The following is a 144,179-nucleotide window of genomic DNA, read 5'->3' on the forward strand; positions in this document are numbered from 1 at the left end:
TCAAAACAATTTTTTTTACAGGCTAAAGTAGGTTTCACGATTTAATGATAGTTTTGTTTTACGTTTATTTGCATATGAAATCAAATCATTCAAATGTACCTTGACTGTGCCTCTTGCGTCCAGGTAAATCCTTAATTTAGTGTCAGTTAATGACTGATGCTCTCTGCATGTTTTGTTCCTGTGTTCTGCCGTATTTGTTTGTACAGCTGAACAGAAAAAGGCCGTTTCGATACCTTTCTGATCCACAACTCAAACATCTGGTAACATCCGCACCATGCGTCCGTCATTTCAAATAATAAATTATATATATAGAATCTTTTCTAGAATAAATATGACGTACTGATCATGTCCTTAAGTGCTGACTGTCAGAACAACAGTTCGTTCGGGGAAAACCCCACTGCTCTCCAGTTTTGGTCCCAAAAATATTGCAATATGGCAACTACATACACTGTAATAATTTAGTAAAAATGATAAAATATTATTTTTTATAGTAATGAAAAATATAACTAACTGAACATGGACTGCACCAGCAAGGATTAGGACATGTTTTTTGAGATTACCTTGCACCGTTTTGATTTAAAATCACACAGTATTTAAAAGTATTTATGTCGTACTTTGACATTTTGAGAACACTTATTTGCTTTCTTGAGTCTGATCAAAACCACTCTGTCTGTCTGATTAGCTTAGCTTTGCATAAAATCCTCCTACCAGCACCTTTAAAGCTCACTGATTAACATGTTACTTTTTTTTATTTGTACAAAATGTGTATAAATGACAATTTTGGGATGACAAATTTGGAAATGGGGTGGACAGCCTTTTTTTGGGTGAGGGGTGGTACAGTGACTTCCTTGAGTGAATCAGGGATCTTTAGGGGTGCTAATGGGCACGTTTTGTTACCTTTGGACAGAGCCAGGCTAGTTTGTTTTTCAGTCTTTATGCTTAGCTACCCTAACCAGCTGCTAACTGTAGCATAATTTTACTGCACAGACGTGAGTCTAATCTATACGTCTAACTCTCCGTAAGTAAATTCATTTAATTCTGTGAGAACATATTTCTCAGAATGTCAAACTGTTGCTATGAATGGGACTGCCATTATAAACCTGTTTAGCTACACTATGCAATGAAATCCAGTTTTAAACTAAATTTGATCTTTTTTTTACGTAACTGTAACACTGTGTTAAGAGCGGATGCTGAGCTGTCATTGTAAATCAACACCATTCATAATGTACATTGTTTCTCAATATAACTCACTGTGAACATGTTAAATCAACGTTCTACCTCCATTAAAAAAACATTAGCAAAATAAATCTGTTTTCCACTGGTCCTTAAAACCACACAGTGTAACCTTTATCCTTACTGGTGCAGCACAGACTTGGTATGAATATTTTATGTCTTGGCACAAAGTCAATCACTGAGCAGCATGGAAATCTGAAGGTGCATCTGATTGCTTGGGTGGCCTCCGCCTCCTCACCTGCTTCATCCAAACTCAACTCAAAGGAAACACACATTAAATACTTAATGCATGTATATGTAATTTCTAATATGGATGGATCAGAGTTATTATATTTAAATGTACAAAATAAGTTGTTTTGTTTTTACCCACCATCAACTTGTTCTGGTTATTCCTATCTGACATTGATGAAGAAATATTGAATCTCTGTTGCAGCGATGTCTAAAGTTTGACATTTTGAACATTTTGAATAGTCTAGCCCTGAAATAACTATTGCAGTAGTAATAGTATTGCAGTTAATTTTAGTAATAATCAAATAATTCCCTGTTTAAATCTCATTAAAATTAGGACTTGTTGTTTTTATTTAGTTCTGTAGTATAAATTATATATCTAAGGATGTCAGTGCTGAGACATATACAGCACAGTTTACATCACTAAGGCTTCACTTGTGCTCTGCTAACTGCTGATGGGCATTTGCTGATTCATTCAGATTAAAAAATCAGTTTAAAAGCATTAATGGACCTGTTAATATAAAATATTGTAACTGCTAATAAAAATGTGCTATGAGAACATCTGTCTTAGTTTCAGATATGTAGCTGCACTACGTAGCACTGTGTTTGTAATAAACTCGTCGCTGTGAAGCAGTTTGAAATGAGAGCAGATGAGTCAAAGGGCAGTGAGGACGCCAGATCACCCAAAACTGACCGACAAACTTTTACCATCAGTCCCGGCAAACACTCAAAGGCCTTTAGAAACAAAGGCGGACGTTTTTGTCCAAAAAACAAATCTCACTCGCTGCAAATATCAGCATATCAAATATTAGTCACTGACTAAAAAAAAAAAATGTTTTATATAAACTTCAGAATAAATTACTCACGTAGCAGTTGCACGCTTTGACACAGTCACATCAGTTTGTACAGCAAAGAGCAGATTTAAAAATGTGTGTACATTGAAATAAAAGAGGAGGTGAAGCTCTTCTGAGTTCCAGCATAGCGGACGTCTCACACTAAGTCTGAAGGATTCAGACATGGCACAGAAAGAAACAACTCTGAATACAGAGCCGCACGGCATCAGGGGAGAAAAGTGTTCTTAACAGGTGGTTTAAAAATGGTGGACAGTAACTCAGTGCCTTTACTGAAGTATAAATTTAAAATATCTTGACCACAAATATTGGACTTTTTACTTCACGACATCTACTGGACAGCTATAGTTACTGGTTACCTGCAAATATATATTTTACATAAATATACAGCAGCAATTTATGAAATGACTCACTTTTCATAGATAAAAAATTCTTCTACAGTGTGTAAAGCAGTAAAATTAGATCCACCTTGACCAACTACAAATTAACAAGCTGTATCCTCCAACAAAAAGCCCAATTTCCTTTGACACCTCTTTCAATTCAGACATTTTTGGGGGTCCATGAATGCAGCGCAAAGTGGTTTATTGATTTGTCAATGCAGTCGAAGCTGATCTGATCAGATCAGATTAGATCGATGGATGAGAGGAGCAGCTCCGAGATTGTGGTGCAATCAATAACTGAATGAATGGTATGTGTGTGTGTGTGTGTGTGTAATATATATATATATATATATATATATATATATATATATATATATATATATATATATATATATATATATATATATATATATATATATTATCCAATAGTGCTCCTAATAATCAGTCCAAAAATACAAAATCAATTGCTGACAGCAGATGCTTTGATTGCTTTGATGCCGCCACAAATAAATAAATGTGTGGGAAACCCTGCGTATAATTAAGAATACTTGGAATTTTTTTTTTAAATTTTCATGGTATTAATACATGTACTTAAGTAAAAAATCTGAGTACTTATTCCACCACTGGGTGTTTAACTGTCTTCCAAAAGACACATTCATAGTACATGGCTAAAATAACATGGCTAAATCTTTTTTTTTTTTTTTTTTTTTAAAGGTATACAAATGAGTTGAATGATCAGAATTCCCCCCTGATACCTACCTGGCTCTGTATCTATAGTTGCTAATATTTGTTTTAGGCTTATTATCTCTGCAATCTTATTATCTCTAGAATGTTGTTATCTAAAGAAAATAAATAATGTTCCTATTTTGTGTCTCAGGCCTGTTATCCCAAGATTTAAGTGCACCATTATCTCAAGAACTCAAACATTATATTGTGGTGATGAAGACGTAATTAATTCGAATTTTGAAGTGAATGAAGTCATGTCACCTGTTCTCACCAAGTGCCCGTGCAGCATCCACCAATCTGATTTTAGCCAGAAAAAAACAAAAGCTCATATGTTAACTTTTTTCTTTTATCAGTGCTCATTTTCCTTAAATCACTTGAGAGTTAAATTCAAAGAATTTAGCCTTTTGAATTACATCTAAACTTTGGATGAAAGTCTGAAATGTAATAAATATGACTACTGTAAAAACCTATATGCCAGGAAATTGAGCCCAAATTAAGCTGTGATCAATATTTTTTGCAATAAAAGGCCTAAGAATGAGCAACCAGGTCCATTTTCAGCAACTGAACATGTAAAACACACATCCTTAACCCAGGAGAACAGTCACAAGAGGTAAAGAGTTCTTCTGACGCACGTGCTTCAATGCACACTTATTCTCACACACACACACACACACACACACACACACACACACACACACACACACACACACAGTCACACATAGCTTTGAACAGCAGACTAAATGAGGACTGAAGGAGAAGACTTGTCCTCAGAGTTTGAGTTTGTTTCTCTTCTCATCGCTGCCACTCAAGTTTGAGTCATCCGTTTTCTTTCGCTTTGACGTTGCACAAACTTTAAATAAATAAATATCAGACACAAACAGGACATCAGCCCCGTGCCTTCCTTCATTTGTTCCTCTTGTCCTCCCTCAGTCTGTCCATCTGCTACCTGATGCGTCCATCCTCTCTGGGCGGTATCAATTCTGACTTGGTGTCGGGGCTGGCGGAGCTCCAGGCGGTGAGACGACAGCGCTGCATGACGGGACAGACGCTGGGTCCCATCGAGCAGACGTCCGCGGCCGACCAGTGGCCCTCCAGAAGACGGTCCAGCCAGCGACGCAGCGGTGCCCCTGTGAGTCCGGCGTTGGCCTCGGCTTCCTCCACGGCGCCCAGGCTCACCGGCAGCCTCAGCACCGGGTTCAGGCCGTGGAAACTCTGCTCCATGTAGGAGTTTCTGGCTGGTCCCCCATGCAACCGCAGCGCATCCTCTGGATTCCAGGACCACGGGTTAGGAGAGGGGAGGAGAGAGGAGAAGATGGGGTAGGGGAGAGGGAGTAAGATTAGTGGAAAATTGAATTTGGTAAATAATTTCCCGCTTCCACACTTCATTTTTTAGCCACCACTAAAAAACTACTTTGGATAACCATTAATTTAAGCTACAGTTGGTAAGTGTTATGAAAATAACTTTTTTCATATTTGCAGAAACTGTCACCATATTCTAGGACAAGTATATGCAGTACAAGAGACAGACAGTCTGTGAAAAAAGTCATGTCCCTCCTCCTCGTCCTTCTGCAGACTCCAGCGCACCGAGAACAACCAGTCAAAGTTGAGGAGTCTCTCACGCAACCGCCAACCGTGTCAATCACTGCTCGTGAACCGCAGTCTAAGTAGGCAGCGATGACCAAATATGCATCAAGAAAATCATGCAGAACCTACCAGTTAGAGCAACTTTCTAATTTTGCATTTAAACAGTACACTAAAATGTTTCCGAGAACATTTGAGGTGAGAATTAGGCAAATGTGCAGTAACAGAATCTCGATTCACATTTGTTCAGTGCTGCTGAGTTTGACATTTTGGTAGTTTGTTCACGGGCAGTGATTGACATGATTGACAGCTGTGTTAGAGACTTCTCGGCTCTGATTGTTTTTTCATTAACGTGGTAATGCCATTAGAATCATTTTTTGTTTCACAGATCATCAGTGTCATGTACGTCAATGTGAATATAAAGACAGTTTCAGCAAATAAGTTATTATAAAAGTTACAAAAAGTCCAATTTCATGTTAAGCATCCAATTTTCTAGCCCCATTTGTGAACTTGAAACCCTACGAGTTATTATGCCACTCAGTCACATAGACATCTAGGGCAAAAAGCCAAAAAGTCATCTTAAAAATAACTCCCTCAAGCTTTGCACTGAGACGTCTGGGTGCTTGCGTGCTGGAGTATTACAGAGTGCTGAGGTCGCCTGCAATCTTTGAAAAACTAAACAAAACAAACAAGCAACAACAGAAAAACAACAACCTGTAATTTCTCAAAAATTGCTGCTCGTCGATGTTTTCAAAATCCTGATATACTCCTTAGTCTACCTGGATAAAGATATTTTCTATCTGCTGCTAAAAAGGAGATTTTTGTTACCCTTTTTTGCAAGTCAAAAATTGTAGCTGGGTTGCTCAGTTTTATAGGTATTTTATTAGACACATTTTTGTATTAAACATCAATATTTTGATTATTGATATGATGCTTCTTTCTACACAATGAGTTTGGAAACATGGCATTTCTGTTTAACTTACTTAAAAAAACAGTTATTTCAGAAACGAGTAAAATATCTTTTTTGTGTTTTTCATCCATATGGTTTGAAGCGTCTTTAATGGTTCTGGAAACACGAATGGTGAGTTATTTATTTATCTATTTATTTTAAAGATCAGATTTACTGTGGGTGATTTTAGAGGACAAATATGTTGCAGTTTAACATACAGGCCCATGTTACAGAGGCACCGATACTCGTGCGTGCAAAAACACAATGTCACACACACTCTGATCAGATCACGTCACATGCCACCTTCACTTTATAACACCAGCCAATAAAACCTCTCACTGTCTATTCATATACCAGGCTTTACTTAGAGTTATGCAGTTATCCCCTGCACACACACACACACACACACACACACACACACACACAGAGGCCTGAGGAGGTCAAACAAATCAAACGGGGGAGGCTAATTCGAATAGAGGTGACCCTGTGGTGAGTGAGTGAGTGACTGGATACTGACACTATAAATATAAGTATGCATGGTGTTGACAACTGTGACAGGAGGGCCTCTGCTGTGTGTGTGTGTGTGTAATATAAGTTTTTGCTATTGAAGTACAAACCACAGTGACCCCTCTCAAGCTTTTAAATATCATTTAAACAAGTGTTTCCATTAAAGTTTCTTCAGGTTGATGCTCACAGTTTGTGCCAAATTCATAAAAATGTCAAAATATACTATGCCGTTCAAAAAAAAAAGAAGTCATTGTTCAAAAAAATAATTAAAATGTCATAGTATAGCATGGCACTCAAAAAAAACCTTAAAAAATTCATAGTGCAGTATGTTGATCATAAAGTCATAAATACATACAATTATAGTGTCATTAAAAAAAATCATAAAAATGTCATAGTGTAGTATTTCAAGAAAAAAAAAGAAGAACATCATTATTGTTTTGCTGACAACTTTTGCTGACATGAAAATGTCATAATATACTGTGTCTATCAAAAGTCATAAAAATGTTATAGCATAGTATGTTGTTCAAAAAACTGTGACAGTATGTTGTTTAAAAAGCCCTTAAAAACATCATAGTATAGCATGATGTTTTTTTTTTTCAAATCATGAAAAATATAATGTATGTTGTTCTAAGAAATGGGAACACTGTAGCATATCATTCTAAATAAATTCATTAAAACGTCATTATAGTATGTCATGAAAAACAAATAATAAACTGTTCAAAATTCATAAAAATCTGATACTACATTATATCCAGAAAAAATCATAAAATTTTATTGAAAAAACTGCTTTTAAAAAACAAATCAAAATGTGATGTACAGTATGTCAAGAAAAAATCATAAAAACCTCATTAGCATTTAGTTGAAAACATCATAGTACTGTATGTCAAGCATAAATAGGTTATGTTATAGTATGTTAATAAAAATGATATTGTATTGTATGCTGTTCAAAACACGATAAAGAAATCGTAGTGTAGTATGTCAAAACATTGCAGTATTATAAGTAGCATAAAATATAATATAAAAAGTTATATATAAATTTAAAACGTCATATGGCATTCAAATAGATCTTAGAAATGTCATGTATTGTAGGTCGTCCAAAAACTGATTAAATTGTCATAACATAGTATGTCCTTCAAAACATCACAAAATGTCATTTTGTTTGAAAAATTATGTGTTAAAAAAAATAATCCAAAGGTCATGAAATAAAATGTTGTTAAAACAAAACATGACAAGGTCATAGTATAGCACTTTTTTTAATTTTGAAAACACAATAGTAAAAAACATAAAAAGATTGAATGTCATTTTGAAGACCATAAAAACATCATGGTATATTAATGTTCTAGTATGTTGCTCAAAACATCTTAAAAAGGTAATAGCGTAGTTTGTCAAGTGAAAAATTATAAGAACGTGACGGTATAGTATTTCTTTCAAAACATGCTAAAAACGTCTGAGTGTTACTCAAAAAGTGCAGCTCAAAAAGTAATAAAAACAACATAGAATAATGTTGTCCAAAATTGAATAAAACGTCATACTGTCATTCAAAAAATGAAAAAAAAGTCATATATCATGATGATCAATCAGTGAAGAATGTCCATAAAGTCATAACACAAAAGATCAAAAACTGATCATCACTGTGTTATTTATAGAGTCAAAAAGGATATGGTACAGTATGTTGTTGAAATAAAAAACAGAAAAACTTCATAGAATAGTATGTCGGCCAAAAATTGCTAAACACTAATAAGTAAAGTGTTGTTGTTGTTGTCAAAAAAGTAAAAAAATGTCATAGTATGCCATTCAAAAAATGGTAAAAGCATTATCATATAATATATCGTCAAGAAATTGTTTAAAAACTGATGGTATACTATGTCATCATTTTTTGAACAACATAGTACATTATGAAGTTTCTATTATTTTTTGGTCGACATACTGTACTATGACATTTTTTTTGTTGTATTTTTGGTAGATAAACTATACTATGACCAATTTAGAAACTTCTGAATGACATACTACACTATGGCATCTTCCAAATTTTTTGGATGACATCCTAAACCATTTCGTTCTTATTATTTGAATGAAATACTATAAGATGATGATGACGGAGGGTTTTTTGAATGATATGCTTTGTGACACCTTAATCAAAAACTAGTTTTTGGACGACATTGTATACTATGATGTTTTTATCACTTTTTGATCGACATACTTTACTGTGACGTGTTCATGATTTTTTGAACGACATACATACTACTATGACATTTTTCCTATATTCTGATCAACCCACTATACTATGACATTTTCATCACTTTTTGAACAACATACAATACTATGAAGTTTTTATCATTTTTTTAAACAATAAACCATACTAGGATTTTGAACGGCATATTATACTGTTGTGATGCCCCTGGAACACTCATCAGTTCTGATTTGTCCTCTTGTCTTTCTTTCAGGATCTCCCTCCCTGCTCGGCTCCTACCACCTCGTCGTTGGGTTTCACCTCATCGGACACAAGTCTGTTTAAGCCTGGTCATTTCCAACATGGCTCTCTCCCTCCTGGAAGGCTGGTGGCTCTCAGGCGTCCGCCATGGTTTTGTTTGCTTTTTGTTTCCTTATGGTTTAAGTTAGCACCCAGACCTCACCACTGACTACTGAACTACATCTTATTTTGCATTTTGTTGTGTTATCTTTAATAAATTCATTAATTTAAATGGTTACTGTGTGGGCCTCTCTTTTTTGTTATGCTCTTGAACAAGCTTGGCATAACACTGACATTTCAATCACTATTAGAACCACGTGTAACACTATGACGTTTTTTTTAAATCATTTATTTGAACAACATACTATTCTATAATTTTTTTAAAAAGTTTTTGAACAACATACTGTACTCTGATGCTTATGTGGTTTTCACCTGATTTTTGGACATGTCATAGTTTGACATTTTTCGCCATATCGAGTTTTTTTTTAACATGCTATTTTATGGTGTTTTTGGCCATTTTGAAACCTCATATGCTGTGGTGTCTCTCTGCATGCTATTTTATGAGGTTTTATGTGGTTTTCAGATGTTTTTGGGAGGTCATATTTTGATATTTTAGCCATACTATAGCCTTGCCCTCACAGTTATATTTCAATATGCTATATTACGGTGTTTTGGGCCATTTTGAAACATTATATGCCAGTGCATGTGTAGGCACGCTATTATATGCTGTTTTGAGAAGTTTTCAGCTGTTTTTGGGACAGGTCATATTTTGACATTTTTTGCCATACTATAGCCTTACCTTTTCGCTCATTTTTTCATGCATTTTTTCATGCATTATTATGGTGTTTTTTGACTTTTTAGCAAAATTCTTTGCTATGGAGTGTCTTGGCATGCTACTTTATGCTGTTTTAAAGTGTTTTCAGCTGTTTTTGGGACATTATATTTTGGCATTTTTAGCCATACTATAGCCTTGCCTTTTCAGTCATTTTTTCAACATGCATTATTATGGTATTTTTGGCTGTTTTTGCAACATTCTTTGCTATAGCGTGTCTCTGCATGCTATTTTAAGCTGTTTTAAAAAAATTTCTGCTGTTTTTGGGACATGTCATATTTTGAAATTTTTGTCCATACTATAGCAATGCTTTTTCAATCATTTTTTCATCATGCATTATTATGGTGTTTTGGACATTTTTGCAACATTCTTTGCTATGGCGTGTCTCTGCATGCTATTTCAAGCTGTTTTTAAGTTTTTTCAGCTGTTTTTGGGACATGTCATTTTTTGAAATTTTTAGCCATACTATAGCCTTGCCTTTTCGCTCATTTTTTCAGCATGCATTATTATGGTGTTTTTGGACTTTTTGCAAAATTCTTTGCTATGGCGTGTCTTGGCATGCTATTTTATGCTGTTTTGAGGTGTTTTCAGCCATATTTTGACATTTTTAGCCATACTATAGCCTTGCCTTCTCGATTATTTTTTCAGCATGCATTATTATGGTGCTGAAGGCCATTTTTGCAACATTCTTTGCTATGGGGTGTCTTGGCATGCGATTTTATGCTGTTTTCAGGTGTTTTCAGCTGTTTTTTGGACATGTCACATTTTGGCATTTTTGCCTTCTTGGTCATTTTTTCAGCATGCATTATTATGGTGTTTTTGGACTATTTAGCAACATTCTTTGCTATGACGTGTCTTGGCATGCTATTTTAAGCTGCTTTAAAGTTTTTTCTGCTGTTGTTGGGACATGTCATATTTTGAAATTTTTGTCCATACTATAGCCTTGCCTTCTCTGTCATTTTTTCAACATGCATTATTTTGGTGTTTTTGGTCATTTTTGCAACATTCTGTGCTATGGTGTGTTTCTGCAAGATATTTCATGCTGTTTTGAGGTGTTTTCAGCTGTTTTTGGGACATGTAATATTTTGACAATTTTAACCACCAGGAGTGGAGCCTGCGGCTTAATTTGACTCAACACGGGAAACCTCACCCGGCCCGGACACGGAAAGGATTGACAGATTGATAGCTCTTTCTCGATTGCTTGCCTTGCTTTTTTGGTCAGATTTTTGACATGCTAGATTTTGTTGTTTTTGGCCATAATTGCACGTTTTATTGCTATGGCGTGTCTAAGCATGCTATTTTATGCTGTTTTGAGGTGTTTTCAACTGTTTTTGGGACGGGTCACATTTTGACATTTTTGCCATACTATAGCCTTGCTTTTTTGGTCAGATTTTTGACATGCTAGATTTTGGTGTTTGGTGGCATAATTGCACGTTTTATTGTAATGGTGTGCCTAAGCACGCTATTTTATGCTGTTTCGAGGTGTTTTCAACTGTTTTTGGGACGGGTCACATTTTGACATTTTTGCCATACTATAGCCTTGCTTTTTTGGTCAGATTTTTGACATGCTAGATTTTGTTGTTTTTGGCCATAATTGCACGTTTTATTGCTATGGCGTGTCTAAGCATGCTATTTTATGCTGTTTTGAGGTGTTTTCAACTGTTTTTGGGACGGGTCAAATTTTGACATTTTTGCCATACTATAGCCTTGCTTTTTTGGTCAGATTTTTGACATGCTAGATTTAGTTTTTTTTGGCCATAACTGCACATTTTATTGCTATGGCATGTGTAAGCACGCTATTTTATGCTGTTTGCAGGTGTTTTCAACTGTTTTTGGGACGGGTCAAATTTTGACATTTTTGCCATACTATAGCCTTGGTTTTTTGGTCAGATTTTTGACATCCTAGATTTTGCTTTTTTTGGTCATAATTGCACATTTTATTGCTATGGCGTGTCTATGCACACTATTTTATGCTGTTTCGAGGTGTTTTCAACTGTTTTTGGGATGGGTCACATTTTGACATTTTTGCCATACTATAGCCTTGCTTTTTTGGTCAGATTTTTGACATGCTAGATTTTGTTGTTTTTGGCCATAATTGCACGTTTTATTGCTATGGCGTGTCTAAGCATGCTATTTTATGCTGTTTTGAGGTATTTTCAACTGTTTTTGGGACGGGTCACATTTTGACATTTTTGCCATACTATAGCCTTACTTTTTTGGTCAGATTTTTGACATGCTAGATTTTGTTGTTTTTGACCATAACTGCACATTTTATTGCTATGGCGTGTGTAAGCACGCTATTTTATGCTGTTTTGAGGTGTTTTCAACTGTTTTTGGGACGGGTCACATTTTGACATTTTTGCCATACTATAGCCTTGCTTTTTTGGTCAGATTTTTGACATGCTAGATTTTGGTGTTTGGTGGCATAATTGCACGTTTTATTGTAATGGTGTGCCTAAGCACGCTATTTTATGCTGTTTCGAGGTGTTTTCAACTGTTTTTGGGACGGGTCACATTTTGACATTTTTGCCATACTATAGCCTTGCTTTTTTGGTCAGATTTTTGACATGCTAGATTTTGTTTTTTTTGGCCATTATTGCACATTTTATTGCTATGGCGTGTCTAAGCATGCTATTTTATGCTGTTTTGAGGTGTTTTCAACTGTTTTTGGGACGGGTCACATTTTGACATTTTTGCCATACTATAGCCTTACTTTTTTGGTCAGATTTTTGACATGCTAGATTTTGTTTTTTTTGGCCATAACTGTACATTTTATTGCTATGGCATGTGTAAGCACGCTATTTTATGCTGTTTTGAGGTGTTTTCAACTGTTTTTGGGACGGGTCAAATTTTGACATTTTTGCCATACTATAGCCTTGCTTTTTTGGTCAGATTTTTGACATGCTAGATTTTGTTTTTTTTGGTCATAATTGCACATTTTATTGCTATGGCGTGTCTATGCACACTATTTTATGCTGTTTCGAGGTGTTTTCAACTGTTTTTGGGATGGGTCACATTTTGACATTTTTGCCATACTATAGCCTTGCTTTTTTGGTCAGATTTTTGACATGCTAGATTTTGTTTTTTTTGGCCATAATTGCACGTATCATTGCTATGGCATGCCTAAGCATGCTATTTTATGCTGTTTTGAGGTGTTTTCAACTGTTTTTGGGACGGGTCACATTTTGACATTTTTGCCATACTATAGCCTTGCTTTTTTGGTCAGATTTTTGACATGCTAGATTTTGTTGTTTTTGGCCATAATTGCACGTTTTATTGCTATGGCGTGTCTAAGCATGCTATTTTATGCTGTTTTGAGGTGTTTTCAACTGTTTTTGGGACGGGTCACATTTTGACATTTTTGCCATACTATAGCCTTACTTTTTTGGTCAGATTTTTGACATGCTAGATTTTGTTTTTTTTGGCCATAACTGCACATTTTATTGCTATGGCATGTGTAAGCACGCTATTTTATGCTGTTTCGAGGTGTTTTCAACTGTTTTTGGGACGGGTCAAATTTTGACATTTTTGCCATACTATAGCCTTGCTTTTTTGGTCAGATTTTTGACATGCTAGATTTTGGTTTTTTTGGTCATAATTGCACATTTTATTGCTATGGCGTGTCTATGCACACTATTTTATGCTGTTTCGAGGTGTTTTCAACTGTTTTTGGGACGGGTCACATTTTGACATTTTTGCCATACTATAGCCTTGGTTTTTTGGTCAGATTTTTGACATCCTAGATTTTGTTTTTTTTGGTCATAATTGCACATTGTATTGCTATGGCATGTCTATTCACACTATTTTATGCTGTTTTGAGGTCTTTTCAACTGTTTTTGGGACGGGTCAAATTTTGACATTTTTGCCATACTATAGCCTTGCTATTTTTTTCAAATTTTTGACATCCTAGATTTTGGTGTTTGGTGGCATAATTGCACGTTTTATTGTAATGGTGTGCCTAAGCACGCTATTTTATGCTGTTTCGAGGTGTTTTCAACTGTTTTTGGGACGGGTCACATTTTGACATTTTTGCCATACTATAGCCTTACTTTTTTGGTCAGATTTTTGACATGCTAGATTTTGTTTTTTTTGGCCATAATTGCACGTATCATTGCTATGGCATGCCTAAGCATGCTATTTTATGCTGTTTTGAGGTGTTTTCAACTGTTTTTGGGACGGGTCACATTTTGACATTTTTGCCATACTATAGCCTTACTTTTTTGGTCAGATTTTTGACATGCTAGATTTTGTTTTTTTTGGCCATAACTGCACGTTTTAATGCTATGGCGTGCCTGAGCATGCTATTTTATGCTGTTTTGAGGTGTTTTCAACTGTTTTTGGGACGGGTCAAATTTTGACATTTTTGCCATACTTTTGCCTTGCTTTTTTGGACAGATTTTTGACATGCTAGATTTTGGTGTTTGGTGGCATAATTGCACGTTTTATTGCTATGGCGTGTCTAAGCATGCTATTTTATGTGCTTTTGAGGTGTTTTCAACTGTTTTTGGGATGGGTCACATTTTGACATTTTTGCCATACTATAGCCTTGCTATTTTTTTCAAATTTTTGACATGCTAGATTTTGTTGTTTTTGGCCATAATTGCACGTTTTAATGCTATGGCGTGCCTGAGCATGCTATTTTATGTGCTTTTGAGGTGTTTTCAACTGTTTTTGGGATGGGTCAATTTTGACATTTTTGCCATACTATAGCCTTGCTTTTTTGGTCAGATTTTTGACATGCTAGATTTTGGTGTTTTTGGCCATAATTGCACGTTTTATTGCTATGGCGTGCCTGAGCATGCTATTTTATGCTGTTTTGAGGTGTTTTCAACTGTTTTTGGGACGGGTCAAATTTTGACATTTTTGCCATACTATAGCCTTGCTTTTTGGTCAGATTTTTGACATGCTAGATTTTGTTTTTTTTGGCCATAATTGCACATTTTATTGCTATGGTGTGTCTAAGCACGGTATTTTATGCTGTTTTGAGGTATTTTCAACTGTTTTTGGGACGGGTCAAATTTTGACATTTTTGCCATACTATAGCCTTGCTTTTTTGGACAGATTTTTGACATGCTAGATTTTGGTGTTTGGTGGCATAATTGCACGTTTTATTGCTATGGCGTGTCTAAGCATGCTATTTTATGTGCTTTTGAGGTGTTTTCAACTGTTTTTGGGATGGGTCACATTTTGACATTTTTGCCATACTATAGCCTTGCTATTTTTTTCAAATTTTTGACATGCTAGATTTTGTTGTTTTTGGCCATAATTGCACGTTTTAATGCTATGGCGTGCCTGAGCATGCTATTTTATGCTGTTTTGAGGTGTTTTCAACTGTTTTTGGGACGGGTCAAATTTTGACATTTTTGCCATACTATAGCCTTACTTTTTTGGTCAGATTTTTGACATGCTAGATTTTGTTTTTTTTGGCCATAATTGCACGTTTTAATGCTATGGCGTGCCTGAGCATGCTATTTTATGTGCTTTTGAGGTGTTTTCAACTGTTTTTGGGATGGGTCAATTTTGACATTTTTGCCATACTATAGCCTTGCTTTTTTGGTCAGATTTTTGACATGCTAGATTTTGGTGTTTTTGGCCATAATTGCACGTTTTATTGCTATGGCGTGCCTGAGCATGCTATTTTATGCTGTTTTGAGGTGTTTTCAACTGTTTTTGGGATGGGTCAAATTTTGACATTTTTGCCATACTATAGCCTTGCTTTTTTGGTCAGATTTTTGACATGCTAGATTTTGTTTTTTTTGGCCATAATTGCACATTTTATTGCTATGGTGTGTGTAAGCACGGTATTTTATGCTGTTTTGAGGTATTTTCAACTGTTTTTGGGACGGGTCAAATTTTGACATTTTTGCCATACTATAGCCTTGCTATTTTTTTCAAATTTTTGACATGCTAGATTTTGTTGTTTTTGGCCATAATTGCACGTTTTAATGCTATGGCGTGCCTGAGCATGCTATTTTATGCTGTTTTGAGGTATTTTCAACTGTTTTTGGGACGGGTCAAATTTTGACATTTTTGCCATACTATAGCCTTGCTTTTTTGGTCAGATTTTTGACATGCTAGATTTTGTTGTTTTTGGCCATAATGGCACGTTTTATTGCTATGGCGTGCCTGAGCATGCTAGTTTATGCTGTTTTGAGGTGTTTTCAAACGTTTTTGGGACGGGTCAAATTTTGACACATTTGCCATACTATAGCCTTGCTTTTTTGGTCAGATTTTTGACATGCAAGATTATGTTTTTTTTGGCCATAATTGCACGTTTCATTGCTTTGGCGTGCCGAAGCACGCTATTTTATGCTGTTTTGAGGTGTTTTCAACTGTTTTTGGGACGGGTCACATTTTGACATTTTTGCCATACTATAGCCTTGCTTTTTTGGTCAGATTTTTGACATGCTAGATTTTGTTTTTTTTGGTCATAATTACACGTTTTATTGCTATGGCGTGTCTAAGCACACTATTCTATGTGCTTTTGAGGTGTTTTCAACTGTTTTTGGGACGGTTCAAATTTTGACATTTTTGCCATACTATAGCCTTGCTATTTTTTTCAAATTTTTGACATGCTAGATTTTGTTGTTTTTGGCCATAATTGCACGTTTTAATGCTATGGCGTGCCTGAGCATGCTATTTTATGCTGTTTTGAGGTGTTTTCAAGTGTTTTTGGGACGGGTCAAATTTTGACATTTTTGCCATACTATAGCCTTACTTTTTTGGTCAGATTTTTGACATGCTAGATTTTGGTGTTTGGTGGCATAATTGCACGTTTCATTGCTATGGCGTGCCTAAGCACGCTATTTTATGCTGTTTCGAGGTGTTTTCAACTGTTTTTGGGACGGGTCAAATTTTGACATTTTTGCCATACTATAGCCTTGCTATTTTATTCAAATTTTTGACATCCTAGATTTTGTTGTTTTTGGCCATAATTGCACGTTTTAATGCTATGGCGTGCCTGAGCATGCTATTTTATGTGCTTTTGAGGTGTTTTCAACTGTTTTTGGGATGGGTCAATTTTGACATTTTTGCCATACTATAGCCTTGCTTTTTTGGTCAGATTTTTGACATGCTAGATTTTGTTGTTTTTGGCCATAATTGCACGTTTTATTGCTATGGCGTGCCTGAGCATGCTATTTTATGCTGTTTTGAGGTGTTTTCAACTGTTTTTGGGACGGGTCACATTTTGACATTTTTGCCATACTATAGCCTTGCTTTTTTGGTCAGATTTTTGACATGCTAGATTTTGTTTTTTTTGGTCATAATTGCACATTTTATTGCTATGGCATGTCTATGCACACTATTTTATGCTGTTTTGAGGTCTTTTCAACTGTTTTTGGGACGGGTCAAATTTTGACATTTTTGCCATACTATAGCCTTGCTATTTTTTTCAAATTTTTGACATGCTAGATTTTGTTGTTTTTGGCCATAATTGCACGTTTTAATGCTATGGCGTGCCTGAGCATGCTATTTTATGCTGTTTTGAGGTATTTTCAACTGTTTTTGGGACGGGTCAAATTTTGACATTTTTGCCATACTATAGCCTTACTTTTTTGGACAGATTTTTGACATGCTAGATTTTGGTGTTTGGTGGCATAATTGCACGTTTTATTGCTATGGCGTGTCTAAGCATGCTATTTTATGTGCTTTTGAGGTGTTTTCAACTGTTTTTGGAATGGGTCACATTTTGACATTTTTGCCATACTATAGCCTTGCTTTTTTGGTCAGATTTTTGACATGCTAGATTTTGGTGTTTGGTGGCATAATTGCACGTTTTATTGCTATGGCGTGCCTAAGCACGCTATTTTATGCTGTTTCGAGGTGTTTTCAACTGTTTTTGGGACGGGTCACATTTTGACATTTTTGCCATACTATAGCCTTGCTTTTTTGGTCAGATTTTTGACATGCTAGATTTTGTTTTTTTTGGTCATAATTGCACATTTTATTGCTATGGCGTGTCTAAGCACACTATTTTATGCTGTTTCGAGGTGTTTTCAACTGTTTTTGGGACGGGTCAATTTTGACATTTTTGCCATACTATAGCCTTGCTTTTTTGGTCAGATTTTTGACATGCTAGATTTTGTTGTTTTTGGCCATAATTGCACGTTTTATTGCTATGGCGTGCCTGAGCATGCTATTTTATGCTGTTTTGAGGTGTTTTCAACTGTTTTTGGGATGGGTCAAATTTTGACATTTTTGCCATACTATAGCCTTGCTGTTTTCTTCAAATTTTTGACAGCCTAGATTTAGCTGTTTTTGGCCATAATTGCACGTTTTAATGTTATGGTGTGCTTGAGCACGCTAGTTTATGCTGTTTTGAGGTGTTTTCAAACGTTTTTGGGACGGGTCAAATTTTGACACATTTGCCATACTATAGCCTTACTTTTTTGGTCAGATTTTTGACATGCAAGATTATGGTTTTTTTGGCCATAATTGCACGTTTCATTGCTTTGGCGTGCCGAAGCACGCTATTTTATGCTGTTTTGAGGTGTTTTCAACTGTTTTTGGGACGGGTCACATTTTGACATTTTTGCCATACTATAGCCTTGCTTTTTTGGTCAGATTTTTGACATGCTAGATTTTGTTTTTTTTGGTCATAATTACACGTTTTATTGCTATGGCGTGTCTAAGCACACTATTCTATGTGCTTTTGAGGTGTTTTCAACTGTTTTTGGGACGGTTCAAATTTTGACATTTTTGCCATACTATAGCCTTACTTTTTTGGTCAGATTTTTGACATGCTAGATTTTGTTTTTTTTGGCCATTATTGCACATTTTATTGCTATGGCGTGTCTAAGCACGCTATTTTATGCTGTTTCGAGGTGTTTTCAACTGTTTTTGGGATGGGTCAATTTTGACATTTTTGCCATACTATAGCCTTACTTTTTTGGTCAGATTTTTGACATGCTAGATTTTGGTGTTTGGTGGCATAATTGCACGTTTTATTGCTATGGCGTGTCTAAGCACGCTATTTCATGCTGTTTTGAGGTGTTTTCAACTGTTTTGGGACGGGTCAAATTTTGACATTTTCGCCATACTATAGCCTTGCTTTTTTGGTCAGATTTTTGACATGCTAGATTTTGTTGTTTTTGGCCATAATTGCACGTTTTAATATTATGGCGTGCCTGAGCATGCTATTTTATGCTGTTTTGAGGTGTTTTCAACTGATTTTGGGAAGGGTCAAATTTTGACATTTTCGCCATACTATAGCCTTGCTTTTTTGGTCAGATTTTTGACATGCTAGATTTTGTTGTTTTTGGCCATAATGGCACGTTTTATTGCTATGGCGTGCCTGAGCATGCTATTTTATGCTGTTTTGAGGTGTTTTCAACTGTTTTTGGGATGGGTCAAATTTTGACATTTTTGCCATACTTTCGCCTTGCTGTTTTCTTCAAATTTTTGACAGCCTAGATTTAGCTGTTTTTGGCCATAATTGCACGTTTTAATGTTATGGTGTGCTTGAGCACGCTAGTTTATGCTGTTTTGAGGTGTTTTCAAACGTTTTTGGGACGGGTCAAATTTTGACACATTTGCCATACTATAGCCTTGCTTTTTTGGTCAGATTTTTGACATGCAAGATTATGTTTTTTTTGGCCATAATTGCACGTTTCATTGCTTTGGCGTGCCGAACCACGCTATTTTATGCTGTTTTGAGGTGTTTTCAACTGTTTTTGGGACGGGTCACATTTTGACATTTTTGCCATACTATAGCCTTGCTTTTTTGGTCAGATTTTTGACATGCTAGATTTTGGTGTTTGGTGGCATAATTGCACGTTTTATTGCTATGGCGTGTCTAAGCATGCTATTTTATGCTGTTTTGAGGTGTTTTCAACTGTTTTTGGGACGGGTCAAATTTTGACATTTTTGCCATACTATAGCCTTGCTCTTTGGTCAGATTTTTGACATCCTAGATTTTGGTGTTTGGTGGCATAATTGCACGTTTTATTGCTATGGCGTGTCTAAGCATGCTATTTTATGTGCTTTTGAGGTGTTTTCAACTGTTTTTGGGACGGGTCAATTTTGACATTTTTGCCATACTATAGCCTTGCTTTTTTGGTCAGATTTTTGACATGCTAGATTTTGTTGTTTTTGGCCATAATTGCACGTTTTATTGCTATGGCGTGCCTGAGCATGCTATTTTATGCTGTTTTGAGGTGTTTTCAACTGTTTTTGGGATGGGTCAAATTTTGACATTTTTGCCATACTATAGCCTTGCTGTTTTCTTCAAATTTTTGACAGCCTAGATTTAGCTGCTTTTGGCCATAATTGCACGTTTTAATGTTATGGTGTGCTTGAGCACGCTAGTTTATGCTGTTTTGAGGTGTTTTCAAACGTTTTTTGGGATCGGTCAAATTTTGACACATTTGCCATACTATAGCCTTACTTTTTTGGTCTGATTTTTGACATGCAAGATTATGGTTTTTTTGGCCATAATTGCACGTTTCATTGCTTTGGCGTGCCGAAGCACGCTATTTTATGCTGTTTTGAGGTGTTTTCAACTGTTTTTGGGACGGGTCACATTTTGACATTTTTGCCATACTATAGCCTTGCTTTTTTGGTCAGATTTTTGACATGCTAGATTTTGTTTTTTTTGGTCATAATTACACGTTTTATTGCTATGGCGTGTCTAAGCACACTATTCTATGTGCTTTTGAGGTGTTTTCAACTGTTTTTGGGACGGTTCAAATTTTGACATTTTTGCCATACTATAGCCTTACTTTTTTGGTCAGATTTTTGACATGCTAGATTTTGTTTTTTTTGGCCATAATTGCACGTTTTATTGCTATGGCGTGCCTGAGCATGCTATTTTATGCTGTTTTGAGGTGTTTTCAACTGTTTTTGGGATGGGTCAAATTTTGACATTTTTGCCATACTATAGCCTTGCTGTTTTCTTCAAATTTTTGACAGCCTAGATTTAGCTGTTTTTGGCCATAATTGCACGTTTTAATGTTATGGTGTGCTTGAGCACGCTAGTTTATGCTGTTTTGAGGTGTTTTCAAACGTTTTTGGGACGGGTCAAATTTTGACACATTTGCCATACTATAGCCTTACTTTTTTGGTCAGATTTTTGACATGCTAGATTATGGTTTTTTTGGCCATAATTGCACGTTTATTGCTTTACGTGCTAGCACGCTATTTTATGCTGTTTTGAGGTGTTTTCAACTGTTTTTGGGACGGGTCACATTTTGACATTTTTGCCATACTATAGCCTTGCTTTTTTGGTCAGATTTTTGACATGCTAGATTTTGTTTTTTTGGTCATAATTACACGTTTTATTGCTATGGCGTGTCTAAGCACACTATTCTATGTGCTTTTGAGGTGTTTTCAACTGTTTTTGGGACGGTTCAAATTTTGACATTTTTGCCATACTATAGCCTTACTTTTTTGGTCAGATTTTTGACATGCTAGATTTTGGTTTTTTTGGCCATTATTGCACGTTTTAATGTTATGGTGTGCTTGAGCACGCTAGTTTATGCTGTTTTGAGGTGTTTTCAAACGTTTTTGGGACGGGTCAAATTTTGACACATTTGCCATACTATAGCCTTGCTTTTTTGGTCAGATTTTTGACATGCAAGATTATGGTTTTTTTGGCCATAATTGCACGTTTCATTGCTTTGGCGTGCCGAAGCACGCTATTTTATGCTGTTTTGAGGTGTTTTCAACTGTTTTTGGGACGGGTCACATTTTGACATTTTGCCATACTATAGCCTTGCTTTTTTGGTCAGATTTTTGACATGCTAGATTTTGTTTTTTTTGGTCATAATTACACGTTTTATTGCTATGGCGTGTCTAAGCACGCTATTCTATGTGCTTTTGAGGTGTTTTCAACTGTTTTTGGGACGGTTCAAATTTTGACATTTTTGCCATACTATAGCCTTACTTTTTTGGTCAGATTTTTGACATGCTAGATTTTGGTTTTTTTGGCCATTATTGCACATTTTATTGCTATGGCGTGTCTAAGCACGCTATTTTATGCTGTTTCGAGGTGTTTTCAACTGTTTTTGGGATGGGTCAATTTTGACATTTTTGCCATACTATAGCCTTGCTTTTTTGGACAGATTTTTGACATGCTAGATTTTGGTGTTTGGTGGCATAATTGCACGTTTTATTGCTATGGCGTGTCTAAGCATGCTATTTTATGCTGTTTTGAGGTGTTTTCAACTGTTTTTGGGACGGGTCAAATTTTGACATTTTTGCCATACTATAGCCTTGCTCTTTGGTCAGATTTTTGACATCCTAGATTTTGGTGTTTGGTGGCATAATTGCACGTTTTATTGCTATGGCGTGTCTAAGCATGCTATTTTATGTGCTTTTGAGGTGTTTTCAACTGTTTTTGGGACGGGTCAATTTTGACATTTTTGCCATACTATAGCCTTGCTTTTTTGGTCAGATTTTTGACATGCTAGATTTTGTTGTTTTTGGCCATAATTGCACGTTTTATTGCTATGGCGTGCCTGAGCATGCTATTTTATGCTGTTTTGAGGTGTTTTCAACTGTTTTTGGGATGGGTCAAATTTTGACATTTTTGCCATACTATAGCCTTGCTGTTTTCTTCAAATTTTTGACAGCCTAGATTTAGCTGCTTTTGGCCATAATTGCACGTTTTAATGTTATGGTGTGCTTGAGCACGCTAGTTTATGCTGTTTTGAGGTGTTTTCAAACGTTTTTGGGACGGGTCAAATTTTGACACATTTGCCATACTATAGCCTTACTTTTTTGGTCTGATTTTTGACATGCAAGATTATGGTTTTTTTGGCCATAATTGCACGTTTCATTGCTTTGGCGTGCCGAAGCACGCTATTTTATGCTGTTTTGAGGTGTTTTCAACTGTTTTTGGGACGGGTCACATTTTGACATTTTTGCCATACTATAGCCTTGCTTTTTTGGTCAGATTTTTGACATGCTAGATTTTGTTTTTTTTGGTCATAATTACACGTTTTATTGCTATGGCGTGTCTAAGCACACTATTCTATGTGCTTTTGAGGTGTTTTCAACTGTTTTTGGGACGGTTCAAATTTTGACATTTTTGCCATACTATAGCCTTACTTTTTTGGTCAGATTTTTGACATGCTAGATTTTGTTTTTTTTGGCCATAATTGCACGTTTTATTGCTATGGCGTGCCTGAGCATGCTATTTTATGCTGTTTTGAGGTGTTTTCAACTGTTTTTGGGATGGGTCAAATTTTGACATTTTTGCCATACTATAGCCTTGCTGTTTTCTTCAAATTTTTGACAGCCTAGATTTAGCTGTTTTTGGCCATAATTGCACGTTTTAATGTTATGGTGTGCTTGAGCACGCTAGTTTATGCTGTTTTGAGGTGTTTTCAAACGTTTTTGGGACGGGTCAAATTTTGACACATTTGCCATACTATAGCCTTACTTTTTTGGTCAGATTTTTGACATGCAAGATTATGGTTTTTTTGGCCATAATTGCACGTTTCATTGCTTTGGCGTGCCGAAGCACGCTATTTTATGCTGTTTTGAGGTGTTTTCAACTGTTTTTGGGACGGGTCACATTTTGACATTTTTGCCATACTATAGCCTTGCTTTTTTGGTCAGATTTTTGACATGCTAGATTTTGTTTTTTTTGGTCATAATTACACGTTTTATTGCTATGGCGTGTCTAAGCACACTATTCTATGTGCTTTTGAGATGTTTTCAACTGTTTTTGGGACGGTTCAAATTTTGACATTTTTGCCATACTATAGCCTTACTTTTTTGGTCAGATTTTTGACATGCTAGATTTTGTTTTTTTTTGGCCATTATTGCACGGTTTAATGTTATGGTGTGCTTGAGCACGCTAGTTTATGCTGTTTTGAGGTGTTTTCAAACGTTTTTGGGACGGGTCAAATTTTGACACATTTGCCATACTATAGCCTTGCTTTTTGGTCAGATTTTGACATGCAAGATTATGTTTTTTTTGGCCATAATTGCACGTTTCATTGCTTTGGCGTGCCGAACCACGCTATTTTATGCTGTTTTGAGGTGTTTTCAACTGTTTTTGGGACGGGTCACATTTTGACATTTTTGCCATACTATAGCCTTGCTTTTTTGGTCAGATTTTTGACATGCTAGATTTTGTTTTTTTTGGTCATAATTACATGTTTTATTGCTATGGCGTGTCTAAGCACGCTATTCTATGTGCTTTTGAGGTGTTTTCAACTGTTTTTGGGACGGTTCAAATTTTGACATTTTCGCCATACTATAGCCTTGCTTTTATGGTCAGATTTTTGACATGCTAGATTTTGTTTTTTTCTGGCCATAATTGCACATTTTATTGCTATGGCGTGTCTAAGCAGGCTATTTTATGCTGTTTCGAGGTGTTTTCAACTGTTTTTGGGATGGGTCAATTTTGACATTTTTGCCATACTATAGCCTTGCTTTTTTGGACAGATTTTTGACATGCTAGATTTTGGTGTTTGGTGGCATAATTGCATGTTTTATTGCTATGGCGTGTCTAAGCATGCTATTTTATGCTGTTTTGAGGTGTTTTCAACTGTTTTTGGGACGGGTCAAATTTTGACATTTTTGCCATACTATAGCCTTGCTCTTTGGTCAGATTTTTGACATCCTAGATTTTGGTGTTTGGTGGCATAATTGCACGTTTTATTGCTATGGCGTGTCTAAGCATGCTATTTTATGTGCTTTTGAGGTGTTTTCAACTGTTTTTGGGACGGGTCAATTTTGACATTTTTGCCATACTATAGCCTTGCTTTTTTGGTCAGATTTTTGACATGCTAGATTTTGTTGTTTTTGGCCATAATTGCACGTTTTATTGCTATGGCGTGCCTGAGCATGCTATTTTATGCTGTTTTGAGGTGTTTTCAACTGTTTTTGGGATGGGTCAAATTTTGACATTTTTGCCATACTATAGCCTTGCTGTTTTCTTCAAATTTTTGACAGCCTAGATTTAGCTGCTTTTGGCCATAATTGCACGTTTTAATGTTATGGTGTGCTTGAGCACGCTAGTTTATGCTGTTTTGAGGTGTTTTCAAACGTTTTTGGGACGGGTCAAATTTTGACACATTTGCCATACTATAGCCTTACTTTTTTGGTCTGATTTTTGACATGCAAGATTATGGTTTTTTTGGCCATAATTGCACGTTTCATTGCTTTGGCGTGCCGAAGCACGCTATTTTATGCTGTTTTGAGGTGTTTTCAACTGTTTTTGGGACGGGTCACATTTTGACATTTTTGCCATACTATAGCCTTGCTTTTTTGGTCAGATTTTTGACATGCTAGATTTTGTTTTTTTTGGTCATAATTACACGTTTTATTGCTATGGCGTGTCTAAGCACACTATTCTATGTGCTTTTGAGGTGTTTTCAACTGTTTTTGGGACGGTTCAAATTTTGACATTTTTGCCATACTATAGCCTTACTTTTTTGGTCAGATTTTTGACATGCTAGATTTTGGTTTTTTTGGCCATTATTGCACATTTTATTGCTATGGCGTGTCTAAGCACGCTATTTTATGCTGTTTCGAGGTGTTTTCAACTGTTTTTGGGACGGGTCAAATTTTGACATTTTTGCCATACTATAGCCTTGCTCTTTGGTCAGATTTTTGACATCCTAGATTTTGGTGTTTGGTGGCATAATTGCACGTTTTATTGCTATGGCGTGTCTAAGCATGCTATTTTATGTGCTTTTGAGGTGTTTTCAACTGTTTTTGGGACGGGTCAATTTTGACATTTTTGCCATACTATAGCCTTGCTTTTTTGGTCAGATTTTTGACATGCTAGATTTTGTTGTTTTTGGCCATAATTGCACGTTTTATTGCTATGGCGTGCCTGAGCATGCTATTTTATGCTGTTTTGAGGTGTTTTCAACTGTTTTTGGGATGGGTCAAATTTTGACATTTTTGCCATACTATAGCCTTACTTTTTTGGTCAGATTTTTGACATGCTAGATTTTGGTTTTTTTGGCCATTATTGCACATTTTATTGCTATGGCGTGTCTAAGCACGCTATTTTATGCTGTTTCGAGGTGTTTTCAACTGTTTTTGGGATGGGTCAATTTTGACATTTTTGCCATACTATAGCCTTGCTTTTTTGGTCAGATTTTTGACATGCTAGATTTTGTTTTTTTTGGCCATAATTGCACGTTTTATTGCTATGGCGTGTCTAAGTACGCTATTTTATGCTGTTTTGAGGTGTTTTCAACTGTTTTTGGGACGGGTCAAATTTTGACATTTTTGCCATACTATAGCCTTGCTGTTTTTTTCAAATTTTTGACATGCTAGAGTTTGGTGTTTGGTGGCATAATTGCACGTTTTAATGCTATGGGGTGCCTGAGCATGCTATTTTATGCTGTTTTGAGGTGTTTTCAACTGTTTTTGGGACGGGTCACATTTTGACATTTTTGCCATACTGTAGCCTTGCTTTTTTGGTCAGATTTTTGACATGCTAGATTTTGGTGTTTTTGGCCATAACTGCATGTTTTATTGCTATGGCATGTCTATGCACACTATTTTATGCTGTTTCGAGGTGTTTTCAACTGTTTTTGGGACGAGTCAAATTTTGACATTTTTGCCATACTATAGCCTTGCTTTTTTGGTCAGATTTTTGACATGCTAGATTTTGTTGTTTTTGGCCATAATTGCACATTTTATTGCTATGGCGTGTCTAAGCACGCTATTTTATGCTGTTTTGAGGTGTTTTCAACTGTTTTTGGGACGGGTCAAATTTTGACATTTTTGCCATACTATAGCCTTGCTGTTTTTTTCAAATTTTTGACATCCTAGATTTTGTTGTTTTTGGCCATAATTGCACGTTTTAATGCTATGGGGTGCCTGAGCATGCTATTTTATGCTGTTTTGAGGTGTTTTGAACTGATTTTGGGACGGGTCAATTTTGACATTTTTGCCATACTACAGCCTTGCTTTTTTGGTCAGATTTTTGACATGCTAGAGTTTGGTGTTTGGTGGCATAATTGCACGTTTTATTGCTATGGCGTGTCTAAGCACGCTATTTCATGCTGTTTTGAGGTGTTTTCAAGTGTTTTTGGGACGGGTCAAATTTTGACATTTTTGCCATACTATAGCCTTGCTTTTTTGGTCAGATCTTTGACATGCTAGATTTAGTTTTTTTTTGGCCATAATTGCACATTTTATTGCTATGGCGTGTCTAAGCACACTATTTTATGCTGTTTTGAGGTATTTTCAACTGTTTTTGGGATGGGTCAAATTTTGACATTTTTGCCATACTATAGCCTTGCTATTTTCTTGAAATTTTTGACATGCTAGATTTTGTTGTTTTTGGCCATAATTGCACGTTTTATTGCTATGGCGTGCTTGAGCATGCTATTTTATGCTGTTTTGAGGTGTTTTCAACTGTTTTTGGGACGGGTCACATTTTGACATTTTTGCCATACTATAGCCTTGCTTTTTTGGTCAGATTTTTGACATGCTAGATTTTGTTCTTTTTGGCCATAATTGCACGTTTTAATGCTATGGCGTGTCTAAGCACGCTATTTCATGCTGTTTTGAGGTGTTTTCAGCTGTTTTTTGGACATGTCACATTTTGGCATTTTTAGCCATACTATAGCCTTGCCTTCTCGATTATTTTATCAACACGCAAAAATATGGTGTTTTTGGACTTTTTAACGACATTCTTTGCTATGGTGTGTCTTGGCATGCTATTTAATGCTGTTTTAAAGTGTTTTAAAGTGTTTTTGGGACATGTCATTTTTTTAAATTTTTGCCCACACTACAGCCTTGCCTTCTCGGTTATTTTTTCAACATGCAAAACTATGATATTTTTGGACTTTCTTTGCAAAATTCTTTGCTATGGCATGTCTTGGCGTGCTATTTTATGGTATTTTAAAGGGTTTTCAGCTGGTTTTGGGACATGTTATATTTCGACATTTTTAGCCATACTATAACCTCGCCTTTTTGATCATTTTTTCAACATGCAATATTGAAAAAATACACCAATATTTTGGTGTTTTTGGCTGTTTTTGCATATTTCTATGTTATGGCATTTATCTGCATGCTATTTTATGATGTTTGAAAGTGTTTTCAGCTGTTTTTGGGAAACGTCACATTTTGAAATTTTTGTCCATACTATAGCCTTGCCTTCTTGGTCATATTTTCAACATGCATTATTATGGTGTTTTTGGCCATTTTTGTAACATTCCATGCTATGGTGTGTTTCTCCAAGCTATTTTAGCTGTTTCGAGGTGTTTTCAGCTGTTATTGAGACAAGTCATATTTTGAAATTGTTAGTCATACTATAGCCTTGCCTTGCTGTCATTTTTCAACCTGCATTATTATGTTTTTTTCTGTTTTATCAAAATTCTATGGCTTGGCGTGACTTGGCATGCTATTTTATGCTGTTTTAAAGTGTTTTCAGCTGTTTTTGAGACATGCCATATCTTGAAATGTTTAGACATTCTACAGCCTTGCCTTCTCGGTTATTTTTTCAACAGGCATTATTATGGTGTTTTATCAGTTTTTAGCAATATATATATAATATATTAATAATATATTCTATATCATGGCGTGGAGTTTTTCCCAACATGTTATTTTATGGTGCTTTTGGCCATTTTTGAAGCGTGTTATGGTATAGCCTCTCTCAGCATGCTATTTTATGAGGTTTAGTTTTTTGGACATGTCATGTTTTGACATTTTTCGCCATTCTATAGTATGGCATCTTGAGGCATTTTTTTGACATGCTATTTTATGGAGTTTGAGGCAATTTTTGCAACATTTTATGCTGTAGTGTCTCTTGGCATGCTATTTCATATGGTATTATGTGGTTTTCAGCTGTTTTTTGGACATATCATATTTCAACATTTTTAGCCATACTATAGTATGGTATTCTGGGTTGTTTTTTGACATGCTTTATTATGGTGTTTTTGGCCGTTTTTGCAACATCCGATGCTGTGGTGTGTCTTGGCATGCTTTGTTATGTGGTTTTATTTGGTTTTTAGCTGTCTTTTAGCTGGACATGTCGTAGAAATTTTTCGACATGCAAAAGTGTGGCATTTTCTGTAGATTTTTTGACATGTCATTCTATGGTGTTTTTGGCCATATTTGCAACATCCTATACTATGGCGTGTCTCGGCATGCTTTTTTATGTGCTTAAATGTGTTTTTCAGGTGTTTTTTGGACATATTTTGACATTTTTCGCCATCCTATGATATGGTATTTTCGGTCGTTTTTTTGACATGCTTTATTATGGTGTTTTTGGACATTTTTGCAATGTCTTATGCTATGTGTGTCTCAGCATACTATTTTATGGGGTTTTCTTTGATTGTTAGCTTTGCCATACAATTGTATGGCATTTTCGTCATCAGCAGATTTCATATTTTGGACAACATACTATAGTATGACTTTTTAGTTATATTTAAGAAGCCATAGCCAATCGTATGTCTGTTTTCATATTTTTGATGTCATGTTATAGTATAATTTTTTTTTGTCATAATTTGTATGTCATACTATACTATGGCTTTTTTTTCATATTTTAGACGACGTACAATAGTATGTCATTCTTTTATATTTTGAATGACATACTATACTATGACTTTTTTTTGTCATATTTTAGACAACATACTATAGTATGACTTTTTTGTCATATTTATACTATATTTATGTTTTTTATAATTTTTTCAACAACAAACTTTATTGTGATATTCTTTATAACTTTCTTTAACAACATTCTATACTCTCATGTTTTATCACTTTTTGGCTGACAAAGTATGCTATGATGATTTTTTTCATACATATACATAATATAATCTAGTGTCTTTCATGATTCTTTAAACGAAAAACTAGAATTACGTTTTTAATATTTTTTTGAATGATAGAACTATGTATGATGTTTTTATCAGTTTTTTCAAGGCATAGTATAGTACACCATGCTATGACAATTTTAGCATCTTTTGAATGACATAATATACTATGACTTTTTTTTCTTCTTCATTTTTTTGAACATCATAGTATAAACTATGACATTTATTTCATTTTTTTCAAGAACATACTATACTATGACGTTTTTATCCCTTTTTGGACATACTATACTATGACCATTTTTGCATTTTTTCATCAACCTACTATATTATGACAGTTTTTGGATCATTTGAATGACATAGCAGACTTTCTCGTTTTTACCATATTTTGGATGACATACTTTACTATGACTTTTTTATCATTTTTTGAACGACACATGTGACATGACATGTTCAACTCCAGCTGAGTGTGTTTTTTAATTGAGTAATGTGTTTTCTCAGGGACAGTGTTCTGATCACTCACCTTGTTGTAGGGGCTGCTGGCGGTGGAACTCGAGCGGAGCCACAATGAAGCTGGTCTGGCCCAGCGGGTTCCAGTGGTGCAACACCCTCAGTGTCCACACGCCAGGTCTCAGTGGTGAGGTCAGTGGGGGCCGGTAGTGAGTAACTTCAGCAGAGGCATCCACAAGGATGTCGTACGTGGCAGCGATGACATTGGTGGGGTCGATCCACACCACAGTGGCTGTCAGGTTGCTTTGGCTTCGGCTCCAGCGCTGCACAGCCACTGGCTCGTCCTTGGGCCCCAGCAGACCCCCCCAGTTCCGGAAGAGACGCTCTTTAGGATCCCAGTCCGCCCCAACCTGAAAAACAGGGATAGTGTCATGATTACTTGATTCGCAGGTTTTTTCTTAAGGGCAGGGATCTATTGTTTATGAATGGGTTAAATATGTATCATATATGTATGTAGTGTCTTACTGTTTTCAATTCTGAAAAAAATAAATAAGAAAAAAATGTATTTTCATGAATATATTAGTGTGTGCCTGACCTGGACATGCTGGAGTCTGTTGCTGGTGTGTGGGGGGCTGGCCAGGGTGAAGTGGTCTTTGGGTGTCACCCAGGTCTCCAGGCTCTCCAGCTGGGCGGAGGCTTGGTTAGTGGCCACATGACGCACCAAGTAGCCCTGGAGCTGGTCTGACAGGAAGTAGAGGTGGACCGACACTGGGTGGCTCATGGCCACATACCTGAGAGAGACACAGACTGTTCTTCAGAATCAATATATTCACCAAATGTAAAACAATATATATTAATAAGAGCTACAAAGTAGATAGAGCATGTCTGGGATAAAACAGGTACTTTGAAAATGCCCTTTCCATCCACACGATGTTAAAGCTCAAGCATTTTACATATAGAAAAAAACTGTCAAGCCCTTGCCAAATGAGATCAATAAATGCTGACTAAACCTATTGCTGTTAGGGAGGATTCTCTTATTTTGAAATATAATAGAGTTGTCTGTGGTGCACTGAAAAAATGCATTACCGCATACTAGGTAGAACAAATACGAACAGAAAGAGGAAGGAGAAACTGGTAAAACAGCAGCAGCGAGGAGAATGGTGTAAGATACAGCGGAAAAATACTGAGACGTATCCAAAAGAAGGCTCTGGAGTGAAAATATAGTATGTCATCAAAAAAAAGATAAAATTGTCATATTATAGTTTGTTGTTCATAAAGTGATAAAATCAGTGTAGTATAGTATGTCTATGTAAATAATTAAAGCGCCAAAATATCGTATGATCGTATGATGAAAAAAGATGAAAATGTCATAGTATAGTATGTCCAAAATATGATGAAAGCATCATAGTAAAGTATATCGTTAAAAAAAATTATGTAAACATCATAGTATAGTATGTCGTTCAAAAAGTTTTAAAAAAGTCATAATATAGTATGTTGTTCAAGAAATGATAAAAACATCAGAGTATAGTATGACATGCAAAAACTGAAAAATACATCATAATATAATATTTCATCCAAAAAGTGATGAAAATGGCATAGTATACCATGCTGTTCACAAAATGATAAAAATGTCAAAGTATATTGTGTCGTTCCCAAAATTATAAGTATGTTATATAGTATGTTGTTGAAAAAATGTTAAAAACGTCATTATATAGTATGTCATCCAAAAACTTAAACAAAGGTCATAGTATAGTATGGCGTTAAAAAAAAAAAAACACCATAGTATAATACATCATGCAAAAACTGATAAATACATCTTAGTATGGTATTTCATCCAAAAAGTGATGAAAATGTCATAGAATTTCATTGAAAAAAACATCAGTACAGTACACTATCTCTTTAGAAAAATGATAAAAAGACTATAGTATAGTATGTCATTTAAAAAAAATGAAAAAAATATAATAGTATAGTTTATCATCCAAAAAACTATAAAAGCATCATAGTATAGTTTGTCGTTCAAAAAATGATAACATTATTAACGTTATAGTATGACGTCCAAAAAAAAAATCACGACAAATGTCATAGTATGTCATTTAAAAAATGATAAAAACGTTTTAGTATAGTAAGTTGTACAAAATATTTAAAAAAAACGTATTATAGTATGTCGTTCAAAAAATGACAAAAAAGGTCATACCATTGTTTGTCGCTAAAAAAGTAATAATATAGTGTATTGTTCAAAAATGATGAAAATGTTATAGTATAGTATCTCGTCCAAAATATGGTTAAAACGTCTTAGTACAGTATGTTGTTGAAAAAGTGATAAAAACATTGTAGTATAGTATGTCTACGTAAATAATTAAAGCGCCATAATATAGTACGTTAAAAAAAAGATGAAAATGTCATAACATAGTATGTTGTTCAAAATATGATGAAAGCGTCATAGTATAGCTTGTTGTCCAACACTGACAAAATTGTCACAGTGGAAAAAAGGATAAAGTCAAAGTATAGTATGTTGTGGAAAAAATGATAAAAATATTTGTGTAGTTTGTCATTAAAAATATAATGAAAATATCATAGTATAGTATGTCATCCAAAAAACTACAAAAAAACAAAAAATGATAAAAATGTCATAGAATTGTATGTCGTCTAAAAAAAATCATAAAAGCAACATAGTATAGTATGTGATTTAAAAATTTATATAAACGTCATAGTATAGTATGTCTTTCAAAAATGATTAAAACATCATATTGTGGTACCTCATACAAAAACTGATAAATATGTCATGGTATTGTATGTCATCCAAAAAGTGTTGAAAATGTCATAGCATAGCATGTTGTCCAAAAAATTATAAAAACATCATAGCATAGTATGTCCTTCAAAGATTTTTAAAAACAAAAAAATGATAAAAACGTCATAGGATTGTATGTCTTTGAAAAAGTGAAAAAAGCTTATAGTATACTTTGTTGTCCAAAGATAGATAATAATGTCATAGTATAGTATGTTCAAAGTTGTTCATGAATGAAAAAAATCTTGAAAATGCAAAATAAAATGGTATAGTACACAATGTCTAGTCTAATGTATAGTACATGTGTCTAAAGAAAAAAAAATACCATGTATCTCATAAAGTTGATAAAAATCATACAAATCAGAAAAAGTGATAGGACAGTCTGTCTTAAAAATGGAAAAAGGCAAAAAAAAAAGTTTTAGTACAGTATGTCAGAAAAGTTTTGGTGTGTGAAGTCACAACACATAAAAAGTCTAGTGTGTCATATGTCATAGTATGTCATAACATCATAGTTTAGTATTTTTTTAAGTCAAAATGTGTCATAAAAATGGAAATGAAAGTCATCATATAGTATTTCCTAAAAATCAGAAAACAAACATTGTATAGTATGTCATTAAAAAAAAAAAGAAAAATCAGTCACAATGCCTCCAATCACAGCTATCACAGCGTAGAGCCATTTAAACGTCATAAAATTACACATACAACCCCTCTAGACAAATACACATATTAAAAACAAGCTACAAAATGCAATACCTGATCAGCTGCACTGCAACATCAAATAAATGATCACAGAGAATCACAAGTCTGACTTGAGGAAATGCAGTAACAGACCCTTTTTGTTAAAGTTCTGACTTTGCACAAACACACTGCTTCCAAACTGGTTGCCGTGATGCGGGGCACAAGTTTCCAAAGCAAAAGATGAAGAAGAGATTTCACTGTTTTCACTGTGTACTAATGTGACTTGAACCATGTTTCAAAAACACGAGTGTGTATGTGGTCTGAGATGTAGCCTGACTGAAATCACAGGTTGAAGGGAACAGACTAGTCCTGTTTTAACTTCCCCCCTCATCTCCCCCTTCACACACACTTCCCATAATGCTGCCCCCACCCATTCTAGCCACCAATCCCCACCCGAACTCCAACAAGCACCTCCTTGTACCTACTGTGGGTCTCCATCCCCCACAAACACACACAGAAATACACACTGCTGGAAAAATCCAGTCTGCGCAGACACTGTAGGCTGATTGTACCCCAGGACAAGCTGGCGTTATCTTTATATTTAATTTGGACTCACAAACACCAGTGGTGGTGAGTTTAGTGGAAAGACACATTTCATCGTCCTTGCTCCCCTCAGACACTGATTGTGCAGTTTCTCTGTAAGCCAAAATTTACTGATCCAACCACAAGATATAGAGATACAGAGCACCCTCACTACGCTCATGACGGATGAGGACTCTACATGGCTTTTAACAGAAACAGTTTCAGCGCAGACTTTTGTTCTCACAACTGAAGTTCGCCTTATTTGGGCCAAACTTGTTCACACTTACAGAAAAACCAAGAGCTTTAAACATGAAGTCACAAGGACACAGGTAACTGTTCATTCATCTTCGCTGAGTTTGGAGTATAGCAGTTAATAATCAAGATAGCAAGCGGACCCTAATAATAGTGTCAGTCGGAGAAAAAAATAAAAGGAGATGTCTTGTATCATAGATCATTCAAAACAAGCCTGTTTGGAAAGGGCCGATTGCTTGGCCTGTGGTTTTCTCAAGAACCAAATATATACAATACTATGGCTTTTTCCTTTGCAATTTAAGTTTGTGACATGCAACACTATTATGTTCTTTTTGTATTTTTATAACATACTATACTATGACTTTTTTTCATTTTTATAACATAACACACTAAAGCATTTGTTTTACACACTATACTATGATGGTTTTTTTTTTACAGATACACTATGACTTTCTCTCTGATTTTTATGGCATACTTTAGGATGATTCTCTTTTTTGCATTTTTAAGACATAATATACTTTTTTTTCATATTATTATGGCAAACTATAGTATGACTTTTTTCTTTATTTTTATGACACTATAGTATGACGTTCTGGCATTCTGATGATATACTATACTGTGATGTTTTTTTATTTTTGCATTTTTAAGACAGTATGGGATGTTTATTGTTGCATTTTTATGACATGCTATACAATTTGTTGCTTTTTGATGACACAATGTTTTTTTTAAAGACATATAATAATTTTACACCTATCGTTAATGTAATATAACATGCATCTGTTTCCACTTTTGCTTTGCATCTCTCCCCGTCTCCCCCTCTCTCTTTCACTTTTTGTATTTCAACCGTTAATTACATCTATTGCTCGTCTTACCGTCCTGGATGAGGGATCCCTCATCATCCTCTGCCGCTCTTCCTGAGGCCCCCCCCTTTCTTCCACAAAACACAACCAGAGAAGGGCTGAGCACCAGCCAAGACAACTCTTCATAACAGAGGGTACTGCATCCACATCTATTCAGAGTGCTGATGGAACCAAGGTGAGTAAGTTTAAAAATGCATGCAAATATGCAAATGAAAACAGGATTTTTCTTTTTGCCCTGACAATCCCAAAAAAGCAAGCGAAAAATCTTGATTAAAAACTCCCTGAATTCTTTCAATAACACAAGAACCACATAGCCGTAGTGTAAACGCTAATGCATCCTGATGCACCCAGACAAGGACCACACCATCAATGTGGAATTTGGTGGTTGTTTTGGTGACGACTAAGTGTTGCATAACTGTCTAATAGATTTAAAAACATTTAACAACACCAGCTCCCTGAGTTTCAAGTCATTCTGCAACAAATTCCAGGCTAAGGTTGAAGAATACCCCAAAAGCCCTTTACCTAATTTCTGTCCTAGTGTTTGAGACAGAGAGCATAAAGAGAACGCAGTGAATACTATCCAGTACTTTTCTACGTGATGAAATCACAGAGGTAGTGTGGGACCAGGCCAAGAATTTTCTTATATAAAGGTGAACCAATATAAGAGCCTACAGATTGCCAGAATAGACCATCCTACCCAAAAGTACAACTCAGTGGTGAGCCAGAGCTTTACAATTTGTAATAAAGCTCAAGGAGGCCTGGTAAGCTGCATCATCCATATGGAGACACTGAGCGGAGGCAGGCATTTACAAAAGACCACTATAGTCCAACACAGGTAAAAAAGTTGCAGCAACAAGATGTTTTTTTACACTGAAAGAAAAACACAAAAACATGAACATAAAAACACAGTTTTAGCCTCAGCTTTTTTACAAGGTGCAACACGTGGTTTAAAATTCAGGGAGTCATCAATCAAAATACCCAGGTATTTGTAAAAGTTGACAGCCTCTATCTCTTTCCCATACACAGCGACCACCACAGGTACATTCTGTGACCAAGTCTTTTAGTTGCTAAACAACATGAGCTTAGTCTAATGTGCATTTAGAACAAGTTTCAGTGTATGCAGTGCAAATATTCAACGGCGCGCAAAAGAATTGCTGTGCAGCAATAAACAACAGTGTCATCAGCACAAAAATGGAAGCTAGCATTGGAAATATTTTGACCTAGACAATTCACAGAAACAGTAAATAAAAGTGAACCTAATACAGAGCCCTGTGGCACACCCTTGTGGACAGATATAATATCAAAGCATAGACCATTATACCTCATACACTGAGACTGATTACTAAGATAATTATCAAACCAAGCAACTGTTTCTTCTGAAAGCCCTGAGCTCAGAGGTCTAAGCTTTAAAACATCATGGTTGACTGTGTTGAAAGCTTTGGACAAATCAATAAGTGCTACGCAATGTTGCTTTTTATCAAGTGCTACAGAAATGTAATTTACCACCTTCAGTGCAGCTGTGATAGTGCCATGACATAATAACTTTGCACAAAGCCCCTTGACCTTCTCACATAAGTGATAAAGGCAATAACAAAATCCCTGAACACAAGTGGTCAGCTGGAGACACATGATGGACAGCGGTGTAAATGGTGAAGTGTGCTGGCTGTTCACTTGGGTTTAGATTACTGTAAAGCATGTTAGTATCAGGTGTAAACAGGATACTAGACTCCTTTAAGACTTTTTAAATTCTCCCCAACAACCAAGTGGTACCTTGGACCAGTTGGTCATAGAATAGCAATTACTCCAACATAAACACAAAACATGTTTGTTTTTCTGGTTGACTTCCTCGTACTGACTGCAAGGCTCACTCCGTCACATCGTATTCAACTTTCAATAAATCCACATCTGGATATTTATACCTGCAGCTGTTGTCATTGGGGTGTCCTTGCAGCGAGCTGGCAGCGCGAGACAATCCCATACGAGAGAAAGCGTGGTAGTGGCTGAGCATGGAGTCTGATAGGCTGGCAAGGCCATCCGTCTCCTGCTCATAGATGTTTTCCCAGTAGGCCTGGAGGCCCGGTGTGCCTGAAGGGTATGATCCGAACAGGTATGAGTCCAGCTGGTTGATGATCTCCTGACTGACGCTGGCCTCGAACTTCCTGGCAAAGAACGTGGGTCTGGACGCTTGCTGTAGTCAGAAAAGTAAAACAAATTTTAACCTTCAATAAAAAATAATTAACACAGAAAAGAAAGTGTATAACCAACAAACAATAAGTTATACATACAAGAAAAAGAATAACATTAAATTAAATGACAGTTAAAATCACTCCATTTGTTGAAATGAGATGCTTCCTCAGAGTGAGAAACAAAATGTGTAACACATTAACATGGGTGGCAACACTGGCAGCACTGATAGACACTGTAGTGGCACTTGTTTCTGTTTTTCCAGCTGTGGAATCACTGAGTAACAGTTTATGCAAAGCAAAGAGTAGAAATACAAAATAAATATCCACATCCATATCAGCCAATTTAAAAGCTATATATTTGCAGCTGTTTAGTTCTGACTGAGGCTTATGACCATCATATAATAAATAAAAGAAAAAGAGCATCCTAATAGGAGGACATGTATTATTGCAACACATAAATAACTATATATATATATATATATATATATATATATATATATATATATATATATATATATATATATATATATATATATATATATACATCTCTGTGAAAACATGGATGCTTCACATATATCTTCACCCGGCAGATGGGCACCATCGATTAGAATCACCAATTCAGTATATGATTTAATGTCTGTCTGTCTGTTTCTGAGATATGACGTTGAGAAATCGCCAGAAAAAGCAGTCTTGCATTATTATGAAGTCACAGTAAAGTTGACCTTTGACAGTTTGGATGTAAATGTCATTATGTCTTCATTATATCCTAGCAGACATTTTTGTGAAGTTTTGTAATAATTTGTCTTTTTGACCTTCGACCAGTAAATTCTAATCATTTCATTTTTTGGTCCAAGTGGGCATTTATGCTAAATTTGAAGAAACTCCTCTCCAGGAGTCCCTGAGATATACCGCTCACGAGAACGGGTCAGATGCAAGGTGACGGTGACCTTGACCTTTGACCAACAAAATTAGTTTATTGCTGAGTATAAGTGAATGTTTGGGCAAAATTTAAAAAATTCTGAGATATCGCATTCACAAGAAGACACATAATCCAAAAAGACATAATACCTCCTGCCAGAGCAGAGGCATAAAAAGCGAAGAAAAACAAGATCAATCAGACTATTCTCATTTATAATGGAGAATTATGATTTTAACTTAAGAGAGGAAAACACACCCAATAAATATGGTTCACGTTTAGAGGCCAACAGCCAAAGGAGTTTATGAAACCTGCTTTTCACTATCCTGTGTTTACAACCAACATACCTGCATGACCACTTGTGTTCACCAAAGAAAACATTAAATAAAGCAGCCTCAGAGCCTGATGTGTCAGTGGACATTCAAGCAGAAGAACGCTGCTGTAAAACTACACCTTAATGATGCTCATTTACACAGATTACAGGCTGATCCAGAGCCAGTCTGCTTAGCCTTTCCACTGCTGCAATTGGGGGTTAAATGCTCCTCCGCACCTATTCGTTTACTGTTGTAGTGGGAGGAAACACTAAGAAAAAATGAAGGCCAGTTCAGTTCTCTACACGTTCAATACCACCTGTGGTCACTGTTAGAGCCAAAAACAACTTTGTATGAAGGCTAACATGTGCATTAACAGTCGCTGCAGCGAGTGACCTTCTCAGATGTTCATTAAGCACAAACTATTTATACAAAGAAAAAATACAATTTGAATTTTTATCTCAAACCTTATTATATTAGGGTAACCATAGCAGTCAAACCACTACTCCCTGAAAACAGTCACACGCACGCACGCACGCACACACGCGCGCACACACACACAGAGACACACACACAGAGTTGAGGCTATGGCTAACACAGTTTGACATCATGCCAGAAAACTGAAGTAGAAGTGAAGGGCTCTCCTTAAATCCCTAGTAACACACATCCAGTATTCTGCAGAAGCAGTGGACAAGAAGACCATCTCACTAAGTGTTAGAAACTGTAATGTTTACAGTTTCTGAATGTTTACCATGGACTGTAATGTTTCTTAGAGAGCACTGTACGATGGCCCTGGGACCTAAACACACACTAAGAAAACATAAATAAACAACAAAAGCGATTTTTTTCAATATAAAAAAAGACGGCGACGCTCTGATAATGTATTTATGATCAAAACTGTCTCTTATATCTCTCTATATCTACATTAAGAACTCAAAGACACTTTACTCATAGAAATAGACAAAATATATCTGAGAACCCACAATGAAAAACCAAGGTAAGGACATGTGAAATCATAGACACACTTTGTGTCAGTCTAAAGGAAGGAAGGGCGGGGTTTATGATGTCATGAAGAGGGTGTGAGCTCACCAAAGCGGCCCTGGCAGCACCAGCCAGCCAGGAAACCCCAACATAATGAGAGCCATGCAGACTGCCCAGGCTGCAGCGAAGCTCTTTATTCTGCAGCACAGTTTTATCTGTGCGGTTATTCTAGGGGTTGTTACCAAACGATCTGCGTCCTTACACAGCTAAAGACAACAGTGGCAACCACTAGTTACAGGGTCAGGAGGGATTTTTGTTTCCTTCATAAGAAGATCACAGGGAAATTATATAAAAGTGCCTTTAGTGTATATTCTCTGCTCTCCCTAAAGGAGGTCAGCCAAATATGATTCAAGCAGCTGCTCTCTTGTTGGAGCTGTTTTAGCTTTATTAAGTCAAGACTGAACAGGTTTTAACCCTGTAAACATGCTGCTGTGGATTTTACTCTCTCCCTTTTTGGATGTTTTAGTTTATTACAATTTACATTACAGCCATAGCTGTTAACTATTTTCATTATCGATTAATCTTTCACTGATTGCAGTTAACACATTTAACTTGTTGTGCCTGGTCAGCTGTTCCATAACCAATTTTCACAAAAATATGAGACAGAGAAGAGCAGGAAAATGTTTGTAAAAAGAGACTGATAGATTGACTTTTAAAGGGTTGTAATGCTCATACAGCATGTTATACAGGAAAATAGTGACAAAAAATGCTTAACAAAAGTTCTTGAAGCCCCAATTAGACCTATTCAAACAGCTTTTTTTGGACAACAAACATTCCAGAGAGACATTTTACTGTACAGTTATGTAAGACCAGTAAACATTAACATTTGAAAAGCTGGAACCAGTTTTTTGGGGGGCATTTTTGATTTAAAAAAAAAAACAACCTTAAATTAATTCACCAATATCAAGGTTGTTGTTCATGCTTTTTCAGGAATGTGTTTTTGTACCCGACTGAGAAAAATCACACTTATTATGGATCCTACAGCTTGCTGTGATTGTGTTGTACTCTTCACACTGACGCACTGAGGCTGGAAGTGGCAAGGATAAGGGCAAGGAGGCCAGTACTACTTAAAGTGGTAAATAAAAAAACTGACAAATGTTTTGCCAGGAAGTCAGATGAAATGGTACTAAGAGCGACACAGTTCAGGGAAAGAGTTGCAAAACTGTTGCTGAGGTAAGAAAGAACTCATAGAGAGCTTCGCCTGCGCTGTGTTCACAGATCAGCAAAAACCTACGAATTTATAAAGGTGACACAGAATGATAGAAATGAACATACACGAAATTTCCAATCCAATTTTCTCACATTAACGAAGGTGGAACTGGGAAATTTGCTTGTTAAATTACAATCAATTGAGTATCAGAATTATTGCAGATAATTTTCTCTCAACTGACCCGTACACATCTATTCCACTCACTCTTTGGTCAATGTGATTTAACTAGATCCTGATCCTGTGCAGTGCTGATCTTTTTTCTCATGAACGAATGAAAAATCTTTTTAAAAATCACATCTCCAGTTTATAAGAGATTTCTAACCTAAAAGAGTCACAACCAGTTAAATAATGGAGTTGTGTGTGTAGTACAGTACACACTGTACAGTATGCTCCTGACCCTTCCATTCAGGACTCCAACTGTCTTTCTAGCTGGCGAACCCCAACATTATAATAATGACAACCTTAGAAACCTCAGCGGCAGCTTGCTACAAAGCTCTCAAAATACCATCTGCCTCAAGTGTACAGCTGTTTCCAGGATCAGCTCTTCATATAGAAACCATCAGTAGCTCAACCACAAATGCTGTCTTCAGGTCTGTTGTTACAGGGAGCCAAGGACCGCCCGTTGTAAGTAAAAGCAGCACTGCTAATTTGTGAATACGAAAGCTATTCTGGTCTCCGGACACCGAGGCCCTGAGAAGGAAGGGTGGACGGAGCAGAGAGTTTGAACATGATGACTATCATCTCTGTAGCTGTTCTCTACCACTCATTACAGGGCTGCAATATGAACACGTTTGATACAAAAAATCCCGAAAATGTTCAACCATGGAAAGCTTTATGATTACTGACAAGTTAAACCGCATCTGTCATGTATAGGGCCCGATTTAAACTATCTGTATCGCATGGTAAAGTACGTGGCACAAGGGCACAATCTGGGTGCAAAGAAAGGACAATACAAAGGGACTGTATTAAGTCCCTTCATCATAGGTGTATTTTAGGCGTAACACGAATTCAACCAATCTCTGTCATCCCCCATTCCCTTTAAAAGCCAGGTTGCTTGCACCTGGTGCACTTCTATTTCCAAGGCAGATTGGAGAAGCAATTAGTTCCTGCTGAAAGTCATGCAGGAGGAGGAGAAATGTCACTGCAGCAAATGTCGTGGGACATTTAAGCATCAAATCTTATAAGTGTGGTTATAAACTCAACACGGTAAACACAACTTAACTTTTAGCTCTGGAAATAATCAATGAAGTTGCGCTGCTCTTTGTGCATAAATGCACACAGTGTCTCTCTTAATGGAGTCAGACAGCATCTCTGCTCTGCTCTCTGCTATGTGTGTATGTTTTTGAGACACAATGGAGGCCAAAATGTGTCTTGCAACAGACTGAAAGGATTGTTGTTTATTATCAGAAAACTGGCAGCCCTTATGGCCTGTTACCAGTGAGGAGTCAGCAGTCAATGATTGCATAAAGTAGGGGTCGACCAACATTAGTTTTTCAGGACTTATAATGATTATTAGTAGTTAATGAGGCCGATAATCGATATTTGGAACCAATAAGCATTTCATTAAAAATGAAAAATATTTCTGTCAATATGTAGAATTTGGAATGTAACAGACTTCAAAATCAACAAAATATTTCTTTAAATGCCTTTAGCAAATGTTTCATCCAAACTGACATTCAACATCATATACAGCAAGATCCCAGCAACTTTATTTCCTTTTTTTATTAAGTCAAGTGAAAATTTTAATTAAAAAAAAAGAATAAAAAAAAATTGCTCCCTGAGGTTTTACAAAGTAAAAGTTCCTCCCATGCTGGCACTTTCTTTGCACTTTTTAACTAATTCATTTTATTGGCAATAATTATAATAAAACTCTGATACAGATAATCAGCAAAATGCCAAATATTGGTCCCAATAATCATCCAGGCTGATAATCTGTCGACCCCTAGTATAAAGCAGTCAATTTAACAGGTTTCTCAACAATTATGAATCACCACAACCACAAGAGTGGCGTACAGTCATAATGTGCACACAAAATATTAGGCAGATTGGACCAGTCATTTGCGAGATTAGCCGCAGGCAGACACAAACACACACTCTCACAGAGTTAAGTACATTTGCTGCTCACTTCACAAGTCACAAAGTCAGTGCATCTCAGACAAATGCCACCATCCTATTGGTGCAAAGATGCATGAAAAAACACAGCCCTTAATTTGGGTTTAGAGCCTGGCAGCAGAATTTCACACAACCTGAAGCATCTGCTTAAGTTTTTAAGCAGGCAAACACATGTCTGATTCATTCTGTGCATCCTCAGCAATGTTGCTCAGATTTTTGAACTATTCAAAAGTCTCTAAAAACTTGGCCAAGTGGCCCAGAAAATGTTTCCAAGTCTCACCTGGAAGCGTGGCAGATCCGAGGGCTTGAAGTCGTTGGGTGAGCAGCCACACCAGTCCACAATGTGCTTGTACTGGCATTTGCATCCCAGTTTGCGGTTCCAGTTGGTGAGTCTCAAGTTGTTGTCCACCATGGTCTCACAATGGGCGCTGTTCTCAAGCACGGTGTGGAAAAATGACTGGAGGTGGAGGCAAATACAGAGACAGACAAGTTTATTCACATTTGATTTTTAATCTCAATAAATATCAGCTCTACAGAGAGAATCAGACATCATCAAAATGTAATTATTTACTTTCCACCACTGCTAGAGACATAACTAATCCACTACAAAGTGGATTATATGCTGGTGATGCCTTCCTCTAGGGGACACAAGCACACACATCCTCTGTAACTGTTTCTTGTGTGTTAAGGGTTACTTGAGTGCATGTGTGTGTGTGTGTGTGTGTGTGTGTGTGTGTGTGTGTGTGTGTGTGTGTGTGTTACCTCAGCTGGCAGCAGTGTGTAGGCGTAGAAGCGCTTCATGCTGCTGACCAGCTTGTCCTGGGAGTTGACCACATAGTCCACAAAGGGCCGGTTGAGAAGGAACCAATCGGAGCCTCCGTCCACCGCGATGCCCTCTGGGATCTTGCGGTCCCCGAGACGCCACATGTGGGTGTCACATTCGTAGAAGAGACGGTCCAGACCCTGTTTACGGATGAAACTGAGAGGACACGCAAACATCCGGTGTTTAGCCGTTTACTCATACTGACATGCTGTTTAAGTGCTTCCACCTGAGACAGATTTACTCAAATACTGTAGAAAAGGCCTATGTTCTATTTCTCGATAAGTTAATTAGTGAAAACAAGCTCACTATTCAGCCACTGATCAGTGACTGAACCCTAAAATGCCTTTGAAAATATAAATAATGGAGTTTGAGCTGAAAAACAGACTGAAGTTTCAACACTTCCATAAAACAAAATTATAAAAATATTGTTTAAACGCCAAGTCAGATGTAGAAAAGATCAGATATCTTAACAGTGTCTTTTAAGGGTCCAGAGTTTAAGATTTAGGGGGATTTTACAGCATTAAATGGTAAGGACTGAAGACTGCACCAGCTGAAACTTCTCCCAGTTAGAATTCCCTCAGTGTTGGTTGTTCAGGAGGTTTTTACCAGGAGCCACATTATCTGCAGAGGTCTCCCCTCTCCAAACGAATGGTCCAGGTCAATAAATGCAGTAAAAACGCGATATAAAGCCATTTCATGTTACAAATCTCCGACGCTGTTTGTCCTGTCAGAGACAGGCCGCAAGCTGAACACCAGCCAATGTGTGCTCACCTTTTTATCAAATAAGTTAAGATCTAGACTTGCAGGGAGTTCAATTAGGTTTTTGACTTATTTTAAGATCCACTTAACGGCAAAAACTGCAAATTACTTCTAAGATCGACATCAAACTACCACTGCTCTTATTAAACTACTTCCTCATAAGAACAGTAATACTATCTTTACACTTTGTTTTTAAAATCTGCATTTAAGTCAAGACAACTTATTAAAAAAAAAAATAACATCAGGGAAAAAGAAAACCAGAAACCGAAACCGCCATGACGAGATCCTCTCTTACCGTGCGTTGTCTCTGCCATGAGATTTGATGAAGTTCATGTTGCGGTACTTGGAGAGGAAAGCCACCAGCTGGTCATTGGTCCTGTAGGGAGACAACAGCTGTCAATCATCAGCTCAAGACAATCAGCTGCAGATCCGACATCACACTGTGAACTCTGGTTACAGTCAGATGTCACTTTGTTGATTCACAGGGCAGAGATTAAGTGTTTTTAGTGAGTCTAGCTAAGTGGCTGTCTGTGGTGACGTTCATGTCGGTCGATCGCTCCACCACTTTAATCCTGACTGAAATATCTCAGCAACTATTGAGTGGATTGCCATTAAACTTGGTGCAGGCATTTATGTTTGGTAATGCTTTGTATTTTCCATCTGGCACCATCATCAGGTCAAAATTCAAAGTTTGTTGAATAGGTTTGTTACCAAATTCCAGAGGTGGAGGAAGCATTTACTTTATGTACTTAGCAGTACTAATACTGCACTGTAAAAATACTGTTAGAAGTAAAAGTCCCGGATGAAAAATATAACTTCAGTAAAAGTCAGAGTAAATTTTATCAGGAAAATGTACTTAAGGAATTTAAAGAAGAAAATGTCCCCTGTAAGTGTACCATTATACATCATATCATTAGATTCTCATTACTCATGCATGTATGGAAAAGCAGGATCTTACTCTTCTTGTTGGCTGAGAAGAGCTGATTTTGTACCATTTTCTACTTTTAATTTTTATGGAATCTGGAACCATAGACTGTTTTTGCATGAAAAAAGTACTTTGATTAGCAAAATAATGCCAATTAATTTTCTGTAATTCAATTAATTCACTAATCATTTCAGCTGCTGCACTTGTACATTTTCATGTTTTGTTAATTTATTTTGTTAAGTAAATAAAGTTGTCAGATTAATGTAGTGAAGTAAAAAAAGTAAAACATTTCTCTATGTTGTGCAGCAGAAGTACAGTGCTTGAGGAAACATATTCAGTTAACACTGCACAACTGCCACATACAAATATGAATGGTAATATCTAGGGTCGCAACTAATGATTATTTTTAATTTTCAATTAATGTGTTGATTTTTTTCTCAACTAACTGATAAGGTGCTTTTTATCAAATGTCAGAAAATGGCAAATGTTTAGTGTTTTCCATAGCCCAAGATGACATCCTTAAATGTCTTTTTTTGTCCACACCCCAAAGATATTCAGTTTACTGTCATAGTAAGACAAAAATTTCGACTTCCATCACTAAAATGCTGACAATTATTCAATTAATTGTGCAGCTCTATTTCTCAGCAGCCCAACCTCATATTTTGTCAACCTTTACCTCTCAGAATTGAAATAGCTTGAACATTTTGTGCTTTTAAACTCCTCTTTGGAGGACAAAAAACACCAACAGACCAAAAAATCCGTGCGCAATTGACATTCCCAATAGCTGTTTTTTAAACAGTGTTGCAGGAGTGATTTTCCCTTTAATGGATACGTGTTTTAGCAGGATCTGATTAAATATTTGAGAGATACATCACTTTCCTTTAAACAATGCAAAACAGTCTTCCATTTAGGGGAATTAGACTGACTCCACGTGACCCTGTTTGGGACAGCTCGACCAGTTTATTTAGCTTCCTCCTCCGGCTGAAAGCGAACAGTTAAGCTGCAGTGTGTGGCCTGAAGCGGAGGCAACACATTCACACAGCCACTCCCTGCACGTAGTGTGAGCTGCAGGCACACAGCTCGAGCCTGCTGCTGTCCCCATGAGAAGACAGGATAGCAGACAGACAGATCGCCTTGATTACATTTGATTACAGTCGTTAAGACGGACCGCAGGCATGCATGTGTGTGTTTGTGGGCATGTTTGTGTTCATCAGCTCCTCACACACATTTAAATCTAACTGAGGCTGCTAGAACATATAGTCGTATATCGTGAGAGATACTTCTTATTTTGTTTTATTTTCTCCAAATTATGTTCCTTGAAATTGTCATAAAGGAATAATACTCCTATTTTCTTTCTTGCTGAAAGTTTTTTGCCAAATTTGCCAAATTTGAAAAAATTCCTTCAAGGCGCTCTTGAGATACTGCATTCACAAGAATGGAATTTATGTATGGACAGACATATGTACATATGGACAGAGAACCTAAAAATATAATCTCTCTATAATCTACCTTTCACTTAAGAATAAATTGAAAAGGACACAAACGGTTTAATTTCTGTCGAGCAGCTCTATCAAAAGTGTCAAGTGCCCGATCATAAATCAGGCCAAACTCTAAATGTTGGGATTTTTCCTGATATTCCCTCTCTTTATCTCTGTTTAGGCTCACGCACATGTGTGGAGAAACCCATACCTATACATATGATATCACAGCAGGAATTTGCCTTTAGGCACATGTATGAATTATGTCGATCTTATATCTAATCAATAAAGCACAAAAGCCAATACTTTTCCCACTGCTAAAATCAATCTGATTGGTTGTTTGTGTTTCTGTCAGATGGTTGATCCTCTGGAGCGGGCTGCTTTGCTGTTTGACATTTAAAACGTTTGTGTGACCTTCTCTTGACACAGAAATATACAGTGCCTACGAAGACGCACATACACGCGCGCACACACACACGTGCGCACACACACACACACACACAAACACACACACACACACAAAGCCCCATTGACTCACTCTGTGTGTGTCTCAGTGACGTCACAGTATTGATGCTGATTTGCGAATGCTGTGGATGTGCTATGGATTTTAGCTGGAAGGGTGTTCAAACAGTCACTTTGATGGGAGGACAATGAATGGATTAGTGTGTGAGTGTGTGTGTGTGTGTGTGTGTGTGTGTGTGTGTGTGTGTGTGTGTGTGTGTGTGTGTGTGCGCGCGCGCACGCACGCGCCTATGTGTGTTTGTGTGCATGTGTGTTCCTGCATTTCTATCCTTATGAGGAGCCTTCACACAAATTAAAACATAGAGAACTTAAAATTAGGGATATTCTTTCCATCTTTAAGGAAAGTTTAAAACATTAGTGTTTGGATTTGGTGAACTTAGGGGGAAGAGGCCAGTCTAGAAACACGACTTGAGTTTGAGGTCAAGAATACCACATTCATTTATTTGCAGCCCGCCATGATTAAAATATGTATAATAATATGTCTATATTTTTGGAGCTGGACCGCCATTAGGAGCTCTGTTGCAAGATATATATACACATATACATATACATATACACACACATATATATATATATATATATATATATACATACATACATTCACTACCTGTTCATTTCACAACATTCTCGGAGCGCAGTGCATACTCTGGGTGCAAACTTAGCGCAGTAAAAGTGAAACTTAACCGTTCATTGCACTGAGTCTAAAAGTTTACGTTCACTCGCCCCTGCAACAGCTGCTCCTCTCATCCATTTTTCTGATATCTGATCAGCTCTGTTAGGATTGACAGATCAATTATCCACCATGTGTCTCAAACTTCTCAAACTGCTGCAGAGGAAAGAAAGAACTCATAACTAGTTCCGCCTGTGCTGTGTTCACAGACCCGCAAAACATCCACATTTAGAGAGGGGACACAGAATTGGAAAAAAGGGACACACACACACACAAGGAAAAAATATGGAACGTTTGTTGGGGTTTAGCTTATTAGGGAAGTTTGCTTTGGTTTCGATAATACAATTAAACTGCAGATTTGTTTAAATCCTGTGTTCAGCTTCAAAGCTGTCCAACAATGTAACCAAATTCCTGGAGTTTAAATGATAAGTCAATAAACCATTTGACAGAAAATTAATTGGTTTGAAACTGACATGTTTTAGGTTCTTTACTGTGAGTATTTTTCTCTTTACCACTGTAAAATCAATATTTGAGACATTTGAATATGTCAACTTACATTTTGTTGAATTGAGAAAATAATCTGCAGATTAAATTAAATATTATCTGTCTTTGGTGGCAGAATTTTTATGTACTAATGATTGTAATAAAAATAAATAAATACATGTATTATTTGTTTTTTAACTGAATCCAGTAAAACTGGCTGCACATTAGTCAATAATGGTGCACCACAGTGGGTAATAAATGGGCCAATGGAAGTGTATTGATTTCATTCATTTGTAACTTAATCCAAGTGCTGCTGACAAGAGCTGATTCTTTGCACAAACAATGCATATATAACCGCTTAAATCTAGGAGCTCCGTAGAGGTCAAAGCAAGTTCACACACAGTCATACATTTCCAGAACACCAACAATAAGCTGCAATAGCCTGACTCTTCAGGCTTTCAGGTAAAGACACAACCACCCAGACCTCATCCTGCTGCAAAAATCACATCTCTGACACCGATGAGCCAAACACAACAATGACCTCCACAAACCTCTTTACGTTACCTCTTTTCGTCACTGCTGAAGCTACAGCGAGCGAATCGCCGGTCAATACCTCCACTGATCATAGCCAAGCTCTTTCTTCAAGAGTACAGATCCTCTCAAATCCCCGAGCAGCAAGACAGCCATTAAAAGGGCTCCGCTTCAAAGCTATAGACTGCCAATCCATTCAGAGTCAATGCACTTGAGGTCTATTGGCCACGTAACCTGATCCATAAGACCTTAAACAAACCAAACAAGGCTTTAACGAATCAATGTGCTGTGTGTTTGGATGGAACTTGACGTGATCGATAAATCTCCTGCCGTCTTCTACTGAGATGCAAAACAGGGAACAGCGGGGGATTTTTAACCAAACCTTCATGGATAAGTCTCTTTTAGTGGGACCATTTTGGTTGAAGCACAAATGTAAAACCTGATGAGGGTCATTTTCGTGTTTGGTTAATCTACAATATGGCAACAACTGGTCCTTAGATGTCATTTTAGGTTTTGTTTACGTTATCACTTCAAAATGAAACACGATTATGAACAATGAACATTTGATCTGGACAATTACTTGAAATGAATCAGTAAAATTAATCTAATCCCTACGAGGCGATGCCTCAGCTTTTTGCCTCTTGTAGCTGACCCGGTCTCTCACCTGATGGGGTAGTCTGCAGCACTGAGGTTGATAAAGAAGTCCCAGGACCAGTCGGCCATTTTGAGAAGGTCCTCCATGCTGCGTAGGTACATAGTCAACAGGCTGGCGCCACCCCAGATGGTGGACATCCGCCAGGAAGTCACCCGGACGTTGGGATACTGGCCAGCCAGAGACAGGACCTCTCTGTGAAGGTAGTTGGACCTCTGAGAAGAATGGAACAAGAAGGAAGGTTATAGTATGCTTTAAGGACTTTTTAAAAATCACCATTAAGAAATGTTTTTATATGAACGCTGAATCTAATGACTCCCTGTCATGTGAAAATACTCTTAATACAACCAGTCTCTCTGAGAATCAAATGGGATCAGGATCTTTTGGTTAGGCTGCATTCACACTAAATCAGGCGTTGGGCCATTTGCTGCAAGGTTGTGCCACAGCGTGGGAGAGCCACTTACATGGCCATTTGTAGGGGTGGAGACCGACAGGAAGCAAATTTTCCCATCATAGTCACTGAGTATTTGTCCTCAGTAAGTTTGTTTAAGTTGGCTTACAAGATCTGTAGAAATTAATTTGATTATCATTAGATTCTCACTTGTCTCAGTTGGTTTTGATATATAAGAGTCTACCTGGGCTGGCTCACTCTGGTATTCTCTTGATGTTGTTCCCCAAGGTTCCCACAGAACTTGGCAAAAAAGCTTTTAAATATGCTGCCTCCCTCTGCTTGGAATAACCTAAGGGAGCACTTCAAATTGTCTGAGCTGATCACTACTGGGGAATTTAAGTCATTTTTAAACACATATTAATGTGTTCGATTGTTCTGTGTTGCATTTTAACTGGACACTGTGCTCTCTCTTTTTAATGTGTGACAGTTGTATTTGTCTGCTTGTATTTATTGTTGTGGCAGTGTTTTATGCTGCCCTCTAGGCCAGGTTGCTCTTGGAAATGCGATTTTAAATTTCTTTATAAATGATTTAGTTTCAACTTTTTCTTCTTCAGTTACGTTTGCCATCCCCTACGGCACCACCACCGCAGCCTAGATGCACTACTTTCATTCAAAAGAATGGGAGGACTGACGTATTCACGAGAACACCTGATCTGATGTGAATGCAGCCTTAACGTGGTAAGAAATATCCAAATCACCCACATCTCCAGCTTTTACAGCAATTCAAACAGATCTGGTGTTGTGCTCACTGATCACTATTTCCATATATGAAAAAATAATTTTCTCAATATGAGATGAGGACAGTTAATTTGCTCTAACAGATGAGGAGTGACTGACGTGTCACATATTCATCCCATCAGTCTTTGTTTAGTCGACACAGGAGCTTTTAACCATATTGGTTGCTGAGGTGCAAACTTCATGTTTTTAATTACATTAAATTGTCTTTTTTATGAATTGTTATATCTTTAAGTAACCCATACAGTTGAGTCAGTCTCATTCTGATTTGTCGCCAATTTTCTGGAAAGTTTTCTCTCACTATTTCTCTGGCTTAGAAAGATGGCGCCCCCCTTTGTAATCTGGTCTCACCTGGTCTACATGGATGTAGTAGTAGTGCGAGGTGTGGTAGATGGCTTTAAAGAGACGCTGGAACTGACGCGAGGCTCGGCCATGGACGACCAGGACGAAGGCAATCCGCGCCGGCACGAGCTGGGCAGCATCTGAGGGGTCCTCATCCCACTGTACATTCACATTAGCCTTACCTGGACAGAGAGGACAAGGACGTCAGCTTATGAAACAAGCAGCGTTTTACAAAGGGCAGTTATCATGATTTAAATTTAATAATGGTTTTACTGATGCCTTCATGTCCTGTTGGAAACAAAGCCCATGTCAGCACTCAGGTGGTGAATGCAGTTTTGTTTCTGCACTTTCCTGAATTCTGACATCTGCAACAAGGTCTGCAGTCAAGAGCTGAAACAATTTATCAATAATTGAAAAGGAAAAAAAACATAAATTGTAAACCATTTAAAAGGTAATTTTTGACAACATAAAAAAACATGAAAACATCACATTGGACTCTGGGAGATTCTAAAGTGCATTCTTCACAATTTTCTGCCTTTTAATTGAATATTGTAAACAATTATTGCAATTTGTGTTTGTGATGCATTTATTAAAACAAATCTGCTCAGCACACATCATTAGTCTCAAATTTGACAAGAAAACAGCAATGCAGACACCACCTGCTGGATTTATGCATCCTGGTCACAGACGACATCACTGTCACACTGTGACCCTCGCTCTCCACTCTGGTTCTCCATCTTCACTTCCGTCGTTCCTGGAAACACTCTGCTGTCTGTGGCCGGCTGAGCTAAATCGGCCTCTTGTATATACAAACCCTCTGACAGCCTAATGCTTTTCCATCATCACGCTCACTCTAAAGATGGCGAGGGTTGAGGCCTGCTTAGCCTAATTAGTGACCCTTGCGGGCTGTGGGGCATGCTGGGATTGGGAGTTGAGGAGAAATGACTGTAATCAGGCGGCTCAGTGGAGCGCTGCTGTGCAGACTGAGGGAGGAAGGAGGAGCTATGTCGTGTATGGATAGGGATGTATACTTATGCCTGCATGAGTATAGATGCACCAAACTTTGTTTCAACAGCTCTTTTATTCTCTTTAACAGACTGAGCACGTCAGTCAAACTCAAACCAAATCATCCTTCCCTGCCGCTTCAGTCTGTGGATATAATGACTAGTGTATCATCAAAGCAACCTATAATCATATAAATTAAACCTCAAACGGCCCCGGGTGGTTCCGAGAGCACGACTACAAGTAAATCATTAGTCAGCCATTCCAAAAATAAGATTACAAACTGCTTGTTTAATTGGGGTGTAATTACGCTGGCTGAGTATCATCCTCGCTGTGTCCATCCAGGCTGTAAGTCCCTGAAAATAGAACTGGCAACAAACTGGATGCCTCTTCATGGCTGTGGCACGTGCCGGGTTAAAAATGCTTCTCAAAGGGTAAATTTAGGAAAAAAGAACCTCTTTGACATTTTTCTGCAACCTGCCACTTCAAAGCAGCCGCATGTTCGTCCAATTTCTTCGCTTTCTGTCTTTCGGCATGTCACCCTTTCATTTGTTGACTGGCTCAATCACCGGCTGTGTTAACATGAAGGGATGAATCAGTGCTTAAATCATAGGTTAAAAAATTAAACCAACTATTTACGATAACTCCGTGTGCTCATATTCTGGATTACACCCATAAATATACACTACTTTCACCTGGAAATATGCTCCTCCAGTCTTGGTAAAAATTCAATCTGGCAATAAGGACACAGCCACCAGTCTTTCAGTGTGACTAGGCTTTGTCTGACCTAACCACCATCTTTCCTATAGTATTTTAAAGACGATATCTTCCACAGAAAATAAATGGACCAAAGGTCCAAGGTTTCAACTAACACCCTTTTTCCCGCTGCACAAAAACCCCACTAACACATCTGGCTTTTGTATTTAATGGGAAAGGTTACAACTGACATTCACTCTCAGGTCAAATGACTTGTAGTAGTAGTCTTTACAGGAAGGTTATGTCTAGTAATACAACACTGGGGTGGATATGTTAATTTATGGCCCTTTTCTGGTACAAAACAACGACACACTAACACAAAATGCCTTCCATCCTCATTAGCACTTTAACATTGTTCAAAAATTTTCTTTCATTTTCACGGGCCTGTTTACTAACCTGTTTTCCCGCACAGGTGATGTGAAACCTGACACACCAGAACAAAACAAAACAAAACCCTGCCATGTACACTGCTCTGGTCTACTGGCAATCAGAAAGGAGTCTATTGCTGATTATAAGTGTGTTTTCCAACATTTAAAAAACAGCCCGTGTGTTAATTTTGGTAGAAAAGGAGTAAGACAATAAATAAGTTTTTGTTGATTTAACAGATAAATATTTTCTTTATTATTATTTAATAATTTGGTCTGCAAAGTAACACATTTACTTAAAGTTCCTCTCCTAGCATTAGTTTAACCCTCAAAAAAAAAAAATTATTTACATTTATATTAGGTATTTAAAAGTTTTTTGGTTTTTTTTTAAATGAAGAAAATCACTTCTTGCCCTAAAATGGCTTCAATTATTATGCACGGATCTATGAATACCCTCCAACTCTGCTCATCATTCTCTCTACAAACGTAAAGGTCATATGAGCCTTTAGCTTGACTATGCTATCAAACAGTCAATAATGTGTCGCTATGTTCGATGAACCTTACTCCAGATCGTCAGCGCTGACAAGTTGAAGTTAAAGATAACACTAAATGTTAATGTTAAAGCAATGTTTTTTTGCCAGCATTATTACCCTGCCTTCAGCCAACAGAATAATATTCATAACCCTTCCCCTTTTTGACCCCCTTCTCCCCTCTATAATATTCCAGACCCTAAAGAAGCTGCACAAACTGGATATACGAGGAGAAGTTTGGCTGCTAACAGCTAACTTGAGTAAGTAAGTTTAACCTGAATCTATATGTGGACATTTTACAGGACTTACTTATCTGAAAACTAAAGGACATTATTATTAATACATATGTCTGGAGTAACATAAAGATAAATATTTGTTCCTAAAAAAAATGTGATTTCACAGTCTATACCTTTACTTGGAGACAGGTGTACACCTATACTTAAGTATTTAACAACATCCAACAAGTGTATCATCATTAACTGATCATCAGTCATTAATTAACTTGTGAATTTTCACTGTACAGGTCTTCTGATCTCACCTTCTATGGGGCAGTAGCGAGGCACTTTCTCAGGCATCAGCGCCCTGTCTTTGTGTTTGCAGTAGACCTCCACTATCTGCTGCCGACACTCTCTTGTCTTGGCTCGAGACAGAGCAGAAATGGCTTCCTTCCCATTGATCTCGCACTGTGGCTTGTCTTTCCTCGGCTCCAAACCAGGCGGCAGCAGCGTGTCTGATTTATTTGCCTGGTAGAGCGGAGGATGCTGATTGGACCCCTGAACTGCTGCTGGGATGGTTGGCACCTGAGGGTGAGGTTTATGGACGTGGGTGCGGTTGTGGTTGTGGCCGACCCCTCTGGCCTGGACAGGAGGATACTTGAGGACTTCGTTGGCAGACTTTTCAAGCTGGGCCTTGTCCAGTTTGCGTTTGACGTTTGCGACCGGAACTCGCTGGCGTTGAGATCGAGCTCCCAGGTTGCTGTTGCTGTCAATGGTATCAAAGTCTTTGGGGACCGAGTTCTCATTGTTGTTGCTGTCCAGGCGCAGTTTCTCTTTGGGTCGGTGGGAATGGTAGACATCCTATGAAATAAAAGACTACATGAGTATAAAGTCATTGAAAAGACATCCTGTAATCCTGAAAGTACTTCTTAACCTCTTCAAATAGAAGAAACAAAGTCAAACTTGGTGATATACTGAGATTTCCTGATCCACAAACTTTTATTCCGACAAGATGATGTATGTGGTTTCATGTGTGACTGCCATGAAGTAACAAAATCACAAAGACGCCATTTTCAAAATTAGGATTTTAATTTAAGATTTAGAATGATGAACATTTAAGTCATCCTAGCTACAAGGCTCTATGGATGGAGATGCCAGTCAGCCGTTCCACCATTTTGGTCCAGACTAAAATATCTCAACAACGATTGGACAGATTTCCATAAAATTTTGTACAGACATTCAATTTCCCCTGAGGAGCAACTTTTTATCAGACGTATTCTCAATTATAAGTGGCCAAAACCATCCACTGAATTTAACGCTTCTCTGTCTCATGTATGTAGGGTTTATGTTTATGAGCAGTCCTTGGTCTGCCAGTTTTCCTTTTTGGATGACAAATACATTCATGTTCACGTTCATGTTCATGTTGATACTCTTCTCAAACCACTTCCACAGCAAATGATTTAAGCTCCAGCCTGAAGAAAAACACTAAACACGCAGGTACATGCATAATATCTGTGTAAGTATAAGAGCCCTTTTATTTCTTTTGGACTAAATCACAGAGTTCCCCTTCTGCTTCGCAATAATAGTTCAGGCTGGAAGTCTGGAATGCAGCTCCACCTGCTCAAGAAGGAAATCCAGACGCAACTTTCATATTAGCAGCAGATCAAAGACTAGGTTTATATGAGAGGAGTCCCTCGTATTGATGACACTACAGACATTTATCCACTACGGTGCAATTCCCTTCAGCTCTATGGGTATTATTAGCATCTCTCAGCTCACTGTTTTGGTATTATGGCCAAGGACTTTCCTGTTTTTTCACTCCGATTTGCTCTAATCAAACTCGTTTCCAGCAGGAACTGTTTTGTATAAGCAAGCTCTAATAAACCCACTCTGCTCAGCAACCAGCAGACAAACACAGTTAGAGAGACGCTGGCAAAAACAGTGGCACATTTAGCAGCCAAAGATAGATATTTCCCTAAGGAATTGGCGGAGCAAGCAAGCATGACTATTGGACTGATGTTCATCAGGTGGACACAAACTCTGTCTCTGCTGGATGTGTAACTGGTTTTAAAAAAAAACAGCTCCAAAATGTTTGTTCCACATGATGAAACCAACAGTTTTCATTAGAAGTTTATGTCCCTCTCTTGCTGAAGGCACACAAAATCAAGACCATCACCATGAAAACACCTAAAGCTGGACCAAGAGAACTACCAGAAAAACTACTGAGGACAGTTACCACCATGACCCCTAAACACTGCATCATTCATCCTGACACACTCCTGGAGGACACAGGGACTTTTTTACCTCTTTTTATCCACAAATGTGCATTAATAATTTACAGCTTATTTGTTTTAGTCACTGCCTTACTCACGCAGGTCAGTCATCAAATTCACTTTCTCTTTCTAGGAAAAAAAAAAGAGAGGCAAACACAAGAGGGGAGAAAATCTAAAAGCTCGAGTGACCTTTAACCCCTGGGACACAGGCAGCTGTGGCCTTGGCCTCCCAGAGTTAGGTGGTGATGTATATAATTGTGTGTGTGCGTGTGTGTGTGTGTGCGTGCATGTGTGTGTGTGCATGTGTGTGGTGTGTGTTTCAGTAGCAAAGCCACATGACCTAAATGGGTATTTTAATCCCACAGATCGCCCTATATCGGTCTTTTCCAGGGATAAAGAATGTCTCTGACACACACACGCACGCACGCACGCACGCACGCACGCACGCACGCACGCACGCACGCACGCACGCACGCACGCACGCACACACACACACACACACACACACACACACACACACACACACACACAATGAGAGTGCCTGTGGGAAGGCAGTAATATCTGCTCTTGCCACCTGCTCCTCAGACAACCTTTCATTATCTCATCTGTAGCCTAATATCAGCTTAAAAGCGTGTGTGTGTGTTTGTGCACATGCGTGTGTGTATTTGTGCACACGCGTGTGTGTATTTGTGTAGAGTCTCAGTGAATATTTCCAGCTCTCCTGCATTCATTGTTACTGTAGAAACACAGTAAAAACCAGGAATAAAACCTCCAGTGTACAGAGAAAGATTATAGGCTCACACACACATCAACACACACACTTTGGATCAAATTAACATACCGAGGATTTATCAGTTCTTAGAGTTGTAACAAATATATGATGTTAAAAATAAAAAGTTTGTCTAAAGGGCGACACTAAAGTAACGGTGTTCAGTATGATTCCCCGAAATCTGGTCAGTTAGCTGCAGTCAGTCGTGGACAAAGTATTAAGATCCTTTAAGCTTAGAGTATCAATACAACAGCGGAAAACACTCTATTACAAGTTAAAGTGGTGCATTTCAAATTTCACTTAAGCACAGGCACTAAAGTAAAACGGCAAAGTGTACGTTAGGTACTAACCTAAAAGTACTTGCTGGGCAGAATGCCTCCTACTGATGCTTAAACACAAAAGCAACATGTTGATATAAAGCTGGAGACCATGTTGCACATTTTAAAGGTACACTATGCAGGATTGTCAGTTTTCTTCTTTTTTGAATTTTTTTTGACACAAATTGTTTCATTTTTCTCTCTTGGATTTACTTACTAACTCCTCTTTCTGCCTTACTGAGGGAAACTCTGACTTTAAAACAATTTAAAAAATAGAAATAAAATAATATATATAAAATAGAAAAAAATAGAATAAAATAATATATATATATATATATATCTGTAGTTTTGTTTGAATCATACAAGAAATTTACAGACATCACCTTGGGCTCTAGGAAGTTTCAATGGGCACTTTAGAGACCAAATAAGTAATCAGTTCAGCCCAAATATCTTTCTTATTGGCCTTTAAAAAAAAAAACCATCCATCTCCTATTGACACATTTCTTGTTAGTGGTTTACTTCTTCGAAAAAAAAAAAACTCAGAATACTCCAACCTGTAAAAATATCCTTGAGTGATTCTTAAATTTGCAGACAAAATAATACAGACTGCTGTTTCTCTCTACTTTACAAATGCGTTTTTTCCCAGAAGCCTGTGCATTCCATGGAGACGGACCACAGCTAAAATACCACTGCTTACCTACAAAGACATCACTCCTTTGACACACACACACACACACACACACACACACACACACACACACACACACACACACACACACTAAGCCTCTCCCCTCCTCAGCAGGTTCTTATTGAAGTCGTCTTCAGACCTCCTGCTGCTTGATGATAAAGGCGACAGAAACGAAACAAGAGAGGCTGTTCCCTCAGGCGCCCGTGGCGAGAGACATTAAAGCAGGAAGAATAGAAGAGAAAGAGAGAGAGAGAGAGAGAGGGGAAGGGTGGGAGAAAGCAGACCTGTTGCTCTGACATCTGTTGGCCATGTTCACAAAGATGCAGATAAGGCCATCATACTGGTGCCAAAAAATCACGTTAAAGTCCAATACCACCAGTCGGACAAAGCCCTTAATGATGCACATAGGTCCCTTAAAAGCACTCTGGCACACAATCAATCAGTTTTATGGAACATATACACACATCACAAACACTCAACACTACATCACCGCACATTTTCAATCAGTCAAGTCAGTGTGATAAAGCTTTTCCTTCATATACTTTTGGTAGAGTTGCTATGTCTTAAAATAAGTAAATAAAAACTGTCAAATTTATTTTACTCCACAAAATTACGCCACACACTTAATGTGGACATATTTTCAATTGCTTGTCTAAAAGTTCAAGATCTTTGGAGCATGCATTTAAGATATTCCCTTCCCTTATTCCCCCGCATTTCTGACTAATTACTCAAAAATATTAGAATTAAAGAAATATCAGCTTAAACATCGCAAAACAGCAGCTTCAAATCCAACAAACATCTAACTTCCTCACAGTTATCAGTACAGACAGTGAAGCAGGAGATCCACATGCGCTCTCTTGGCAGATAATTAACAAGACGGTTTCTCATCACAAGTAGCTCATAATGAACAGCTGTAAGTGTGTGTGAGTGTGAGACAGAGAGAGAGAAAATACCTTCATATCAAGCAATAAAGAGCTCTTTCACCAGGCTGTATACAGCACCGAGAGGCCCCCGTTATGCATTAATCAAACACTGTCTGTGTGTGTGTGTGTGTGTGTGTGTGTGTGTGTGTGTGTGTGTGTGTGTGTGTGTGTGTGTGTGTGTTTGTGCTCGGTATACCTGTGGGAATATACAGGGTGGAATTTATTGCTGTTGCCCAATGAAGCCCTTACAGTTTAGCTTGGCTGAGGTGGAAAAGTTGCTGTATGGATAAAAACAAACTGCGCCAAAGTGCGATGGAAACAAACGAAGTTGTTTCCATCGTAAAATTCATTTTTAAATGTGCTTATTTTGCATTTTGTTTCTATTTGTCTGCAAAAAAAATAGACTCAAATATGAGTGTAGGGAGCCGGAGAGTCTGTAACCATAACTCCACAAAATCCACCCGAAATAGCAATTAAACTATTTTTTGGAAATACATATACATATATCATGATATACAGTATAGTCTCCAGAAGCCTATGATTTCACTTTTTCATATGGTATGGTTTTAGAAAGTAAACAGAAATGGCAATAAATCGTTATATCAAATCGTAAAATACTTGAAAAATTGCAATACTTAAAATTGACAATACCATATTGTCCCAGCCCTCATTATCATATGTTTATTATTCACATTATATCAATTTTTAATTTTCAAATATCACGTTTATAGTGAATACTGACATATCATATGTGGTGACTACCCTACATAAAACAAACAAGAATACAAGATTTCCATCAAGATTTCCACATAGTTGAGCTTTGACTGGAGCTCTTTTAATCCATGGTAGAGCTAAATAAAACAGACTAATAATTATTTTATTCTATTTCTGCTTAGATTTTAATTTGCTTTTTAAACGCTAAAAAACCCTCTTCGATGACTGGAAAATGCATCGTCACAAAGCCGAAAAAAGACCTGTTTTTCAAAAACCTCACAAAAAGTAGACTTTTTAGAGATATGCGGTTCTCACAGGACAGCCACGCTACAAACATGCAAAGATCTTATAAAATATGATGCACTGTTGTAGATTTAACTACCCAGCTGTAAACCTACACACACTTAACTGCCAAGTGTGTACTTTTACTTAGTATGTATTCATGGCAAACTGTCTATTTGAGCGCAAATTCACAACAAGATGTCATGACAAACAGATATAGCAGACGAGGTGGAAGCGAAAGACGCCAGGATGTGAATCTCTAAGTGACACCTCTATGTAAGGATAAAAACAGATACTGTCTTTCATCAAGCAGGCTCACATATATATGATTCTGCTCATTAACTGAGATAAACACAAGCAAAATGTGAGAGGAGGCACAAGTTTCTTTTGAATGTTTATGTCTTCAAACCATCAAACACATGACTGTATGTGCCAGAAAACAAAAACTGGAAATCTAATGAGGATCACAAAACGGTCAGAATACGCTCATCCCACGATGGAGATGAATTCAAAGTTATAGTCTAAACAAAAAGCTGAAGTGCTGCTAGGACAAAAGGAGAAAAAACTGAGCCAGATGGTCAGAAAGTAAACTAAATGGACTTTCCTGAGGGACAGGACAGTGCCGTGAAACCTGGCTGTAGTATCCCCGGGCCCCGCAGGACGGATTACAGCAGGGATTTTAGTCATGTATACCAGATTAAGTGAGAATTATCGCAAAGAAACTAGAAAAAAAAACATAAAGCAGCTTTCTGGTTTTAACATCATAGAGTGTTGTGCTTAATCGCCAATATAGACAGTGACATGCCAGCAGGGTGGGTGCTGCACAGAGGGAAACAGCACTACAACAACGCTACATCCTGCCGCTCTGACCTCAGGCAAAACAATAAATCATTAGAAATATCACAAATACAAACGTGAGGAAACATGTGAGTGTATTTCAAAACTAAGACAAGAACTTCAGAGAGCCCTGATGATTACTAAAATTAAGTGGGGGATACAAGTAGATACACTGATATCGGTTTTCGGCCAAATTAGTTATTTAGATTATATATATCGGCATATTGGATAATGAGGGGAAAAAAAGAAGTGCATTCCTAGTGCCGCATTATCCAGGTTTCCTGTTTCCATTCGTGGTCTAATGAAAATCTTAACAACAATTTTCACTAAACTATTATTACACAAAACATTACCTGATTATTTTCCTTTAAAGGAATTTGTTATGTGCCCTCCTTCATGCCATTTCAATATATGTGTTTTTATATTTTTGGGTTTTATCTGTTGTTTCCCACTTGCTGTTTTTAATCACCTTTTACATGCTTCTTTCATAAGGTTTTAAATGTGTTTCCTTTCCCCCTGTTGTTGTATTTCAATGTTCTGTGCGAAGCACCTTGAATTGCCTTGTTGCTGAAACGTGCTATACAAATAAACTTGCCTTGCCATTGAGTTTTAAAAAAAAATTATATATATATATATATATATATATATATATATATATATATATAGGTTGCCGTTAGAACCACTGTCCTGAATGAGAATCGAGTATCAGTGCCATATGTAGGTGTTTGTTACCTGTACAAACAATTCTTTTTACCATTACTTTGCCACTTCTTCATCAGAAGCATATCAAAAACCAGTGAAAGCCACACAAACAATAATTATCTGAGAGGCTTTTTTTGTTATAAATAACAGGATGCTAAACCATAAACTTATGTTCAGCGCTTGAGGAGTCTGGCTCTGTGCTAAACTGAACGTGACAGCCTTGACCACAAATGAAGAGAGCGTACAACTGAACTGAAGACAGCCAGAACCAGTGATGAAAATCTGGCCGTATCACAGGGGATGCGTTCACTTACTGTTGCACGCATTGAACTGCATTTAAATGGCAATGTGAGGGCTCAGTTATGGAGAAAAAATGAACAAACTATGTTGTCAGTGCCTCTGAATCTTTGAACTGAACTCTGATGACCTGAGCTTAAAGAAATCATTTAAATCAGTAAGTAAGTTCCACCTCTACGAATCCCATCTACTGTTTGATTTCCATCTGTTCTCAAGTGCATTTATGAACTCAGATAATCCACACATAATGACCACGTGAGGACAATATGTCTGAAAAGGTGTTGCTGTTAAGGTTTTCACATTTTCTAAACAGTATCACGGCTAAACACCCGATCCCAACTCTCACCAAATGTCCTCACTCTCCCAAAAATTTCTCACTGCTTAAGTCTGAAAATGGTCCTCACAGATCTCTCACTCACTCACACACACACACACACACACACACACACACACACAGTATTTAGGGATTATCGAACAATCTAAACTAGATTAGAAAGTATAAATCCCATCAGAGAAACCTGATCCGAACCAATCCTCTAATCTCATCTGACCTGGCTGTTAGGATGGGAATCAGCTTTGATACACATGTGGTCAGCACTGTATGTGTGTGTGTGTGTGTGTTTGTATCTCCTCAAAAGTGTGATGAATGTGGGAGTTGTGCAACTGTGGCACCGTCCACAAGTGCTGTAAACACACTCAACTGGACATCAACAGTCAATACACATGTTGTTATACACGCAAGGACACATATACGTACCAACACACCCACACACACACACACACACACACACACACACACACACACACACACACACACACACACACACACACACACACCTGTAAACACTCCCTTCCTGCAGTCGGGTTGCTGAAAAGCTGAACACTGCTGGTATTTTAATGCATCTGTAATGTGAATGTGTGCGCTGTGGTAGCTGCTGCAGTAAAGACACACACACACAGACACAGACACAGACACAGACACAGACACACACACACACAAACACACACACACACACTTTCCATTTATTGGAAATAGGATGCTTCTTTCTGTCAATAAACACACACCTGGCCTCCACACCCAGCCATACATACATACACACACACACATGCGTGCACACGCATGCATGCACACACACACACGCGCGCACACACACACACACAATTTACCACCTTCTCACATGTTTAACTTTCATTAGAATTTCACCCAAAATCAAAAGTCAAGTCATCATCACTGAGTCTCTGAAAAGTAACATTAGTCACATATTGTTGGTTGATTGATTTTTTTAAATCTAATTTTCTTTATGATGGGATACTTCATTAATGAACTCATCATTTGGCATTAGCTCTATTTTTCAAAGAGCAGCTAAACTTTAAAGGGCGCCAGCAGAATGATTCAAATCAACTGGGGAGTTTAACTGATCTTCAATGAGCCACAGAGCCACCCTCAGGACCAGTTTACATGCTAAGCCTCACTACTGGTAACGCTTTAATATCAGCTAAATCAACAGTATGTGCAACTCTTCATACCACAGAATAAATATTACATGTTTATATATCTCCTTTTTAATATTTCAGATTACTTTTTGCAGTACTTGTTTTCTTAATTTTGACTGCTATATAGCACAGCACAAAGGCTAATTCCAGGTATCTGAAAACCTATAAACTTGTTTCTAATATCTGAAATGTGTTGAACAAAAGAAAATAATTGCAGGGTTTCCTACACATTCATTTATTTGCGGCAGCCGGCCACGATTAAACATCTGCCGAATCGTATTGATTTTACGGTTTTGGAACCGGACTGTTTATTGGGAGCGCTGTTGGAATATATATAATATTATTGATTGCACCTCATTCTCTCGGAGCACAAAGCATAATCTTGGCCCCAGTGGAGCAGCAGAACGCCAGGGGCAGTGAAGGCCTTACTGTTCATTAGGCTTGGGCGGTATCACGGTTTTGCTGCGGTATTTAGATATCCCAAAGGTATGTTTTTCAATATCGTCATGAATACGGTTGCTCCTCTTTCTATCAAACTAATTTCACGTAGTGCACAGCACACACCATCAGAGCTTTTGATCTCTAGAGGTGCAACAGGCAGCTGAGGTAAAAGACACAGCGACACCTAGTGGTGGAGGGAGAAGTTACAGGACTGTAAACAGCTGGTGGCTAGCAACTGCAGAAAGAGACTGTGGGGAATGTCGGCACGTTTGTTACATTCAAATTGATGAATTAAGGATTTATTTTGACCTAATCTGAGCTGGTGATTGTTTTAAAAGTGGATTTACTGACTAGATTACCAGCAAGAGTTTTATTTTGTTTCTGTCAAGTTAGAATCATGTAGGTGATGCAGGCTGACACAAAGACAAGTTTCAACTTTTGCAACAAATTTGAAACTTAATCTGGTCCCAAATTTTTAATTTGGATGATGTGCTACTTTTTGTCCTCAAGGATCATATACTAAATATTTGGGGGATTTTGACTGCTGGTTGGACAAAACAGGGCAGGTTGACATCAAAGATGTCTTTAACGGCTCTGATAGACATTTTGACATATTTTGTTATGTTTTTTGGACAAAAAGAATGTAATCAGCAGAATATTTGATCATGAAAGTAAGTGTCACTTGCAGGCCTTCATTCTTAACTCTACTACCGATAAGAACAGCAAAATCGTCTCCAAGTGCTCAGAGTTGATTGAGTGTACTCAAAACATATACTGAGGTTAAAATGTATCAGCACAGGCAAAAAAAAAAGGCACTTATCGCAAAACAGTCGGACACATTATGGAACGACAGAAGAGGAACAAGGAGAGAAAGTGAAAGTTACATAAAAAAGAGCAGGAATTTCTGGTTTATCCAGAGTTGCTGGCTGAATGTTTTAAGGGTTCAGGTTGTAAAAATAGTCAAATTAAAAGACAAATTAAAAAAAAAACTGCCACTGTGGTTCTGATTCAACATCAAATCTGGTCTTTGTCATTCTAACACCCTTAACTGAGTAATAAACACACTGATGTTCGTTCCCTGCTAAGCCATGTCTTAATTCATCATTTCTCTCACATTCTTTCTGTGTTTCATCTTATCCTTTTTTTTCTTTCCCTCCGTCTCTCTTCCCCTCCCAAACTTCTCTCCTATAAAAAGTGCTGGCATGTATCTCTACCGTTTTAAAAGCCAATAACTGTCAGGACATAATATTATCACCACTCGCTCACACACACAGTCACACACTCACACACACACACACGGAGGGAAGATCACAGGGCATCCGGTTAACTGTAATGAAAGGACGTAAAAAAAGGGATGCCTGCAATACAGCCCACGTCTCTGCCTCTCTCACACACAGACTCACAGAGTACAGTACATTCATGTCTTCACAGCATGAGAGAACACCTGGATCCCACCGGGTAAAGAAACACACACACATAACAGTATTTCCTGAACAGGAAAACACTGAGGAATCTCCAGATCCTGAACATGTGATTAGACTTTAGATGAACGTAGGCCAAATACATATACAGAGTGGGCAAGCTTGACAGGTGAGGGAAAGGATGCATACTGAGCTGAAGAAAGAATTTTAAACTTTGCCTTGGCAGGCAACACAATAATTTTTTCCCCCTGTAGATTTGAATTACCATTGTCTTTTTACAAGCTTATATCAGAAGGGAGCAATTTTCATTAATAAAAATGGCTTAATCATTTCCCAGTATCCTGAGGTGTCTGTAGGGTCCCTTAATATCACCAAGAGAAGAGTTTTAATTAAACCCCTAAATCACAAATCTAGGAACATGCTCTCATTTAACAGTTTTATCCCTTACAGTTACTCATTCTGTGCTGTGGTTAATATGAGAAGCTGAAGTGACTGTTGAAATTAATGGATTCATAAAAAATATGTAACGAAAATGACACTCTACAGGCGAGACACTTGCCTGTTGAGTGGAGAAACGTCAAACCAAACTCCGTTAACAAAAACACTATTTATATATTGTTTTGATTTTCTCCAAATTGCCATTTAACGGAGAGCAAGAATTAAGATATTTTAGGACAAAATCAGCTTTACTCTTGCATTCGGCGTGTATATCATCAATAATCGGCTCTTGCTTTAGGAAACATCAATATTTTCCTCTGCTCAAGCTGACTGTTAGCTAGCACGATGGAGTAGAGCAGAAAATTAGGTGAAACAAACACACTGATTGTGGCTTTGAAGTTCTAATTCTGTTGAAATGCGGTTTGAGCGACCACCGTCAACTTAATATTGGCTACAACCACCCAGAAAGGCGAGCGAGCTCCATTTTACCTGATGTATTGGTCATTAATCGATACCTTAAATTGGCAGATTTTGACATTAAGTTCGGCCTATCGACACTTCTTGCCATACAAGGGGACGAAAGCGTCCAAATTGTGTTGATGCCAAAACAACAGGAGCAGCTGCAACCACTCAGTGGCATCTCCTCTGTAGCTACCATGCGGTTTCCCTGAGGGACAAACGCTCATTTCCCAGCCAGTGAAGGAAACACAGGTGTAAAAATCCCAATTAAACTCACACAGGCCAGTTCACCGTTAATACTGAAAATGATAACATTCAAACCTACCGCCTGCAGTTTGTGCCGTACGGCCGCCTTTCCGAGCAGCGGCGGTGGGTCGCTCTTCTTCTGCAGCCCCCTCCGAGGGTGCTCCCAGTCGGCTTTGTTAACCCCCCCGGCTCGGTCCTCTCTCTTCTCCCGGCTTCTGGCGCCTCCGTCCCCGCCGGTAGAGTCCAGGCTGCTGAAGTTCCACACGATGAGAGTCTGGACCAGCAGGACGGCCAGAGCGGCGACCAGCAGGGCGGACTTGGAGCGCCGGGCCAGCCTGCGGGCACACGGGTTACCGTTCATCTTTCTCCTCCTCCTCCCTCTGGCTCAAGCTGAGAGCCCCATCCGCTAAACGCCGACAGCGGGGTGTGAATGCTCCCCTACGCGGCCTGAGAGAGGCTACTGGCAGGCAGAGAGGAGGAGGAGGAGGAGGAGGGGGAGGGAGGGAGGAGGGAATTTGGCAAAGGCTTGAAATGAGGAGAGAGGTTTAGAGGCGGCAGACAGGACACGGAGGCCCTCATGTGGCCGTTAACGAGTCAACAGTTTAGTCAAAGCATTTATTTTGTCATTTAGAGCAAATGACGTCGCTGCAGTTTGTGAACCAGTGAAGAGGAGCAGCATCAGGAGTCCCTGCCAGGGCCGGAGACAGCGTTTCTACGGCCCCGGGCTGCATGTTTTCACCTCCAGTAAACAGCATACAAAAATGATAATAATATTAGTGGGGTACAGCATCTCTTTTACACCAGATGCAGCTTTAAGTATGTCACACACACACACACACACACACACACGCACACACACACATATAAAATTAACAAGAATTTTAAAAACAAATGTAAGATCAAATACAATAAAACCAAATGTTTCCTTTTTCGCCCTCAGTTCCAGTTGGCAATGGCAATAACCAATCTGTAGTTGACCAACAATATATGAAACCAAGACGACATGTTGAAATACAAACGATGTAATGTTAAAATAACATTTATATACATGGTAAACTGACAATTTCTTGTACTTTAAGATGTTAGTTTGAATAATTCTGAGTTAGGTAATTGCATTTGTATATACCTCACAGTGCAGCCAGTCACACAGTAGCATTAGTCCACTGATTAGAGACATGATGTAATTTGATATAGGAATTATTTAGTGGCTTATGATAAACAAGCAGGGCCTCCTTTATATCATTTAAGGAAATGCTCTTCATATATTAGACCCATGCAATAAACACACACATGCTCCAGCAGTTCTATCAATCTCTGCTCAATCACCGCTCGCCTAATACACTTTCCACCAGATTAGCTTCATTTCATGCATATTGCAGAAAAGTGCAAGATATCTAATTGAGTGAACATCTAAAAATAGACATTATCTCTTCCCCTTTTACTCTTTGACCTTGCTCTCTGTCTTTTTACTATCTTCTCCCAGGCATCTTGGATCTGGATCTTTGTCCTCCAGGAGACTCAGCTTTAGTCTTTTTACCTCCCTCTGTGTGAATCATGTCTTTGTGTTTTGCATCTTTGCACCACCAACATTTCATTCACCTCTGATGTTGTATAAGCATCGGTTGTTTCAGAGGTGAGCATTTAAAAAAAAAATACTCATCAGAGTTTGCTTTCGACATAACCAGACGTAACTCAGATTTAACATGAAACATTTATTTTCCTGGTTACAATGACACAGTGAAAAAAATGCAAATGCCATTTACTTTTTATCCAAACATATAAAAATACATTTGAACATACAAAAATAATTTGGTAACATCTTGTAGCTCTCACTTGTAGCCCCTTGCACCACATCCACCGGAGGTTTGGACTGAACGTGGTTTGATGGTTTTAATGATCTTGATGCGAGCAGGATCCCAGATACAATCCTCCTCCAAACCGCTCTTCACCATTCCACAGTTGGGTGGCACCCAGGCGGTGTCATACACCTCACCATACCTGGAGTCATGCCAGTTCTTCTGACGAGGGTGACGTTGACGATTGATGGCGATCACCTTCCCTACGTTGGCCACAACCTTAATGACGACTCTGTCATGCTCAGGGTGATCAATGGGATAGCGGCTAGCTTTCTCCAGGTCTCTGCTGAGGTAGACACCGCGGCCGAGCATCCCGTCTGAAGACTGGCGAAAACCGTTGTCCCGAATCAACTGAGCACTCCTGCTGGTGGTACCATGGTACATGACGTACTTTTTATTATCGATTGGTTCAGTAAGGCCCAGTCGACCTACCCCAGCAGGCACATCGAAGTCATCTTCAGCCCACTCGTACATGTTGGCGTCGGTATCACTGTAGGAAAGAAGATTATTAGTTTGAAGTCTTTAGAAGGATTCCATGTGAAGATGCTAAAAATTGTTAATAAAACAATGCAGAACGAAACGAGAAAATCAAGAAATGATTCAACAAAATATTCTAAGTTCTGGATGTGTTTACCATAGCTTAGCACAAAACTGTTAGCCCAGCTTAATCAAAAGTGAAATAAGACAAAGAGCCTACAACCACGCTAGCAGCTCTGAGTGGTGTGTAGATCTAAAACAGACTGTGTTGGTGATGAAGTTTTCTATCAGGAACTTGTGCTTGCATAAATCTGACTGTCCAGCATAGTGCCTTTTCAATGGCATCACAGTGTGGTCCAGCAAAAACTGAGCAAAGTTAAACTTTTTGCATTTTCTTTTTGGTTTTTTTTAAATAGAGCCTCTGGGTGGCATCCCCATTGTGTCAGCAGACCGAGAACATTCAAATGATTTCAAATGAAGTCAGTTTTATGTATAGACCAAAATCATGGATCACAAATTTGCCTTAAGAGGCTTTAATATCTGTACAGAGTATGACAACCTCTGTCCTTAGACCCAAACAAGGAAAAATCCCCCCCAAAAACTTTGATACCACCGAATAAAACTGTCTCACGTCAGTGTAAAGATTTTTGCTTTTTTCTGCTGTGCATATATTTATAGAGTTCTGTCAACCGACTGCTTCACAGCTTTGTTTTTCTTTTCAGATTGAAATATTGTTTCCCATTATTTATAGTCGTTTTGCTGCAGCTTCTCATTCGGATTAAACACAGTTCAAAAGGAGTACTCATTTAGACTTGCAAACACCACGATACATGAGTTTTTATCTGTCATAAAGTTCACAGCTGAGTAAGACAAATGAACATATTCCACCAAAAATTCAAGCATAAACTGTCCTTTAGACTAACTTTGTCCCGTTGAATATACAGTACACTGAAAAAAATCAGTTCTGTAGGAAAAAAACAGTGTTTTCACTTACCTCTCTCAAAGTTCCTCAAAGAATACAGGCTGCGAGTTCACTCTGTCTTTTATAGGCACCTTCCAAATTTCTGAGGAAATGTGCATTCATTTTTCACTTTCGTTTCAGGTTCTGCATTGTTTTATGACTTTCGTTTGGGTGTGGTCAACACAGCTGCGGTGTTGAATTTCAGTCATGCCAGCAGCAATACAGTTATCAGTGATTTTGCGGCCTTGTCTGCAGCTGTGAGCATGGGGTTTTCTAATGAGGTCAAACATGGCTTTTTATCTGCCAACAAGAATGAGAAAAATCAGGTATTTCCCGCATGCTCATATACAGTGGAACATCTAACCAGTGCAGCCAGTCCCTCAGCAGTGTTTGTTCGACTGATGGAAGATACATATAAGAATGATTTAATAAGATAAACACACGATGCCTCCTTAATGACGTGATGAAAAGAATATCTCTGTATACATTCTGTCGTCAGCCATGCAGAAAACACACACACACACACACACACACAAACACACACGCTCCAGCAGCTCTATGAATCTTGCTCACTTTCTAATATACTTTCCACCAGATTAGTCTGATTTCATGCATATTACAGAGAAGTGGCAGAAATCTCATTGAATGAACATCTAAAAATAGACGTGATTTCTTCCCCTTTTACTCTTTGCCCTCTCTTTTCTTTTCTTTTTTTCCCAACTCCATCTTTTTCCAGACACCCTAGAGCTAGATCTTTGTCTTCCAGGAGATTTTGCCTCAACTTTTGTCTCTTTGTTTTCCTCCTTTGTCTGATTTGTCATTTTTCTTTCTTTTGTTTTTTGTTTACCCTCTTTGTTGTCTACGTGGTCAAGAGGTCATGTGGCTCAGGCACTACCTGTTTTTGGCAGAATCTGGACGTTGTTTTGTATTTTGCCTCATCCATATTCTTCATACATGTCTACAGTAACAAAAGAAAAAAGAAAGAAAACATTTACAGGTTTTTTGGAAGTTTATCCCTACCTGACATGAGGCTTAGAGGTTAGATGGTGTCGATTGTTGTGCAGATTTAAAGCTCCTTGAGGCAAAGTATTGAGTTGAGATTGTGAGCTTCTTTAAATAAATTTCTCAGGGTTTTAAAGGTACGTGAACTTACATTTATACTACAATCTAAATTAACTCAATTACCTGCCTAAAAAAGTCATGTTATGAATTTAAATCTCAAATTTAAATTTAGTATGTGCATATTTATCAAAAAATCTTACATTACTGTAGAAGTAGTATTTTAGCTTTTTCATGGTGTTTTCACAGGTTTCTATGACTTGGTATTAAACTGAATTGCTACAGTTACATGATAATCCATCAACTGTTTGTGATACTCTCAGTGACATATTTGCTAAATCATGAGTTTATTTGTATTACACCTTTATATGAAGCCATATAGTATTCACCATGAGTCACATTTATAATTAAATCCTGTTGTGGGAATGAAATACAAGAGGATCCAACCAGTTTATGGAGCTGTTGTCTTTAATTATTCATTCGTTTATTTACTCCCACGCCCGAACATTGTTGTGTCCTCGATTGCTAACAACCCATCTTCCACTCTGCATCTGCACAAATCAGTTCATGCATTGTAGGCGCTATATTAGTCATGTAATCAGGTCATCAGATCAGATTTGGCTTGCTCCTGCTAAAATCAGATCTATGTGCATGTACGTATGTATTAGTATTAGGAGGATATGCATGTGTTTTAGAGTTACAATGATGCCAAGCATTTGATATTTATAGCTTTTTGAATGTGATATTTCTTTGTCCTACATTTATGGTACATTTAATATCACTTGGCTTTGGTGCATTTAATGGACAAAATACTTCTGATGAAAACAGTATGGACTCGACTAGCACGTTGATATTTTCCCCTTCTTCTGATGAGCCACTGACAAAATGATTAATTAAGAAAATAATTCAATATTTATCAATTATAAAAATGTTGTGTTTTTCCAATATGATCACACAGGTGGTATTCTTTTCATGTTTAACAATACAAATGTCATATGTGTCCAGACTTATATATAACGTAAACTATTTGATCAAAGGTAAATGTAAGCCACTGTACATACATCCAGTAGATGATGACAACATGTTTCACATGTTGTCAAAAATTTGTAATCTCCTGTCTCCAAAGACTGATTGAGTCCAGTCAGGTGTCTAAGAAGACTAAGATTGCTCTTTGATGCTTTTAGGTTGTAGAAAATCCTTTTTACAAATAGATATTTTGTAGAAACGGTTTGTTTTGTGGGCTAAAAAAAACATACCCTGTATGATGGTTTCACCAGAATGACAATTGCAAAAACACAAAGAGACAAAATACCTCAAATCAACAGTTCAATAAGAAAAGAAATCAGTCATTGGTTGAAGAAACTGGAAGCTAAGCATCAAAATGTGTGCAGATTTAAACAGAACAGGTTCCCATTTCAGTGTCAAGTGTGCAGTAATGACTACAACAAGCTGGAACGAACAGGCAACATGTTGCTTTAGCAAAGCTGTTCTTCACTACAGAAACAGAAGGTTAGCTGATGGTGGAATATGAGACGAACATACTGTGAACTGACACATCACAGTTTACAGGCAAACTATCTAAAGTCTACAGTCCCTTTCACACTGCCTGTTCAAGGTAGGAACATTTTCACTGCCACGCTTCATATCAGCACAATATTCCCAAAATATTTGTGGCTTGTGTTGTTATGCCTGTATAAACAGTAGGATTGTGGAATAGGAGGACAGTGAAGACAGTTGTCTCGCTCTCAAACTGGCAGTGGAGGTAGAATCACTGTTGAAATGGTGTCTGTGTGATAAAGACAACCGGCAGGACGGGACCATGGGCAGGAGGAGTATGACAGCATTTTATTTGTTCAATCCACCATGGGGGAGTTTTTTAAAGTAGCTCTTAGCAATTAGCAACTAAATCAAAGAATAAGAAAAGTGTCCCTAAAAGTCCACATATTGGGAATCAAATGGGATATGGGAGGTCCTTAGCCTCAGAGCAGAGGACGAGATAAGCCGTCATATAACAGGGATGGTAAATAATTGTTATAGTCAGCAAAAGCTGTTTTTATTGTTTACAAAGTCCTGCCAACGGGTGTGTTATGTGTCACACAACAGGCTAATGCTTTTGTGTAAAACATCATGTTATTTTGTAACTGTTTATAGCCACATGCCCAAAAAAGCCCGCAGGAAGGTGCTGCACTGTTGGATTTTATATTAATCCAGCTGAAGCACATGTCCGCTTGGTTTCTTGTTCTGTGTGTGTGTGTATGTGTGTGTGGCTCAACCTTGGCCTGTCAAAGAGACAAACGGACCTGCCGCTCGCATCCACAGAGCAGAAAGGCTGAGACTGAGTGGTGTAACCTGGTTGCTGTATTTTTACCTGACCTCACACTGCAAATGGCTTTTGGCCACACGTCACTACCCAAAGGTTTACAGAAATGTCCCAAACAAACCTGAATAAGAGGACTTAAAGGAAATACAGGCAGAGGGCAGGTTCTCTGCAGATAATATCACTGTCACATACTGCTGTTATGTGTCTAAGTGATGTTTGAGAGGGATTACTTTTGTGTGTCTATATTATTTTTTGGAAAATGTTGCATAGTGTGCCTTTAAACCTACCCAATCTAACCACTGAGTAGACTGCAGAAGGCCCAAAGAATAACAACTAACTCAATAGTCATTTATTTTACAACTCAGAGATTAGTCAGATGCAAAACATTACTGGGTTGATGATCCAGTGGTGTAAATAAGTAAGTTTTGTTTGTAATTTTTTGGTATTTTTTACATTCCATTCATATTTTTATATTAAATATTTGTTCTTTTCTTTTTCACACACACACACACACACACACACACACACACACACACACATATATGTATGTACATGTATTTATACACACACACACACACACACACACACACACACACACACAAGAAACCAAAAGACAGATGCAGAAAGAATCTTAAGTCACAGTGCAGATTAATATTTATGTTGGTTTTATATCTTCATTTTTTGGCTCCTGTTTGGACCACCGGAAATATGACAATAGGCCAAGAGTAAGATAAGGAAAGACTCTAAAGTCACAGTAAAGAGTGATATTTATTTTTTTCTTCATTTTTTGGTTGAAGCATGTGTGCTTTAACATTTGAGTGAAATACATGAATAAATGTGAGTGTTAACTGTTTAATTGATACAACTCTGCTTAACATGATGACAGGAAAAAACAGAAAATGGAGAGCTGCTGTCAGAAGGTAACAAACTCACAAGCTCACGTATAAACATGTTAGAAGAACGTACAAGGTACTCCCCACTGATTGATGATTTTAAGGATCTTGATTCGATAAGGATCCCAGGCACAATCCTCTAAACCGCTCAGCACATTTCCGCATCCAGGTGAAACCTTTGCAGTGTCGTGCTCTGGGCCGGATCTGGAGTCATGCAAGGCCTTCTGACATGGGTGTTGTTGACGATCGCTGACGTTCACTCTCCCCAGGCTGACCTCAACTTTGATGACGACCTTGTCAGACTCAGGGTGACCAACAGGGAAGCGTTGAGCTTCCTCCACGCTTCTGCAGAGGAAGACGTCGCGGCCGAGTGGCCCATCCGCAGAGTGCCGAAAACCATTGGCCAGGATGGATCGAGCATTCTCCCTTGTGGTGCCGTGGTACATAATCATGGACTGGTCTGCCATTATTTCATATACTGTATGACAGAATAATATAAATAAAGCTTCTGAGACTTTCTTTATCTAATCCTACAAGAATTATATTTGATAATATTTCTGTAAAAATGGTCTTTTGGGAGTAAGAAACAGTAGCAGTTTTCACGTACCTCTCTCTGCATTCCTTCCAGCGCGCAGGCTGTGAGTTCACTCTGCTTCTTATAAAGACTCTCAAACTGGGAGGCGGTGCAAGTTTCAGTTTGAGTCAGTTTAGTTGTTTAAGTGGGTGTGGGAGCCTCAGTAAATTTCCGTTATCAGCAGGCCAGCTGACAGCTTTGCTGGGGCCCAGGACAAAATACAGTGCTGTGAAAAAGTATTTGCCCCCTTCCTGATTTCTTACTTTTTTGCATGTGTGTCACACTCAACTGTTTCAGATCATCAAACAAATTTAAATATTAAAGACAACCCAAGTAAACAAGAGTCACAGACATCAACATATTCCACCAAAAGTTTAACAGCACACTATACACCAGACTTTCTTTATCTCCACGTACATGCACTATTGATAACATTTACAGTAAAAATGCACTTTTTAGGTGAAAAACAAAATGTGCTTCATGTACCTCTGTCTATGTTCCTCCTGAAGTGCAGGCTGTGAGTTCACTCTGCTTCTTGTAAAGACACTCTGGCTGGGGGAAGAGATATGTGCTTCACTTTCACTTTCACTTTGAGCTATTTTAGGACCTTTGGCGCTAATGTGAGAGTGGGATTTTCCCTTCTAATATTACAGAGGTGGATGGGGTATGGATAGATGACAACTTGACAATAAAGTTTTCCAGCATTTATTTTTTCCTGAAGAAGACTACATGGCACATCAACTGTCTTCTGGTCTCTTAACTCTGCAGCTCTGCTCTCCCAGCAGTGCAAAACAGCACTGTGGGTGAAAACATTTTTTCATAAAATGGAGATAATTTGACATTACATGACATGCATACTTTCTGGTCAACAGGAAAATATTAAGTTCATGTTATAACATTATATGGCCTCAAAACTGAGAAAAACAATTCAAAAGGAAAAACACTGACACCTGGTGGGCAGAGTATAAAAGTACGTTTGGGGTAGAAACTAAACAGAGAATGTGAAAATTAAATTTAACAAACCAAAACATAATTGCAGAAAACAATATGGCACATTTAAAATTAAAATCCAGAAACAAATTTGAGATAATGGACTATTTAGTATATAATCCATTGGTATATATTTTACATTTTCATATTTTCATATTTAACATTTTGATGTTTGCTTTTTTTAATCTTTACATTGAATTTTGCACTTATTTTTTAAATACGTTTTCTACTTCATGGAAGTTTACTTAAATTGTTTTTTATTTATATACTGTATATATATATATATATATATATATATATATATATATATATATATATTCTGTAACCCGATTCATGCCTGATTTTGATTTGGTTGGGCTCCTTATTGTGATTGTTACTTCTGACCTTTTGTAGTTTTACTCTTACTCTAACCCTAACCCTCTTTTTATTTCAACAACTGCACATCACTTCCACTTATGATAAATAAGTCTTATCTTATCGCCACATGTAATGGCATGCTTCCTGTTCCTGTTTGGACCACCAGAAATATGACAATAGGCCAAAAGAAAGATAAGGAAAGACTCTGATCTTGATGCGAGCAGGATCCCAGATACAGTCCTCCTACAGTGAAGAGTGATATTTATTTTTTTCTTCATTTTTTGGTTGAAGCATGTGTGCTTTAACATTTGAGTGAAATACATGAATAAATGTGAGCGTTAACTGTTTAGTTGATACAACTCTGATAATGTTCTTAGTAAAACTAAATCCTGCCAACAATCAGTTGGATTAGCTTAGCATGATGACAGGAAAAAACAGAAAATGGAGAGCTGCTGTCAGAAGGTAACAAACTCACAAGCTCACTTCTAAACATGTTAGAAGATCGTACAAGGTGCTCCCCACTGATTTACAGGCAAACTATCTAAAGTCTACAGTCCCTTTCACACTGCCTGTTCAAGGTAGGAACATTTTCACTGCCACGCTTCATATCAGCATAATATTCCCAAAATATTTGTGGCTTGTGTTGTTATGCCTGTATAAACAGTAGGATTGTGGAATAGGAGGACAGTGAAGACAGTTGTCTCGCTCTCAAACTGGCAGTGGAGGTAGAATCACTGTTGAAATGGTGTCTGTGTGATAAAGACAACCAGCAGGACGGGACCATGGGCAGGAGGAGTATGACAGCATTTTATTTGTTCAATCCACCATGGGGGAGTTTTTTAAAGTAGCTCTTAGCAGTTAGCAACTAAATCAAAGAATAAGAAAAGTGTCCCTAAAAGTCCACATATTGGGAATCAAATGGGATATGGGAGGTCCTTAGCCTCAGAGCAGAGGACGAGATAAGCCGTCATATAACAGGGATGGTAAATAATTGTTATAGTCAGCAAAAGCTGTTTTTATTGTTTACAAAGTCCTGCCAACGTGTGTGCCATGTGTCACACAAGAGGTCAATGTCCAAAAAAGCCCGCAGGAAGGTGCTGCACTGTTGGATTTTATATTAATCCAGCTGAAGCACATGTTCGCTTGATTTCTTGTTCTGTGTGTGTGTATGTGTGTGTGGCTCAACCTTGGCCTGTCAAAGAGACAAACGGACCTGCCGCTCGCATCCACAGAGCAGAGAGGCTGAGACTGAGTGGTGTAACCTGGTTGCTGTATTTTTACCTGACCTCACACTGCAAATGGCTTTTGGCCACACGTCACTACCCAAAGGTTTACAGAAATGTCCCAAACAAACCTGAATAAGAGGACTTAAAGGAAATACAGGCAGAGGGCAGGTTCTCTGCAGATAATATCACTGTCACATACTGCTGTTATGTGTCTAAGTGATGTTTGAGAGGGATTACTTTTGTGTGTCTATATTATTTTTTGGAAAATGTTGCATAGTGTGCCTTTAAACCTACCCAATCTAACCACTGAGTAGACTGCAGAAGGCCCAAAGAATAACAACTAACTAAATAGTCATTTATTTTACAACTCAGAGATTAGTCAGATGCAAAACATTACTGGGTTGTTGATCCAGTGGTGTAAATAAGTAAGTTTTGTTTGTAATTTTTTGGTATTTTTTACATTCCATTCATATTTTTATATTAAATATTTGTTCTTTTCTTTTTTACACACACACACACACACACACACACACACACACACACACACACACATATATATGTATGTACATGTATTTACACACACACACACACACACACACACACACACAAGAAACCAAAAGACAGATGCAGAAAGAATCTTAAGTCACAGTGCAGATTAATATTTATTTGGTCTTCATATCTTAATTTTTTGGTTGATATATTTGTGGTTTAAGCTCAGCAAAAGAGAACAAAATTGCTAACTTTCATAACAAATGCAACAGCAAAAACAATGTGCGATACTTGATCTAAAATGGATTAACTGTTATCACTCTAATGACATTCTCTTAGTAAAAATAAATCCAGCCAACAATTGGTTATCTTAGCATAATGACTAAAAAGGTGGAAAACAGCAAGCTGTGGGCACAAGGTAACAAACTCCACCTAACAGCACCTCAACTACAAAATAAAACAAGGAGGTGGCAACATAATGATCCTGATTCGCTCAGGATCCCAGACACAAATTCCTGAACCGCCCGGCACCATTCCACACCAAGCCGGCACTTCTGCAGTGTCATACACCGTGCCGTATCTGGGGTCATGCCAGGTCTTCTGACGTGGGTGGTTTAGACGGTCAATGACGATCATTCTTCCCAAATTGACCTTAACTTTAATAACGGCCTTGTCAGACTCAGGGTAACCAATGAGAAAGCGTTGAGCATTCTCCACACTTCTGCAGAGGTAGACGCCGTGGCCCAGCGGCCCGTCTGCAGACTGACGAAAACCATTGGCCAGGATGGATCGAGCATTCTCCCTTGTGGTGCCGTGGTACATAATCATGGACTGGTCTGCCATTATTTCATATATTGTATGACAGAATAATATAAATAAAGCTTCTGAGAAAAAGATGGTTTTGCTGCAGCTTCTCACTGGGATTACAGCGTTCAAAGGGAGACTTCGTTTAGACCTGCAAACAAAAGGATACATGAGCTTTTATCAGTCAGGAGGGTAACAGAAGAGTCACACACATCAACATATTCCACCAAAAGTTTAACAGCACACTATACATCAGACTTTCTTTATCTAATCTTACAAGAATTATATTTGATAATATTTCTGTAAAAATGCTCTTTTGGGAGTAAGAAACAGTAGCAGTTTTCACGTACCTCTGTCTATGTTCCTCCTGAAGGTCAGGCTGTGAGTTCACTCTGCTTCTTGTAAAGACACTCTGGCTGGGGGAAGAGATATGTGTTTCTCTTTCACTTTCACTTTGAGCTATTTTAGGACCTTTGGCGCTAATGTGAGTGTGGGATTTTCCCTTCTAATATTACAGAGGTGGATGGGGTATGGATAGATGACAACTTGACGATAAAGTTTTCCAGCATTTATTTTTTCCTGAAGAAGACTACATGGCACATCAACTGTCTTCTGGTCTCTTAACTCTGCAGCTCTGCTCTCCCAGCAGTGCAAAACAACACTGTGGGTGAAAACATTTTTTCTTAAAATGGAGATAATTTGACATTACATGACATGCATACTTTCTGGTCAACAGGAAAATATTAAGTTCATGTTGTAACATTATATGGCCTCAAAACTGAGAAAAACAATTCAAAAGGAAAAACACTGACACCTGGTGGGCAGAGTATAAAAGTATGTTTGGGGTAGAAACTAAACAGAGAATGTGAAAATTAAATTTAACAAACCAAAACATAATTGCAGAAAACAATATGGCACATTTAAAATTAAAATCCAGAGACAAATTTGAGATAATGGATTATTAAGTATATAATCCATTGGTATATATTTTAAATTTGATAATTTTCATATTTTCATATTCATATTTAACATTTTGATGTTTGCTTTTTTTAATCTTTACATTGAATTTTGCACTTATTATTTTTTTAATATGTCTTTTATTTCATGGAAGTTTACTTAAATTGTTTTTTTATTTATATACTGTATATATATATATATATATATATATATATATATATATATATATATATATATATATATATATATATATATATATATTCTGTAACCCGATTCATGCCTGATTTTGATTTGGTTGGGCTCCTTATTGTGATTGTTACTTCTGACCTTTTGTAGTTTTACTCTTCCCTCTTTTTATTTCAACAACTGCACACCACTTCCACTTTTGATAAATAAAGTCTTATCTTATCGCCACATGTAATGGCATGCTTCCTGTTCCTGTTTGGACCACCGGAAATATGACAATAGGCCCAGAGAAAGATAAGGAAAGACTCTAAAGTCACAGTGAAGAGTGATATTTATTTTTTTTCTTCAGTTTTTGGTTGAAGCATGTGTGCTTTAACATTTGAGTGAAATACATGAATAAATGTGAGTGTTAACTGTTTACTTGATACAACTCTGATAATGTTCTTAGTAAAACTAAATCCTGCCAACAATCAGTTGGATTAGCTCAGCATGATGACAGGAAAAAACAGAAAATGGAGAGCTGCTGTCAGAAGGTAACAAACTCACAAGCTCACGTATAAACATGTTAGAAGAACGTACAAGGTACTCCCCACTGATTGATGATTTTAAGGATCTTGATTCGATAAGGATCCCAGGCACAATCCTCTAAACCGCTCAGCACATTTCCGCATCCAGGTGAAACCTTTGCAGTGTCGTGCTCTGGGCCGGATCTGGAGTCATGCAAGGCCTTCTGACATGGGTGTTGTTGACGATCGCTGACGTTCACTCTCCCCAGGCTGACCTCAACTTTGATGACGACCTTGTCAGACTCAGGGTGACCAACAGGGAAGCGTTGAGCTTCCTCCACGCTTCTGCAGAGGAAGACGTCGCGGCCGAGTGGCCCATCCGCAGAGTGCCGAAAACCATTGGCCAGGATGGACTGAGCATGCTCTCTGGTGGTGCCGTGGTACATAATCATGGACTGGTTTTTCATTTTTATAATCCTGTATGGCACACACACTTAGAAAAAGATGGTTTTGTTGCAGCTTCTCACTGGGATTACAGCGTTCAAAGGGAGACTTTGTTTAGACCTGCAAACAAAAGGATACATGAGCTTTTATCAGTCAGGAGGGTAACAGAAGAGTCACAGACATCAACATATTCCACCAAAAGTTTAACAGCACACTATACATCAGACTTTCTTTATCTAATCTTACAAGAATTATATTTGATAATATTTCTGTAAAAATGCTCTTTTGGGAGTAAGAAACAGTAGCAGTTTTCACGTACCTCTGTCTATGTTCCTCCTGAAGGTCAGGCTGTGAGTTCACTCTGCTTCTTGTAAACACACTCTGGCTGGGGGAAGAGATATGTGCTTCTCTCTCACTTTCACTTTGAGCTATTTTAGGACCTTTGGCGCTAATGTGAGTGTGGGATTTTCCCTTCTAATATTACAGAGGTGGATGGGGTATGGATAGATGACAACTTGACGATAAAGTTTTCCAGCATTTATTTTTTCCTGAAGAAGACTACATGGCACATCAACTGTCTTCTGGTCTCTTAACTCTGCAGCTCTGCTCTCCCAGCAGTGCAAAACAACACTGTGGGTGAAAACATTTTTTCTTAAAATGGAGATAATTTGACATTACATGACATGCATACTTTCTGGTCAACAGGAAAATATTAAGTTCATGTTGTAACATTATATGGCCTCAAAACTGAGAAAAACAATTCAAAAGGAAAAACACTGACACCTGGTGGGCAGAGTATAAAAGTACGTTTGGGGTAGAAACTAAACAGAGAATGTGAAAATTAAATTTAACAAACCAAAACATAATTGCAGAAAACAATATGGCACATTTAAAATTAAAATCCAGAGACAAATTTGAGATAATGGATTATTAAGTATATAATCCATTGGTATATATTTTAAATTTGATAATTTTCATATTCATATTTAACATTTTGATGTTTGCTTTTTTTAATCTTTACATTGAATTTTGCACTTATTTTTTAAATACGTTTTCTACTTCATGGAAGTTTACTTAAATTGTTTTTTTATTTATATACAGAATATTTATATATATATATATATATATATATATATATATATATATATATATATATATATATATATTCTGTAACCCGATTCATGCCTGATTTTGATTTGGTTGGGCTCCTTATTGTGATTGTTACTTCTGACCTTTTGTAGTTTTACTCTTCCCTCTTTTTATTTCAACAACTGCACACCACTTCCACTTTTGATAAATAAAGTCTTATCTTATCGCCACATGTAATGGCATGCTTCCTGTTCCTGTTTGGACCACCGGAAATATGACAATAGGCCAAAAGAAAGATAAGGAAAGACTCTAAAGTCACAGTGAAGAGTGATATTTATTTTTTTCTTCATTTTTTGGTTGAAGCATGTGTGCTTTAACATTTGAGTGAAATACATGAATAAATGTGAGTGTTAACTGTTTACTTGATACAACTCTGATAATGTTCTTAGTAAAACTAAATCCTGCCAACAATCAGTTGGATTAGCTCAGCATGATGACAGGAAAAAACAGAAAATGGAGAGCTGCTGTCAGAAGGTAACAAACTCACAAGCTCACTTATAAACATGTTAGAAGAACGTACAAGGTACTCCCCACTGATTGATGATTTTAAGGATCTTGATTCGATAAGGATCCCAGGCACAATCCTCTGAACCGCTCAGCACATTTCCGCATCCAGGTGAAACCTTTGCAGTGTCGTGCTCTGGGCCGGATCTGGAGTCATGCAAGGCCTTCTGACATGGGTGTTGTTGACGATCGCTGACGTTCACTCTCCCCAGGCTGACCTCAACTTTGATGACGACCTTGTCAGACTCAGGGTGACCAACAGGGAAGCGTTGAGCTTCCTCCACGCTTCTGCAGAGGAAGACGTCGCGGCCGAGTGGCCCATCCGCAGAGTGCCGAAAACCATTGGCCAGGATGGACTGAGCATGCTCTCTGGTGGTGCCGTGGTACATAATCATGGACTGGTTTTTCATTTTTATAATCCTGTATGGCACACACACTTAGAAAAAGATGGTTCTGTTGCAGCTTCTCACTGGGATTACAGCGTTCAAAGGGAGACTTCGTTTAGACCTGCAAACAAAAGGATACATGAGCTTTTATCAGTCAGGAGGGTAACAGAAGAGTCACACACATCAACATATTCCACCAAAAGTTTACCAGCACACTATACATCAGACTTTCTTTATCTAATCCTACAAGAATTATATTTGATAATATTTCTGTAAAAATGCTCTTTTGGGAGTAAGAAACAGTAGCAGTTTTCACGTACCTCTCTCTGCATTCCTTCCAGCGCGCAGGCTGTGAGTTCACTCTGCTTCTTGTAAAGACTCTCAAACTGGGAGGCGGTGCAAGTTTCAGTTTGAGTCAGTTTAGTTGTTTAAGTGGGTGTGGGAGTCTCAGTAAATTTCCGTTATCAGCAGGCCAGCTGACAGCTTTGCTGGGGCCCAGGACGAGATACAGTGCTGTGAAAAAGTATTTGCCCCCTTCCTGATTTCTTACTTTTTTGCATGTGTGTCACACTCAACTGTTTCAGATCATCAAACAAATTTAAATATTTAACAAAGATAACTCAAGTAAACATAAAATGCAGTTTTTCTGTGAAGATTTTATTTGTTAAGAGAAAAATACTATCCAAACCTACATGATCCTGTGTGAAAAAGTAATTGCCCCCCTTGTTAAATGATGAGGTAATTGTGATAAATCATATTATTGTGGAAAGCTGAGATTAATTTAATAGCCACACCCAGGCCTGATTGCTGCCAGACCTTTCAAATCAAGAGATCACTTAAATAGAACCTGTCTGACAGGGTGAAGTAGGCCATATTGAACCCAAGACATCATGCTGTGATCCAAAGAAAGTCAGGAGCAGATCAGAAGAAAAGTAATGGACATGTCTCAGTCTGGAAAAAGTTACAAAGCCATTTCTAAATCTTTGGGACTCCAGTGAACCACAGTGAGAGCCATTATCCACAAATGGAGAAAGCATGTTTCAGTGGTGAACCTTCCCAGGAGTGGCCGGCCCATAAAAATTACCCCAAGAGCACAGCGACGTCTGATCCAAGAGGTCACAAAGGAACCGAGAACAACATCTAAACAACTGCAGGCCTCACTTGCCTCAGTAAAGGTCAGTGTTCATGACTCAACCATAAGAAAGAGACGAGGCAAAAATGACATGCATGGCAGAGACACATATGATGTCCACTCTATCAGAGTCTGTCACTTTATTTGGCCAAAAGCAGGATCGCTGAAATCAAGTGTCTGATCAGTCTCTGATCCAGCCTGCTCAGACCCTCCGACGGAGCAGCGGGCCCCTCCTGCATCACTGTGCAGCCTGACTCTGTCCCTCCGTTGTGGGACAGCGAGCGCTCTGTCACCTCACTTCAGCTGGAGCTCTCGCTTCTCTGTCTCATCTTCTCTGTCTCTCTCAAACTCAACTGTTTCTGCCAAAGATAACGTCTTGTGTCAGGCTTTTCTACAAGCTAATGGACGTTAACATTAGAGCTAGGTCAGGTTACAAGGCTGGTAAACGTTCGCTCTACGTTGACTTTACTAGTTCCAGCTTCACCCTGTCACCTTTTTTTAAGTATTTGTTTAGAAAATCTCAAAGGCCTCTATTTTCGTCTTCTCTTCTTCTCTTTTCTTTCCTTTTCTGAGGACTTGTGCTGACCGGACATTTTGACGGTACTGAACTTCAAATCAAATGACAACATCAAATTTTGATCAGTGGCCAAACCATTTTTGTGCCGGGGGTGGCGGGATTGTTGATCAGTATTTCAAGGACAATTAGGAAGAAAAGAAATAAAAAGCTTTTATGCAACTCAAATATTACTTAGTTTTTCCACATAGAAGAATATTTTTTTAATTAAAAAAAAAAAATCCATAACTTAATGAGGGCCCAGCCCCCCCAAAATATAGCACATCAACAGCTTTCTTGTCTTTTAATTCTGCGCTCCTGCTCCCCCAGCAATGCAAAACGGCATGTTAGGTGACAACATTGTCTTCTTAAAATGTAGATACATTCATTTGACATCACTGGAAAACATTAAATTCATATTATAACAATAAATCTCCAAACTGAGAACCATTGTATTCAAAGGGAAAAGCACTGCAACTTGGTGGGCAGAGTGTAAAAGTGTGTATGGAGTAGAAACTAAACTGAGAGCTGGACAATTATTACATCAAACAAAAAAAACACACCTACAGAAGACAATATGGCACATGAATTGCACTTTGGTCTAACCAACCATGCAGATTTATTGTTTTATCTTAATAGAAAGAAAATCCATAAAAATAATATAATACACAAAAATGCACTTCTCCATGCACTGCATTTATCAGGGGGTTGGACTGGGTATGGATCGATGATTTTAATGATCTGAATTCGATCAAGATCCCAGATACAACACTCCTCCAAACCACTCTTCACCATTTCACACTTGGGTGGCACCCAAGCGGTGTCATACACCGTGCTGTATCTGGGGTCATGCCAGTTCTTCTGACGTGGATGGCCGTGATAATTAATGGCAATGACCTTCCCCACTTTGGCCTTAACCTGAATGATGACCTTGTCAGACGCAAGGTGACCAGTGGTATAGCGTTTGGCTTTATCCAGCTCTGTGCTGAGGTAGATGCCGCAGCCGAGCATCCCGTCTGCAGACTTGTGAAAACCGTTGGCCAGGATGGATTGAGCGTCCTCCCTGGTGGTAATGTGGTACAGGTCGAGCTTTCTATCTCTATTAATGTAGGACAGAGGATTATTAGTGGAAAGACTTTAGAGGGATTTCATGCAAACAAAGAAAACTGCAAATGAAAAAATACAATACAGTTCCAGATGTTTTTAGCCTCGCTTATAAAGACTGAAGAATCAGAGGAAAACTTATTTGAAAGTGAAACACAAGGTTTAAAAACAAGATGTTGGAGAATGAGTTGGGCTAGGTTCAACTTTTTAGCCAGACCACAATGCTTTTTTTAACCACAGCTTTGGTGTTGGTAGACTGGCCCCTTCCAAATGCATGAGGAAGCTACATTTTTTAAAAACAGGGTTTAAGTTGGTCTGAACACTTTTTTGGGCACAGCAGTGCTTTCAGCTAAACGCTGACTTCAGTTAACAGGTATTACTTTCGCTATGTTCACCGTCACAGTTAAGCATTTTGTTTGCATGTTAACATCTTGCTTTGTAGCACCAAAAACAAAGTGCTTTTCCTAGAACTACCATAAGGTTAATTTGTTTCTTTTTCTAGTAAAATGTGGTCCACACAGTGATGAGTCAATGAATCTTACTGACTTAAGTAACTTGTTTCAACTGTCACCAGCAGCTCCAAATGTTAACTGGCCAGGTGAATCATTTCAACATCTACATATTTGCTGAACAGAAATTTTGGTACAGACATTCATTGTCATTAACTTGCTTTATGACCTATACTGTAGTCAGGCACCAGGGGGCGATCCAGATTGAAATGTTACACTTAAGGAATCTGTACCATTGTCCATCTTTATATACAGTCTTTTAGTGCTACCATGAAGTTCACATTTGTGGGTTTAAGGTGAATTATTTCACAACTACCAGTTGGATGGATTGCATTTTTTTTTTTACATTTTCACTAACATCCTGAGCTAAGATGGTAGGGTAACATTAGGGGCAATAAAGTTGCAATTGTGAGCGTGTTAACATTTAACTCAAAGCTAAACACACACACACAATTGAGCAAAGAAATAAATTGGGACCATCCTGTAGAGCTTACATGTAGCCTCGTGCAACATATCCATCAGAGGGTTGGACTGGACGTGGATCGTTGGTTTCGGTGTGATAGCAGCTAGCATTTTCCAGGACTCTTCTTTGGTACTCTCCATCATAAACTGTTTCACAGAGAAGGTCCCCTCCAGGCAGATCAAAAAAATCATCATCCCACACATGCTGCATGTTGGAGTCAGTGTCACTGTAGGAGAGGGTGGTTAGTCTAGATAATTCAGAAGGTTTACACATGTTCACACGAGTTGAATTCTGGATGTGTTAACCTAGCTTAGCATAGAGACTTAGCAGGAGGAAACTGTAATTAATCTAGCTATATAAAGTCAAGACGTCACAAGACAAGACAATCTGGCATAAGATGAGCCAGGCACAACTTTTTTGCCAGATCATTCTTATGTTTGTCAGGTATAAAGTTTACCATGTTTACCTTCACAGTTTAGCATCTTTTATGCATGTTAACATTTACTAGTAAGCACTTAACACACAGTTATTTTCCTATTGAAAAAAATGACAAAAATACAGCGAGGCTTAAACTGGGACCAAAATTCATGAAAATCAGATAACTTTAAACTTTAACTACAGGTGGCTTTCACAAAGTATTACTACTACAATACTATTCCAGGTCATTATAAAACTGACTTTGACTAATAGCTTAGTGCCTGAGAAAATGCAGTTTCCAGCTGGAATTGAACACTGTTCAAAAGGGAGTGTACGATTAGACCTAAAAACACCAAATACATGAGCTTTTATCAATAGTCAAGAAGTTTGAACTGAATCAGACACATCAACAATTTCCATCAAATGTTTAAGAGCACACTTTCTATCAGACTAACCAATCATCTGGTACACTGAGTATTTTTAATATGTACTGTAAAAATGAACTTTTTAGGGAACAAAAGAAAGTGTGTGTTCACATACCTTTTCATACATTCCTCCAAGAGTGCAGGCTATGAGGGTTCACAAACAACCGTCAAGCTTTTGGAGGAAGTGTGCATTTATCTTTCACTTTTTGTCTCACTACCTTACCGTCAAGCAGGATGTACATGGTTTAGTTGTTGTCAACACAGCTGTGCCATTTTCTGTCCTGCCAGCAGCAGCACAGTGATCAGTGATTTAAAGGCCTTAGGACAGATGTGAGTGTAAGAGTTACTGTGTTGGAGTTGAAGGCTCATGAAAATAGAAAAACTAATGTACAAGTTCATAAAATTTAAAGAACTCAGAACTAACTGCTACAAGTAAATGTATCTAGGTGCTTTCCACCTCTTGTGTAAAAACAACAAATTGTTAACTAGAGGTTATGGGCTAGACTATTTCTTAGCTTGAGGAAGTAACTGAACTTTTCCTTTAAGTGATTATTTTCACAGTGGGAATAGAGACAAAGCAGGGAATCACAAAAACATACCAGGAGGATGCTAACTTAGGCTCAGGTGCTTGTTTTGTTCCACTTCCAGTCTCAAATTTGAGTAAGTGATCCTCCTGGTAGAGACTTCTGACTTTGAATGTCTCAGCATAAAAATACACTCGTCACACGTTGCATCCAACACGACAAGACAGCAAATTAGATTTGACCGAACCATTTATTTTGCACATTATGATGACACAGTAACAAAATGCAAATGTAAATGACTTTTTCCCAAATATATAAAAATACATTTGAACATACAAAATAATCTTGTAGAGCTCACTTGTAGCCCCATGCACCACATCCACTGTACGGTTGGACTGGACGTGGTTTGATGACATTAATGATCTCGATTCGATTGGGATCCCAGACACAATTCTCTTCCAAACCGCTTTTCACCATTCCACACCTGGGTGGCACCCAGGCTGTGTCATATCCAAGATAATGCCAGGTTTTCTGATATGGGTGGTGTTGGTGATTGATGACTATCACTTTCCCCACGTTGACCACAACCTTAATGACAACCTTGTCAAATTCAGGGTGATCAATAGGATAGCGGCTTGCTTTCTGAAGGTCTCTGCTGAGGTAGACCCCAGGGCCGAGCATCCCGTCTTTTGACTGATGAAAACCGCAGGCCAGGATGGATTGAGCGCTCCTCCTGGTGGTGCCATGGTACATGACGTACCTTTTATTGTCAACTGGATCACAGTCTCCAAGTGGAACTGCCCCACCGGACAGCTCAAAGTCATCTTCAGCCCATTCGTACTGCATGTTAATGTCAGTATCACTGTAGGAAAGTAGATAATTATTGAAAAGATTTTAGACGTATTTTATGTGAAGAAACTAAACCTCACTGTAAATAAAAAATAAAGAAATTACAGAAGAAAATTTAGGTATACACGATATTGGCTCTTTTGCCGATATGAAATCAAACCCATTTGGCCAATAACAGACACTGATAAAAATATATACACTTTTCTTTCTCCCTACCTAATATTAGTGATCATCAAGCCTCTTCTGAAGAGGAATTAACATCATATTATGCATACTCTTATCATGATCGCACACCAGCAGATGGAGACATGAAATACAATGCCTTTCAGTGTATGTAATATCCATTCATTGTGCAAAATAAGAAAAAGACTTCACTTCAGGGTTAATTTTTTGTACATGTTCACTTTGCTTGTTTAAAAAAAAAGATACAGATTGTGATATAAGCAAAAATCAGCATGTTGGCCAATTCCAATTTTATTTAAAAGCCAATATCTGCTGATACTGACGACATGCTGAAACTACTGTGCATCCCTCAGAAAATAAAGAAATGATTTAATATTGCAGTTTAAGTTCTGGATATGTTTAACAAAGCTTAGAGCAGACTGGAAGAAGCAGTGAGAAACTGTTGGCATTGATCAGTCAAAAGTGGTACAAGACAAAGAGTCTACACCCACGCTAGCAGCTATGTGCTGCTTTCAGACAGGAAAAAGGCTTTGAGTGGGTGCCAGTTTGAGTAATAAATCCAAATGTTTTAACACAAGTCAGATGCACAGACGTTTAAATATGGGTGAACTCTGGGTGAGCAGTAAAAAGTGTTAAAGAGTAAACTTTCCTCTTCTCGCTAATTTCATCTCCTAATATTGATATTTTCCGCATATGTTTTAGGAGGAAAAAATGTTCACCTACCTCTTTCCGCATTCATCCAAGAGTGCAGGCTATGAGTTCACTCTGCTTTATATAAACAGCCTCAAACTTCAGACGGATCTTTCACTTTCATTTCACCTCTTGTCTCCCGAGTTTTGTTTAGATTATGTTTTATGTTGGGTGTGCACAACACAGCAGTGATTCTGGGTTTCAGTCCTGCCAGCAGCACAGTGATTGGCGACCTTGAAGGCAAATGTGACTATGAGAGTTATGGGAGGTTTTTGGTCTCACCCATTAGGTCACAGATTTATGTTTTTACCTTTGCAAACATGAGGAAAAATTATGATTTTGTAAGCTAAAAAAACTAGCAGCAGGGTAGGAATATGAAAGATTCAACCAAACTGCTGAAACTCTGAGAGCCGGTCAAAATAACACTGCTCACTTAAAATCTTTAAGATAACAGTGAGGCATACATATATAAACATAAACACACATACATACATATTTATACATATAGTTATGTTTATTCTGCATGTTTTTAAGAATCCTCCCTTATTTTGAGGTGTAAAGGTTGGCAAGTATGGCCGCGTGATGCTGCTGTCGTTTGATTCTGTGTTTAACTGCAAACTAGGCATAAAGAAGGGGCTTATCTGAAGCTCTATTGTGCAATCTCTGTCTAAAAAGGGTATTTTTAACTTATTCATATTCTTGTGACAAGGCTAGCTCATTTGTTGAATGTTTTAAATCAAAATTTTGGCCATATTTTACACATTACACCTTTAAACTCTGCATCATACGCAGCAAACTCTATATTACTGCAAGCTTGTCGCCCCGCCTGCAAATGTGGGCATTTCAGAAAAGTCACAATCACTGTCAGACAACATGTTGCTGGCTTTAAACTTTGTCTGGGAGGAATCACCAGGGGTGAGTCAGTTAGATATTAAATTAAGTCTTCAAGGGTGCTACTGTTATGTGAATCACACAACATTCTGCCTAATTTTCACAATGTGTGCATATGCATTATTAACACACTTATTTGTGTGGATGACACACTTTTTTTCCTGCTGTGAGTGCAATATCAAACATTAGCTGTGACTCACCCTGAAACAAACAACAATGAGCAGGAAGTGAACAACTCATTATTTCACTTTTTATTCCAGATAGTTTTGCTCTAAACAAATTTACGCTCTATTTTTTTCGAACCTGACGTATTTTACTGAAATGTTAAAAATGTAAAATATTCCCTTAACATATCTCAGGGAATTAAATTTTTTGTATATTATATAAGTCACAAAACTTTACCATGTGTTTAAAGTCAGACTAAAATTCAAATTCACCTTTGCTAACAAGTCAGTAGATGTATCTCCAGTGATTGCTCAGACTTGTGCACTTAATTGTCATTAAAACATTGTACTTACCAAAAATATGGGAGTTTTATTTGGTTTTCTGCAGTGACAGAGCCCCAGGGGTTGTATGTTTTTGATCCCAACTGATGTTGGTTTTGTAATTCGATTGGATCCATATCAGTGTACTGTAGGCAGGTGCTAAAAAATAATTGAAATTTCAATTTAATTTTTGCTTAGTCCCATCTGCAACTATGTTAAGGTACCAGTATACTCTTCCAGAACGTGTTGTTGGATGGCTTAACAACTAAAAATTCCTACACACTAGGGTTGCCAACTGTCCCCGTAAAATAGGTAATCATGCGTTGATAATAAACTAAAAGACATGTTCGGTAATGAACAGTGAACAGCTCACGGTTTTCTCATCCTTGCTGGTGATTTTAATGATGCAAACCTTAAGACTGTCTTTCCAAAACACACCAGCATGTTGATTTCCCAGCAAGAGGAAACAACACCTTGGACTTGGTTTACAAGACCCACAAAGGCACATACAAGGCCTTTCCCCTCCCCAAAATCAGACTCTCTGACCACATCACTGTAATGCTAAAACCAGCATACAGGCCGAAGGTTAAAGACACCAAACTGGTTCTGAAGCAGATACGGGTGTGGCCAGAGGGGTCCTCCCGTGCACTTCATGACTGCTTTGACACTACAGACTGGGAAAAATTAAAACAGGCAGCCACTTACAACAATCACACAGGCACTGTTACTTCTCACGTCAACAAATGCATCGATGATGTAACCGGCACAAGAACCATCATCACCCGACCAAACTGAAAGCCATGGCTGACAGGAGAGGTCTACAGGCTGCTGAGGGCCAGAAACACTGCCTTTAGAGCTGGGGATGCTACTGGTCTGAGGACAGCAAGAGCCAACCTGTCCCGCTGCATCAGGAAAGCAAAACACAAATACACAAAGGAGCTAACCTGTCATTTCAAAGATAGCAGAGACACGCGGAGTCTGTGGCAGGGCATCCAGACCATCACGGACCACAAACCCTCACCACAGATCTGTGACAGCAACATCTCTCTGCTCAATAACCTCAACAGCTTCTTTGCACGGTTTGAAGCACAGAACAACACGCTTCCGCAGAAGTCTCCATCCCCTCCCCACGACCAGGCTCTGCGCCTGTCTGCAGCCTGTGTGAAGAGAACACTCTCCACAGTCAACACCCGCAAGGCTACAGGACCTGACAACATTCCTGGTCGTGCGCTGAAAGACTGCGCAGAGGAGCTAAAGGATGTCTTCATGGACACCTTCAACACTTCTCTGAGCCAGGCTGTTGTTCCAGCATGCTTCAAAGCCACCACAATCATAATTGTGTCAAAAAAGCCCACTCCATCCTTCTTCGGTGACTACCAGCCTGTTGCACAGACCCACATCATCATGAAGTGTTTTGAATGGCTAGTCATGTCCATATGAAACTTCACTTCAGTGCAAATCTATAAAAGTTAAATATTACATGTTAGACAATTAAGACAGGGTGATATGCATGTAACAGAGGGAGACCCTGTCATTACCTAAGCATGTGTGTCCCCCTGGAAAAGCACCGGGCTTTGAAGCCAATTTCACATAGTATCCAACCTGTGACATTATAACTTAAAGGCCCATGAGGTGATGCCATTGGGCCGAAAAACACTTTTCCCATGGATAATAATGAACATGGATACTAATAAACCTATTGTGAAAGAGCCGTCTGTAAATCAGTGGATATTTGTTTTGATCCATTTGGTCCAATAACACTTTAAAAAACTATGAGGGCAAACACGCAATTTAAATATTTTAAATTGTTGGCAGAGAGCTAAGATGGAAGTTTACAGCTAAACCAGTCTGCTGAGCCCCTGCTGAATGGGCCCCAACGACTCTGAAGCAGAGCAGATCATTTTACACAGAACTTTTTTTGGCCCCACCTCCTATGCTGTAGCCAGTTTTCCTCGTACATCCATGGATTTGTTCCACTACTCAAACAGAGATTGTGCTTCTCATTAGTCGTGACTCATTCAAATGATTGCGTTGCAGTATGTCTGACACAGCATAAGATTTAAAAAATTGCAACCTACAAGCTTAACCCATCAACAAAAATAACAGAAGAGACTTTAGAAATACAGACGGGAATGGGAAATGATCATCAATGGCTGAAATGCATGAGTGACAATGTGTACAAGGCCAACTGCACCGTCTGCCTGCTGGTTTTCTCCATTCATTATTTCTCTTCTAGGAAGTTGACAATCCCAGCACACACACACTTCAAGCATGCATGAACAAGTTATGATACAGTGAAAACGAAACGTAAGGCTCATACCGAAAAGGTAAAGTGTGACACATCATGAGTCATCAGTGATGAAGTATCTCTATTCTTTGATTGTTGCTTCCTTTAAGTGACTTTGTCAACTTTTGTCCATGTGACGGGGAGGAGGAAAAGGAGGCAGAGCTTTCAGCCCGATCCGGAGCGGCTGGTTTTCAGTCCATTCAGACCTGCCACCCTGGCTTTGAAAATTTGAAAATGCTCATGTCTGTTTACTGCATTATACTCACTGCATTATGCTAACTCCGTTGCCTCTTCGGAGCATTCCTGCTCCCTTGTCTCCGAGTTTTCCTGGCAGCAACCTTGGCTGTGCTTGATTGTGGTGATAGCTGTGCTGGTGCAGTGATCCTGCCTTTGGTCGTGCTTGCGCTGTGGCTGCACTGATACTGTATCCCCAGCTCGCCCTGACTGTGGCCTTGGTTTTGCCACTGCTGTGGTCCTGCCTGAAGCTACGCCCCCCCCCTCCGTTGCTTTTACAGGAGTTTCTCCTCAGGTGATGTGAGGGTCTAAGGGCAGAGGGAGGTTGTAAGCTGTAAAGCCCTCTGAGGCAAATCGTGTTTTGCGAAAATGGCCTTTATAATTAAAATTGACTTGACTTGACTTTCTCACTTGATGGACAAAGATGGACAAAGTCACACATGTGCAAGATACAAGCAAGTCCCAAGTCTCAACCCTTGGGTCTCAAGCAAGTCCTACGTTACTGCGGTAAGAATCGAGCAAGTCCCTGCTATGAGTGAAGCAACACAAGTCTGTAATGCCAGTTTCATACTGGCTGCATGAGCACAACCTTGTACAAGTGCAGCGTGTAGCAGGCTCGTGGTGTTTACAGTGGCAGTGTGGTGGCTGTGACGCTTCTGCAGGGCTGCCTGCTACTGTGAGTTCTGTATTTCCCCATTTATAAGCACAAATTGCCCTTGACCTTTGCTTTTTTTTCAGGTAATCTTCTTGAGCCTTTGAACTAATTCATGGCAAATTTTTGGGCCATGTCTTAAGTTGCTCAGTTCCTTCTCCCCATGTTTTTGAAAGAAATCAAACCAATTTGCTCAGAGTTTAATTAAACCTATTAATTTACTGATAGCAGCAATTTGATCAACCTACAGAAGAAACATATACTTATCTGCCTCTGCACCCAGACGATGGTCTTCCTTCTGCTCCACATGTCCGTCAGTCTGCCAGCTTCCCATGGACCCTGAAGTTGTACAGGCACGTGAAGTCAGGATGGCCCCAGTTGCTCTCCACTTGGTGCTTCATGTGGTTACGGATAGCTTTGACATGATCTTGAGAGAAGAAAAATTAACAGCATGTTAGTCTGGTGGTCAAAAAGGAGTGAGAGGATGGGAAATAGAGGATATTGCCTAATGAATATGAGAAGACCAGAAAAACTTCACAATATATTAGCTTGTGAAAAAAAATTAAAAAGTGTTTACAACTGTTTTCAAACCTGTAGTTCATTTGGTCCAGATCAAGGGGAAAAATGTTTCGTTGTTGCAGTTTAGTTCTGGTTGAGTTTGTGCTCGCACACACTTTTTACAAAAGAACCAAGAGGAGTATACATGAGGTTCTACCGACTAACAGGTAACTCACTAATGAAACAGTTTCAGCGTTTGTCATCCTGCATCATAAGTGCATTATCAGGACCCATGTGGGGAAATCAAATTCAGGTGACTGACAGAAGTTCATGCAGTGCTTATGGAGTGATTATATTCGTGTTCTTGATAATAGTTCATAGAGAAATGATAAAATTGATTTTAAACATTATTAAGAAATCAATAACATGTTTTCAGGGCTGCTGTGAGTACACTTTTGTAATTGCTTCACTGTTATGCTCACAAATTACACTAGAAAAATCACAAAACTTTAGGCTGTAAACTCTGCATGTATGTTCCACTACAGAAGAAACACAGAGCAGACATTTTTCAGCAGCTGCTGGAGGCTCTAAAGAGACACACGACTGCATTACCTGCTGCCAGGTTGTTAATCAGGTCATTACATAATGGCTTCTGAGCAAATTCTGCAGTGACACTGATGACAGAAGATCCAATTAGACATTCCTGTCCTATTGTTGAAGGCAGGAATGTTTTAATAAGCTTACGTTTGAAAAAAACTAATAATAATGTAGAAGTGCACCCACACACTGTGCTTGCCTGTAGTGGCTTTTATCAGGCTCAATTATGAGATCGCAGAGATATTTCGTGGATCAGCAGATGGATTTCTAATTGTTTCAGCTGTAGAAATCCTGCCAAAATCACGTCTCCTATCATAAAATCCTGTGATTGGTTTGTTTTCTTTCACACCACAAACAAACTGCACGAGGTGTCACTTAAAAGCAAAACAAGAGCCTCAATTTCAAGCGGACCAGAGAAAAATTGTTCGGTCCACACCAGAGTTTGAATGAGCTTTCACACCCTGCAGAGTACCAGACTATCTGAGAAAACAAACCAAGGTTTGTTTAAAGTGGACCATAAACAACTCTGATGTGAATGCACCCTAACTGCATGGTGTGATACTCACAGGCATTTTCAAAGTCTGAACTTCATAGTCAAAGGATCCAAGCAGGGTTCCCTCATCTTCCAAAGTCTTCATGCCCTGAAACAAAGAAAGAAAAGAATGCATTTGAACATCTTTATGTTCTCTGTGTACATTTGCAGTGAAGAGAATTTGAAATATGTGACTTAAGTAGACAGAAAACTTTTGGGGGGCGCTGGAAACTGAGCCAGTTGGGGTTACAGCCTTGGAAACGTGACCCAGTGTGACGTGGCTGATGGTGACTGGATAAGACAGGGCGATGACCAAATGTCCACGCCCTCCTGCAAAAGGCCAGCACTGTCCTGGAACCAGACATGAGCATCCCTGAAGACAGAAAGAGAGTTTAGACTGCATGTTCAGTGCTGGAGAGTAACTACTTACAGTAATTCAATGACAAAATAAATGTAATTGTATTCAGTTACAGTTACTATGAAAAATATAATTTAAATAACAATTACTTATCAAGTTGTTGGTGATTTAAAAGGGGTTATTTATTTAAAAAAAAAATGTTTTCAGTAAAAAAGTTTATATGTTCAATGTACAAAACAGAATTCATGGTCATGACTGCATATTATGTTTTGTTAATTTCTGTTTACATAAGAATCAGAAACCTTTCTCACACACTGAATATAAATCTCCAAAAAGAGTTATCATATTACGTATAATAACATTTACGATAATATTTCTCACTGGATAACAGAAAGCAAGTATTGTTGCTGTCCTTGTGCTGTCCCAGAAAATAAAACCAAGTATAGTATCATTTTAATTAAATAAATATTAAAAAACGGGAAACAAAAAGCAAAGCACAGGTGAAGTTATATGAAATTCTGACGACGTTGTCAGATGTTAGCTTTCTAGCTAGCGCCGGCCCAGCCACTGTGCTAATACGTTATCCAAAATAAACACTCACATAGGTCACCTTTCTCTGAGTTTTGTGGTGACGGCTGAAGCTGGACGCTGTGGCGGCCTTTTCGCTGGTTTTTGAGACCTTACAAACATGTCGCTGTGCTCTTTCTGTTGAAGACTTAACCCTGGAAACCACACGTTTATTTTAGTGTTAAACTCTCCATTATATGTGCAGAGCCTCCTCGTGCACTAGTCTGCCATGTTTCACTGGGTTGCCAGGTTTGCACTAAAATCACCCAAGCATAATTCAAAAACAAAAACTAACTTTTCAATATCTTGAGAGACAGAAGGTTTTAAAAAAAAACCATTTCCTTTCAAGTCATCTTTTTTTTTTTTTTTTAAGTCTAAGTCAAGTCGAGTCTTTCTAGCGTTAGTAAAGCACGTCTTAAGTCCTCGCTTTGCGACTCAACTGACCTGAGTACTCCACCTGTATTTGTTGTGTAGTCTTGACAGGCAGACATAAATTATCATGAGTTTTTGACTTTCGTTTTTATTACTTCTTATTGTCAATTTTGCTGTCACAGTTAAAATACAACAGAGTGAAAAGGAACTCTTTACATATGCAAAATGTTAAAAAATGGTACGTTATAGGCCTGGTCTGCTTGCAATAGAGTAAGATATTTTTGTTAGTGCTTGATCATTCCGTGTGCATTTTTTTCTATCTATTCTATTATTATCTATTCTATCTATTTTCCTTCACTAAACTGACACCAGATGTTTTGTTTTTGACATGGTCTCCCACATTCTTTATTAATGTTACATCAATTATTACTTACCAAACAAAGGGTTCAGTTGGCCCCTTAGCCAGTTAGTCAGTGATATCAATAGAAGAGCCCCAAAATTCCAATAAGAGAAAAACTGAAGGAGTGGCACAAATATTTCTTTGACTCCCCTACCTGCTCCTGATGATTTTAACGTAAAAAATAAAAATAGAAATAAAAACAAAAGAAAACCCCGAAAGCCTGAAACCGCAAACATATCTTTGAAAGCTTCTATTTTTACTATTACATGTTCCATTCCACAGTGTTTTACCTGTTTCTCTTCTCTTTGTAAACACACACACACACACACACACAAAAAGTGGATTTAAGAATAAATCATTCAAATGTCATCATGTGAAGGTTTTTATTAAAACATCTGAATATTGACACGATGTCAAAGTCACCCAAGATAATTGCCATATTACAAGAGGATTTTTTTTTAAGTCTTGGCTTTTTTCATCTTATAAAACAAATGCCATAAATGGGCAAATAACAAAAATTCTGTTACTTTTTTAAGTCTTAACATTCTTAATAGGCACATTGTGTGTCGCTGCAGCACATTTTTGACACTAAGCCACTGACAATGAAGTTACAAAGCTTAAAGAGATGAACAAATGCATCGTAACTTTGGGTGTTTACAATACATTAGCTGACGCAAAGTATTTCTGGTCTTATACTTTAATGTAGAACTTAAACTTATTTCAGTCAGTGTGAAGGCCCCCCCCCCCAAACACACACACTCACACAAAATCGCAAGAAAAACAAGAGACGCAATTGTTTCAGTTGGGCACTGCACTGACCCACATTTCAAAGTGCTATTAATTTAAAGGTGATTAAATTTTAATGCTTTGTGTTTTAAGTGTCTCGCCTTTTTTTTACTGTCGGTTTTGCTGGCAGACAGCCGGTTAGCCACGTTAACGCGCAGAAACACGTGCTGCCTCCTATTCGAAGTCAGAGGCCGAGATATTCTGACCTCAGCAGTGCTGCTAGCTAGCACACCCTGCTGGTGTGCAGTGCAGTAAACTGAAGAGCAGAAAAGTGTTAATCTTAACAGATAAACGTTTAACTGTTAATTAAACTGACATCTGTACTTCAGTCCTGTTGTCATTAAAATTCTCACCTGTATCTTTAGGACTCTGTCTGACTTTATGTTTAAATCTGTTTAGTGTTGCAGACTCTGTATCTCTGTATATAACCTGTTGCAGAGGACTTCAGGCAGACACAAACACAACTACATACAGCAACAATGTCTTAATGAGCAGCTGACTGCTAACACTTTTGCCAAATTTACTCAAGCAGATTCTGTGTTGTGTTAAGTAATAAAATCTATTACTACAGCTTTAAACCTGCTTTTATTTTTTTTCCAACATACAGGCAGCAAACTGCAGAGTCTGGTGATAATAAGTCACACTACTCATTTTACAAATACCAATTTCAATTGTGAATAAAAATACTGATTAGGGTGGCATAAAAAAGGATTCTATAAGATCACAGCCTAAACAAGGTACGAGGAATAAGGTCCAAGGTAGATTTATTGTAATTTTTCGTAAACATGGTTAAAAAAGAAATGAAATTAAGGTTGGTCCTAATCCTCATCTTTTTGGTGTTACAGGAGGAGCTGAGGAGTCTCACAGCCTGGGGAAAGAAGCTGCTCTGTAGTCTGGGGGTTCTGCAGCGGATACTTGTGTATCTTTTCCCAGAAGGCAGCAGGGTGAGCAGACTGTGGCTGCTGTCTTTCAGTGTCCTTTGGCTCTGTGCAGACACCTCACTTCACAGAGGTCACTGACGCTCTGCAGGTGGGAACCAGTGATGTTCCGGGCAGTTCCAGTCGCCTGCTGGAGAGCCTTCCTGTCCCGGGCCGTGCACGAACCAGTCAGTTGGTGATGTTTCCAGTCAGTTTGCTTTTGTATTCAATAATGCATGAACAATCACGAACAGATGAATTTGCAATCCTGACGAGTAAAAAATGTGATCTTGGCACATTATAAGAAAACACTTTTCGGGGAGCCAGGTGGATCAGTGGATAGAGCGGCGCCCCATGTATTGAGGTTGTGTCCTTGCTGCAGCAGCCGCGGGTTCGATTCCGGGCTTGACCCTTTGTTGCATGTTGCCCCCCCCCATCACACTTAAAACTGTCCATTAAAAGTAATAAAAGCCAGAAAAAAATATCTTTAAAAAAAAAAAAAAATCCTACTTTTCATGTCTACGTTTTTATTTACATCCCACCACAGTGACAGAGCAGTCACTTCTCATTCGTGTGGCTCTTCATGTGAAGCTTCACGTATGTCTTTCGGTGGAAGCCTTTACCGCAGATCTCGCAGCGGTGCGGTTTCTCTCCGGTGTGTGTGCTGGTGTGCTGTTTGAGAGTGGAGTGGTCACTGAAACAGCGCCCGCAGATGTTGCACAGGTAGGGTTTTTCCCCCGTGTGGGTCCTGATGTGTCGCGTCATGTTGTGTCGGCAGTTGAAGGATTTCCCGCACTCGCTGCAGAGAAACGGCTTCTCCCCCGTGTGGACCCTCATGTGCATCTCCAGATTCCCCTGACTGTCGAAACACTTCCCGCACACTTCGCAGACCTTCCCGTTCTTGTGAGTTTTCAGGTGGAGTTTTAAATTTTCCTGCGAGTCAAAATGCATCCCGCACACGCCGCAGAGGTCTGCGGCGTGACTTTTAGCATGATTCACCAGAGAAACCATAGAGTGGAACATTTTCCCACACACTTCACATATGGTCAGACTCTGCTGCTTTTTCGGTGATGATGTTGTCAGCTTCTTCTCCATGTTGTTGCCATTTTCATTTTTAATTGCAGATGTGTTATACTGGTCTCTGTTCTGCTTGTGCATGTGACTCAGCAGGTGGCGCTTCAACGTAGAGTAGTCATTGAAGCTTTTGCCGCAGATGGTGCAAGGGTACGGCTTTTCCCCCGTGTGTATCCTGATGTGTCGCATCATGTTGTGGCGACAGTTGAAGGATTTCCCGCATTCGCTGCAGTTAAACGGCTTCTCTCCTGTGTGGATCCTCATGTGCGTCTCCAAAGAGCTTGAGGCCCCGAAACATTTCCCGCAAACGCTGCAGATTTCAGCTTTCACGTGTGACTTCAAATGGCCTTTAAAGTCCTCCTCGGACTCGAATCGCTCCCCGCACACGCCGCAGACATCCTTTGGGTGAACCTCCATGTGATTCACCAAAGAGACAGTAGCGTGAAAGGCTTTCCCGCACAATTTACAGCAGATTTGTGTTTTTGCTTTTTTAGTTGGGGGCACTTTTGGGGCCATTGGTTGTCGAAGCCCCTTCCTCTTCTTCTGTTCGCAGTCACTGTCGCTGTCGTCGCTCTGAGATCTCGCGCTGCCCCTCCAGTCGTCATCGTTGCTGTCATCTTGTTCGGTTGCAGAGCAGCTGGAGGACGCTCCATCTTCGCCCTCCACCTTCACCTGGTCCTGCTCAGCTGAAGTGCTCGGCAGAGGATCTCCTTCTCCTTTAATGCTCTGATAACCGGACTGAGGCTGGTCAAGCTCGTTCTTCACGTACGGAGGAGAAAAGATTAACCTGATGGTGTTCTTCTCCTCCTCTTCCTCATCTTCCTCCTGAATCGGCTCCTGCTCCTTGCTGTAGGGAGGGTCCTCCTGTCTCCCCTCAGTTTGTGGAGACTCCTGCTCATCCTGGTCCGGACCAGAGCTCCACTCCTGATTGCAGCGTTCCTGCGGCTGCTCCTCTTGGTTGGGGGTGTCCCCGTCCCAGACAGAGGGAGCCAGCTGAGGCTGGTCTGCTTGGAAAAAAAACAGAGGGGAGAACTTAAAGGGACTATTAACCAGAATTTGGCAAATAGAGAGTATTTAAAAGGCTCAAGATATTTTATGATGTAGATACAGCAAGTTGAAATGGTTGATCTATTACCAAAGTTAACAATTATTGTCATCACGGTTTCATTACATTCTCAATTAATTACCGTTTTGTCTAAAATATGTCAGAAAAAAAGGGAAAAATGTTACCATCATCACAATTTTCTAAAGCCTAAAAGGTACATCTTTCAAGTATTTCTTTTTGTTGCTGTGAAATTGTGATGTAAATTTACATTTTTTACTACTTAAAATCCCAGTGTATATACCAAATAGATATCTAAATCTTCTTTAAACTCCATATATTTTGTCTGACCAACAGTCAGAGAAAACAGTCATCCTGAAATCTCTGTAAATGAATTGATATCTGTAAATGAATGCAATCGTAAACCGCAAATGATTTATGACACATTTCGATCACAATCCAAGCAAATATAGCCCCCGTTAGATTTAAAGCTGCTTGGGGAATCAATTTTATACCACATGTGAGTATACATGTGCAATCAGCCACATATTTTAAATTGTTATACACTACATGACATCACTGCTGTGTTAACAACAAACATTTCAGCAAAAAAGTCAAACATTTATGTAATCTATCAATACTAAATATGTAGAATGGCACTAAAATAAACTAAAACAGCACTTATCTCAATGCAAGATTTTAAAATAAAGTATCTGGGCTCAGAAATGTCAACGATTCATGCAGCATCCATGTCACAATGTTATATTTGAAAATTGGCATAGTATTATGTTAATACTGACTGACTCAAATTATCAAGTTAATGTGAGTATTTCTGTATGAAAAATTAAATATACATCAGTGACAAAAAATTGCCACCATAGTTATTATACTGGATATGGCTGGTGTTTGGTAACCATACCACGTGACACCAGACATCATTCAAAATGACAAATGAATCATTGTTTATCCAACCTCACAGGTTACATGAACTGTTTAGGTAAATAAACGTAGCTTTTTCTACATTGTTCGGATGCAATTTTTAATTCGGCATATGTAAATCTCGCCAATCGACATCACTTTATACCTTTTGCTTATATTCTTTACACCCAAGTTATTCTTTCAGCAAGGTAACTTCAGTTAAGCTGATATTGACGAGACACAATCAACATGCATTTCTACTTTAAATTTAAGGCTTCTTGGTGAGTCGCAGGTATTCTGAATGTAAACGTACACCTTTGCAATCAACAATAGATGTCGCATATCTATCAGGTACAAACACTGGCAGAAAATACTGTATTTGAAATACTTCAATGAATTTTTGGTGCCTTGACGTTCTTTTCAGTAGGCCGATATCATCTTACCCCGGAAGGCCCTGGTTACTATAACACATGTTAGCCTGGTAATGGATTAGCATTCATCACGTTTAACTGCACGTTTATTTGTTTAGGGGAAATCAAGAGCACAGAGCTACATTTGCTAAGCTAGCTAACTGACTAACTCCTGGCACCACTTCACCTGCACCAGAAAAGTGGGCGTCGACGGGGCTTGTGATGACAGCTTTTCAGTGCATAGCCAGAGCCGGGACATGCCGATAATACACAAACCTGCGTGTTTGTCTGTCTTTATTTCGGGATTTAACACTGCCTGCAGCATCGTGCGCTGCCTGTCGATCTCCTGTTTGGAGAGCAGGATCTCCTCCTCGTAGTCCACGATGATTTTTTTAGCCGCCTCGAAGATCTCCTCGGCGGCTGCAGACAGCCGCTCGTTAATGAGCACCCTGAGCAGCTGGATGCTGGACATGACGCGGAGGACACTCGACCGTGTTTACAGGCCAGACCAGACTAATATCTGCTGTCTTCATACAGTGTTATTGTTGTGAAAATGGCTGCTCATCGTGCGGCGTGAAACGTTGAACCGTTGTGAAGTTAGCGCTGTTAGTACCCGATCAGCTCCCCGCATGCGCAATAAGTCCTCCATCTTGGACAGCTCCCTACGGCAGCCTCAATTGGACAAACAAGTGCGGCAGTGCCTCCATGGATCCGTTCCTCCAAACCGCGAATATTTACGTGGGGAGAAATTCTGCTTGAAAACCGGTGTCTATGATAAGAGAGATGGTCTCAGGAAAACAGCAAAATGTCAAGACTTCACTATAACATAACCATGGTGCTGATAAGTGCCCTTGTTTACCTGGCATGGAATACTTCCGGCCAGGGCCTATTCTTTTCAAAATAAAAGCATTTTGTCAACGCATACGGGAGTTAAGATCAAGCGTGTAGGATTTAGGAGTATCTCTTGGCAGAAATAGAACATAATATGGATATCTATGTTTTCATTAGTTAAGAATCACCTAAAATTGGGAATTGTTGTGCCTGCATTACTTTAGAATGAGCCAATTAAATCCACATATGAAGCAGGTCATTTTCCATGAAATCTGCCCTGTTGTTTCTTAATCCCAGGCCGGACAAAACAACAAACAACCCCCCCCCTCTATTTAATATGGTATACATTATATGACTTTATATTATTGGCCATTCCGCATAATGAGTAATCTGAGTTTTGGTACTTGTAAAAAGTATTTCTACACTGTATTACTAATATTACTGAAGTAAAAGATCTGGGAACTTCTTCCATTTATGCATGTACTTTATATAATTGTATGTTTTCTCTGTAAATACAATATAGTTTACTTCTTTCTTATAATCATTTTTATGAATTCCATTCAAATTATTTTTTTGTACATTGACAATAAGGTTGAACCTTGAACCTTAAAATAGTGTCAAATCAGTCCTGTGCTGTTCAGAAAACAACATAAAGACATTAAATAATACAAGATGCATCTGATAAGACACTGTTTTTCTGAAATTAACCGTGTTGGTGTTGATGACCAACGGTCTTGTCTGAAAGAGATGTGATGTGGTAATTTCCAGTAGATGGCAGCCTCTCCAAAAGAAACAACACCAGATTCCTTTAAAGCTGCAGTCCAACACACAAAGTCATGTAAAAATGATCAGCAGCACATCTTGACTCCAACATTCAATAATTTTATTGTGAAAAAAGTCTTATCTCTTCATACCCTTGCCTTGAAACTGTACAATCAATAATTTAAAAAAAGAAAAATGTTCAGCTTAGTGTTTGAAGAACATTCTCACACACACACTCACTCTCACACACTTGCTTCAGAATACTCAGCAGCTTTAGCCAAAAACCAGAATAGTGTTTTACAAGTCTTTTTTTTTTTTGTCTAAGTCGTCATCGTCACAACAGTCTGCTCCTTTACACAAACACTTCCACAACAGGCAAATATCAGAGGGCGTCCCTGAATCTCCCACCATCCTCTCCAGACATTTCCATCGTTTAAAAAAGTCAATGAAAATCCAAAAAGTCAAATCCAGGATAAACAATTCTGAAAAGAGCCAACCAGCACAGAGGGAGTCCATACAAAAGCAGAGGGAGACGTGGAAGCAAAACAAGGAGGAAAATGCTTGAGTGTTATCACATAACACAAAGAGTCTGGATGTACAAAATAACACAAAACAACATCATCACACCCCGTGAGGGTATTTTATGCCCCGTGAGTCTGAAACCACAACAGTTATAAAAGCCTTTTCCTGTCCATCGCAGAGAGGGAAACCTCGTCTGAAAATCTTGGTAACAAGCTCGAGTCGACCTTAAAGCGATGATGCTGATGAAACTAATGCTAACACAAAATATGAGCTATCTGATTGGCCGTTTCTAAACCTGTTTCACCCTAAAACTCAGGACGCAGTCATGAATAAAAATGATCTTCAAGTCACATTTTATACACATTTTAACCCATTTACTACAAATGAACATAACTGATAATCACTCTGCATTTAAACATGTTCTTCCGAGCTTTGTGCAGATGCCGGTTCCCAGTGGAGGAATATAATAAGTACAGTATTTAACTAAGAATTTGAAGTAATTCTTCTTTTTTTCAGTCTTTTGTCTTCTACTCCACTAAATCTTACAGGGAAATATTGTATTTTTTTGTAAATGCTTTATTTACTTAATGGAGTAATCTTATTAATGCAAAATATACATTGTCTAATAAATTACGATGCATTATTATGGATTAACTTACTTTATGTGAGGTTATTAAATGTATTCCCACCTTTACTAGCTGCAATATTACAGTGTCGAATACATGAATGCATCATAAATATAATCCAGTATTATAATATATGTGATTCTGGGCCATTCTGGATGATGAGTACTCTTAATTTTGGTTCTTTAGTACATTTCAGTGCTTTTGTACTATTACTTAAAGGCAACGTTTTTTGAAATAGGGTTGCATTTGTTTTAAATGACCAGCTTGGGATCACTTAAGTCACATAATAACACAAACTAACCATCTAAAGCAGCGGTAGACCAGCAACTCCTGTGTTCTGTGAGGTAAAATTGTTTTTTGTCAATGGAATCTGGAGGCTTTGAAGAAAGTTGTTCTTAATGGTTTCAGTTCCCCATTAGAAAAAATAACTTAATAATTACTAAATTATTTCCCTCTGTTGGCCCAAAAAAGTATTAAAATAAAACAAACTGAGTAGCAAAACGTATTCTTTGATTTCACTGCCTCTCACCACAAGCCAAACAAGTAGGGATCCACTGCATAATCATTTGGAGTAAATGGGTTAAAGCCAGTTCAAAGACTGGTGTCATCTACGCTGCAGGAATCTGACTCTGGATCAGTGGAAATATTTCCTAAAGCGAGGAGGCTTCACCATGTGAGTCAAGACATCTTAAAGTCTGGAGGCAAAGACGACTCCCTGAGATAAGACCAAGGGAGGAGGGGAGACAGACGGAGAGTCCGCCAACATTGCTCAGTTAACTCTGAGCTGACTGGACCGGATTTAAGAGGAGGAACACAGTAAAACTTGAGGAAAATGTGGCGTCAAACAGAAAAACAAGCAGCAGCTCATTCTTTCTGTCAAAGAGAAACACGATGCTGAGGAGGACCACTGAAAAAAGAGGAAGAAACAAACCACGCTGAAGCTGAGTGGAGGATGAAAGAGCAGCGAGGGAGAGACGGAGCCGGGGCGAACTGACGAAGCCCTCCAGAGATCTATGAAAAGAGCATCTATTATTCAGCAGCTATGAATCATGGGACAGCATGCGGAGGCGTTGGTGCAGATCAGAGGGAGAAGAAGAAGAAGAAGACATGCTGCATTGATTCCAGTGGGAGATCCAGTCGGAGCAGTTTGGTAGTTAAAAAGCAGCGACTCGGAAGAGCTGACATGTGTGAACTGTTGGTTCAGTCAGATTACCTTTTCACACCAGTGACTGATACACTGGAGCAGATGTTCCCCTGATGCTGAACAGTATTTACAACTCATCCACTCATAACTGCTGTTTCCCACTGGACATGAATGCAGCAAGGAGTGAGAACAAAACCCAAAACACTACTGTAAAGAAATCCGATGAAATGCCAGAAACTAACACACAACTAATGCCATACTAACAAGATGTCGACAGATTATCTGGCCGATTATCAGAGCCGATTTTTGGCAATATGCCGATAATCTGTATCAGTGTTTTATTTTAATGATCGGCAATAAAATTAATTTATGTCAAAATGTGCGGATTACACTCAACCAACACCAGGGACAGCAGTCTGCAACACATGCAAAGAAACTGTCAGCATGAGAGGGACTTTTACTTTGTAAAACCTCAGGGAGCTATTTTTATTCATTTTTTATTTAAATTTTCACTAAACTTTATAAAAACAAGTTACATGGAACTCGCTGTATATGATGATGAAAGTTTTAGTTTTAATTAAACATTTGCTGAAAGCATTTAAACAAAGTTCTGCATTGGAGTTTGTTATATTTTAAATTCTAGATTTCTACAGAAATATTTTCATTATTGTAAATGCATAACGGTTTCAAATATCGTTTACTGGTCTCATTAAGTACTTGGTATTGGTATCGGGCCAAAAAAATCAATGTCAGTCAACCCCCAATACTAACAAGTACTGAGTGTGTCCACTATTTCTCCTCTGTGCCACAGACCTCCACTGATGCCCCCCAAAAACCAAATGTGGATTAATTCCCTGCGGAAAAATAGTCCCCAGAAAATGCAGCATTTCCTCCCACTTATTTAAAATTAATTTAAACTACTGGCTGCTTTGGAGGATGGTAATTAGTTACTCGTGTAAGGCAACATTTTTTTTTCTATTTTTGCTTTAAAAATGAACAATACATTGAAAATCTGGATCCTTTAACATCAATCAAGTTTAAAATAAATCAGCAGTTTGCTCTGTTTGGAGAGGAGGAGCTGCTCATACAGGGGAGTGAGTGACATTTAGACAAAACAAATAAACTTGGGTCCCTGTTTACTGTCAACACGTGAAATATTCCACTTTACCCGACATGATCCTGTTTCGCTTCTCTGACGGGTTTCTGTTTTCACTTATCAGACTTTTACCGGTCGCTGCCGCCACCATCAGATATCTGTGCCTCCCCTGCCTTCAGCTTCATGCTCGCTCCACCTCTGACACTGAAATGAATGTATGGAAAACACACTAGGTCATAACATCAAAGGTGTGGGGGGTGCATATTGTCTCTGCTGGTTTTCAGTTTGTCTCAGCGTAGTTTAAATGATATTCCACTCAAAATCTTTCTCCTCTGTTGGAGTTTGAAGTTGTGTTTTTCATGAAGAATAGCAGCTGTGGTTGTATTTATAAAATCAAGACCAGTTTTTATGGTCGAAAAAATGTATCACAGAGACTTCTGTACCCTCCATCTGCATCTTCAACTTATTTCTCTATTAGTTATTTTCATTATAAATTTATATCTTTACAATTAAATGTGTTGTCTATAAATTGCCAAAAGACACTGAAAATGTCTATCAAAATTTCCCAAAACCCACGTGGGCATCTTCAAATAACTTTTTTTTCCAAATTCTCAGTTTAAAATTCTTGCATTGTAGAGACTAGAATCAGCAAATATTTAGCATTTGTCCTTGAATAAAAGAATAATTAAAGTTTGTCAACTCATGGATAAATTGTCTCATCGTGTCAGAAACTTCTTCGTTCAAACACTCACTCTGTGCTTGGGACACACTACACACACAGCAGAATTTGAGTGGAGCATCACTATAAGGGAGCGAAAAAAATTCAGTGTCACATATTAGACTGTACTGGTGATGTGTGTGTATTTTCCTGCTGCATGACACGTGTGACATGACAGGTGAGGTGTGAAATGGGAAAACATGAAGAGCAGGCGTCCTGAAGCGTTTGGCAGAGAGGGGAAAACAGAAAGAAGGAAAGAGGAGGAGGAAGTGACAGTAAAAACTAATCTCTGCTTAGATCCAGACCTCTGGGTGACACAAATGTGAAGCTCTTCTTCTCCATCTTATCTCCAGACTACAACTTCCAGAAGCTCGTGGGCCAAAAGAGAAATGGCTTCCAATGGGATTTGTTGGCAATAAATATATAGAATACTCCCGGCCTTCTGCTCCAGTTAAAAATACATTTCACAGGAAGACTGAGATATCTCAAATAGGCTGCTTATTTTTTAAAGCGTTGAGTGGTATCCATGGCAACAAGCATCACTGGATGCCTTGTTAAAGTAGGCGGCAGTGTAAACCACAGAATTATAAGAGAAAATTGAAACTCTGATGTGAGAACTGTCTACTCGGGGAACTTGATTTTTGTAAGCCAGTTTGCTGCAGCTGAAGTAGGTCAGTGAAAATTCAGCATGTGTTGTTAAGGCTCACATTTGTTTATGACCCCAAATAATTAGGAGAAAACGTAAGCACACTAGCAAGTCTGGACCTGAAATCTGGTTCAGGTTGCGTCTTTTAGGGGATTTCAGAGGAGCCATGTTTGCTTTAAGACCTCCAATTTGACTACAACAGCGGGTGGAAACCTTTTCTCATCTTGTCACCAAGATTTCCATTTTAGTGAGTGTTACTAAATAAAATATTTCTACCTCCAAAGCACAATGAGTGTTCAAACACAACTGTTACCAGCTGAGGATAAAAAATATCAGTAAAGTACTGACTGGTTACTAGTGTTTTGATCATTAGCTTATTGGTCATTCAAATAGCAAATAAATTGAGAAACAGGTGGAATTAAAACCAGACAGACAGAAGACAAAAAAATACGAGACATAAAAGTGAAGAACTGAACTTAAAGGTGATTTCTGTGATGCACAGACACAATGAGTCGTGCATCATGTAGAGGATTTAAATATGGTGGCTTGAGTTGGTGAGGGGTTTCTGTACATGTAGTTGAAACTCCAGCTGTGAATCTGGAGTCGTTTTCTCTCATTTAACATGTTTGTAGTAGTGAGAATCAGGTCTGTGGAGACAAAGAAGGTTGGAGTTGTTCTCCTCTGATATCTTGAGGCACTCTTCGAGCCCCCAGCACCCTCCCCTGCAAAGTGCTTCATGCTATTAAACATGAAGGTGAGAGGTAGCACTCATGCATCCCTTTATCCATCATTCCTGCTCTTCAGCTCTTCAGGTTCAGGGATGTACTCTTTTGCTCCAACTAACTACATCCTGTAAATCCATCTCCTGATCCCATGCTGTCAGTCATTCATTGTCTCCTGCCTCCACCCCGCCCCAGAGGAAGCTGTTAATTAGGAGATTTTACAGTTGTTGCGGGTGCAGTTCTGCGGCGGGCTCTGCGGTGGACGGATGGACTTGGATCGCTTCAAGCTGTTGCCCTTGGAGCCGCCGGACGGGTTGGCCAGCGAGTATGAGCGTCCGTGCATCATGACGGCGTTCATGCCGTTGGCCATGGAGAACGACTTGAGGTGGGACTTGATGGCGACGGGAAGAGGGAGCTTATCAATGAGGTGGACCGGCGTGCACGAAACAATGGCTCTGCAGCAGAGGTCCTGGAGGCTGAACACTGCGGACAGGAGGTTAACAGTTAGGCTGTGCTCATTCTGATGGTTCCTACAGCTTAAGACGAGGAAGACGAGGACTTTTTAAGACTTTTTAATGCCCCTCAAAGTTAAGCTAAAGACCACAGATGGGCAATTTTATTTTGCCCAAATGTTTATTGTACCACAAAACAAGACTTTTTTTGTCCAGTAAAAAAGTTGAATTATATACGTCACAAGTTAGTAAAAACAACTTTTTTAGAGTGGAACACATGGAAGACAATGAACATATTGTATTATCATAAGGTGTCTTATTGGTTTGCCAACAGAATTGGGAATCATCTGGCATTTCAGGCCTGTTTGCTGGTCGATTTTGTGTTCCTAATTGTGCATCTGAGATTCCACCACTTGATGATTCCCAACATGACAAGTTTAAGAAAAGGAATTTACTTATTTTATTTCACAAAAAATAGATGTTTCCAATTATTTTGATATTTTACAATGCAACTTCAGAAAAAAAAACAACTCAGAAAATCCTGTTTCCCATGTCTGAGCATTTGTAAGACTTTTGAAAAATTGATTTAAGTCAATTTAATACCAATTAAGGCCTTATTTTTAGACTGGTTAATTCAATACCTTTAAAGACATTATAAGGATACACGGTAACCCAGTGTTGAGTAAAAAACAAAAAAACACTCTACACTTTCAAAATGTTGATTGGCGCCTGACCATAAAACCCTTATTAAAGATTTATGACTGGAACTAGAATTACAGCCTTGTGGTTGTATGCCTCCGCAAACCAGTCAAGTTGCACTTACACAAGCTTTGTGTCTCCAATTCAGTATCTCACCAAATGTCTCCCCTCCTGTTTCTGAGATATGATGCTGAGTAATGGCCAGAAAACTGCTTTTTTGCAGAACATTATGACATCACAGTCAAGCTGACCTTTGACCTTTTGGATATAAAATATCATCACTTTATCAAAATATCATATTAGACATTTGTGTGAAACTTAGTCATCATTAGGCTATGAATTCTTGAGTTATGCCAAAAATTATGCAACCACAAAATTCTAATCAGATCATTCTTGAGTACAAGTGAATGTTTTTACCAACTTTGAGGAAACTCCCTCGGGGCTGTCTTGAGATATTGCGTTCACAAGAATGAGATAATCGCAAAATCACAGTGACCTTTGACCACCAAATTCTAATCAGTTCATTGTTGAGTCAAAGCAGATGTTTGTGCCAAATCTTAAAAAAAAAAAAACCCTGAAGGTGTTCTTGAGATGGCGTGGTCACGAAAATGAGATGGATGCAAGGTCACAGTAACCTTACCCTAACCCTAACCACCCAAAACCAATCAGTTCATCGCTGAGTCCAAGTGAACGTTTGTGCCAAATTCCCTCACGGCCTTCATGAGATATCACACTCACAGATGGACAACACTTCTATATATCATATACTGCTGACCTGCTATCTCAACCTCAAGATCCCCCGTCCACCCCCTAAAAAAAAGACAAAAATTGGTCTATATTCTCTGAGGGATTGTTCTTTGGTCTGCCCGCTGTTCCCAACCCGGCTCCCTGTACACTCACCTCTGTTGGGCTTCCAGAACTTCTCCATGCCATGCCTCATCAGGACGATGCGCGACAGCTCCGTGAAAGACTCAATGACGTTGAAGTTGCACAGAGGGCTCACTTCGAAAAAGGTCATGCCATTCTTCTCAGCGTACGCCCTCGCCTGCTCCGTTGGAACTTGCCTTTTGAAAGCCAGATGTAGACGGTTACCGACGAGGATTCGAGGCACGCCTGGAGCATGCTGGGAAGGAAAAATTAAAGAAAATTAACCTCTGTCGGTAGCTGCACTTAAGAACTTAACACCCTAGTAACTGATATGTTTTGACATTCAAACCTGTTTTAGATAAAAAAACAATTATTCCTCTCTGTAACTTTATGAGCATTCCCAATAACTTGTTCTCTGCCTGTCTGAGCTTGCTTTCACTGAGCATGTACCTTCTCAACTGTCAGCTTTCTTTTTTATATATTAAAAATGTCTGTTCCTGTTATTTTGTGTCTGTCATACCTGTAGAGTATATATGCTCAGCCAACATAACTTCTATAAACAAAAAAACATGACATAAATAAGATCTTTTCTTGTTTTGCATGCTAGAGTTGGGGGTGATGGCAATGACAAACGAGCAAATTGTTGTTGCATGAGCAACTTGACAAAAAAATACTCAAAATTAGCACTAAATTTGTAAAACAAAAACAACCTAAAAACATAAAGACTTGAAAAAATCAAAAAAAGAAAAAGATAAGAAATAAACAGAAATAAAATAATAAAGAATGACTTGAAAAAAAGTTAATATGTGAACAGGTGTACCTATTTCCATAACATGATTTTAAACATGTAAATATTACCATATTTCCAGAAAAATTCCTCTACATGTTTTTAAAATACACTTAAATGCTGCATTTCCTCCCATTTGTCTGCCTATTTTGGTCCCATGATGCCAGAATAAACTTAAAATCACACGCTGGAGCAGAATGTGGCTGTTGTCCTTTGCTTCTGTGTAAGAATACAAAGGTGGCATAAAGAAGGGACTTAGTAGCAGCTCTACAGCGCGATCTCTGTGTAAAATGGACTTATATGAGAGAAATATTGCTTTCACAGCAGGTTTCCCAATCTAAAAATAACTAGAGGTGTTAAAGTAAATACAGCTAGTGTCTCTAGTTTTTCACACCTTTTTAAAATATGATTTACACAGTAAAGTTGATCAGATTAGAAAAATCTCTGCCATAACGCACATCCAGTTGATTAAAAACATCAGCAAGAGATTAAAATTGACTGAGACATCGCACTCAAACAAAATGACCAGCGGAAGCTTGTTATTAATTCAACAAGCTCCAGGAAGCAGCGTGTATCTTGTCCTGCCACTCTGACTCAGGTCTCTCTAATTCCTCCCCATCTGTCCTGACAAACTGAATGAAACATGATGGCAGCGAGAGGCTGACCTCACTCCTCCTGACTGTCACCACTCATCAGCCTCTCCTCAGAGTTTCCTCCCTGTTGCCTTTTCATGCTCCGAGTCGCTCCACCGAGGCCGGTCTTACAGCGGCAGCAGCAGTAGTCACAGGGGAGACAGTGGCAGCTGCAGTTTCTACAGATGTCAGGATTTGTACTTTGCCATGGGGCTGTAAGATCATTAGCGACAAACATCTCTCTTACAGTCGTGAGTTTTAATGCCATCGCTGATTTAATGTTGTGTTAGGGCTTGTGTGGTGGGTTTTTTAGATTTTGTGGTTATGTTTGCATATTTTTTATGAACTGTTTTATGTATTTTTTATTATGTTTTAAATCTGGGGTAGGCAAAAATCTGGAAAAGGCAAAAAGAAAAAACAAAACACCCACAATGACATTGATTGCAGTCCAACACTGAGACAACACAGCCATTTCAGGATGGAGAAGTAATCACATACAGCGCATAACCAGTGATTAACCCTAAACAGCTCACTTCTCGGCACACCGTTAAACTTTCATCATCCAGAGATTTTTCATCCCTCCATCTCTACTTTATTTCTGTCCTTAAAAGTGGCAGACAACCACACCGTGTCTGCGGAGGTGGAGCAGGAAAGGGCCAAACTGAAACATACATTCCACAGGCCAAAAATATCACACCACACACACACACACACACACACACACACACACACACACACACACACAAACACACACACACACACACACACACACACACACACACACACACACACACACACGGACATCCTCTTTGTTTCTAAGTCAGCAGGAAGGACATGATGAGAGTAGCCCCCCCCACACACACACACACACAGGTTGTCTTAAGTGATTCACTTAACTCCCTCTATTGACCCTTTGTTCCATCTTATGAATGGGAACATGAAGTCTAAAAGCAAAACAATCAAATCAATCTTCCATGATCTCTGCAGCACCATGAGGAGATCCAGCTGGATTGCTGCAGCAAGAAAATAGCTAAAAAACTGACCAAGCAAAAAAATGACAGGAAGAAATCCTGGAAAAGGTGATTCTTGCGGAGGACTCTGATTTCCGAATAAGATTTTTGTCAACTTTTAATATTTTTCTGGTGCCAATAGTCCTGCCCTCTCGACAGACAATTCATTGTCTGTTCAAAGTAACAGATTACAGTCTGCAAAAAGTTACTTCTAAGATCTAAACTGATCCCCAACTGAATGAGAAGGCATCACTTTAGAAAACATCAACAAACTTGTATCACAAAGCAAGTTTAGCTTTATTTGCTTCACTGAGCTTAACACTGGCGATGCTGGTTCACTTTGGATAAAAGCTGCACACTGACTGGTGCCATGAAAGAAACTCAAACAATTCAAATGCAGCTATTATCACCATAATTATGGATGTCCTTGTAAATTATCACTGTTTTTGTCAGAATCATAGTTTTAAAGCCAGAGTGGAAACATGATTGTGTAAAAATGAATCTTTGATAAAATTTAATGGACAACAAAATGACTCTACTGATCTATGAAAAGGTCTCTAAACTTTGCTGATTTTAAAGTAGCTTGGTATTAAAACATTGTAGGTAGTATATGTAAATAGATGTGAAACTTCTCTCTTCTTCTTCTCTCCATCTTTTTGCTCATTCCTTCGTCAAACCCAGTGGATTGTCACTGGCTTTTTCTGTAGCTATTGCTCTAACCACAGATTATGCTGTCACATTTTTGTACACCCGCCACCACGGACACAAAGAGTATGGGAGTGGATTAAGAGAGAGCTGCCGCCCCCTCTCTCCCAAACTCAGACCAAACAGCAAAACTAGGCAGTGCTGAGTAAATATAAACCAAGATTAGGGGATGACCAACATTGTTTTTTCAGGCCCAATACTGATACGGATTATTAATAGTTAATGAAACTGATACCTGAACTAATAACTGATATTTAGAACTGATATGCATTTACAGTAGAGATGAGAACCTGTCTGTCAATATTAACAATTTGGAATATGATCAACTCAACAAAACTTTGTTTAGAATGCCTTTAGCAAAAGTTGAATCAAAACCAAAAAATTTCAACATCATATTTTGCAAGTTCCCAACATCTTTTTTGATAAAGTCAAGTGAAAATCTAAATTATATTTAATAAATAAAAATAGCGCCCTGAGGTTTAAGAAAGTACAAGTTCCTCTCATGCTGATACTTTCTTTACACTTTTAGATTATTTTTATAGGCAATAAACAGCAAAATTCCTTTTAGTCCAAAGATAGCTCCTACACTCACCTCATCAATCTCTCTGATCCACCTGTCGATTCCATCAAAGGACCAGCGGTTGGTAATGTCATACACCAGAAGGATCCCCTGAGGAGAGACAGACACACAGACACACAGACACACACACACACACACACACACACACACACACACACACACACACACACACACACACACACACACACACACACAAAATCAACAGCAAGTCTAAGAGTATCATAGCAATAGAGTGTATTGGTCAATCTGTGTTTGACCAATGTTTTCAACACCACAACACCCTTTCTGTGATCCCTCCGATCAAAGCCTGGATATTTAGACAAAGTCGAGCAGGTTTAGTGCATACAGAGGAAGCGAAGGTTGTTTTCAGTTTAGTCAATTTAACTTGTTTGTTCCTCACCTGCGCCCCACGGGAATATGAGCGAAAGATGGTGCAAAACCTCCCCTGTCCTGATGTGTCCCTGAAGAGAGAAAGAAACAGGCAGAGAGAAAGATTAACAGTCAAATCAGATCTGTTCTGCTGCCAGGATGTTAAAATGTTTCTGAGAAAAGTAACGGGCTTCAGCACTGAGGACGAAACACTGACCTGAAAACTGGTCTGACTTTGTCATCCAAAAAATCACTTCTTCAGTTTCAACAGATGTGACTAAACTGTCTTGAGTTGGCTCAAAAGAGCAGAAATCACATTCATCACCAGGATCCTTTTAGCACATTCCTCTGGGTCAGTTTCATGAGCAACTACAATTACGGCCTTGCAGTTGTATGTCTCCACAAACCAGTAAAGGTGCAGTCACAGTTTACATCAATGTCTGTGAAAACATGGACACTTCAAACACATCTGTTAAAACTGAAGCACAGATCTATGCAACAGGGACAGTTTCACGGTGGACACCTAAAATTAGTGTTACCAATCCACTATCTGACCAAATGTCTCCCCTTCTGAGTTATGACACTGAGTAATGGACAGAAAAGTCTCTGTGCAGATCATTATGATGTCACACTGAAGCTGACCTTTGACCTTTTAGATATACAATGGCATCACATTTTATTTCATTAAACATTTCTGTGAAATTAGTCATAACTAATTCATTAATTCTTGAATTATAGTCAAAACATGTTTTTTTTGTGAGGTTACAGTGATCTTGACCTTTGACCACAAAATTCTAATCAGTTCATTCTTAAGTTCAATTGGATGTTTATGCCAAATTTGAGACAATTCCCTCAAGGCTTTCTTAAGATATTGCATTCATGAGAATGATACATACACAATGTCACAGTGACCTTGACCTTTGACCACCAAAATCTAATCAGTTCATTCTTGAGTCTAATAATGTTGCCAAATTTGAAGAAATTTCCCAAAGTTGTTCTTGGGATATTGTGTTTACGAGAATGAGATGGACAACTGTGATCATGACCTTTGACCTATGACCAACAAACATAATGAGTTCATCATTGAGTCCAAGTGGATTTTTGTGCCAAGTGCCAAATCTGACGAAACTCCCGCAAGACATTCTCGAGAAACTGTGATCATGAGAAGCAGACAGACGGCAGGACAGACAACCTGAAAACAAAGTGCCTGCGGCAGCTGCTATTGCCGGTGAGGAGGCATAAATATGAGGGACAAAATGTGACACACCAGTCAATATGTGTAGAGCTAGTTATACAGTCTAAAGGTAATGTAAATGTACTCTGTGTACTTTTACTGCATGTTCTTCATTCATATCTGCATGATTATATTGCTATAGTCATTTCTTGTTCTCACAAGTGATTTTTTGACCTACTTTATAAAATCTTATTTATGAATATTACAACATTTAGCTGACACATACTCTCTGCCTTGCAAAGCCAGCCTACATCTTGCCATTCCAGTTTTTCACAAAGAGAATAACTGAGGATTAATTGAGCCTGACAAATCCTGACAAGCATTCTCCTCACTCCCAAACCATGAAAACAGCTATTTGAAACAGGTGGTACAGACATGAAAGGAAGCATAATTTCACAACTTCATAGCTTGTTAAGAATCTCAGATTTAGTAACTATTTTTTGTGGGGAGTTTTAAGAACAAATTTAGACCATCTGCTTTACTTTTACAGCCTGAAAATGAGTAGCACAGACTAGTTACAGCTCAGTCAGTTGTGTGTTCATGTCTCAGGGACAATATTCTGTCAATCAGCTATTGTGCAGTCTCCCAGAAATGACAACATGACTAATTAAATGTTTACACTTCTTACGGCAGGTGCAGCATTATGAATGACTATAAAGTGTTAAATTATGCTCACCTGTCTTACTGATGTGGGATAAAACTGACAAGCCAATAATAGCTCTTTAATAAAAGGTGCCTTAGAATCAGCAGTATATTGGTCTCTGAACCAGATGATGGTTTTTACTATTACCTGGTCAAAGACAAACTAATTAGGGGTCACCCTGCTGGTCAAAGAGTATGAGGCCCCATCAATGAACTGCATCGTCCTCTGTTAAAGTCCATCTTTGTTGCATCTCATTCCCTCTTTCTGCCACTTCACTGTCAACCCACTTATAAATATAAAATAAAAGACTCAGTCAGTTTTCCATATGCAGTGACTGGTTGGTGACTAACAAAAAGTCAGCTTTATTCAAAGCAGCTATATCAGCAAAATTCAGAGTGTATGAGTCGTCCGCACATGGTTCTCATCAAAGATGTGACTGAGCCGGGGGTGAGCCGCTAACAGTGCTGACATCATTAACAGAGCTAAACAATGGCAACAGTGTTGATGGAGCTAACAGTGTTGACCTGGGGGAACCCGAAGGTGGCTGCTATGCTTCTTTGACGACGTCGTCCCAATAGCAGCTGTAACTGCCATATTAGTGCAGTGCAACAGTGTAGTGCACTGACAGCCAGATCATCTACCATAATACTACACAGACACACTCACACTCACACACACACACACACACACACACACACACACACACACACACACACACACACACACACACACACACACACACACACAGGCAGTAGGTCTTAAATCTCTGATCAGGACACAAACAATGGTTTGCTGCTATATTAATGTTTGTTAATGTCCGATTCCGAAACCTTTTAAAAAAGGCTCCATTATTTCCTGAAACAGCTGATCTCCGTAGTTTTTAACAAACTTAACTTGAACAGGAGGAAACAGTGCATTTGTTGGGGACTATTTTCAGAGGCGGATTAATCCTCATTTGGTGCTCCAGTATTTGTGGCAGCAGGACGGTTTATGTGGGATAAAGTCAAAATAAACTACAATGTGTGTGTTCATGGCAATAAAGGAGTATGTCAATTAGTGCAAGTGTGTGGCTCATTGGTGTGTTTTTAATAGTTTTGGGGGGAAACTACTGAGCTGTATGCCACAGAGGAAGGAAATATACACTTTGATACAAACACTATATTGCAATATACCTGTTAAGAGCTACACATTTTTTTGTTTGACTTTGCACATGGGAATTGTTGACAGTAAAAAAAATAAAGACTACCACCACCAAAGCTTTTGCAGTTATTTTCCTCTGCCATGAGACGCAGATGGCAACAGTGACAGAAATAGAAAGGAAGCAGAGGATGCAGTAAAGAGTGTGAGCAAGAAGAAAAAGCAACATTTAGCCAGTGAAACAACAGTAAAAAGAGAAGGAACGAGTGTAGTAGAAAAATAAAAAAGATTCTGCATCATAGGGCTGTCTTTAAACTTTTTCCTCCACAGGGAGGACAAGGCGTTGCTTCTCCCCTGAGGAGCTGAATTCCTTGGCCTACTTCCACCAAACAGGCCTCGCCTAGCACTGCAGTGTGTCTTAGCTGACAATTACACGCATCTACTGCATCTCTACTGATGCAAGAATATTTGTGAAGCATGTAACAATATGCAGGGAATAAAGCATTGCACCCACAACATCCGCAATAAAGTGCATGCACCTTGCAGTTTGTGATGTTTTCTTTTCTGTATGCCAATATTAGATATGTAACAAATTGGGTTAGATATTATATAATAGATAAAAGTAAACATTTGATGTGTTTGCAAATATGTTTTGTTTCTGCACAAATATGCAACCATTACATAAACCTTCTCGTTGCCTTTTTTTTAAGTATATTATTTAATGTAACCCCTTGACATAAAGTTTTCCCCTTCTCCCTTTAGCTTTCACTATCTGCCAGTATCTGATATATTCTGTATCATGTGGTTCCAGCTCTTCATAGAAACTCCATGAGGTTTACACTGAGTGAAATATTCACACTTCATGTTTTTTCATGGCTGCACCCTTCCATCAAACTGAAATATTCAAGATGCACTCATCTTACACACATTTCCCCCGATATTCAGCAAGACACATTTGATATCTTTGGATACTTTGGGATCTCGACGAGAATTTGAAATTAAGTTCTGTGGCTTTGAACAATGTTTGGTTACACAGCATGAGTTTGGAAAACACTGACCCACAGGCAGGTCAGAGAGATTTTAAATTAAAGGGTCTGTTCACACAATTCACAAAAGATGCGTTCAAATGGAAAATGAGGTGAAATTTAGATGCATGACAAGATGTGAGAGGGCCCACGGCGGTGCAAACTGAGGTGAAGACGTGTCTGTTTCAGTTGCAAATGTTTTTTATTTGAGCCAAAAATGTGCGCTCATCCTGGAGCTTTTATGATTCTACTTGAACACACAGAAACTAAAAAGAAAAGACTGGAGGGTTCAAATCATAGTCTGAGCTGTCACACAAACTCAGGACAGGCGCTCCCATACACGCACAGTCAGTGTGAAGGTATTTTTACACTCACTTATCTTCAGGGGACTATAGATATAAAACATGTTGTGTTTGTTCAGATTTTAAGACAGAATTTTGGATTTAATATTGCTGGAGAGAGTTTATTGCAATTTTTGTCACAACCTCAATATTAAGAATAACCATTATTGACAATAATTTACTATATACCTTGCTATAGATGTTCAATCATGTATTATGCTATACTAAACCTATTTTCCTAATAAAAAAAGAGCAGCAGTCCCTCTCTCTGTTTTATAGACAACATGTTATTGGCTGAGCAGTGATGTGTACTTACCAGAGCTCCAGCTTCACTCTCCTCCCGTCCAGAAGAATGGTGGTGGTTTTGTAGTCGATGCCTGGACAGAGAGGGGGCAGACGGAGGCAGGCATTAGGCAAATGGATGCATCAAGAAGGCCAGCATCAATCAAGATTACAATACCGCAGTCAGCGACGAGCTGACGCTCAATAAAATGACTCATCATCCGTTTGAGCCGCTTAAACTGAATCAAAGAGTAAAATTATCCACAACACACGGCGGAGAGCTGTGGTTAGCTTTGAGAAATAAGACAACAGTGTTTTACAGGTGACAACACTAAAGATGTCACAGTGGGGATCTTTCAGCTCGATCTAAAAATACCATTTTTAATCACGTCAGCATTTTTGACTTCTTTTCATCAACGGTAACAACTAGGCCTAGTCCCTTCCCATTCCTGCTTTTTCCCCAAATGTCTCTGTGCTGCAGTGTAGAATAATTCCTCCTATTAAAGTGTCTGTCCTGCTCTGAAATTCAGGCTGCCCTCTCTCTAAATTCTTGGTTGACAAATACCTGTGTAACATTTTCTAATAAAAACCACAGGACCCGACAAGAAAACTCAACAGCAATACAAAATAAAATGAAAATATGCGTTATGTCTACTTTGTCTCCCTTGGAATAGTTTATTTTGCATTTCTTTATTTTATTTTATTTTATTTAAGTTACAAAACTGGAAATCTATTGGCTCCACTGGAGCCCAGCAAACACTCACGCTGTTGCTGTTATCTGTTTCAAATTTTTTCAGCATCCGTCAACTGATTTTTTTTTCTTGTTGTCCGCCACAGCGGCTGGTTTCTGCTTAGCACTTCCATGACTCTGAATTTGATGTTGTTGTTGTGTGTTGTGTGACAAATATAAATATACTTTGAAATCTGATCTGAGTGGCCAGATCTTTAGATGCATCTCTAGAAATCTGCTCAGAATCACATTTTTAACCGCCTACAAATATGGTTTGGATCAAAAAACAAAAACGTATTTCATCTGTTTTTTGCTGTAGTTGCTGTCTAAACTTTCTAAAACCAACCTGAATACAATCTGGATATGCCAAAAAACAGATTTGGGCTGGCAGAAGGAACAAGCCAGGTGTTAGCTCATTTCTCACAAACCTGTCAGACTGCTACACCTGTCGTCCTGCTGCTCCATGCCTCCACATGCTCACCTGATGTTCTTGTGGTTTTCACTGAGTCTGGTATCACCTGGGGCTAAACCGGCGTACTACTGAATAATCAGTGTTTGATGTTAATCTTTTCCCTAAACAGTGTAATGTGTGAGTGTGTAGAGCTGTGCCCTAACATGCTAACCAATGAAATGCTGTTTCAATGTCACATCCATCAAGACAAGAATAACACTGTTTGGATCATGCTGGATCTTTGTGTTTACTGGCTGTATTTAGGATGAGGCTGGACATTTCCAGTATTTCAGTTACTGTCAACAAATAATAAAAAGTGAACTGGTCCTCTTATCAAGTACTGGGTATTTCAAAAGCTGTATACATCTCCCTTCTCTGTGCCATAGAGCTCCACTGTTGTTCAAAAAAAAAACTATTTAAAACATATTCATGAGTCAAACTGTTGCGTATTAATCTGCCTCTAAAATTAGTCCACACCAAATGAACTACTTCACTGAAAAATACATAGAATTAAGAAAATTGCTGGCTTCTTTATTTGACAATTGACTAAAATGCTTTTCTAAAAGTGACCTTAAATCATTTTAATTCAATGTGTCATCCCACCTCTGGCTTTGACCTACACACCCATACTCAACGAACCCTTTTACCACCACCAAATTGGATGTATAATTGAAGAGAGGCCACTTTTAACTGGAAACCATCAGCATTAACATTAAGACTGCTGGGAAAAACAGACAACATCACAGCAATGTTTTAAATAAAAACAGCGGCAGAAGAGCAAGCATTCCCTGTTCCCAGACTCTAACACATGACTGCGTCAGCCTCTGGCAGGTAGCAGCTGCTTGGCTAACAAAATTAGCAATATCTTCCAATTTTCCAGGCAACATAAAGCTGCTGCCGAGCTAAAGTGCTGAGCTCAGTCTAACCTAATTGAATTGGAGTGAGTGCGGGACTTTGTACCAAGTGCTTCCTCTCCTCTCGTTGCCAGGGCTCACTTAGATATCCCAGATAATCAATAGCTTCTGTGATGTCTCTGACGTCTTAGCTGAATGCTGCTGCTTCTATTCTGGGAGTCAGCTTACTTTGTTTGTTCTTTAGATGCACTCAAAGCTGTGTGAGGCGTATAATGTTCAGCTTTTGTTGAAGCTGTGTCAGGGAGGCGCTGAATTAACTATATGGTAATGTTTGGGGTGATGTTTTCTGTCACTGTTAAGCGGGCGACATGACTAAAATGACCACTTACAGTATTTGCAATTACTTATTATTCATTTCTCGCTTGATTTCCTGTCAGATTTTGGAAAAAAATGATCATAAAAGACATGTCTGCATTTGGTAATTTCAGTGAATGACTTGTAACATTTACATTATACCTTTGAATATGAGGTACATTGCATCTGCAGGTTATAACATGGCGATGATGTGAAGGAAAAAATGACATAAGGAGGAAAAGAAATACAGAGCAGAGTGCAGAAAATCTGATTTGACAGCAGTGAGACTGCATTAACAGCTAAGCTCTGTGGTAATATTGAACAGTCAGTGTCTGTGCATCTTTCGACAGGATTAGACCAGGTTCAGCTTTTCATTTACCTACCAGTTCACCCTTTTACACAAACAGTAAACCCCCCTCTCCTTCAGGAGGGCACTATAGGTGGTTATCTCTGAGCTGGCCTGCATCCAGCCATGACTGCTGTCTGTGGATGAGGCACTGTCAAAACAGCCAGTCCATTGCCACAGACAAACAATGGACTGCCGTGCCTGCGTGACCCCTGGGGAATATCCCATTGTTGCACCATGAAAAACAGATTTAAGAGTCTCACTTGTCTGCCAGCTGCACTGAAAAGCATCTTTTCAACCTGCTTTTGCATTTTAATTGGCTTCAGCCCTCCGAGCCCAGTGTTATCTGATGGTAGCAGACTGTGAAATTCAAAACCTTATCATGGTGTGAAAAATTAATCTGGAGATCCCCTCAGAAATTATCTGCAACTCAAACACACTCATGTCCCCCTCCTAAAGTCTCCCTAAAGCCTGCGTTAGTGGTATCAGTTAGGGTTGGATAATATAAATATGCGTGCAGAAAGACAATTGAGATTCTATTATACCGTCATTAGTGAGAAAGCAATCCCTTCAATATCTCTAGACATATTAAGCCATTGTGGCCAACATTAGAAATGAATGTGCAGGAATGCTTTACAGTAACTATAGGTTTGGCACGAAGTACCTTCATTTGTCAGGTATTTAATGCCTTGAATGCAACAAAAGACTTATTCACTTCAATAATATGAAATATGCTACATCACATAGATTTATGATGGTGTCAGTAAGCAGCTAGGGCTACAACTACAGCTGGAGTGATTAGTCGATGAATCAATTAACAAAAAAAATTGTCATCTATGTAATACAAAACAAAATGCCTGAAAATTAATTGCTTCTAGCCTTCTGTGATGGTGAACTGTTTTTTTTTCATTCAAATATGTCAGTGTGTGCTCTGGTAAATTTACGATGCATTCTGATAAGCTGATAAATTGTTTTCTCTATAAAATATCAGGAAGTTGAGCAAAATGTCCTTCACAATTTCCATCAACCCCAGCTAATGTCTTATTTTTCTAGAACAGTCCAGTGCTCAAAGATATTCAGTGTTTTTTTGGAGGTTTTTTCGATTAAAAATGGCAAACATTGGCAGTTTTAAATGTGAAAATTTGCTGCTTTCCTTTGTCATTTGTGATGGTAAACTAACAGCTTTGGGGTTTTGGGCTGCTGGCTGGACAAAAGAAGCAAATTAATGACGTCATTTGTGAGCTCAGGGGAAATTGTGATGATCACTTGTCACATTTTTGGACATTTCATAAACTAAACAATTAATCTAGTAATCTTGAAAATAATCAGCAGATTTATCTATAATGAAAATGATTATTAGTTGCAGCCCTATACAGCTGCTGATTAATTTTTTGATGGTTTCAGCCCAAGAATAGTTAAATATTGGCCATCAAAATTTTTCACAGCCTTACATGACACATACAAATTGACTGCTTTGTCCAAGCAACGGTCCAAAATCTGATATTCAATATGCAAAGATGCTGCTTTGTCATAGCTGTATGACAAAGTACAGCAGCAAATCCACATATTTAGGAGTTGGAAACAGAAAATGTTTGGCATGTTTGTTCAAGAAAGAGTTAAAAAAATAATAAATTATTAAATTATTACAGTTGGCAATTCATTGTCTGACGATCAACAAATGGATAAAACTGCTAATTTAACATCAGCACTGCAAAACCACCTAAAAATCATCTCAAAATGCATCATGCCGAACACCTGAGGGCCGAAACAGTTTGACAAAGCCACCAAATCCCTCACAACATGGACACTTACTTTGTCATTATATAACCTTGTCACAATTGTGATCAGTAGTCACCAAATTTCTGATCAATAAAGCACACAATCACTGAAGAGGAAATGTGACAGACCAACTGGCTGCCCCCCAAATTAGGCAGGGAGCCAATCATAGCCTGAGGACAACCCCGTCCAATCAAAATCTGCAATTCTGTCCTGATTCTCTCCTCTTAAAATATTTAGGTTCCTCACAAGCGTCCCCCCTTCCCTCCACGCTAATCTCTCTTTGCCAGAGGGATGAAAATCAATAGCAGAGCTTCTGTCTGCAAAAACATCCCAGCTGAAGCGCGTTCAGCTGCTTTCCACTCTGCCCTCCATATTTAATGAAGCTGTTTGAAGGCTTTTGATCTTGCTTGCATCAATTAGGACATCTTCCTCTTTGAGAGACTCTTTGGCGGGGCTCACAGTTTGTCTTTAGTGGAATGAAGGGTCCTCCCTGGGTTTGGTGTTCAGAAACCTTAACACGTCCACTCACCTTTAGATGATAACCACTAATGCAGATAAATATGAAAACACTGATCAAGTGTTGAACAGAGATATCAGGCTGCACAACAATATGGCATTTTGTCTGGGTCGAGCTGAGACAAAAGCCCGACCATCTCAATCGCATGATGACACCTGGACGATCACTGTCATCACTGCTTTTTCTGCTTTTTTTTTTTTTTTTTTTTTTAAAATGGGTTGATACAATGAATTTATTGATCAATGCACTACTTAGGCTCCGGGGCTGCCCCTCTGTCAGCAGACACCTCTCTCTTTGCTCAGTGTCCTGCCCGCAGCATCTGATTGGTTACAAGTCATGAGTAAAAGCCTATCAACGCTGAAGGCTTCCATGCCACAGAGGGCAGAGACAAACACTGGAGCTGCTCCAGTGAGCAAAAAGACTTGGAACTGTGTGACAAAACTTAAAACGGCAGATATGACTAAAGCTGTAATAAATATCACAATTTTGTACAGCGAAGTTACCGAAACAGCTGCTGGTAACATTCTGCCATTAATGAAAGTAGTTACTGGATGAAACCTCAATTGTAAGAGTACAATGTGCAGATTTTTCAAAATAATCTCTTAAATATATGGCTTATAAATTGTCAGAGAAAAAGTAAAAAAATGTCAGGGCTGCCCCTTGAAAGTCAGAGATTCAAATCATCAGTAGGAGACTCCTCAGTCCACTAAGACTGCTTCACGTAAAGCGAGCATGTGCTGAGGACGTTTTGGTCCCCAGACTTTGCTGCTGAGTGAGTGCTCTTTACTGTCATGCTACTCTTTCATAGAGGCCGCAGCAGACATGGTGCATTTGCAGTCTGCACTGTAAGGCTCTGAGATAACATTATCTTATCGACTTAATATGACACAGTCTCTGGCTTTTGATTGATATTTAGTGTTAAAAAAAATGTTGTTGCACATTTGCGATCTGTGTTAAGCGCCGTTAGATTGCTTACTATATCACTTGAATGCTACTGTCACACGTAATGTCCCTCTGATCCTTGTTCAAACTGTAAAACTTTTGATGAAAAAAACCCAGAATCGCAGAATATTTGTATTTAACTGCCAAATCTCATTCGACTGACAATATTCTGAGTCGGGTACAGCCCTAAAAAATGTCCATCACAATACCTAAAGCCCAAGGACGGCTTGTTTAGTCTCACTAATAGAAAGATATTGAATATATTATCACAAAAGACGATGAGCAGCAGCAAATTCTGACAACTGTGGAGCAGCAACCAGGAAATAAAGGTCAAGTTTGCTTGAATTTTTTCAAAAAACAATTAATTGTTGCTTTATCATCGTACCATCATTTTCTTTGTATCAATTGATTGTCTAATTCTTTCAGCTTTATTATAATGTACAGCCTCACTGGACTAGGAATGCAACTAACAATTAATTTCAATATTGATTTACCTGAAGAGCCTATCATTTTGGTCTATAAAATCTATAAACTGTACGATTATAGTATAAAATAGCCCATCATAGTCCAAAACCCCAAACTATTCACTTAACAATGTTTTAAAAGCAGTAAATACTCAACTGGAGATGTTGCTATCAGACAATGATTGTAACCTTTTCTTGAAAATGTTTTAAAGCATTAACTGACTATCAAAATACTTGATGATTCAGTTTCTGCACATAAATTGGATATTTGAAAACATTATGAATTAACTGTGGAAGTCGTTGTAACTTCATGAGTGCATTAAGTCAGTGCAACAACAGCCACAGACAATCTATCACAATAGAATAATACTGGAACCACGATGCAGAGGCTCTTATCAACTCTTTTGCTCAATCGCTGTTACTTATTTATAATGATGACCTCCCCCTCTAGATCACAGTTAGTGATCGAAACAGTTTGGCCTTCGGTGAATGTGGATGTCTGAAAACACACATGACCTGGGAAGGTCTTCACAGTGCTGCCAAATGCCACCGGGCAGCATCACCCTTTGGCAGAATCCATTAGATGAGCACTGGTGGAGAGGGTTCATTCTGCTGACTGATGTATATTTCATGAACAGTTGCTGTCATCCTGAGGGGAGGGGATGAAAATCTTCTTCATCTGAAAAACTAAATGGATACTCAGGAAATCCCATAAAACAGCATCTCTTAACAAATGCATCTCACATGCACATTTTATCTTAAGGGGAAAAAAATAACTGAGCAGGTTTTATTCCATTATTGGTGGATAAGTAGAAAAGAACGTCTAATGCAATGATAGATGTACGCTCTTCCTTTCTGTCATGCTATGCGCCTTGTTACTGCTTTTTTACAAACCCAAACATCACATTAAGCATCATCAGTTATTCCAGTAAAACAATAGTTATTCACCACAACTTTAATGACCATGTGTTTTTGCATGTTTAAGCCATCCATCCATCCATTTTCTTCCGCTTATCCGGGGTCGGGTTGCATGTTTAAGCCAATTTACAAAATGTATATATTATCTAAATAACCGCTCACTATTTTCCAAAGCAAACTATAGCATTTTAGTGCTTTAAAAATGTTTTATTTCTGCCTACCAAGCAGCCATTGGGTCATCTAATTCCAGTACACTATTTGCAGATACTTGAAAGACGGTGAGGTAATCCATCACGTTGATCATTATGTCTGCTTTTATTGTTGGCACTGTAATGCAGCATTCATGGAAGAGTGATTCAACTACATACTGAACAACAACAATGGATGTTTATTGTGATAAAGTATTTTCATGTGTCGATTAATTTTTTAGCTACTGACTCAAATGTCAGCTAAGCTGCCAAATATTTAAAGAAACAAGGTAAAATAGTAAAGGAACAACAAAGCAAACTTCAGGTGCAATGCCTCCCTTATTGGACAGCAAATGAGAGAGCAAATAGCTTTTCAACCACAGTGAAAATGTTGTTTTTGACAGGCTAAATGCCAACAAATAGGAATTGAGGCATAATGTACTATCTGGTACAGCCCTACCAAGCCATGTAACATATCTAGGCTTTTTGTTATAAAAAGTAAAGAAAAGTCACCACTTTATCATGAAAAAAGAAACTGCTATGAAACAAAAAAAATGGTTAATTGTAATGCATGTAAAGTTGGATTAAATGGGCTGAAACATACAAAAACATGTATGTTTCATCTGCTCTTCTTCAGGGCTTCCCTTTGATGGGTGTGTGTGTGTGTGTGTGTGTGTGTGTGTGTTTTTATGTACAGCAGCCACAGACCACCAGCTCACTGCAGCAGAAACAGGCAGCGATCAGATAGTGGCTGTCAGCCCCGGAGCAATACCAGCAAGAGAACCAGGTGATCCGAGCTTCTGTACCCAGGGAGGGATCATCTGACTGGGCACAGCTTCATAAGTTTTCCCTTCACAGCATGGTTGAACAAGTTTGTGCACCTACTTTTAAACAACTTATACAATTGACTGAGAAATTGTTATCTAATTCAATACTGTGGACAAATCAAACCTACACAGGGTTTTAAAATGTATACAAAGGCGCATAACTATAATTGGGATGGAAGCTTCCTTTGATTATTATCTTTTTATAGTCTGACACCACTGAAGCTGTTAAGGGAAAAAGGAGGAGCCACAATCATACTGGACCAGATGTAGATTGGAAAATAATCTGTGTTTAATGTGTAGGTCTAAAATCTATTGTGTGCTCAGAGGTCATGAAAACTGTTGTTTAGCAAGTGAAATTCGACAACAATGCACATACAGTCCTGACTGTCTGACTCACTTCCATGTCAATGCTCTGGGTTATGAGCGCCAGAGAGCTCATTGTGTATTCTCCACAGTCCACACTGCAAAACGCACAGCTAGTATGTTCAAGACTTTTCTGATGAGCAAGCATGACATAACACAAGGAGCTAATCATCACAAGAGGCCAAAACTAAGCCAGCAACTCCCAATCAGCTGAGAGAAAAGTGACTCACCACTACTGTAGGCATATGGAGACTCGGCTGATCCATCCTGCAGGCTGTCTAGGATCTCTCCTTTTCCCACATCGCTGTCACCAACTAGGAGGAACTTGAGCAGGTAGTCATAGCTTTTCACTGGGCTGCCCTGGCTGCCCATTGTGTCTCACATCTGAGCCCAGGAGGCTGAAGATGAGTGACTGTAAACTTCCCCCGGCTACACAAGGATTGATAACCCCCGTGTGTGTTATTCTACTCACTTGGTCCAAAACAAAGTCTTGTTATGCCATGAACTTGCTGAATTGTGTGTCCACCAGCATTAAGTCCTTGTTTTACCTGGCAACTTTACCAGTCGGCCCAAATTGTGCGCAGTTTTCAGACTAAAAAAGGGCCAAACTCACATGCATGCCCTACTTGAAAAAAAGAAGGTGGGTGCCAAAAAAGGTGGTTCTGAAAAGCAAAACATCCTTATTGCTTAAAGTAAGAAAAAACAATAGTTTAGGGATAGGTGGTGCTCAGTGGGGGTGGGGGACTTAAAGTAATGTAAACAACTGGTACTGTCTTTCAAACTGATGAGTGACAGATTATTAGTAACCACAATCTGACGCTAAAGTTCAAACTTTAGACAAAAATGACAGATCACATATATTAAAAAAGTGAAAGCACATTCAATCAAAGTCTAAACTGAATCCGGACGGGACAACTCTTGCAGCCTTGGTCTATGTAGGGAAGAAAAACATGCTTATTGCCTTGAACGGTAAATATAAAAAGCCACTTTCCAAAATCTATAAGCAGAAACCTCTGCTAAGGTATGCTTCCTAAAAGCAACAAACTACCAAAGCTAGAGTTCGTGTTTTGTTCCCATTTAAAAGAAGCTCTCTGCTAAGTTTAACACGGGGGAACAACAAGCTAGCCCTGCCAGAGAGCTAGCCAGCTAGCTTAGCTATTAGCACTGGCGCTAACGTTGCCAAAGCAGTTATCAGACACGGCACTTATTAAAAGACACTGTCTCTGGTTATGCGTCACCCCACACACAGCCACATATACCGTTGCACTTTATAACCCCACTTCCCTTGCCTTGGTATTTTTAAGCTAAATGCTAACTTAGCTAGCGCAGCCCGTAGCTCAACTTCCACCGACGTCTGTGTAATTTCAGGCCCCCTTGTCTTTCTTTAGTCCGGGATGACAAAGATTCCCGTAACTTCACTGCGTTATATCCAGAGAATATCGATATCCGCAGGGTGTTCAAAGGCCTGTGGCATTTTTACGTCCAGTCCAAATCTCTGTAGGTGTACTCTGTGATCTCAGTCCGTGATTTTTCCATTTTTCTCCATTATATGCAATCATAATCACAGCTGTGGTTCCCCAGCACCGCACGACAACACTGTATGCACTGCTGACAGATCGGCTGATCGCCACTGCTGTCTCCTCTCTGGTTCCCCGCCTCTCACTACAAGCCCCGCCTCTATACTCATATGATTGGACGGTTACTACTACGAGTGGCATCCATTGGCTAAGCAAACTGTCCATCAAAGTCTGCTGTCAACAACACGCAGATGGTGAGGGGAATGTGGACAACAAAGGTGATTCATTTCTCTCTGAATACGTTAAGAACAATGGCAATCATGTGGATAAAACATGATGAAATTAAATCTCTGAAATGTCTTTTTTTCTCTCTCAAAGTAAAAGACTGACATTGTAAGAGGGCCTTTAGCATAATTAAAGACAGCTTTAGGGGGATTTAAGATCTCGTTTGCCTTCTTAAGTCAATAATAGAACATGGTTTTAGATAAGATGTGAGGATCACAATAAAGCATCACTTATTATTATATATTTCTAAAATATATAGGATTTTGAAATGTGAGACACTGCAAAATGAAAACTTTTACCATTAATATGCTGTTTTAAGTTATTTTGATGCTAACTTGATTGGTTGTTGGTTTATTAAAGTAAACATAATTTTATTTTACTTGTAACAGAGTATTTTTCCTTTGCAGTACTTTTACTCTGTTAAAAGATCTGAATTCTTTGTCCACTGTTGCCAATAATCAGCAGTGGAATATGTAAAAAAAACCAAAACAACAAACTGTTGTGTCTGCGAAGACTCATCTTAATGAGATGACAAAAATTACTAACAACTGCACCTGTCTCACCAAACAGTAGCTTATTTCCTGATGTTGGACAATTCCTGGAAAAATTAAGGTTTTATTTTGGTGCATTCTTGAAATCATATTTGAAAATTATGGATTCAGAGTGTTTCTTTCTGCTAAAATAGTCATTAAACAGATCATGTTTGTCAGATTTGAAAAAGGAAAGAAAAATCTACCAATAGGCCTTATTTTAATAGGATTAAAGTCAACTTTATGGCCAACACAAAGTACAAGTAATGAATCAATAAAATACAGTTTAGCATCTAACCAAAAGCAGAACATTGCGGAGTTGTACATATGTCTGATAATCAATTAAACAGTGAGGAGTAGATATGAGTATGTTTAAATACAGTCTGAATCTAACTGCATGGTATACATAAATAATATTACGACATATGATGTACACTGAGTGTGTGCTTTATGCTATCTGTGTTAAATCTGTTTTCAGAACATTATGAGTCATTTCTCTTTAGCTTTGCCAGAATAATCTCAGCAGAATAAACACCTACACACACACACACCTACACACACACACACATATAATGAATGAAGCAGACTTGTACTGGCAGCAACAGCTTGAATGAGATCATTAAAGATAACATGATGAGTAAAGCACATTTGAGCACAGTGGTAACAGGTTTTGAATAAATCATACTTTCTCCTACTTTCTTCATTTGGAGCTTACTGTGCTTTCAATAATAAGCATTGACTGAATAAATAGATCTACCAGAGGTCTTTAGACTTACGCTCATAAAATGTATTTTCTTCAGTAACTGAACTTGTGGTCTCGCATGGGAGATCCACTTTTAAACCTCTAACAGGATATAACTATATGTCAGTTATTTAATTTAAGTACAATTTATTAAGCAAGCAATTAACAATTAATCAAATGAAAGAATTTGGCCTCCCACAATCACAAAATGACTCAGCTGAAATTTAAAATACGCCATGCTAATTATGACTTTAGCTAAGTGCTTTTAAAGCGTCATCAAAACAGAACTGCTCCCCCCTTAATTGCTTTTAGGGCCATTATGAGAACAAGTCAGTGGTGTCACTTGGTGATAAAAAGCAGTTGGGACTAAGGGCTCAAATGAAACAACATCTGCGTTTATAGGCAATGCAGTTGGGGGAGCGCTATGAGGTCACAGCAGATCATACAAAGATCATTCAAACACCTTTTACAAACTGTTTAGCCCTTTGAAACCTGAGTAATTTGGTATACCTTCTAATGTAAATATGAAGGAGAAAACAGTGAGCAACTTGGCAAGAAATGTCCCACACATTGCAAAAAAATAGTAAGAGGTGACAAAGATCTGAATTTTTTTTAAAAAGAGAATGTTAAAAAAAGGAAAATAGTCCAGAAAATTATATTCCTAATTATTTAACATAATAAATAAATAACAATAAAACTATTATTTTAAAATAATTAAAAATAATTCTAACCACACACACACACACACACACACACATAATTTATTTTTGTGCTTTCCTCTTTTTAACTTTCTTATAACTTTTTACTAAATTCTTGGTCTTTTTTTGGGCCATGTCAAGAAATCCAACTAATTTGCTTGGGTTTCAAAGAATTGAAATATAAAAAAATAAAATAATGTAAAAGAAATAATTTTATTTTTGTAATTTATTTAAAAATTGTGTAATTAACAATTATGATAATAAAGTAACGTCTCTTTCTTACTTAAGTGGTCATATATCTTTATCTGAGAACAAAAGATAATGATTGTGTTTGATGAAGGAGGAGACAGCCGGGACATTGATGACTATCCTCTTTAACTGTAATACGTACAGTTGTTCCTCTGTTCAGTTTAAAGATAGACAGGCTGGACTGCTAATCTGCTGAGAGATTGTGGGTCAAATGCTTGAGTCAAGTTTTAATACAAATATCATTTTTTTTCTCTAACTGGTGATATTACATATGACCCCTCTCACATTATTTGAAGAACATCAGCTTTTCCCACCACACAGAAAGATTTCAAGTCCAACAGGCTCGATTAAACAGGCTGAGGAACTATTTTGTTTGTTTTTTACTTACTGTAAATTTACCAGATGATTCCAAACCACACAATTAAAAGTTACACATGTAACATTAATGCCCTTGAGTCCAATGAAAATCACTGAATTATAACTTGCACAACATTTATTTTATTTAAGATGTCTCTCTCTCTCTCTTGTTCTTTATCTCTGAGCACAGATGAAAAAGGAGCTTCCTGTGTGTGTCTGATGTGTGTGTGTGAGCAGCGTCCTGAAGGCACCGGCACAGAAGAAGCCGACTGTAACAACAGCGTCCTCTGAGCCGGTCGGGACAGGGCGCTCCTCATCGTCCGATCGCCTGGTGGGAGAGGAGGGTGATGTCGGGGGGGACAGAGGAAGTGTTGGACTCACGCGGGTGCTGAGAGTGGCTCAGTGGTCTGCTGTGGTGCTGGACTTACTGGGATGGCTGACGTCCACTCTCAGCTGCCTCACGAGTGCCGAAAACTCAGCGGAGTGTTGCGCTATGAAACAGAAACACAGGTAATGAATTCTTCTGATCTCAACTATACAACATCAGCCAAAGATGAAATAAAACTACAAACAATGGAATAATATTAAAGACGGCTCCTATAATAAATATAATTCACACGTGTAAAGTTTACTTTATCTGAGCTCCACTTTATGTCACTGCTGGTATTTTTGTAGTCTTAGTGAGAGGATTACTTACTGAGCCCACTGAGAGAGAGGCGCTCATCGCTCTCCATCTGGTCCTGTGGTCATCCGTCCTTCTCATCTGGTCCGGCGTTAACAATACCTGAGTTAAAGACACTTGGAGACTTTTCTTTACGTTAGTAAACTTTAAACTTCCCTCTGTTTGTTACAGCCGCTGACATGTAACTGAAAAAAGTGGCAGCAACAGAGTGAGATATTAACAACATCAGTGAGAAACAGAATTTCAGGAGGCTTGTATTAACGCTGGTTTTAAGTATTGACTTACCTTTGTCCGGTATGACCACCTTTACTTTACAAAGAAAAGAAATGACAGCCTAACAACTGTAACCCAGCAGGGCGCAGCAGTGAACCTGGGCTCTATGCATAAGCTGTCTCCTAAATGTTTTCTCTTTCATGCATTTTTTAAATTTCTGTTGTTTTTGTTTTAATATCCTTTGCTTTCCTTTCCTGTTTTTCTTTCTTTTCTTGAACCCTTGATTTTCCGTTCTTGGGAAAAACCTGCATGTTGGTGTTTATGAATCCTGATGCAAAAGCAGATTAAACCATTTAGCAGCTTTAAGGAGTGAGAGGCCTCAGAGAATTTTAAGTTAGTCATGGCACTAATAACTTTGAAAAAACAGATAAAAAATAAGAAATAAAACATTGCAAACAAATTCAAAGTTTCATTCCAGGCTCTTGAGGACCCCCTCCCATTGGGGTCCTGAGTAATCAGTCCCACTTTTCCCTAAACTACAACGCTCCTGTTTACAGGCATTTAGCATCATCAACTATTACTCAAAAATAAAATCTATACATGTTTTATGTTATTATTATTTTATTCTTCTCTCTGCTGTTATTGTGTGATTGTGTTTTCCATGAGGTGGTTTGTTTGTTTTTTTGTTCAAATTTTGAATTACCCCTTGAAACTTGGACAGACATCACTTTCAGTTTTTTAAATCTTTGAACCCTGAAACCCTGAGCAAATTCTTTTCTTTCAGAAACATGGTTAATTAGGAAATGAGAAACTTGGCAAGACTTTTTTACACATTGCAAGAAATAGGTAAATGGGTTGGATAGTTTTTTTTCTTTCTAATTTTTCAGATATTTACTGTATTTATTTTTTTCTGATTTCTTTTAAATTCTTTGGGTAATTTCTTAAGTTGCTCATTGCTTTTGTCCCATGTTTTTGAATTAAATCAAGAAGTTATGAAAAAGAGTAAAATCCATAAATCCATCCTATATGCAGAGGAGCTGAGGTTCAAACTCTTTACGAAGTTTTCATAAGGAGTTTTTTTATGTTGTTAAAAATTGTGAAATCCAATAAACTTGTGATGAAAATGATGGAAAGAGGAAAATCCTTGTAAAACTGCCCTGGTGCAAGACGCTACCAAAGGCTATATTCGCCTCGCCAGACGCGAAGGCTTCCTGGGGCTTTATCAGTCCTACCAGACACAAAGATTTTCCATTAAGGAGCCATCGGTCTTCATCTGAATCGCTGTCATCAGACCTCCTTGAGTACTCAAAAGGACTCGGCCAGTAAATCCTGTTTGTGGAGCAGCTGAGGCCTGAAGTTCAAAGTCTTGGCTCTTCATCACTGTCCTCAAGTCTTCCTCTGTGTCTTCACACTTACCTGTCCTGTGTTACTCTCTTCTTTGTTTCTCTTTGCAGAGGAGCTGAGGTTTGCAGATTTCTATGAGGTGTTTTTGTGTTGTTGACATTTTTAAATCCAATAACATTAATAAGAAAGAGGAAAATCCATATAAAAAGCCCTGGAGCAAGACGCTACCGAAGGCTATGTTGGCCTCGCCAGACGCAAAGGCTGCTGGGGCTTTATCAGTCCTCTGGGTACCAGTAAGGATAGAACAAGCGTCTCAGGTTGTAGGAGGAGCGGAGGCCTGAAGTCCAGGGTCTTGGCTCTTACTTGCTGTCCTCAGAAGTCCTCTGCCTCTTCACACCTACCTGCGCCGCGTTGCTCTCTTCCCTGCTTCTCTTTGTAGAGGAGGCGAGACCTGAAGTCGAGGGTCTTGGGTCTTCATCGCTGGCCTCAAAAATCTTCTTCTTCTTCCCACTTACCTGCGGTGTGTCGCTCTCTTCCCTGCTTCTCTTGGAGGAGGAGCCGAGGCCGGAGGTTGAGGGAGCGTCTTCTTCTGACCTCGGAGAGACTCGGGGCGGACCATCTTCAGGACGTTCCGGTTGCAGCTCAGAAGGCTCCGGCCAAGGAAGTCCAACAGCACGCCATCTGTGCCAAAAGTCGATGGGTAGGGGCCACTGGACGAGAGGGGAGCGTGGTCCGGTGTCGTCATCCTCGCGGTCCTCTTCACCGTCACCATCCTCTTCATCCTCTTCCTCCCCGAGGTCGCGGTCATCTTCTTCAGACTCCTCCTCACCGTCCGGGGAGAGTGGGGGATTGAGCTCACCTTCACCTACATCACCTACACCACCTACCTCAACCTCACCATCATCCACGACACCAGTCTCGTCCTCACTTACCTCTTCCTCATCATCAGAGACGTAGAATGAGAGGGAGGCCAAGATCCTGCTGACTTCAAGGAGGGGATCCACCGCAGGACGCTCGACGACGTCGATAGCACCACCTAAGGGGGGGAATAAGTCAAATGATGAGAATTTTAAATTTAAATATTTCAAATTAAATTAGCAATAACTGAACATTTTAAATGAAAAAAACTACAATGTTCCCATACAGTATAAGTACGACTGCACTACAATTGTTACAAAGCCAACAATACACAGGGGTATGACTTTAAACATCAACATCAAATATTGTGCTATTCAGCGTCTTAGTTTGAACAGATAATATAGCTTCACATAAAGCTTTAGAAACAATGTGATCGATGTGTCAGTGGATCAATAGCCCGACTGTTGAGTACGAGCTCTGGTTAAAGGCAGTTATTTTTGCACCAAACAATTGTAATGACTTCGGTTTTTACGTGGGCAAAACTCTCAGTGGTTTGCAAAAACAGAGTAAATGTATTAAAGGAATAGTTTGGATTGATTTAAGTGGGGTTGTATGAGGTTTTTATTCATTGTCAGTTTATCTCTTACTCTAGATGTCTGTCAGCACGCTCCCAGTTTGGAGAAGCAGGCTGGAGTCACACACAGAAGCTAAGCAATCTACTGCACAGGATAGGATCAGCAACAAAACTTATTTTAGCACCTAAAAAAGACTCACCTGAAAAAATCAATATCCTTTTAAGTGTACCTTATACTGAGAGTATTTCTACCACTTTAGACAGACCGTTTTGAAGGGGAAGCAGCTAACCGCTTCAATTCCCATTCTCTATTCAAGGATGTTAAATCACTGTTTTTCACAATGAAGTCTGGTTTTGAAGAGTGTGATATAACGGCTCATTTCCCTGTCAGAGGGGCTGTTTGAAGGCAAGGCAAAGCAGTGAAAATATTCTCAGTATAGTGTACACCTAAATGGATGTTGTTGTTATTAATTTTTTAAAGTTAGGACTTTTTCTAGCTGGCTAAAATATGTATTGCTGCTGACCCTCCACAGCAGTCTTTTGCTTCACTTCCATGTCTGACTCGAGCCTGTTTCTTCAAACTGAGACAGTGCCAACTGACACCTACTGCATATAATATAGACATACAATCAATATATACATACCCCACACAACCCCAAAACTGTCTATCCCCTTTAATATACACTGCACAGTACAAGCATTATTACATACAGTGAACCACCATGGCTACAATTTTCCAAAAATAGGACATTAGGCTTTGTGCAAAACAAACTGGTAGTTTATAGCTCAACATTGTCACAGTTTATGAGTTGCACATCACAGCGTGTGCAGCAGATTGTGTCATTGTGGAAGCACACATGCAGTCACATCTGTATCACTTGTCCCTCAAAAACGAAATACCACACTGACGAGCAAAGTGCTTTCCAGTTTTAGAAGTTGTGCTTAATGTTATGATACAATTTGAAACTAGACCAGATGTTTCCGCATCAGTTCCAGATACAAAAAGCTCCAACAATCAAAACAAACAGACGCAGAGTCGCTGTGTGATTACGCTTGTGCGTCATTACGTGCTGATGTGCGCTCCTAATATCTCCATCGTCTCCCTCGAGCACAGCTAAACGTCTTTAGTAGGCCCGGTTCTGGACTGCTTTGATTGGGGGGGCAGTAACAGATGTTGATGGGTTACATGGGTTATTCTTTAGGACTGTATACTATGAAACAGACATTTCATGTTTTTTATTCAGTGTTAAAAGGCATTGTTTATCAAGGTTTAAGGCTCAGATGTGACCTCAGGAGGAGGGTCTATGAGGATCCTCCCAAATTTTTTTTTTTTTTTTTTTTAATAAAAAAGCTCTAATTTGATGCTTTTTCACCACTCTGGCACCTCACTCACATTCAAAGTACACATCTTTGAAAAGTTGAAATGTGTATCTCAAAAAGTGTCAAAACTAGAGGTACTTCAAATCTGTTCTCATTACACATTTATTTTCTAGAGTTGTATTTGTGTGAACAGTGTTTGAGTACTCTACCTGAGTACAATTTTAAGGTTCAAGTACTTGAGTATTTCCATTTTATGCTAGTTTGTGGGCTATCTCTACTCCCTTTCATTTCCGAGGTAAATCTTGAACTTTTTATTGCACTACATGTGACAGCTTTATTTACTTTACATATTCAGATTATTAATACAAAATATGAATCAACTAATACATTATGATGCATTATTATAGATTAATCTATTCAGCAATAGGCCCATATTTGAAATAAGCTTTACTAACTGCTACACATTCATGCATCAATAATTATAATATATATGCTATATTTCTCTGAAATGGGCCATCCTACATAGTTGATAGCCTACTTTTACTTCTGGTAGGCTATTTCAAGTATACTTTAATTCTAATATTTTTGAACTTCTTCATACATTATATTTTGACTCTTACTTAAAACATACAGTACCGTAACAGTATTTGTACACTGTTGCTATTTTACTTGAGTAAAAGATCAGAGCCAGTTGATGCAGTGTAGTTTGTGTGCACTGTTCACCTCTCCATCATCTCCATCATCTGCAGCTGCCTGTCTGCCGCCCCCCCCCCCGCGGCCAATTTTCAGTTTTCACCGATAGTAAAATGAATATTTGTACTGTTTTAAGTCGTTTCGGATCCAAACCTCAACTTTATGTGAGATGACCTCTTACAAAAAACGTTGTTTTTTCAATGTGTGGGCCACAATCTAACTACAACAGTAACAGACTGCGGTGCACTCTTGAAACAGCTTCCAATTTTTTTTTAGCATTTTTTGAAATTTACAGCAGGCGCCATCTTTGATCAAAAAATTCGAGGACACATTTAGATGATTTGATGCCCACAATCCAAAAATAACTGTGTTTTTCAGTCTTTACACTAATTGTTACCACATTTCACAGCTGTCCCAAATATTTAACACATTTTGTTCGTCAAATAATCATTTTACACAGAGAAATCATTGAGTGTCTGTTTTCACCAAATCTGCAGTTTTCCAACAGACTAAGAACATGGTGTAAACTGTCCGTTTCAACTCAAAAAGTTAATTTCTGTACAAATAACGTGTTCAGACTTTGAGGAGATAAACTGACAGCTACAAAAAGCTAAAATAAATGTAAAAGTTGTCTTACCTGCGCCGGCGCGGTCCATCTCAGGCAGGTGCTCCGCCTCCATGGTCTGCTGAGGGCTTTTTTCGGGCTCTTCGTTTAACACGGAGTTGAGTGATCCAAGAGTGTTGTTTTCCGACAAGATCAGCTTTCAGTAGATTATCTCTGCTGCTCAAAGAGTTCGCTTTCCACAGTTTTGCTCTGGTCAAAATCCAAGTGCAAAGTGAGGATCCAGAATGTTCTCAGGGTTTTATATAGGCCGCGTGACCTCACGCGCCTTCTGATTCCATGAGTTCTGGTGAGGAGCGATGGATATGGAAGAGACGTTTTTATTCTTCATTTCATATTTGTTCATATATTCCTTTAAATTTTAAATTTGTATGTTTTTTTTTTATTATTCACCCTATAAGCATTCCTCTCTCTTTCATTAAAGAGAGAGGAATGCTTATGGGCTAGCCCATATATTATATATATATATATATATGTATAATATGGGCTAGCTTGTTCTGTATAATTACTGCTACATTAGCCAAATGGCTAAAAACTAAAAACCCAAACATTACAAATCAAAACACAACCATCTTTAAGATTATATTACAGCAGGGCCGTAGCCATTGGGTCTCCATTTGGGGGGACCAAATCTGGAAGTGGTCTGGGGGTGTCTCCTCCCCCTAAATCTGGCCCCTGATGGTGTACTGGGTGGCGAAAATAAAGTGATTCACATCACGATTGAAAATTGTTTTCATAATTTTAGTATACATAAGGTGCCTGGATGCATAAAACAGAGCTTGTGTATAAAAAAAAGTGCAAGTAGAGGATCCCCTTCAACAGAGGTCCTAGCTAAGCCCATTATCCTATAACACTAGAAATGTCTGAGAAATGTCCAAAAATACTGTAAACGTCCGAAAATCTGAGAAACTTCCTAAAATCCTAGAAATGTTCTAAAATACTAGTAATGTCCTGGTCGTACTAAAGATGTCCTAAAATACTAGAAAAATCTTAAAAATCTGAGAAACGTCCTAAATACTAGAAACATCCTTTCATACTACAAACATACTAAAATCCAATTAACAACCTAAAATACAAGACATATCCAAAAATCCTAGAAATGTCCTAAAATCCTAGAATTTTCCTAAAGTACAAGAAACATCCCAAAATCCGCAACACGTCTTCAAGTCCTGGAGAAATCCTAAAATCCTAGAAACATTCATGGGACTGCTGCGGCTGGTCCCTGGTCTCCAGTCATTTTGCAAAAGTAGCCCCCAAGCAAAGCATATTAAGTGTCCCTGTTCTAGGCCTTTATTATTTATCAGAAGCAAGTACAGCTATAGCCTACAGCATACTGCTCAAATAGGCCTGTGCAATAAAGGAAAACGACTACTGTCTGCATAATTACACATGCAGCACCAACACTATATGCAATAGCACTTCAACACTTGTATTGTGGGGGGGTATCACCCATGTACGTTAAAGTTACTGTCTTGTCATGCAGCCTTTTCATAATTATATTCTGGTTAGATCATCTTTACTTTGTGTGACTTTCCAAAAGACATTGAAGTTCGACTTCTATGATCTGCAGATCAGTATGGATTTATAATAATAATTACAAGGATTGGAATATGAAAGGCCAATCACAGGATTACTGTAAGACTGGATACAATCCGTGCATGCTTCAGCAGCACGTATTGTACGGCTCAACGCTGTCAAAGTAAATCCCATTAAATCTAAGCACATCAGTTCTGTTTGGAATTCATTATTAATGGAGAAGCTCTGGGTTTTGTCTCTTATTGACACTGCAGATTATATTTAATCATGTAATACTGTCAGGATTTTTATTCCAACCATTTCATTAGCTGTTTATGAACAGATAAGCCTCATCTGAAAAGAGGAGACACCACTAAATGAAATATGCACACATTTTATTAATTGGCAATGAAATATTTAGTACAAATCAAGAGGGGACGACAAAATGAAAGTTGCATAAAAATGCAAATGTCACAGTTTAGTCATGACAAATTGGTGCTTAGAACACTAAAGAGCAAGATGTTAAGAGTAGGGTAAAAACAAAACAGCATAATTCTCATTAAAGGTTCGGTCTGACACTGTTGGATTGTTTCTTTTAGTGAGAGCTGATTCAGGTTGATTGTTATAAAGAATTCAGAAACATTTAATTAAAAATTACAGGAATAGGCACATTAAAAACGCTGTCAAACTGTACAACATGACTATTCATCTCTCCCTGTAACTCATCTGTCAGTCAAATAATTCCAGTGAATGGAAGAATATGGCAACGTATCAACTTAAAAAACATTTATCAAATAACTTTTTAATGAAACTACTAAAGATTAGAACACATTGTATTAAAAAGACAGAAAAATCAGTTTGTCCAATTAGAATCATTTGAAATACACTCCTGTTAATACTTTAATAATTTAAAATCTAATGGAAACAAAACTATCTACAAAAACAGTGCAGTACAAGCATAAATACCTGATTATTAAGTGGAATTCAGACCCCCCCTTTTTTTAGGAGACCCAGATTTAAATAAAACAAAACAAAAAACTATGGAGTCAACCTTAAGTTAAGACTTTTTGTGAATTTTCACATTAAATACTGGTTTGATCACTGATTTGATGACTTTATTTGAGCTACTGTTTTGCCACGTTTTAGTATTGAAAAAGTTGCATAGTCTCACTTTTGTCACTTTCTTTAATCTCTAGAAACTGCAAAGCTCAAAGTGTTGGATAAACCAACAACATAAGAGCTCCTCTTTGAGCCTCACTAGCTGTGAAGCGAAACATATAAAGTTCACCTTAAGGGCGGCAGTGGGAAAGTAAAAGTCGGGGTTATTAAAATCACAATGTTCAACCTCTGGGCAACATGAATATAGTTCTCATATTTCATGACAATATACCTATTAGATTAAAAGATTTCATGTGTTGCTTAAAGGTGGTGTTACAGGAAAACTCATGGAGTGTCCAAAAAGGATGATGGTACGCCATTTTTGTTATAGTGAGTGGTCTGTCTCTTTTGATTTTTGCTACGCTGCTGCTGTTTCACTTTAGAGACAAATATTGGACTTTTTACTGCACTACAAATATTTGATAGTTAGATTATATAGATTATTAATACAAAACCCAAATCAAATAATAAATTATGAATATATTATTAGAGGTAAAAGACAAATTTCGCAATTCTAAAGATGGTCTTTTAAAAAAACTAGGCTGTCTCTGCCGCAGACAGACACAAATACGTTAGAAGTTGGTCCTACATGATCAGAGAAAAGACAGAAAAAGGGCTGCAGCATTTGCTGTTGCTCAAGAGGTAGAAAACCTACAGCTTCCAGAATGCACTGTGCCAGAAACAGACATATAAAAGCTCCTGCTGGAGAGTGACGTAGTTTGAGCTTAGCTGTTTTTTTTCTAATAATATATAAACAATTTTTTTAATTTTTATTTTATAAACAATATAGCCGCCAGCTTAGTTTTACCCTCGGAGGTTAAAAAGAGAAGTCACACTGTCATATTAAGTAAAAGGGTAAAAAAATGGCTCACACACTGCAGGGCTAAGTAATTAATTACTTATGTAATTCACCAAAGTCAAGTTTTGAGTACAACCGCTCTTCATCAGACTGGATTAACACAGCGGGACGCAATCTGAAAAACATATAGGGAAAAGTCGTGTGACCAATAGGGATATTTAGACATATATTTACACATGTATTTTTTTGTGTGATTAAATATCAATTTATTGATATTTATTGACATGTACCTTTCACATAATTGGTCACATGACTGTTATCACTTTGTGTCATTACAAATTTACACCGCCAGCTTTTGCCTTGGCATGCATACTTCAGCGTTTTCGGTTTTGTTTTGCAGATCTGTGTTCACAAGGATCATTCTCACAATCATATGAACGTGTTTTTTTTTGTTTTTTTTTTAAATGCGAAAGAAAAGGTTTTCCGTTGTTAGTACAGCCGAACTCGTCTAAAGAATCAGCATAAAACAGTTAGCGGTATAAGAGTCTGTATATGACGGTGGGAAGTCAAATCTTTGAAGATGCCATGAGCTAGTGGAACAGCAGCGTCATATCAAACACCAACAGTGACATACAATACACACTCATGTGCTTCATGGCTGATTACACTGAGCTGACAGCTTAAACTTCCAGTGTGTGAACTACAGTACATGAACTAACTCTAGCGTGAAAAATTGAAGGTGAAAACAAGGGTAGTAAGCTTTGAAAAATAATGTCAACATGTGGCATCATTTTCAAGTCTCAGCTGAGAATTTGCAATAAAATCTATGTTGATAAAGTTGGGTCTTTGTGTCCCACATTCAAAAACACATCTGAATTGTTTTGGTCCTTTAGTGTTGTTTTCTTATGGTAAACACAGAGCATTTAAGTAAATTACTGTCATATTTAATTTCTGACCTCAACAACAAACCAAAGAAAACACCTGATGTCAAGTACTTGATATTAAATATATATATGTATATATATATATATATATATATA

At 38.4% G+C, this 144,179-nt stretch overlaps 6 protein-coding genes across 9 annotated transcripts in view; all 6 read right to left on the reverse strand.

The window, feature by feature from the left end:
• Window positions 1–3,105: 3,105 nt before the first annotated feature.
• Window positions 3,106–66,914, reverse strand: LOC121956206 (xylosyltransferase 1-like). The gene is made up of 11 exons (XM_088091017.1): window positions 66,493–66,914; window positions 54,436–54,973; window positions 51,254–51,426; window positions 49,729–49,931; window positions 44,751–44,831; window positions 43,636–43,852; window positions 43,154–43,330; window positions 37,017–37,285; window positions 30,536–30,731; window positions 30,014–30,350; window positions 3,106–4,683 (listed from the first exon to the last, which is right to left on the reverse strand). Exons 1-11 carry the CDS (start codon window positions 66,772–66,774, stop codon window positions 4,361–4,363), a joined length of 2,796 nt encoding a protein of 931 aa, XP_087947143.1. The 5' UTR covers window positions 66,775–66,914; the 3' UTR covers window positions 3,106–4,360.
• Window positions 66,915–68,105: 1,191 nt separating this feature from the next.
• On the reverse strand, window positions 68,106–78,925 carry LOC121956208 (uncharacterized). Its single transcript, XM_088069060.1, has 5 exons — window positions 78,770–78,925; window positions 78,067–78,570; window positions 77,431–77,441; window positions 74,040–74,457; window positions 68,106–68,759 (listed from the first exon to the last, which is right to left on the reverse strand). Exons 2-5 carry the CDS (start codon window positions 78,456–78,458, stop codon window positions 68,243–68,245), a joined length of 1,338 nt encoding a protein of 445 aa, XP_087925186.1. The 5' UTR covers window positions 78,459–78,570; window positions 78,770–78,925; the 3' UTR covers window positions 68,106–68,242.
• Window positions 78,926–84,525: 5,600 nt separating this feature from the next.
• On the reverse strand, window positions 84,526–89,842 carry LOC121939506 (uncharacterized). Its single transcript, XM_088069061.1, has 4 exons — window positions 89,434–89,842; window positions 88,037–88,540; window positions 86,344–86,559; window positions 84,526–85,335 (listed from the first exon to the last, which is right to left on the reverse strand). Exons 2-4 carry the CDS (start codon window positions 88,522–88,524, stop codon window positions 84,864–84,866), a joined length of 1,176 nt encoding a protein of 391 aa, XP_087925187.1. The 5' UTR covers window positions 88,525–88,540; window positions 89,434–89,842; the 3' UTR covers window positions 84,526–84,863.
• Window positions 89,843–97,642: 7,800 nt separating this feature from the next.
• On the reverse strand, window positions 97,643–103,076 carry LOC121956948 (uncharacterized). Of its 2 annotated transcripts, none has more exons than XM_042505401.2 (2): window positions 102,697–103,076; window positions 97,643–101,057 (listed from the first exon to the last, which is right to left on the reverse strand). In XM_042505401.2, the coding sequence occupies exons 1-2, from the start codon at window positions 102,890–102,892 to the stop codon at window positions 99,535–99,537; spliced, it is 1,719 nt and encodes a 572-aa protein (XP_042361335.1). In that variant the 5' UTR covers window positions 102,893–103,076; the 3' UTR covers window positions 97,643–99,534. The 2 variants fall into 2 exon arrangements, with proteins under 2 accessions (XP_042361335.1, XP_042361336.1); XM_042505402.2 differs by having other exon boundaries at window positions 97,643–101,054; window positions 102,697–103,075.
• A 1,036-nt stretch (window positions 103,077–104,112) lies between these two features.
• On the reverse strand, window positions 104,113–130,622 carry LOC121956314 (ras-related protein Rab-40C). Its single transcript, XM_042504457.2, has 6 exons — window positions 129,214–130,622; window positions 120,285–120,345; window positions 115,620–115,680; window positions 115,232–115,309; window positions 111,539–111,761; window positions 104,113–109,970 (listed from the first exon to the last, which is right to left on the reverse strand). The coding sequence occupies exons 1-6, from the start codon at window positions 129,353–129,355 to the stop codon at window positions 109,696–109,698; spliced, it is 840 nt and encodes a 279-aa protein (XP_042360391.1). The 5' UTR covers window positions 129,356–130,622; the 3' UTR covers window positions 104,113–109,695.
• Window positions 130,623–141,560: 10,938 nt separating this feature from the next.
• Window positions 141,561–144,179, reverse strand: part of pigq (phosphatidylinositol glycan anchor biosynthesis, class Q) — a 15,864-nt gene continuing 13,245 nt past the window's right edge. For all 3 annotated transcript variants that reach the window (XM_088069243.1, XM_088069244.1, XM_088069245.1), the window contains exon 14: window positions 141,561–144,179. This exon is cut by the window's right edge and continues 550 nt beyond it. The gene's annotated coding sequence lies outside the window, so the exon portion shown is untranslated.

Source organism: Plectropomus leopardus, chromosome 18, assembly GCF_026936395.1.
Source record: "Plectropomus leopardus strain MGB_pleo_1.0 chromosome 18, ASM2693639v1, whole genome shotgun sequence".
Taxonomy (NCBI): Eukaryota; Metazoa; Chordata; class Actinopteri; order Perciformes; family Serranidae; genus Plectropomus; species Plectropomus leopardus.

Bases quoted from the DNA above. Each gene is read 5' to 3' on its own strand.
- LOC121956206 (XM_088091017.1), bottom strand. From the start codon at position 66,774: ATGAACGGTAACCCGTGTGCCCGCAGGCTGGCCCGGCGCTCCAAGTCC. The intron at 43,331-43,635 runs GTAACACACACA...CTCCACCTCCAG, and splicing joins ACACACTGCTGCCAGCTGAG to TCATTTTTCCACACCGTGCT. The intron at 30,351-30,535 runs GTCAGGCACACA...CCTGTTTTTCAG, and splicing joins ACAGACTCCAGCATGTCCAG to GTTGGGGCGGACTGGGATCC.
- LOC121939506 (XM_088069061.1), bottom strand. From the start codon at position 88,524: ATGCAGTACGAATGGGCTGAAGATGACTTTGAGCTGTCCGGTGGGGCA. The intron at 86,560-88,036 runs GTGAGCTCTACA...TGAATTATCTAG, and splicing joins TGTGGTGCATGGGGCTACAA to ACTAACCACCCTCTCCTACA. The intron at 85,336-86,343 runs GTAAGCTCTACA...CTACATTAATAG, and splicing joins TATGTTGCACGAGGCTACAT to AGATAGAAAGCTCGACCTGT.
- LOC121956314 (XM_042504457.2), bottom strand. From the start codon at position 129,355: ATGGGCAGCCAGGGCAGCCCAGTGAAAAGCTATGACTACCTGCTCAAG. The intron at 115,681-120,284 runs GTAAGTACACAT...TTCTCTCTTCAG, and splicing joins AGAGTGAAGCTGGAGCTCTG to GGACACATCAGGACAGGGGA. The intron at 115,310-115,619 runs GTGAGGAACAAA...GTCTCTCCTCAG, and splicing joins CATATTCCCGTGGGGCGCAG to GGGATCCTTCTGGTGTATGA.
- LOC121956948 (XM_042505401.2), bottom strand. From the start codon at position 102,892: ATGTCCAGCATCCAGCTGCTCAGGGTGCTCATTAACGAGCGGCTGTCT. The intron at 101,058-102,696 runs GTTTGTGTATTA...TTTTTTTCCAAG, and splicing joins AAAGACAGACAAACACGCAG to CAGACCAGCCTCAGCTGGCT.
- LOC121956208 (XM_088069060.1), bottom strand. From the start codon at position 78,458: ATGGCAGACCAGTCCATGATTATGTACCACGGCACCACAAGGGAGAAT. The intron at 68,760-74,039 runs ACATGTTTATAC...TCTTTCCTACAG, and splicing joins GTACCTTGTACGTTCTTCTA to TGATACCGACGCCAACATGT.